General features: G+C 35.1%; 8 protein-coding genes across 18 annotated transcripts; 5 read left to right on the forward strand and 3 right to left on the reverse strand.

Annotated features, from left to right (window-relative positions):
- Positions 1–447: 447 nt before the first annotated feature.
- On the forward strand, positions 448–15,130 carry LOC143461034 (uncharacterized). 3 transcript variants are annotated; one of them, XM_076958775.1, is made up of 20 exons: positions 448–679; positions 4,731–4,853; positions 5,674–5,767; positions 6,453–6,581; positions 7,947–8,049; positions 8,245–8,406; positions 8,554–8,662; positions 8,744–9,297; positions 9,550–10,353; positions 10,993–11,290; positions 11,427–11,523; positions 11,697–11,949; positions 12,038–12,144; positions 12,271–12,358; positions 12,530–12,679; positions 12,855–13,037; positions 13,142–13,372; positions 13,438–13,530; positions 14,638–14,681; positions 14,852–15,130. In XM_076958775.1, the coding sequence occupies exons 1-20, from the start codon at positions 553–555 to the stop codon at positions 14,877–14,879; spliced, it is 3,777 nt and encodes a 1,258-aa protein (XP_076814890.1). In that variant the 5' UTR covers positions 448–552; the 3' UTR covers positions 14,880–15,130. The 3 variants fall into 3 exon arrangements, with proteins under 3 accessions (XP_076814890.1, XP_076814891.1, XP_076814892.1); XM_076958776.1 differs by lacking the exon at positions 14,638–14,681; XM_076958777.1 differs by lacking the exons at positions 448–679; positions 4,731–4,853; positions 5,674–5,767; positions 6,453–6,581 and adding an exon at positions 7,131–7,873.
- LOC143461035 (poly [ADP-ribose] polymerase tankyrase-2-like) lies at positions 15,128–34,097 on the reverse strand. The gene is made up of 21 exons (XM_076958778.1): positions 33,941–34,097; positions 33,551–33,757; positions 32,349–32,531; positions 31,441–31,602; positions 28,728–28,832; positions 25,234–25,418; positions 24,651–24,834; positions 24,307–24,504; positions 23,987–24,091; positions 23,372–23,497; positions 23,027–23,260; positions 22,698–22,898; positions 22,455–22,613; positions 21,022–21,270; positions 20,671–20,908; positions 19,931–20,183; positions 19,712–19,859; positions 18,904–19,042; positions 16,192–16,374; positions 15,927–16,054; positions 15,128–15,821 (listed from the first exon to the last, which is right to left on the reverse strand). Exons 1-21 carry the CDS (start codon positions 34,064–34,066, stop codon positions 15,750–15,752), a joined length of 3,585 nt encoding a protein of 1,194 aa, XP_076814893.1. The 5' UTR covers positions 34,067–34,097; the 3' UTR covers positions 15,128–15,749.
- A 5,956-nt stretch (positions 34,098–40,053) lies between these two features.
- Positions 40,054–54,206, forward strand: LOC143460488 (enteropeptidase-like). Of its 7 annotated transcripts, none has more exons than XM_076957991.1 (18): positions 40,054–40,552; positions 42,590–42,661; positions 44,555–44,688; positions 46,196–46,285; positions 47,100–47,232; positions 47,357–47,470; positions 48,340–48,401; positions 49,026–49,177; positions 50,558–50,665; positions 50,807–50,949; positions 51,029–51,183; positions 51,321–51,468; positions 51,626–51,753; positions 51,855–51,935; positions 52,029–52,152; positions 52,330–52,455; positions 52,637–52,753; positions 52,983–54,206. In XM_076957991.1, exons 1-18 carry the CDS (start codon positions 40,498–40,500, stop codon positions 53,129–53,131), a joined length of 2,091 nt encoding a protein of 696 aa, XP_076814106.1. In that variant the 5' UTR covers positions 40,054–40,497; the 3' UTR covers positions 53,132–54,206. The 7 variants fall into 7 exon arrangements, with proteins under 7 accessions (XP_076814106.1, XP_076814109.1, XP_076814110.1 ...); XM_076957994.1 differs by having other exon boundaries at positions 40,055–42,480; positions 51,626–51,762; XM_076957995.1 differs by having other exon boundaries at positions 40,055–41,972; positions 51,626–51,762.
- A 4,002-nt stretch (positions 54,207–58,208) lies between these two features.
- LOC143459555 (uncharacterized) lies at positions 58,209–60,352 on the reverse strand. The gene is made up of 5 exons (XM_076956767.1): positions 60,269–60,352; positions 59,422–59,475; positions 59,273–59,336; positions 58,785–58,944; positions 58,209–58,371 (listed from the first exon to the last, which is right to left on the reverse strand). The coding sequence occupies exons 1-5, from the start codon at positions 60,350–60,352 to the stop codon at positions 58,281–58,283; spliced, it is 453 nt and encodes a 150-aa protein (XP_076812882.1). The 3' UTR covers positions 58,209–58,280.
- A 1,850-nt stretch (positions 60,353–62,202) lies between these two features.
- LOC143461026 (uncharacterized) lies at positions 62,203–65,406 on the forward strand. The gene is made up of 2 exons (XM_076958766.1): positions 62,203–63,198; positions 63,401–65,406. The coding sequence occupies exons 1-2, from the start codon at positions 62,742–62,744 to the stop codon at positions 64,930–64,932; spliced, it is 1,989 nt and encodes a 662-aa protein (XP_076814881.1). The 5' UTR covers positions 62,203–62,741; the 3' UTR covers positions 64,933–65,406.
- Positions 65,407–70,089: 4,683 nt separating this feature from the next.
- Positions 70,090–73,638, forward strand: LOC143461058 (uncharacterized). Of its 3 annotated transcripts, none has more exons than XM_076958811.1 (7): positions 70,090–71,189; positions 71,284–71,336; positions 71,476–71,821; positions 71,969–72,086; positions 72,228–72,768; positions 72,930–73,048; positions 73,154–73,638. In XM_076958811.1, exons 1-7 carry the CDS (start codon positions 70,879–70,881, stop codon positions 73,322–73,324), a joined length of 1,659 nt encoding a protein of 552 aa, XP_076814926.1. In that variant the 5' UTR covers positions 70,090–70,878; the 3' UTR covers positions 73,325–73,638. The 3 variants fall into 3 exon arrangements, with proteins under 3 accessions (XP_076814926.1, XP_076814924.1, XP_076814925.1); XM_076958809.1 differs by having other exon boundaries at positions 70,093–71,189; positions 71,957–72,086; XM_076958810.1 differs by having other exon boundaries at positions 70,093–71,189; positions 71,957–72,086; positions 72,228–72,756.
- A 3,636-nt stretch (positions 73,639–77,274) lies between these two features.
- LOC143458629 (thiamine transporter 2-like) lies at positions 77,275–89,470 on the forward strand. Its single transcript, XM_076955444.1, has 9 exons — positions 77,275–79,070; positions 79,161–79,306; positions 79,567–79,686; positions 84,186–84,498; positions 85,768–85,999; positions 87,335–87,527; positions 87,691–87,846; positions 88,790–88,918; positions 89,135–89,470. The coding sequence occupies exons 1-8, from the start codon at positions 78,966–78,968 to the stop codon at positions 88,908–88,910; spliced, it is 1,386 nt and encodes a 461-aa protein (XP_076811559.1). The 5' UTR covers positions 77,275–78,965; the 3' UTR covers positions 88,911–88,918; positions 89,135–89,470.
- Positions 89,471–94,187: 4,717 nt separating this feature from the next.
- LOC143460403 (intraflagellar transport protein 74 homolog) lies at positions 94,188–105,014 on the reverse strand. The gene is made up of 9 exons (XM_076957894.1): positions 104,797–105,014; positions 104,318–104,546; positions 103,959–104,234; positions 102,220–102,351; positions 100,106–100,309; positions 99,341–99,547; positions 99,022–99,209; positions 95,063–95,288; positions 94,188–94,994 (listed from the first exon to the last, which is right to left on the reverse strand). The coding sequence occupies exons 1-9, from the start codon at positions 104,967–104,969 to the stop codon at positions 94,875–94,877; spliced, it is 1,755 nt and encodes a 584-aa protein (XP_076814009.1). The 5' UTR covers positions 104,970–105,014; the 3' UTR covers positions 94,188–94,874.
- Positions 105,015–112,564: the final 7,550 nt, after the last annotated feature.

Below are 112,564 nucleotides of genomic sequence, written 5' to 3' on the forward strand. Positions count from 1 at the left end.
GTCATACGTAAACAGTACGCTGAAAAAGTGCTGTTAAAATCCATTGGATTAATAACTATGACGTAGGGTCACAAGCTCTCATGCAGCGCATCCGCTATTTTTTTTTATTTAATAAAGGATTTAATTGTCTGGTACAAAAATTGGAGCGATGCGAGCATGCAGGTTTATTTTGTTTCACCGAGCCATGTGGGCGCTATGATTGATTTCCGAATCGCATCGGTTTATTTGAACTTAATCAACTGTGAAGAGGCATTCGTTAGGGTTAGAGAATTTTAGCTTAATACTCAAAAACATTTCGGTAAACATAACCATAGAGCCTATGTTTTGCTGTAAAAATAGACGTCTTTTCAATCGAGTTCGTCTGTAGTTGGTCAGCAAATGGATTTCTCTTTGGCCTGTTATGTTGATTTTTTGTGTTACTGATTCGTTTGCTTCATTTACAGGAAAATGACTGAGGAAATAGGGTATTATTTAAACTTTAAGCTGTTTCCATGATTAAAGTTTAGCATTTCAGTTGTGTTAATCAGATGAACAGTGTACAGTTCAGGGCTAATGGAATTCAATAAGTTAAAGGGCTTCTGGAAAGGATCTCCTTCAAAATTTGAAAAGAGTCCGCGTGAAGAAAACATCAACCGCGTGAGTTTCAATTCAAACAACAACAGTAACCAAAACAAACCAAGTAAGTTGCATGACTACGATAAGAAACTAACCTGTTTTTTTTTGCTTGTCGTTAACTGTCTAAAAGTACTAAAATATATATCAGAACTATACTGTAATATCAGAATATAAAATATCAGCTGAAATGTGCAAAGTTAAGCCGAGAGCATTTTCAACAACAACCGAGTTTGGTTCTGTTAATTTTCATTTTAATTCACTGCAAACGATCTGTGAGTTTGTTTTGACTTTAGTTTTAACCTTACACCTAAATTACAATAGAACCGTACTTCAGACTTTTGATTTTGAAAAACTTCGAATGCAGTGGTACTATTGCAACCTCTAATTGGCTTAACGGATCGTGAACTTCGTGGCACGTTGCTTTATTTCGTTTAAATTCGTCCTTCCTTTCACTGTAGTTGTATTTACTACTGTAGTTGTTGTATTATGCATAGGTAGTTTTTGTTTATGTCAGTTCTCGTCACTGTCGTGTTGTTTAGTTATCCGTATCGATTGCCTATGCCCGAAGGCATACTTGATAAGTTCATAATGCCAAAATTACGTGGTTTCATCTCTTTCCATATATCCGAACACTGCTGTATTCAACGAAACCGCGCTAAGAGAAGAACGGACATATCTTTTCACACATGACTACGGCAAAATAGTAACACGTCTGTCGCCAGAAATCGGTTATAATCTTAAAGTCATCTGTCAAGGTACATTGTAAGTTGTAGGAAAGGTTTCCGCTTAACACTCTGTTGCTGTGTAACCTGTGTTACTTTCCTTCGTTCCTGATACGATATCCCATTGTGGAGAAAAGTAATGTTTTTAGGCATGGGAGATCGTTCAAACGACGTAGTAGAGTGAACTATACACATTCCATGTTTTGTTTTGTTTGTTAAAAGTTGGAAACATCTCCGGAAAACAGGTTGGCATACGATGGTTTGAAGGGTCGCTTATGTTGTTTATTACTAGATCATTTTATCAGTTAATTCCTGAGAGGATACAATTTTTGTCCAATATTACAATACTATTACCAGAGCAAGCTTGCTAATAATAATAATAATAAAATAAATGCCTCTAAACGACCACAAACTTGTTTCTTAGAAGTAAGTCGGTTATTTAAATGGCCACCATTTCAAGTAGATTAAGAAAGTAGTTATATTTCTAAAATCATTTTTTTGGCAACATTCATACAGACTTTGCCATGTGTTGCTTCCACGCTTGGTTGACTTTTCTTTGTTTGCATTCCCTGTCTCTACACCTACTGCCTCCTGTTGATTTTTCTAAAATCTTAAATAAACTCTTGCCGAAAGCGAAGGATTTTAGCTTAGTTTCAGTGAATACGCGACCATAAAATTGACGTAAATTATTTGAATATGGACATCTTCCACGAACACACGTGAAGTCTGCGAAGGGTTTGCAGACTAGGGAAGAATTTTGTTATTGAGCTGGCACGTGTCTTCGTTTTGTGCTGCTATGTATGTAAATAAATGTAATGCAATTGTATAAGAAACTCCTATAAGAGTAAATTATTAACTATGAGAGCATTTAGTACTTTTTTCGACGTAGCTTGTTCACCGACTCTGAGCAACGTAACTTCGGCCGTAACTATCTAAAAATGTTCGCATTTTTGCAACAAATTATACGACCACCTTATGCTCACCAAATCAGTGTCATACAGATTACAGTTATTCTGCGCGCAGTTTTGCTACATTGACAGTGACGAATTGAAGCATGTGAAATATGCAAGCCATAGTTAAAAATATTTGGCCATTGATATCACTTTACTTTGAAGTCTGCATTACGCGTTGAGCCATCGTTGTCCACTTCGATGGGCGAATTTCATCTACACTTAAATTTTGTGTGTAAACGTTGTGTAATGAACACCATGTTTTTCCTGCACTGACCGTAATGGTTATTCTGAAATGTCCGCTAAAGAAGTTTTTTCGTATATACACTTGCACAGTGCACACGCGCCATTTGGACGCCAACTCGTGCGCACAAGTTACCGCGCGGTTACGCCTACAGCGACTATAGTTGTCCTAAACTATCATAAGAAAATCATAACAGAACATAAGTTTCTCACGTTTCATACCCAAACTCAACAACTCAACATGTTATTGGACTTTTCTTGGAAAAGGTCACATTGCCCTACTTATACTTTGAAGTGAGGGGCAAATCCCAAAACAGTCCAAAAACGCAAATTCATCCCTTAATTTTAACGACGATGGCAGTTCTTATTACAATACAATAAAAGAAACATTAGGAGATAACTTAGGTATTTGGGTCAAATATGAATAGAATGCTTCCTGTGACAGACAAGTAAAGAGTAATAAATATAATTATAGTGTAATTCAATTAATTGTATAACAGGAACATTTTGCATTAAATAACCCTACACTAGCTTACCATTGGTGTATCTGTACTGGCTAATGTAAATGCTATCATAAAATACAATATAATGCAGTCTTGGATGCTGGCTCTAACCTAGTCCGGTACCACGTACCAGCAACTGCAGTAAAAAAATGTTTTACCAGTTTGTGTACTGTCATGTGTGACATTCCTTAGCCGAAAATAAACATTACCTACTACTAATCACCTATCTATGGAGACGTATTCCATCCAAAATGTTCCCAGTCATTAGATATATTTTCATTATGACGTCATAATCACCAGCCTTTTGTCGCAATAAAAGGCCAAATTTGCGATACAATTTTGGTAATTACTGCTTAACCACTTCATATTTTTAAAAATCGTTTCACCAGTATGTTTACTGACAACTACTCTTTGATTTAAGGCCAACTTGTTTTTGTACTTGCCCCTCACTTTAAGTGTCAACAAAAAAGTAGACGACGACGGAAAGCAAAACAAGCTATTGCGTCATTTATTTAAATTGTTGTCTCTCGTAACTACCAGATGTATGTGCGGTAAGCAAAAATCACATAGAGTGTGAGTAAAATGACCGGGTTTATTTTGCACAGGTTATTTTCCGCCAACGCCGGATGAGAGCAGATTCGTCGTGGCACTTAAACCTTTCAGATGTAAAAGCAAAACCGTGTGAATGTAGCAATTGATGACAGGGTGACGTAGCGAATGTGAAGGCAGTCAAGTGTTTCAAGAGTTGAATTTTATCCGATCGAAAAAGGCTCTTTTTACGTTTAGGACACTTCGTTCAAAAAGCATCGGCTCTCAGTTGTACATGTCGATTGTTCGTGGTGATTAATTGTTGGCACACATCAGCGTTCTACTAAAAGGTTTAGCAACTCATTGCACTTGTAGTTCATTGCAATGCAGCAGCCTACAGCTAGGAAGTTCATATCGCTATATCTTGATCTAGACAAAATATTATCATCAGCACAAATACTTGTACCTTGAGGCGAAAGTTATCAAATATGTCACGCAAATAAGTATAAGGTGACACAGATTTAACTACTGCATAGGCTACTACATCCATGGACTTTTTAAAGTATAATGAGATAAAACAAAACATTTAAGCTAGAAAATTTTATTATGGTTTAATGTTATTTTTTGCCCTACGTGTACAAAAAGCCTATATTAAATACTGTTTATCCATAACAGAAATTGCTTAACTCGAACATCAGAAAGCTATACGTATGTTCTGCATTTTAAATCTTTATGTGCGCAATTTGAGCATGCATATTGATTTTAAAACTAGAAACTGGATATGAGACATTATATAACTACAGTATAACGTGTTTCGTATATAGTATTTACAAAATAGGGAACCCCATGGATAAAAAATGTCCGTTGACCAATCTTGTTATAGGCTTCTTCGAATTTTATTTTATAAAACTTAATCAAATTAAGACCATTAAGTTGTCATCAAACATCGAAACTGTATATGCAAATGTGTGACAGGTTCTACATAATTTTCAATTTTGAAGGACGCCAGTATATGCTGTTTTAATTATCAGGTTTAAATGAATTAACGCGTTATGTACCTATAGGTTCTATGCTGACACCATAGATTATATTTTTCTCACTGCAAGGACTAGAAGATATACTCAGTTGTAAATACATAGGCTATTGAAACAATTTCTGGCATCTTGCAGTTTCGCAACAAATCGAAGCCCTGGAGGAAATAAAACCAGAAATAACAGCGGAAGGTTACGGCTTGAGGACGCCATATGGGACCCACCTCAATCTGGATTTTGTAAAGTACTGCGAAGACTTAGGTTGGTAAAATGTAAATTGCAGTGATTAGCTTTCCTTAATTACTTGCAAAGTACTTTTTGATCGCCCAAAACCAAACAAACAAATAGACATTTCGCACTTATGACTAGTGCAAATTTTTTCAATAGAGTCGATTTCCTTTGGTAAAAGAGCATTTTGAGGAAACCGTATATACAAAGTTTCGTGGTTGTAAGGCCAATATTAATCAATTTATAAAGTAGTCAATTTTTTTACCGATAGGTCATAGTCTTTTTTATATTAATTACGATTAGTCAAAATACCGTTGCGAAAAATTGTTTTGCTCATCTTTACTGAGTACAGGTTACTGCCTTTTGTCACTAATAAACGATTGTGATGCAATAATCAAAGTCAGACGAAATTATGTGCAAGTGCTGCAATCAAATAGTTGAACAAGGAGACATTAGCACTTAACCTTGCTTAGAGCAAGCTTTGTGAGGTGAAAGTGTACAGCCGCATAGCGCAGTATAATCTCAGTTGTTAATTTAGACTGAGTTTTGGTTGATTTAATAGTGTTCGTTTTAACAAAAATACTCAAGAAAAATTTAATTATCTAGTCAGGGTCAATAAACCAATTATTTTTTTTAATTTTAAATGCAATTTTTTAGAGCTTTTAGATCAATAAAAACTTGCTCTAATTTTAGTCATTAAACTTGACTGATTACCTTAATTAATAACTTCAAATATTAATAAAATAAAAAAAACTGTTTTTCAAATAGGCGTATAAGTATACTGAATATGTATGGTGGTATTGGATAAATAAATTTCCAAAGATTGTCAAGTTAACTGTAGAGTTGTTTGCAGGACAAAACTTTAAAGGAACGTCATCTTTAAGAAAACCTGGACAAAAGACAACATCAAATAACGTCACACAAAACCAGCAACAAACTCATTTAAGGTAAGCGTAACGCGTGCGCGGTGTACCATAAAATTTTTGTAGAGGAATTTCTTGAGCTATCTAGTGCAAAATGTTTACGGCCACCTATGTTGAATGCAAAACCAGAACATTTTTAACTTGGCTATATTAACGTTATTTCTGGAAAATTTATGTGTTTTTTTGCTGTATGAAATTCCATATAGCATTCATTTCCTTTCCGCAGTTTATTTATTATGTAGGTTTATTTTGAACACAAAATTCTTTTAGAAGAAATTTTCACTCGTTATTTGTCGTGATCGTGGATAATTGCTAAAAGTTGTTGTACTTTGTAAAAAGTTGATAAATCAGTTATCATAATCATGAAACGAATATCGGTAGGCTATATCATGTTTAAAGTGGCCATATAGCAGACTGTATAAGTCGTCACTTTAAAAAACAGTCAAGGTCTGATTGTGTTAAGCATATCAGGCGACGTTTCGGTTTTCACCTTAAACATGTCAATGCTTTGCAGTGAGAAAAAACGTCGGCCGCAAAATGTCGTAATGGAATATATTATTTTCTGTGTTTTTTCACATTTACTCTTACGATGTTATCAAGCAAATTTCTCACCTAAAAGCGAAACATAGCCTACTTGCAAAAATACACGCACATAGTCGGTCACTTGATGCGAGAATTATCACAACAGCAAGATCGTTATTTTGTGCAGGTTAGCGAGTGGTCAATCTAATGAAAGCCTGAACTCCCTGGCAAGCGAAGGAACTTTCGAAATGGGACGAACGCAGGCACAAGCAGAAAATACTTTAATGGAAACCAGAAGACGTCTGGAAGCTTTCAGGTAATTATGATTTTGGTAACTTCATTTCCTGACAGGAAATGGAAAAATCTGGTCAGCTTTCCCTGTGTAAATGAAACTGCAGCCAGTCAGAATGTTTCAAAAGTCAGAGTTTCAAAAAACTGGAAATTACGCCGGATGCCAATTTATGTTGACCATAATATGCTTGGCCTTTTGAATCGTCTGGGCACCTTAAAACAGTATCTATTCTATAGGAAAGAAAGTTTGTATTCGCTTTTTAAATTGACAGAGTATGCGTTTAAGGATGTCCCGTTGTACCGATAGCTGTTGCTACTAATACTTGATGGCAAGAAATAAATTCCAGTCATCTGTGCGGTATTTGCACTTCTCCAGGGTATGAAATGCAACGGTGTTTTTGAATCAACTGATGACTACTTGAGCGATATTATCAGGCGAAATGTGAGTGTTGATAGGTTAGTTCGCAGCGATGAAATTTGAATGAGATTCACCGACCCCTTTAGATTACCAGGAAGAACATTAAACTGCCCTCTATAGTGTTTAAACACTCATAGAATATAGAGTAGTGTACGACAATGAAAAGCGTTTGGTAATAACGAAAACGTGAAATATAGTGCTATTGTTGAGATCAACTTTGGTATAATATTTATTAATTGTTACTAACCTAGCACCTGTTTACAAATCGTGGTTAGGTTCGGTATTGGGAAAATTATAACGTGTAACATCGTTGATGGAAAAGTAACAAGAGTACCTGTGAGATTTCAAAGCTGCAAACTTTTGTATATATTTAAAGTCTTAAAACTATGTTGATTGTGTGTACTGTATAGTGATGCCATTCGTGTATAACTTTCAGTTTTAGTTAAACGGTTTTAGGCCACAAGACAAAATGCCGCACCTGTAAAGCACACAAACAATGCAGTTTCCTTTTCGAAATAATCATTTGTAATTTTAGTCAACAATTGTAAATGGATCTGTTTCGTATCATGGAGCTGGAACTATTATGTCTATCAACGTAATTTCCTGTTAATGCATAATAAATTAGTATCCCGGTGATAGGAGATTATGTCACCGCATACTTGTAGCGCAAGTAGCAGTTGAAAACCATAGTGATTTAGAAAACTCAGATTTTAACGACTTTATGACAGGCCAAATTGTGTCCATCGCTGGATGTGATGTAGTGTGATACGTAATTGTTAATCCGCAATAACATAATATAATCGTCAACGAGTTTAAAATTTTAGTAGCTTTTTTCCTGTGAATATTATTTAAGCTTGGTTATTGTTTAATTTCTTTATCACTTTACTAATGCCTTGCTGGTAAGTAAGCATTGTTATTGTTCATTGCAATATCAACATTCTCATAATTTGAAACAGAGGTAAATTTTTACAGGTCATTTCGCACAAAGCGTATCAAGTCAACGGAGAATGCATTAAATGCTCCTCCTATGACAAGTTACAACAATGGAAAAAATGGCTATAGTTCATACAATATAGTAAGATTTAGTTTGTGGATATTTGGAATATTGCTCTGTGTTATGTAGCATTAACCTCCTCTGAACTAAGAGAAGTGTTTTGTCAGTATTTGCATTGTTGCAGAATAAATAGCAATATTTTTTCAATTGAATTAAATTTAATACCCATATTTTCAACAATTTGATCATATACCCCAATCTCCTATTCGCTTTTAGCGGAGAGGAAGCACCAGTCCAGCATCTTCATCAAGTGGCAGTCTTACTCCCAATAGCCTTGGGGGAGTTTTAAGTGGAAATCAAGTTACGCCACAGCATCTTCAAATTGTGAGGGAACAGATGGCAGCTGCATTGCTGAGACTACGAGAACTGGAAGAACAGGTGAACTTATCACAGTGTATAAACATCCATTGTTTATAGTAGTACATTGTAGAACTACATGTTGTGATATACTTCAAATGGTTAGGGGTAATTTTTACAAGCATAATAAAATACAAAGATATTGACTGATTTGGTTTATAATCTCAGGTCAAAACTATACCAGCTTTGCAAGTGAAAATATCAGTTTTGCAACAAGAAAACAAGCATCTTTTGGAAGACCTACAAATTTCTGAGTCAAAATCATCACACTTGAATGGTTCTGAGAAAAACAATAAAAACAAATAAAATTATTTCTAGATTGTAGTATTACATTTCTTATTACTTTTTTGTGTTTCAGCTTCAATTCCTCATAGTTCAACAATATCGTCAAGAAACTCTAATCTATCTTCCTCAAGTGATATCTCATTAGCATCATCACAAGCACTTTCTTCTCCAAAAAGTTTGAAGTCAAGTATCGCTTCTCCATATTTACCCTCTCATTCTAATGTCGGAGTTGGATCTTCTAATTTTCCCAAAAACCTTCCCCCACCACCTCCTAAACGCAAATACAAGTCTGTAGCTGTAGGAGACAGCAAATCAATACACAAGATTGTTTGTTATCATAAAGAGGAAAGAAATATACACAGTGTTGGAATATCATGTGAATTACTGCCATCTCGGAAGACATCAGTTGATTTTGGTAGCATTGTTGATTCACTTGACATAGACGCTGCCTTCAATATTTTCCCTCTACCTCCTAAAGAATACTTTGATAACTGGACATCCACGGAGCAACTCCATGTTCTTAATGCTTCGATACAAACAATTTCATCGCAATGTACCACAATATCAACACAAACACATACCAGAGCAAGAAAAAGTATTGCCTGTGGTGAAGATACTTTATACGAGGTAATTTTAATGCTTTAGCCAAAGTTAGGCCAAATAAACAAATTGCAAGCCCATGTAAAGTTTTGAACAGTATTGAGGTATGATGAAAAAATCTCTAAATACTTGTTCCAGATATGGGCATGTAATTCTTCATATGAAAGAAAATTTGTTGTATTTAAATATGACCAAATACGTCGCATTTTTACTTTAATTGGCTTTTTTTGTGGTTGCAGTAATTTCTAATGTTGTTAATGTAATTCCTCTCTCTGGTAGATGTGTGACAAGATATGTGAAACTACAAGACGGTCGTTTCAAGACAAGGCGGTCATGGTCAGCCAGTCCTCCCCAGAAACTAAAGAGCAGAGCACATCATGCTGTGGTTTAATTTATACATCAGATGTAGCTATTGGGGACGTAGTTTCAACGGCATCAACTAGCACCTCTACAATGAAAATTGAAAAGGTATCTAAAGCCACTGTTTGCACTGACTTAATAGAACACAAGGATAAGGCAAGTGGGGAGAGTCAGCCCTTTCTCTCTGTTGATGCATGTACTGCAACGGACATTGTAAAGTCTTTTGATGTGTTGGTTGAATGTGATTTGCCACTTTCACCTCCTGTTGTACATCTTGACAAAGACGTCCTGACTGAACAATCCAGTGGCAAATGGTGTTCTTATTCTGACATGAAAAGCGTTTCATGTGGAGAGGAAAATGATACTATTGCACGGTATGAAACAACAAGCACCAATACAGATTCTCTGCCCACTGCAGATGCTTCAGTTGAAACGGATTCAGTGCATAAACAAACAGTGTCAGTGCTTGCAAATTTACAAAGGCCAACATGTAATGCCTCAGTAAACACCTTGAATGTGGATATTAAACATTGTTCTACTGACTGCACTGATATTTTGACAAGTTTAAAGCAGAACTTCACAAAAACAAAACCTGTATCAAAAGTTGATGTAGCCTCACAAAATGAAAGTTTTACTGCAAATGTTTGCTGTCAGACTGAAATCTCTCAAATAGAAAGAAAAAAACACTCTGCTTCAGAAGAAATTGATACATACGTTGAAAAGGTAATGAAAACATTCAATTATGTTACATTTAGCATAAGCAATTTCAGTTTATTTTTGAAATGTTGGCTTTTTTAATTATGGGATGAAGTTAAACTGAAGTAAATACACTGAATTACTCAAAGGTCAAGCCAATTTACCCATCGCAAATATATCATAGCATTTATCATTGTGGTATTTAAAGTGTGTACAGAGCTTGTTGACAAAGATGAGCTATTTAGCTGCTTGTCCTTGTGCTATATGTGAATGACATTACCTGGCAAATATACCTTCATGAAATGCCATGTTGATTTTATCAAATAATGTAACGGCAAAAACTTGAATAATATTAGCATAAGACCAATAAAAATTTTGGATAGATACGAGACCTTATTGCCTCGAGAGAAATACTTAAGCAAATACAAACATATCCTTGTTTTGTCATATACAGTACCGTTGGTATCGTCAGTAAAATAGTACTATTAATACTGTCAACTTTAGTTGATATTACCCTTAGTTTCTCACAACATTATACATGACACACTGTTATCAAGAACAAGAAGAACACGGTTTTACGTATTTCTCTTTTACCTGTGATAGCTTTTGCTGCATCAACACAGCATTGGCATGTTATATTTAACAATACAATTTTCCTACCTTTAGGTTCAGTCATTACTTGAAGAGCAACAAGTTCTGCTGGCTGAAAATTATGAAGTATTCACAGAGGATTGGAATGAGAAACCCTCAGATAAAATTTCTCGCTTTGTAAACCCATTTTTTTCAAGTTCAAACAAAGACCCTGAGGATGATGATAACGTAGAACCTTTCAAGTCAGCTGCAATTGCTGCATCTCTGTCACTTATGTCTTCCCAAATTAAGGAAGAGCACACTACCTCAGACGAAGATGATGAATCTTGCGATGAAGATTATTATTTGTTTGTACGTCCACTTCCATCACCAGGTACTATAAGAATGCTCATTTTTTGAGGTCATTTAAATGCATGTCAGCCTATCTGATGTATGTTGAGCTTGTATATTGGTACTTCTTTTGCAAATAACTGCAGCTTTTTAATATTAAGTTCTTCTGTTTGCATTAGACCTTGACCTTGAACTAAAATCTATCATGAAAAAACCTGGTACACCTTCAGCTGAAAGCAAATGTTTGAGGTTTGCAGAGGGTGTAAAAAGTGATGAGTAAGTTAACATTAAGTAAATGTAATACAGTAGCAATTACCGTATTGATAAAAACCTTTTGACACAAAAAACAACAAAAGAAACCGCAGTCAACTTATTTTTAGAAGATTGATAGTTAATTAATTGATAGATGATGATCAATAGTAATCAGATTGTTATAATTTTGTGCCCAGTTCTTCAACTGAAGAGAATTCCTCTGATGATGACGAGGAAGAAGAAAAAAAAGACAATATTTCCATGGACACAACTATGAAACAAAGGGTTCAACATGAAGCCAATATAACTCAACTTACTTTGCCAAAGAAAGGGGTTAAGGACAATACTGTCGAGAAGATGGCACCTACTTACAGTGAACTATTCAGCAAGACAACTTCTGAAAGAAAAGAAAATCCTGTTCATGTCGAAATACATAGACAAACTCTCAATGTATGCATACTTGGAACGAAAATTAATCTACTGTAACCGGTGAACTAGTAACTTAATACTTGTATAAACGTCTAAAGTGTTTCTTCAGATTGAAGAGGGGATATGTCACCTTGAGGAAAAAGAGTTTTCTAATTTAAGCAAGCTTGGCAGTCCTTGTGGAGATAAAAATGGGAAACACAAAGATAATCAAACAAAGTAAATTTTTTTCAACAGTCTTATGATTTTGTTTCTTGGAATTAATTTTAATTTTAGCTAAAGCAACTAGCCAATTTTCTTTATACAACATTACATAATTATAACATTACCATTCTTACATTTCAGATATATCTTTACTACAGAAATGTTGGATGCTTGTGATGTTCTTGAACGGCATTTACGAAATCCAAAATTGGTAGAAAAGTCACAGCTGGTTAGCGATAATGCAGAACCTATTTTAAAATTTATGCTGGGAGATATGATATGTGCCATCTTTAGCATATGACCATATGTTATATACTGACACAGTGTCACATTCTCAAATGCTCAAAACTCATCTAGAATGCAGATCCTCCTCCTTGCTAATATTGTATAATATCTGCAGGTATTTTCAACTGCTGTTGTACAGCGTGAATGGTTTAAAATAGCAGCACAAAGCGATTCTGCTAGAGATCCGTTGGATGACTTTGTTGCTGATCTTGCCGACACTTCCCTGCCAGTTCTACGCAAGGTGGTCAATATGTCTGATGCAAGTGTAAGTTACTTTTACACCCTATTAAGAAAAGAAGAATGTGGCCGAATCTTTATGCCAAAGGTTTAGAACTAGATGGTATTTGAGCGCTTGAAAACCTATTGAAGTATTTTTGTGTAGTTATGGTGCGTTTTGAAATCAGAAATTTTATTGACCTTTCGTTTTTCATTATTTGTAGGGAAACACTGTACTCCATTATGCCATCTCCCATGGCAACTTCTCCGTTGTGGAGAGTTTGCTTGGTATAGATGAACTTGATGTAAATAAGTCAAATCAAGCTGGATATACCGCTGCCATGTTAGCTGCTTTATGTGCTGTAAAAAGTGATGCTGAACGCAAAGTATTCCAGCTGCTCTTTTCGGTAGTAGCTATTGAAATATGGTTGAAATTGAGGCTTTGAATGATTGTATGCAAGTCAAACTGAAATGAAGCTATAAATGATTGATTGCAAATTACTGTTACTAGAAATCTGATGTAAATGTTCATGCCAAAGAAGCTGGACAAACCGCATTGATGCTGGCAGTAAGTCATGGACGTTTGGTTACTGCACAGTTATTGTTCGCTGCTGGTGCAGAAATTAATGCCAGGGATCAAGATGGTTCTACTGCACTGATGTGTGCAGTTGAGCATGGCCAGCTTGAAACTGTTAAACAGCTGCTTTCTAGAAATGACTGTGATGCAACTCTTGCAGACATGGTAAGTACAGATAAGAAAAACTTCTTGGAGCTTAGCCTTAATATACTCCATACAATATTTTGCAGGATGGAAGCACTGCCTTGAGCATCGCAATGGAAGCTGGTCACAGGGAAATTGCAATCCTACTTTATGCACAACTAAATTTTAAACCAACAGTGGTGAGTACTTCAGCCATAATGTGGGATTGTGTTTTTATTAAATTGTGAATACACTAACAAAAATGTATGGGTCTGATTGACTCGGAAAACACTACAACTTTATTTGGGCCTGTCAACTGACTTATAAAGTACGCATGTAAAACAAGATTAACTGTTTGTTTTAGCTTCTTAAAGTTATGCAAATACAACTGACCATCATTTCACATTTATCCATGCAGGCCAAGTCAAAATAAATTTATGGTGATAACTAATAACATATTAGTAATTATATGTACCTAACTGTTATATCTGATATCGTATAAAAGGCAAATGCCTTACATAGTTTGCTGAGACATTGTATTCATAAGCTTAGGTTAGCTCGTTTACTTTCTGCTACAGCTAAAGTTACTTAGGGATAAGTTATCGTTTGAAATGTTTTACTGTTGTGATTTCTTGCTGTTTAGCTGTACACTTGATTCCATTGCTTTTGAAGAGTGTAGTTTTAAAAATGACTAAAAGTCACATTTTAGTTGGTTTGGAGTTAACAGTTGGCAATAAACTTACACAGTAAAATTTGTTGCAAGATTTCAGCATGGAAAAATGTGCCGAATGCACTTTTCATAAAGCCCAATTTCCTGTTTACAGAGTCACCAAGTCCTGTAGCATTTTAAGTCTCAAAACCTACCTTTTGTGACTTGAACACTTTTGAAACGACACTATTCAATTGCACCCTTGTAAAATTTGTATTCACACTCACTTGAAGAAACTGTTGTTTTGATAACAAAGTAATAATCAGACTATAAGAAATAAATTCAACCAAATGAGTTAAAGACTTACCACAAAACAGATTATGTGGATGAGTGCCATGCCGTGGTTAATGTGCATGCCCAACTTTTCTTCAAGTGTACTCGGCCAAATTAGGAATATTTTTCATGCCTTGAAAAAATATTGTGCGTTATGTCATTATAAGTTGAAATTGATAGAATGCATATATCGTTTTTATGACTACATAAAGCTGCATGGTCATCTACTAACAATATTCTAAGCTGCAAGCTTTCTTTTCTTAATAAAATGGCTATTTTGCCATTTTATTTTACACCTTCATAATCTTCATTTTTCACTCAACAGAGGTCACCCAGGCCACGAACAAACTGCAAAAGCATGATACCTAGGTAAAGCCTACTGATAATAACTGTACTATGTATTGTACATAAAAACTTTAATGTAGCTAATAGCATGTCTATCAACAAAGTCTGCTCCTTTTCACTTATCAACTGCATGAACGATCTTTGATGAAAAATGTTGGCAACGATTTTGTGAAAGAATATGTGTTTGTTTGCAGCCCAAATTGGAAAACAATAAAGTCATGACAGTGGACTTGAGTTAGGAAGATTCAACATCAATACTTCGCATTGTTATTATATTAGTTTTAACGTTTTTCTGAATTCACTGCTGGTCAGTGCTTGATGGACATTTACAATTACAATGCAGTAAATGGTAATGTTGCATTCTTTCATTTCATCCTTCAGCTATGCTAATTTGCTATCAGTGCCTTTAACGCCAACTGCAATACAAATCTGCTTATTTTATGGTGAAATAAATAAAAAGTAAATCGAAATGATGTTTTTACTTTTATTTTGCCACACAACAAAGCTTATACTAAGAACATAGTTCAATGAAAGGAATGGGCACAGCATAGAAGCAATGAATTTGTAAAAGCAACAATGTCATGGTATTCCATGTTGCTTCGAGTGAAAAAAAGAAAATTGTTGTAAACAAAAAATACTACAGATTGATGTGACATCACCCCAATCCCAGACAATAAAATTTACTAACCTCCGGATATTTCACAACTTATAAAATAGGTGAAAACACAGTAAGTACAAATAAAATGTGGCATAAAACAAGAGTCAGAAAAATTAAAACACAAACTACTTGTAATTCGACAGCTGGACCAAATAAAACTGTTTTCACACCGATGACGTACATCACACATTTGGGCTGTATTTACATGGCAATAAAATACTACAAATCGCTACCACTTCTGAGAACCCACAACAAACAGTATATGTTTCAGTTGCGAAGTTATCCTAAAAAGTCCAGTTATCAAACTCTAAAAACAGTTTACGTCATAGTTATCAACATGTAAATGTATGTATTGTATCAACCCATAAACTACATACGTGACAAACAACTTAAACACTTTTTCACTTGGCGAGTAAGATTACAGCCTGGATGTGTTAGGAAGAACTGGTTGATTGAGAATCAGTAGGCTTAACTATTTGATAAGTGATCAAGTACTCTGGATAGGCCTGCAAAACACATGTTTTATTTTCACATAGAACTTATAAATAAACTTACAAATAGAGAGTAATGAGCAGTTTGTAAGTTTGAAGTCAACCTGATAATTAACTTACTTGTTCACCCCTGTAAATCACATATTCTGCATGTGATAATCCTCCTACACTAGGACGTCCTATGACAGAGTGATGGCCAGGAGGTGCATGGGCCATTTTCATGGCACTAAACTGCAGGAATGATTTACCTAAAAATGTTACCAAAATCTTGGTTATCAATATTATCTATAACCTTTGTTTGGCACTAACTTGGAAAAAAGAGTCAACAAACACTAAAGCACATGATGAACATATGTGTTAGTACATAATACTAAAATTCATTTACCCAATGTAACACGACAGAAAATCATTTGCCTATGGCAAATGTAGCATGATCTATCCTTGTGCATAGGACAGCCAGTTCCTCCATTTATTCCATAAACATACTGGTTACTTTTCGATGAATTTTCAGCGAAGTAAATGCCAGCACCAAACATTCCTCCAATGTAGGCATGCCTCTCATCAAATCCTAATTTATCAATACTGCGGGTATTATTAAAACTTACAGAAGTAGGATGTGTAATAATTCAATACAGATTGCGTGACTAGATAACTAGATAGTTACCAGGGTTTGGCATCTTCAATATAAAAATGGTAAAATGCCAGTACCAAATTTATTCTTCCTCTATGAGCATAAATTCTTTGGTTCATTATTTTGTTAAATACATTACTAACAACAAAGATTCCAGATGCTTTAGCTTGCGCACCCGAATCTCAGAGACGTGTTAAAAGCAACACAACATTGTTCAACAACTTTCTTTTTTCTTGCAATTAAACCAGGAATATCATTTCTATTGCTATTTGATAGGCTAATTCCAAAAAAGCAGTCAGAATTTGCACAGGACATCAGGTTTTTCAGTTACATCCTTAGTCAAATACATAACCCTTTTATCATGCTTTAGTTCTGAAATTTTCTTGATGGAAATATCATTCGTGACCCTTTTTAGTGTAGGTCTGAAATGTAGCCTGCCTTGATAGCTAAATTCATAAGCCCAAATAACTGCAAGGAAAATAGAAGAATCCAGTCTAACATGTCACAGGTAGTTTTTGAAATTTCCTCAGCCAAATACTATATAGAACAGTCTGTTACGGAAATTGGACAGGAGCTAGAACCACATCTTCACCATTCAAATGTATGCAAACTAAAAACCCAGTGAAATGTGTAAAATAAAAGTGTGATAAGATAGAAAAGTTTCAACATAAGATTGCAATCAGCAAACCCAAAACATATGAATAACTTGCAAACAATACTTCGTTATACAGTTGCTGTTGACCACTCTAACATACATCAAACGTAAATATGATGAAAGCTTGTGAACTAAACTGAAGGACAATCCACTGCACGATGCGCACTAATTGTGATAGACTCAAGTCCAGGCAATGGTTGGATTCAGCCGGTTCACACAAACCAGTAACCAAAATTTTGAGAATGTAGCAAACTGATTGCAGCCAAGCCAGTGCAGAGCTGTTGGTTGCAATTAAAGTGTTAAGATGTGTTTGTGATAAACCTTGTCTCTCTCATGTATCCGCAAATTGGTTGATGTGTCCGGCAACTAATTATTACTAATTATTAACTTATGATTATTACCAAGGTACAAAAAAAATCTGACGTCAATAAAACAGTTTGATTGTTGCCATTAATATACAACACTGAAAACATAAGACAAGTTAGACAACATCAACGTTTGCGTGTGTTGTTCATGAAAAGCATTTCGAAAGTCAAGATGCTTGTGCATGATCATGTTTGTGACTTTGTCTGAGTTAAAAAAAGCTTTGAAAATAATGTTGAAACCCAGGATTCCAACAAACATGCATCATTGCATGTACTCTTTACTCTAGGGACAGCATGATACTTGATTTATTATTTGCTATATGCAAACTGTGAGAAAGTGTAGGCAATGCAAAATGTATGATTTTATTTCTTGTTATGACAAGTCCATTATACTTTAATGTTGCTTTCGAGTTTGCATTTAAATGAAGCTCTATGCAAGCAGAGCTAAGTCATGGTTAGTAAAACAGTGACAACTGACAACCACTGTATGACTAACAAACCATACACAATACAAAATGATATCTGAGACATTAACGAAGTTGACTTTAAAACAGGGCACTGACAGTCAAAAAGCAATTAAATGGGTAATAGAGCTCTGTGTGCTCTGTGCTCTGTGTTGGTTGTGTTGTTTGTGCTCTGTGTTTTTTGTCTCCTTGTCGACCCAGCTGGCACTGATAAAAAATGTTTTGGGGCAGTAAATTGTGTGTTATAAATGTCAGTTAAATAGTGATAAACGCATGTCATACTCAATTACTCATGTCAGTTATAATTTTTCTTCGTTATTTTGAAGCATGACGTCTCCCTTTCCTGAAAATCCAAGCTGTGCGTGGACACCTGGGTTAGGCACTACAAGCTGGCAGTCAAAACACATGATAAATTACATTGAGTTATTTGAAGTTGGTAAGAAATATACCAGTATAGGCGTTTTGCTGGGACTGCTGCTTAAATTAATGAATTATCCAGAATTTATGTAATGAATGCAGGACAAGGAGAGTAGAGTTAATGAGTTTTACTGTACTTAACTCAACAACATACCCAGTTTACGTAAGCAGACTTGGTAAGCTCTTGGTGTAATATTCATGAAATATTACAGTGAATCTGTCTGTTTTGAGTCATGTCTGTTTTTACGTCAGTCAAAGTGAAAAAAGCATTTACAAGATGAAAAAATCTCAGACTAATGGCATAAAGTAAATGTAAAGTTATGTAGCCCTAGTTGAGGCTGTTGCGTCCTGAGACGTATGAGCATAGTTTAATTAAACGCAGATATATTGAAGTTAGATTTGAACATTTTTGTAATAACTGCACAGTTTTCATTTCAAGCATACTTAATCAATAAAGCTAAGTAGCCTATTTCGCCTTAACTGTCAGAAGAACAGAAGAAAAAGACAAAGATTGTATAGAGTTGAAGCATAAAATTTCACAAGCTAATTGAATAACCTACATTACCTTTTTGGACAATGGCATTGATGAAAGGTGATCCATGAAAGAGCATTCTGTCGTTGCTGTGATTATGATTCTCTTCACTCACTTCACGGCGGCGATGATGCCAACGCTCACGCAAACGCTTGTTTTGGACTTTTTGCACCTGGGCATTAAGGCAAGGCATTTAGCATACACAAAATGAGATTCAACTTCATTAAAAAACTTAAAACTTAAGTCTCCAGTATTCATTTTACTAACAGTTCTCAATATTCTGACACTGCAAAAATGTGTGTATATCAGATATTACACGTTCTCAAATAAATGCGACTCCTAGTAAGATAGTAGTAGATGTTTGACAAATATGAAAACGTGCCATGTATGGTAAGTATGTGATATCTGTCATAATTTGGACTAGCAAGTGTTTTTGTTATAGATTTAGCATATCCATTTCTAAATTGCCATGTTGAGGTTGGACAGCGAGGTTTCTGGATTGGGGTAAGATGAACTGGAAGCAATCCATTCTTAGCAGTCTCATGTCAGATTCAGGTTTTTTGAGGTTTGCTTAAACGAGGTACAACTAAACATGAAACCTCACACTATTTACTAGCATATAATGTGAAGGTGTGACAAACAAAGAGAGTGAGAAAGAAACTTTTTAAAGAAATACATCACATTTTCATATTAAAAGACCAAATTTTGTCCTCTTCCAACTACAAAGTTTAAGTTATACACCCATCATTCCTCATCAAAGCTGTAGTTGGCATTAAAAAATAGGGTAGATTCTAATTTGTCACTGTAAGTAGAATAACTACAGGTAACACCTGAAAAATACCTTTATTATATTGTAGGATTTAAAAACGCCACCAGCTACACCACCATCCCTATGCTCTCGTATGGTACTTTGCATTTCTTCCGTTACAGACTGGTATTCTTTATCATCAGGAAATAGATCAATTAGTACTGATCCTGGTTGTGTTGGTCTATATCACAAAATTACATTAAAAACTGTTAAGTAGAGATGCAGAGCAATATAACAAAATATGTCCTTTACCTTGAAAATGGTATCATGGTTGATATAGATATATCTGCAATAGGATCCACTGCCCCATCTGCAGCAGCTAGTGCTAAACGTTCTGCAGCTTTTATGATTTTATGGCGATGGCCAAATGCCACAACACCTATGTCTTTCAGTTCTGAATGCCCCATTTCTGCGAGGACATCAGGCGTAATTTCCTCTTTTTCAAAAACTTCTTTAAGTTGACCCAACCCAAGGCGCTCCAAAAGTTGAGCTACAGCACTTTCATCTTAAGCAACACATCATAAAAAATAAATTAAGACGTGATATCACAGGTTAGAATCTATATTTTTAGCATGAAATATTTGGGATGTTATGAATCAAATGCGAATGCAAATATCACACAAGAGTATCAACCATTGTTATAAGTCTCAAAAATGCAAATCTTGCAAGCAGATTTCGGTAGAATCCTTGATTCAGTAAGAAACTACTTTTCAATTTTCTAGCTAGTTACGAAAATGGTGAAAGGTTTTTGATTTTTTTTTTGGAATTTGATAAATGCAAAAAATAGGTTGATTTCTATCAATCACAACTGAGGAGACTTTACTCCATGATTCCTTGCTCGTCAGGTACTGAGAAGTTTAGTAAATTTGGCAAAATTTTAGCAAATTCGGATTCAATTCAAATTCACATCAAAATGATATTCTAGTAAGTTCAATAAATTTCAATTTGGCACATCTCTATCAAAGATAGTAAAGCAAAGCCAAATTTCCTACTTGTTACATCAATTGCATTGCTCAATGGAAGCTTAGAAACAGAGGAATTAGATGTCTCAGTGCAAGGAATAGATAATGCTTCACTTGGTGTAATTGCAGTGGATGAAGAGTCAGAATTTGGGTGTGGTTTGCTGTTTGACGCTGCTACAGAAGTAGCAGTTGCAATCTGTGGCATTGCATCGATTAACAAGCTACGAACATCTTCCTGTGTAGCCAAATCCAACGGCGTTTGTCCTTCCTGAAAAAAATCAGTAAGCAACAGTTTGAAATCCACTTTTTTCTTAAATACCCAGTGACATTTTTGGATTCAATTAACCATTTGACAATTTTCACCTTACAATCGATTTGTACCTGATTTTTCATAAGTGGATCAGCACCATGTGCCAACAAGAGTGTGCAAAGTTGTGTTCTTCCTTTCTGAGCAGCCTCGTGAAGGGGTGTAAATGCCCAACGATCAGTGGCGTTAACGGCTGCATTGCTCTTAATGAGGAGTGCAGCAATTTCCACATGACCATATGACGATGCGTTATGAAGGGGAATCAAGCCACCCTTGTCTTGTGAGTTGGGGTCGGCTCCATGTTCAATCAAGTATTCAGCAACCTGAAAGTAATTTTTAAAAATTGGATTAATACAAAATACTCCGTGACTGATAAAGCAGCAGACAATAATACTATTACCAAATATCCTGTTTCAGGAACCACTTACACAACATCTAAATTCAGAGTTTTGCAATGTATGTTGCCTCTGTTGAGTCGTCATGTCAGTCAAACAATATAGGTATTTTACTGCTATAAATAAATTTAACACGCCGTTAACCAATCTTTATACCATGTTTAGGATAAAAACACACACAACATGGGAGTTTTATAAACTGTGTGTCCCAAGTATTAATTTCAAGCAAGGCATCTATACCTACTATAGCAATAAACTTTTTGAGAATTTGCTAATTTAACCTTATAAAATCAAAAGTTTTTTAAGACATTGCTGAAATTTTAAATTTCCTTGTAAGAATATGGGCTAAACTGTGATATTTCAAACAGCTTTTCATATTTACAACTAAACACCAGTTTTGAAACAGTGATTGTTATAGTGAGTTATAAACAAATGTTACTGCAGTAGGTATACAATTTCGTTGCATCGCTGATTATGCTAATTATTATTAACATCCCAGTCTTTTAAAAAAAATACTCTAAAAAATTTAAAAAAAAACATCTGGATAAAATAGAGATGCTTAAATACGCATAATTTCTAAAATACAGTATTGATAGATATATGACAATATGCCATATTCCACTAATTGTTTCAAGAATTCCGGCATACAGAAACATTGAGAGTATTATTCACGAAAAGAACAGTAGAGGCTTAGAGCCAAAACAACAGAAAACATACCGGTATCTATGATCCAGATGTTTTAGTTGATACTGCAACCATTATAGTGAAAAATTTAATGGAGAAACAACAATACCGTGGGTGTTGTAGGTAGAGCAGTTGGAGAGAGAAAAAACAAACACTAACTGCATAAAAAATGGTATATACACTGTTGAAAAAGAAAGTACTGTACTTCTTGTCAACACTTTACACCATATTTTCAAGTGTTCGCCAAACTCTTTTTAGCTTTTTCTTTCTAAAAGTTTTGGCCCTAATATTTGTGTATGAGCTGTAACTTAAACATGTTGTATGTAGATACCGGGAGCGTAAGATTATTTGGAAAATAGTTTTACTCATAAAGCACAAACCTTCTGCAGTAAAAATAATAAAAAGTAATAAGTGCCACAGAACCACACCTCATAATTATTATATCCTGCAGCAAGATGAAGAGGTGTTGAGTTTCTTCCTTGCTGATCTCTACAATTAATATTGTCTGGAGTACAGAGTTTTTGCACCCTAGCCAAACAACCTTTTTTGGCTGCATCTAGTAATGCAACATCACCGCGCAAAAGGTCCTGTAAAAACAAGCAGGTTTCACATGTATAGAAGAAGTGGTAAGAGCAAACAAAGGTATAAAATGTTCATCAGCTTAAATAAACCTGAATGTCTGAATCTCCCTCTTTGACAAGGTCGAGTGGGGTATTTCCATCCCTGTTTTTCTTTAGGGGATCTGCCCCGTGTCGAAGCAATAGTTTGCATATCTCATACTTGCCCTTTGCAGCAGCCTCATGCAAAGGCGTAAATTTCCACAGGTCAGCAACATTCACAACTGCGCCATGTTTTACTAGCAATTCTGTGACCTAAGTAAGGGAGGGTATGTTCTTTTATTTAGTTTGATTGATTTTGACATTAAATAACTAATTTTTGTTAACCGCCACAAAAAGCTGATCTGTAGCCTCAAAAAATTATTACAAAGTGAAAGACTTGCCTCATAATGGCCATATGAACATGCATTGTGTAATGGAACTAGGCCGCCTTTGTCTTTGGCATGAACGTCTGCACCATGCTTAAGAAGATATTCCACAACGGCCACTCTGTTGTAACCAGCAGCAAAATGCAGAGAAGTTGATAGCCTTCCTTCCATATCTTTACAATTAACATTTTGTGGAGAGCAGAGCTTCTTAACAATATCCAAATCACCAGCTTTTGCCGCTTCGAGAAGCTAGAAAGAGAATTTCTCAAACTGACAACTTCCACAACAAACTGGTAACGATCTAACTATGAAAATGTTTTCAATTAATCCTCAGGTACCGGTACATTACATAGCACATACTTGAAGCTCTACATCAGATGAGGCTGCTGCAGGGCTTGATGAAGAAGGATTACCAGTTGCCATAACAGATGCATCTGTGGTTGTATTTAAAGAAGCAATGCTTGCTGTTGCATTTGCAACCGCCTCCTACAAAGAACATCAACACATTAGAAAAACATAAAGCTCAGTTGCACCATATTTTTTACATTAATGACACAATTCCAGGTCGATTCAGCTTACAGGTGACTTAAAAAGACAAACACTTCGAATGAATTACTTGTGGTGGTTATATTCACGAAATGAAGAAGTCACAAACACGAATTACATGAAGATAGAATTGCAATTTTTAACGTAGACAGGACTTTTTTGAAATTGGTATTTCAAGCAGATTGTAGCTTAATTAGAACTTTTATAAATGATACAATAAAGGAGTAGGAAAAAACTTTAAACTGATACAGTATATGATTAATCGGTTTTTGCTACTTTATACTGGAAGTACTGGTACTTAAGTACTTCTGTTACGAGTACAATCAACATTTTTAAGGTTTTATCAGAAACCCAAGTACACATTAGTTTCTTGATGTTACTGGTACAGATTCCTTGGGCAAAACTTAAATTTGTCAACAGATAATTCACCTGTAGTAATTGCTGTATGTTTTCTGTTGCCATTTGTGCTGCAGTAAAACCTTGAAGAGATATAATTGTTGGGTCCACTTCATGATTTAAAAGGACACGGCAAACCTACAAAGTAAGCCATGGGACAAAAAACCCACATAAAAATTAATAAATACAAAAAACTAACAAGAAATAAAATGTTTTAACATATTAAAGGTCAAAATATGTTTACAACAAATAGTAGTTAATAGTTCAACTGAAATTAACTTTTCAAGATATAAAAAAATAAGAACAAATTTGATATCATATTTTAATTTAATAATCATGAGCCAAAGCAGTACCTGAACCAACCCAAGATGTGCTGCTCTATGCAGAGCTGTTTGGCCAAGACAATCTAGACTATTCACTTGGGCTCCATTTTTCAGTAAGATTTCCATAACATCAACATGTGCCTTGTCAACAGCAATGTGAAGAGGAACCAAGAATTCTTTGTTCTTCTCATTAATATTTGCACCTTTTCGAATCAACAGTTCAGTGACCTGAAAATAAAAATTCTTTCACATAAAGATATTCGATAAAATTCAAATTCAAACATGCCAAAATTTTTTATCTCAAATCAGTCACAAATAAAACAAAATTTTGTATATGGTTGCTTACACCAGAAAAGGTAGCTGATTTATATCACCTGTCGTCTTTTGGGGTAAGGAGAAGCAACTGCACAATGCAAAGCAGATTCATTGGTATGTGGATGAAGAAAGAGCACTGACTCAGCGGTTAAGTTCTTTTTCACTCTAGTCAAGTCAGCCTGTCGAGCCGCCTCAAGTAAGGAATGGCCTTTGAACTCGTACGACAGTTTCTCCTGAAGTTGCCTAAAAAGAAGACAGTAGAAAGTTATACAAATGGAAGTATTGTATGACAACCATTATAAAAGAAAAGGTTAAGAGCAGAAAAATTGTTTTTATCCAATCCAGTCAGCACGGATGTAGCAAAACACTGAAGTCATATTAAGCCTTAAAATGTGATATAATAACAAAAACTTGATTTCTGTTTCATATCTTCCTTTACAAGCCCAAAATCATTTAATCGCGTAATAGCGAACATTACAACAAATTTGTCCACAGTTTGGTTTAACTCATAAGTCTCACCAATTTATCCACAAAATTACCCAATGGGAGTAGAGTAGTTCTGAAAACACCGGCCCACAAATTAAGAAAAAATTAATTTCTTCTATTAATTATTCTTTGTCAATATAAAAATTAATTTCTTACCTGTTGGAGGCAACATCCACGGCAGTTTTAGAATGACAGTTGACAATGGTTGGGTCACCACCATGAGCTAACAAAAGAGAGCAAACTTCAACACGATTTTTAGAAGCTGCTTCATGTAATGGGGTGAACTGCCATAAATCCATTGCATTAACATTTGCACCATGTTTAATTAAAAGCTCTGTAACCTGAAAAATATGGAACATTGTTAATATTTTGAATTAAATCACATGTTTTTCTCAGTTACGTTTTCACGGTCAAACATTTAATAAGCTCAACAGCATTAGTCATAACTAGGGCGATTGTTTTTTGACCTAAAAACCGAAAGTTTTTGACCTAAAAATTGAAAATTTTGACATTAAAAAACTTTTTTTTGACAAATTTTGACTTATGAAGAACTCAAGTAGTTAAATTACGCATTATTGTACAAAAAGTTAAAATTTATTGTAGTAAAGAAGGGCAAAAATCTGAACACAGACCTAGCCTATTCTGAAAAGGGAAATGAGCTAATTACAAATCACTGCCAAAAAAACTGCAACTAAAACACAATAAAAACTGTTCAATACATTAGTGTAAACACTCTAAACTAAAGATACATGATGTATCTAAAGCAAAACCGAATAAACAGCTGATTCACAATGAGTAGACAATGGGCCATTTAGGCCTACAACAGTATAAAGTAGGCTACAAGGTGTACAATGTAAAATGACAAGTTCACCTACAGTGCAACCTCTACGACACCACAACAATGCAGTTTTTAAACAATTTTGACTTGGTAAAAAATTTTGACTTTTTAAACAATTTTGACAATTTTTGACCTAACGCTGTAAATTTGACAAATTTTTGACGTTTTTTGACAAGTCAAAAAATAATCACCCTAGTCATAACATATTGAGCAGGGACAAATTTAGTAGAATATTTTGGGAAACTAATGCCATTCAAAATGAAATCAATCAGTTTAGGTGTGCATCTGATGTATAACAAAAATGGAATCTTTAACAGTAATCGGAAGGTCAACGGTATATCTGACAGCGAGCAAATGATTAAATTCTAAACACAAAAATGAAATATTGCATGTAAAATATTATATTATGTTAATTATAGATCTGTCACTGAAGTAGTTAAGACCAAGGTTCCAAAACAATGAGTCGATTTATGATTACAGGGTCATTGCAGATATCTAACAAAGTAGCCAGATTGTACTTCACAAGTACACTTGCCCACTCCACAAAACAACAGTATATATGCTTGCTTATACATTACATGCTAAGAGTTATGTGCTCAACATATTGACTATCATCATCTTTGTAACGAGTACAGAGAAAAATAAGCAAATTACAGGTACATAACAACACTATCCATCAAATAACACAACAGTTTGGGATAATATAATGATCTACTGTCTTATTTTCTAAAAGAATGTTGCCAGCGTTTCGCAAAAGTTTTGCTTAAACCAAAAAATAAATCAAACAGAACCAAAACATATACCTACAAGCATATACCTACAAGCATATACACAATAAGAACCAGAGCTGGGCACTGGGCAGCGCTTGTGTAAAAAAAGCAGCTCTCAAGCTTGTCAAAGAAAAACCGAGCGCCGCTTCCATTCACGTTCTCAAATAAAAATGAACGCCTTCATACATATTATTGTAATAAGCTATTTTTTTCTTTTCTGCACATTTTCGATTATCAATTGCATTGCAAGTTGTAATGCAGAACTTCTTTCCAATGGTAAAGGTTTGAGATTTCCAGGGTCAGCACAAGCAGGTTACTAGCTGATACAGTATTAAATCTTCCTACAACCAGTCTTATTGGGATTATTTTATTTCTATTTTTATTTATGTTATTGCAATTATTTAATGTTATTATTATTCATAGCCTATACCAGTGGTGGGCAAACTGCGGCTCGTCGGCATGTTTTTTGTGGCTCTTCTAGTCGAATCGTAAAATTCCCAAAAAATTGTAAAGGCTACCAAGAGTACCGTTTATGAACGTTTCTCTCTTTTTCTTTTATTTAGGCCAGCATTTCGTTTATGACGTTACAATAGACATAGAATCTGAAGACTTAGTTAACAGCAAGTCAACACAATTTCATTGCTAAGACAGTAAGCTTTAGCTCAGTTTAGTCTACTTAAATACACTGCAAAACGAAAACGATGACATCTAATGCTAGCAAGTATAGTCTTTAACAAAGATGGGCAAACTGTGGCTCGCCGACATGTTTTTAGTGGCTGCTCTAGCTGAATAGTAATATCCAATATTGTTCATTATCGATGCGTTGTTTACTGTATTCGCATTGACACTACTGATTTTGCGGCTCGCTGGTGTTTGTAGTTTTCCGCAAGTGACTCTTTCGTTGAACAAGTTTGCCCACCCCTGGCCTATACCGTACTATCATTAGTCGTTAGTCAACAAAGCTAGCTTACATCTCTTTTTGGTTGTTGTTATTGCTTCTTGTCACCAGTCAAAAATAAACCGTTCATTTCGCTTTTAGCTGACACTATTTCATTCTATGTACGTGTTCTGCAATCTAGCCTATATACTTGGTCACTGTCTTTGCTTTTTGTACCACCATTACCTGAATAGTACAATTGCCTCAGAGCAGTTAAAACTTCTATGATTTGTAAACTGCAAAGAGCTTTCACAGCGTTTTTGCGCTAACTAAACAAGTGTGAAAGGAAGACCAAAAAAGTGTGCGCACTCAATTTTGGCAAATGAGTGTAAATCGAGCGATCGCTCGCAAAAAATAAATGCGCTCGTGCCCAGCTCTGATGAGCAATGTTCCCTCTAATTTTTCATGAGTCTGAGCAAACACACTAACTCCCTGAGCGGTCCCTTGGACCACTGTGAGCAACATCAGACGTGCGCACTGTGGCCATTATTATGCGTTTATTTTATTTTCAATTGAGGTTGGATTTTTTTCTTGTGCGCAGCACAGATTTTCTGTGCGCGGAGACCGTGTCAGCAGTGCGCATTTGCGCACGCGCGCAGCTTAGAGGGAACATTGCTGATGAAAACCTAGTGAGAAAAATTCCATACACTGGAATAAAAACATGACAGAAATCATATTTTAATATTTGTCTAATAATATCATATGAATTGATTAATGATAAAGTTATCCAATATCCTCAGTTATCGCAAGATTAATCTAGTTGCAGCACTGGCCTTGGACTGATTAAGAAAACCAATAATTATTTAAACACAAAAAATGTGATAGCTTTATATCAGTGAGAATTAACCAGTGACTCGCATTCATATATCTTGCATCATCTAAATTTAAGTCTTCGTAAAATTAACATAAGATTAAGATAATAAGTTATAATATTACCATATAAAAATCATCATACATCACAAAATTTATGCCAGCAACCAACCACAACCAGTTCAAAACAATCCAGCTTAGACATAGTTATTCCAAAAAAAATGCTGTTCTGCTTTGTTGGTCCCTATCAGCACACATATGGTATATTGCCTATTCAACACAAGAAAAATCTTACCTCGTAATGTCCGTAAGAACAGGCATTATGCAACGGTACCAACCCACCCTTATCTTTAGCATGCACATCTGCACCTTGTTGCAAAAGCAAATTCACAATTTGAACCTGTTTGTAAGTAAAAAATGAAATACAATCAAAGAAAGCATTAACTTTTCATCATTATTAGTATATATATCACATGTTATTGCAGAAAAATGATACCAGTATTAAAACAATCTCTCTTTTATAGTCACTACAGATATAGCTTGATATATTACAACTGAAAAGATAAAATATATAACGCAAAATTTTAACTTAGATTCATTACAACACAGAGAATAAACTTGAGGTCCTGCAAAAACTGTGACCCTGACTAGTAACGATTGTTGCTAAGGATACTGGCTTCGATTTCCTGAAACTCAATTCCAGGTTTTCTACAGATCACTTTATCAATAGGTAATAATATTGCACTGTTCCATGCATCAGAGTAAAAACACAATAAAACAACAGTTTACTTGTGGTGGTGTGACGTAACACGTAATACATACATTTTAATTTAACTTAAATCAAAATCATGAAAGCATGATTTTGGAATATCTATTCTCAGACTAAGGAAAGCCTTTAAATTACACTTGGGTACTGAGCTTATCTTTAAACATTTTCCGATAAATGTGTTTTTATGGTCTTGCCCACATTAAGAAACTGTTTATCAGTATTGTTGAACCATGGCAAGCTTCGTTAATGATGATTATGATTTGCCCAAAAGCATTACATGGATAATGTAAGGTCACTAAATAATGAACCCGAGTGTCATAATTTCAAGTCCAACACTCTAATCCAGTAATTTTCCAAGTTTGTACAATAGTGATGCACTAATCCTGCACACGACATTAATATGATGTACTTCTAAAAACAACGTGGCTAAGTTCCAAAGCAAAGTAATGAAAACACATTACAACAGAACCAAGCTTTCAAATACATGCTCAGATCTATCAAAGATCATTATCATATTATACTTGTTTTAGTTAAATTATATCATTATATTATTTTACTTTGGTTGATACTTTGTTCACCAGTGATAATGAGACTGGAGCGCTAGAAAATGGTGGTAATGACAATCGCAGTAATGGACAGTTTTACGTACCCATCAAATTATTAGGCCGCAGTCTATTAATCTAATCCCAGTTCTTACAAGACGTTGCATAGAATTTTATCTGCACGAATAGAACATTGCTTGTCATTAAATAGTAAACCAAAAAAAAAACAAATAAATTTTGTTACTTTAGAAATCAGATTCTATTTCTAACTGGAAGCAACAAACTTCTACTGTTTTCTGTCATGATTTGATAAAACAACAATGGTTTTTATCCTGTCATGATTTCCAGCTAGCCTGTTTGAAAACATGTAATTATTCTAATTGCCAAAGAAGAAAAAACTTTACAGAGGATGGCAGAGACATGGTTTTATGTTCAGTTTTAGAAAAATCAGAAGCTGAATGCTTTCCCAAGTTTAAACCACACAAATCTCTTGCATTGTTCATAATGGTTTGCTGTAAATACACGGGTATTTCCAAAAAGTCATTGAATTCATAGAAAAATTTTTTAGAATAAAAATCAAGCCAACATTTGTGAACAACTTGGATGGCCAATGGAAGAGCATCAGTGAAAATAATAAAAAATGTGCATTGCATAGATTAGTGTTTCCCACATTTTTCCGAAGGTGCCCCCCCCCCTGGACAACTTACTGACTGCCAAACACCCTGTCAACAAAAAAGTAAAAACGAGTTTATTATCGATTCGAGAAATAGGAAAAAAGCATGTGCATGCTTGCAAAACCAGCACAAAAAATATCCTAAAATTTGTTTAACCTTTTACAATTACTCAACATACAATGGAACAATTTCAACAACTAAAACATTTCTGACATGGCAAGACATTCCTATTTCAAACTGTGTAATCGCTTTTCTCATATCTACATCAATAAGCAAATAAGTCGAACATTTACAAGCCTAACTCCTGCCATCAAATCAAAACTAGGCAGCAGGCATTTTTTACTGGGAATGTGCCAAATCGAACACGAATATTACAAACGAATTTCAACTTTTTTGCTATTCTCACGAATCCAAATCTTAACAACACATTCGGGTCAATTACTCCATTATTGTATTTGTATTGGACCCAACGAGTAAATGTTATGTAAAAAGATGTGAGTATATTTATCATCAAATTCAAGTGAAAATAAAAAAAAACATTTGAGCTCAAACATTTATTTGCCAGGTAAAAGGCTGCGACACATTTTTTGAATATTTACTCGACCTAAGGACAATAATACCTTAATTTTATGGGTTCAAGTTCGATTCGGATTGGAATGAATATTAAAATCTTATTATTTGTATTCTCACGAATTCGAATCTTTTTCTATTTGGAACATCCCTATTAATTATTAAACCAACCACCATTCAAGTCAAACAAAGTTGTCAACAACATTTACCACATTATCTGTTACAGAGATCCTATATCAGTCATCATCTTTCTCCTTCATTATATTTTTGAAGCAATAAATGACTAAAAGTCGCTTCGTCATCTTGTTCTTGTAACTGCCACGATTTACTTTCAGCCACCTCAATCGGCCAGATTTTAGCAAGCGCCAAATGCCCTCAGTGGCTCTGACGCCCACTTTGGGAACCACTGGTATAGACGATTCAGTCCAGGAATGATGCAAGTTATGAACTTACCCTATTATATCCCGCAGCTAAATGTAAAGGAGTAGATTTTCTTCCATCACTTGCATGGCAGTTAACATTGAGCGGAGTCAGCAAATCCATAAGTTGATCTTCATTTCCACTTCGAGCAGCCTCCAAAAGCTCATCTTTTTTGTACTCTCCCGAAAGTACAACCTGATCACAAATAATTCAAAGATTTCAATCATCTCAAAACAACGGAACATGCATTATGATTGGCATGTTTGCTTTGTTAAGTTGTTTTGCATTACATCAATTCATAACTGTTGAATTCTTATTCGCACTTTATACTTTGCACATAAAATAAGTTGGGAGTCTTTTTGCCTGTTTGAAATAATGACAAGATAGTGGAATTGTTCTAACAAGAAGCTAAAGGCACCCAATTATTATCTATGTCTATGTGTACTTAAGTTGTGTTAAACTGCTATAAAATTAATTTTACTATGTATAGGCATTTTGGCGGAACAAGTTTTAAAACCTGAGTTAAGCGAAAATGAATCAATGACCACTGTATATAATATAATATCTGGAAAGACGGTGCTTCCGTTAAAATATATTTGCTGCACCATAATGGCAAATTCATACATGCAAACAAGAAAGGAAATTATTTGACCCAGTGTTCTAAAATACTCAAAATATCAACTATTTTATTTATAGCAGATGGTAGACAAAACAATCCTTCCAACAGCTGAGCTTTTGTATCATGTGAGATAGCAGGGATTTCCAAGTTAAACAAAAAATCTAATTTCAAACTTGGCTCAAAATAATGTATCATTGTTACAATGGGGTTGTAACAAAATAGCAATTAGTGTGGATTTGAAAGCTAATATTCAAGTATTGTTCATTCCATTTATGATTGGTGTAAAAAGTTGTGCTTGCCCAAGTGATTCTGAGCTTATTACCTTGGCTGACTGTTCAGCTAAATCCATAGCCACTTTGTTGTCAGCATTTCTAATGTGTACATCAGCTCCATTTTGAAGTAGCACCACACACACATCAAGCTTTCCTTTGATTGATGCTTCATGAAGTGGAGTGTAATTCCAGTTATCACATGCATTGGGATCAGCACCATGATTCAACAATAGCTAAAAGAAACAATTACTATTAAGCAAATGTTAACATTGCAACCTAATGTAAATATTAAATAGAAATGGGTTGAATGAAGCTGTATCAAAAAAATTCCAGCTGGATTTTCTGTCTGTTTTTAGTCCAAATTGTCATTGACTTTGTCAAAACCCATTCAAAATCCCTCAATATTTGTTGAGCTGGCACAAAATCGTGATACAGATGAAATGGATTAATCACATATCCACTTTGTCAGCCATTTTTATGCTATTGTCTGATATATGCATTTAAGCGATCAGCTCCACGAAAAAGTTTACTGAGAACAGACGGCTATGTGCTATTCAAAACTACATTCGAAGGAAGCCAAACAAACTTCAGTATCATATAAACCAGTATGTTCCATATATACAAGAGTATAAGTATATAATTTCTAAAAGTAAATTACTTGAAAATATCAAGTAATGGGAAAATTACTTAAGCAAGTAATAAGTAAACGTTTTCAAGTAAATAATTACTTGTTATTATCCATATTCCTAAGGTAAATATGGTTATTCATACACCTATAATAAAATTATCCAAGATTCTACCTACCAATTCATTTATGAATTTCGTAGCCTATAATGAATAAAAATGTGTTTATTATTGGAAATAGATTTCGTCCTACATTGATTGTTTTGGGACACCATGTGCTTGCGAAGATAAAACACAAAACTTATCAACAGGAAGGGCATAACTAATATACTATGTAACCTTTATCAGGTGAATATGGAATTTCATGTTTAGTTTCTACCCTCCCTTAATTACTATATTAACACAATTATCTGGTGATAAAGCTGTTCCAGCATGCGCAATATTGTCTTAAATTAATCATTGTAAATTGTTTCAACGCAGTTGAATAACAATTGTACATAACATACACATTATCTCAAAATCCAAACAATGATTTGCATTGATACAACACACAGTGATTCAGTAAACAAGTTATTACATTACACACCAATTGCTCATCAACACAGCTTTAAGCCACTTATTATCTTACTTGCACTACTTCAGCATGCCCGAATGAACAAGCATTATGTAAAGGTATAAGGCCTCCATCATCCTGAGCATGTACATTTGCTCCACACTGTAATAGATGCTCAACCACTTCTCTACGACCAAAACCAGCAGCAAAATGTAAAGGAGTTGACTTTCGTCCTTCAAGGTCCCGCGAGTTTACATTTTGCGCATTGACAAGTTTTTTTACCTGTCCACAGCAAATAATTTTCTTTGAATATATTTAAATATCACTAAATACTTCAAAGATCAATTCGATATGAAATCCATATTTGTACGTTTAAGTTTTTCATAGATACTTATTTGAATTAATGAATATTATTCCACATATTTTCTCTTTATTTTAGTTAGTCATTGTATACTTTTTACATACTTTGTTAAGATCCCCATTACGACAAGCATCAAAAAGATCTCTTGCCCTAGAAGATCCTGGAGACTGATCAGACCTACTTGGAACAGTATATGAGCCACCAGCAATTAAATCATGGCGTCCTGCCATCCTAATTTTGCTAGGTCACAGTAATATATGCAACAAAAAAGAAAAGGATAACAAATTGCAGACTGTAGTATAAATTTAAACATACTATCCGTGACCTCCATTGAACAAAGTAAATCGATTCGTCCTGAATAATAGGGTCATTTACGATTGTTGTGTCGGGTGTCCGCATGAAAATGTAGTCTGCATGGAATCAGTCGTCAACGATAAACGTTCTAATAAGCGTTATTGTATAAATATTTTGCTTTGACTGGATAGTCATATTCATATTCAAAAAAACATCATTGTACTAATTTTCCAAACAAAAAAAGAGTACAACAATACACTCGAAATTATCTAAGTTTTGTCAAAAGAAGTGTCTACACTTTTGGTATATCAAATCACATCGATCACATTTTTGTGTGTGTTGTTTTTGTATCGTTTGAACGTAATTTAATGTCGGCAATTACTTAACCGCAAAACTTGACATCCTCTGTTTTGCGCATGTGGTAAGTTACTTATGTGATGTCATAGCGAAACATGATCTTAAGCCATGCACACGCCCGTTAGCTGGCGCCAATGGCCACAAGCAAAGGCGTCTATGACTACAGTACAGGAAGTGTATACGCTGTCTGGAATTGTAACTAAATCACGCACTGGTACAGCATCATAATCTCAGACTGTTTGCAAAATTTTTAGCTTAAGCTAGGTCCGCCTACTAAGGTAAAAAAGGGCTTGCACTAACACGTTACAGACAACAATGTTTGGGCGACTCCATATCCATCATTGCTATCAACAAAACTTGTACGAGTTTGTCGATAACAATGGCTAGTAGGATTTCGTTATAGGTTTCTCAGTTAAATAAGATTACTAACAATGGCTGACAGGCACTATGCCGTGTCACTGTGTTTTTTCTCGATCTCGAATAGCGTAGGCTACAACGGACCGGTGTACGGTGTACCAGACCGGTGTACGACCAGGCTGGCATCATGCGGAACAGAACTAGGTTATTACTTCTTTGGAAGAATTCGTTAGGCCAAGAGGCTATTTTTGACAGTTTCTTGTTAACCTAGCATAAATGCTGTAACAGCAAAACACATTAACCTAAACAAAATGCACGTCTAATCAAAATCTAACTTCAGTTACACCCTAGCTAAAATCATATTTTTGCGTTGGGCCTTGGACCATTCCTGTCATTCTCCTAATCTCAGAACCCAACCGACTACCTGTAAAAACCGGCTGCGTAGTCTACTTTGGGTGAAACTGTCCATAACCCACGGGTATAGTCCTAGACCTATGTCTACCTTCATATTTCGGACTAGGACAGTACCGCAAATAAAAACAAATACTAGAAGCGAAGTCTAGAAGCCGTTATGAACCCACGCAAAGGCAGCCGAGGCCTATAACAAAGGGGGTAGCAAAAAATTACGGATCCTTTAGCCAAAAAGGCTATGTGAAAAGTTTGGATAAATTGCTGAGGAAAAAGTTGGCATGGCAGTAGGCTATGGCAGCTGTAATACAGTATAATGCATTGTGATTATATTGCATTGACAACATGAAAATAAATCAACATTTACCGATTATTGTATTGTTCATTTTTCGTCATTGACTGTGCGGAGCGAAAGCTAGGATGCCAACCGTTGTAGTTATAGCACAATAAAACACATGCTCACAAACAATTAAAGAGCAGAAAAAGTGGCAAAGTCTAAGGCCTTAAAACATCCAAGATAGCAATAATATAATTGTGCTATAACATGGTAGGTTAGCATGGCCACCAAACCCACAAAATAATTTATATGTTTAACGAATTCAAGGACAAAATAACACAAACAACGAAACAACTACACTGTTGGAAGATGTAGAGGACGTGTTTCCTAACATTAAAAACACGTGTATTAATAGCCAAAATAAATATATAAAGTGATTACCGGTGTAGTGCCAAATAGTGACCGCTTGCTAAATATTGACGCCCCTGTGTGACGTATTAAATTTATTGTCTGATAAAGGATTTGACTCAGCAGAACAAATACCCCTACACAGTGACTGAATAGTAAGGTACCGTCGCTTTTGCGAATGCATTTATACTGGCAAACAAAATACCGTACACAGGTCACAGGAGTTGACCAATATCTGTCTGTAATTTCTGTAGGCTACTTCTGTATAGAACTTATTGCGTATTGAATGAATGAATGAATTTATTACGTCAGAAACGGGGGGGGGGGGGGGTCAATATTTGGCTGGAGGTCACTATTTGGCACGAAACCGGTAGTATCAGTTTTCAATACCTTTCGAAAAGTGGCGGAAATTTGTGCCAATTATGGACAGACACGAAGTGTCTGGATTTGGATTTGGATTCCGAAGTTGAGTCTTTTGTTGAAAATATAATAAAATTTGTATATGTATTTGTATTGTATTTGTATAGTATAGTTCCCTTGAACTCATCATATATTTGCCCCCCCCTCCCAAATTTTTTTTCTGCCTACGCCACTGGAGGCTAACTGGACTTTATTTTTTTGGCAAGCATGTGTTTTCTAACATAGGAAGCAAACATATGCTATTACGAATGTTTTATTTACCACAGCAATCAAGCCAAGCTAGAAATGACCTTAACAGAAAAATTTTACAATCATTGCTTGGAGTTTTACACGAATTCTAGTTTGGTGGTAGGCTTATAGTATAATCTTTGTCCTCGGACTAAGTGGCGGCATTAAGTTTGGGGAGACCTGAGGCGAGGTATAGCGCGACTTAAGTTTTTGGACGGTACAATTACGGGAGACATTGCAATCTATCGTAGGAGGTCCGGGAGCATGCTCCCCAATAAAAAAAAATGGTGTAAAATGCGTAAAGTTTTGCTTTTCTGTCAAAAAGACCAACTGCCTGAAATTTGTTTGTACATTTCTTTTCAGTTTATGGCTCTCTAAATTTTGCTATCCGGTACCCAAGATCTTACACACTTCATTTGTTTGTTACTATTGAGCGCCTAATACATCAGAGGTTTGCCAGCAGAGAACACAACTTTTTCTTTGACTTAACAAGATGTCTTATTTAAATCACATAAGCGTTTGAGCATCAAGCTACACAAAAGTAAATTCAAAGCTGGTGGGAAACAATTCACACGTACCGAGCTTCGATTTACACAACTTTTCCTATTCTAAATAAATTTCATCCAACTAATCAGCATGAACCAGTGAATGACTCCTGTCCTTAAAAAGTGCAACTAGTTCACAATAATATTCGTATGCAATGTCTGCTTTTTTAGAGCGCGTAGACCTATATAGGCTCCAGAAATAGGGGGCCCGAGGTGACTGCCTTGCTCGCCTCACCCTAAAATCATTATACTGATCGGACTTGGACTAAACTCGGCGATAGCTTTAGCCGCTATGCAATTTCAGATGGATACGGACATCTATAATTTGTGTCTTTTATATTTGTATGTCCGAATTTAGAACTATTTATAAGGATCAGGTTTTATAAATATAGTTGAATATAGCTTCCGCGCAACACATTCATTGTGGAGTAATGTACAGTGTAGGTAGATAGGCTTAAGGGAAAATCAGGTGGTTTGAGCCAGTGACCAAGTTGAACCTTGTTCGATGTCTTGAATCACTACGACGTTATAAACTTGTCGTTCCCGCCATAATGGTTTCCGAAGAAAGTCATTTCTAACGTCCCAGCTTAGCAGCAATAAGCACTCTGATCGCAAGTAAAATTGTGAAAAATAGGTTTTCGTTAGTTCGAAGTCAGAAAACAGCAGAACGTAAGCTATAAAAGTCGTTTTAGTGAGCTGCAAGTTGTGGCAAGACGGCAAAAGAGAGCATTAACACTCAACTAAATGTAAGAAAAAGTGCAGAAGATAAGAGCATGTAGTATGCAGAAAAACAAAATTTTTATAAAAAATGACCAAACGGAGTGAGTTGAGTCATTTTTAATGGTTCATGTTGAAACGCTGGCTCAACTTACCCCAATAACTGTGCTTATTTTAGTGTGAGTTTTAAACAGTCTTTTGTGAACATTTACATACTAAATTAAATACGCAGGTTTCAGATACTGTTAAAACAGCTATCACCAGATCGTCAATAGCGTAAGCCCATAGGTATATTGAGCAGTTATTGTAACCTTCAAATGCCAAGAACGTACAAGAGAAAAAGGACCTGAGTGTTAGGAGTCAACGTTTTACTGAATTTTTTTAAAGAAGATTATTCTCTCCGACTCTCTGCTAAAACTTTTGGTGTTGATCGCATGACCTTAAAGAGATTTATGTCCAAACGTTTGGAGAATAATACAAATGATATGCTTATATTGGGCTATCAACAAATGGCCATTGCAAACTCGATATTTACAACCTCAACAGAAAACGATCTGACAAATCATTCAGAAATGTCCAACAGGTAAAACTTAAAAATGACAAAGCAGTTTTAGTCAAATGGTGGATAAAGCTGAAAGCTTGCAAATGTAAAGATAATGCGCAATGTTATTTTTGGAAATTTTTAAGGAATATAAACTTACATATGTCTCTAGAAACATAAATTTTTATCAAATACAGGCCGAGAATGGTTCCTTAGTTTCAAACACCGTCACAATCTTTGTTGTTGCAAACCTGAAAGTACTTCGCTTGCACGAGCAACTTCTTTCAATGCCATATAGGAGAGTAGTTTAATAACCTTGGCGATGTTATGGACAGGTATGAGGCCTAGTAAAGTGTAAGATTTACAACATACTGTAAGTAAACCTTAACAATTTTTAATTTTATGCGACGTCTTATTCTCTTTTTATTTTCAAGTTCAAGTTCTCCGCTTGCAGAATGATGTAACAACGTAGATGAGATTGGAGTAACAACAGTTAGGCGTCAACAGAAACTTGTTGCAGAAAAAAGGAAAAAACAGGTGGAAGCTGTAACATCAGCCGAAAGAGGAGAGCTGGTGAAAGTTATTTGCGCTATTAGTGTAAATGGAAACTCTGTTCCTCCAATGTTGATATTTCCTCGAATAAGATACAAAAACTCATTTTTAAATGGCGCGACAGCTGGAGCAGTAGGAACAAGAAAGTGACGATGCAGTGGAACTGATAGATACTATAGTGACAATGACCTAGATATGTCGTGTAATGTAGGTGAGTTTGTGTTGTTCAAATTCAAGAGCAGTAACAGTTCCACAATACGACACTACGTAGGAGTTGTTGATAATGTGGATGAAATTAATTTTGTAGTCAGATTTATGAAAAGAAAACGGTGGGACGAGCATTTGCAGAAAGACACATTTGCCTACCAAGATGGAGACGAGTGTTCAATGTTCATTTCCAAAAACTGACGTAATAGGCCTAATTCCATTGCCACGTCCGCAACTGCTTGGGGGAACAGCCCGAAGTGGAACAATATTGTTTTGCCTTCGATTTTTAAAGATTCAATGTACATTGATTGAGCTGAAAGACACTTGACGTTTAATTGTGTCTGTGTGATATTTCATTGTTTGTTGTTGTTATTTGTTGTAATTTTTAATTCATTGTTAATAAAAAATTTTTGCTAAATGTTAATTGTTGATCTAATGAGAGTTGCTCAACTTACCTTCATCTACAAAATATCGGCTCACTTTACCTACCCTTTTGGATCATCTCACCCCATGCGGTAGGTAAGTTGTGCCATTTTGATATTTTTGCTGAAATGCCCATAAGCTTACGCGGCCACTTATAAAAACAAGCATATAACAACAAAAAGAGGCCTATACTGTAGGTACTTGCATTTCTAATTGATTACTGATATAAACTTAAGATGTATCCGACTTTTAAACTTTAGAATTAAAATGGAAAGCGCTGTTGACTGGCGACGGCTTTAGTTTTGCTTGTAATAGCACTAAAATGTCTAAAACTTGATCTGTATACGATAAGTACAAATACAAACGTTTTGGTTGATTAACCATGTGATGCCAGCCTAAGCACAAGGCCAAGCATGTTCAGAAAAACGTTGAATCTTAACTGATGAAGTTTTCTCTTTAACCTTTTGAATTGGATGAGTAATTCCATTCTCTTATAAATGATTAACCACGTCTTAAACGTAATGCAACAAAAGAGTCTCAAAGTATATTTTCCCAATAACTATAAGATTACTTTCTAAGCTTAGAGCATAGTTCACATATAGCAGTTGAGTTTAAAACCATACATTTCGTAGTATTTACGTTTAATAGTAGTATTTACATCAATAGAAAAAATGTTTTTCTATTGAATGAAGACCCCTCAGAAAATTCTAGTATACTGGAGTTACAGTAGGTAGAGGAAAACAACAAGACAAGTTACTTCAGACTTACAACGTTTACTGGGGATTTTTTATTTTTTTATAGTAGCCTATAGGCTTAGGGTATGTAATTCATGTGATCTGCTTTAGATTAGTTTCTGATTAGTAGGTTCTTAGATCCAATTTAAGTTGTTTTGTTATTGTTAGTTTATACAGTATATGAGAAGGTCATATGAGTTTAAAACTTCATGAAGGTTTGCCATACAGTCAGGGGCGGATGACTGCGGGTGAGGCCCATGGCTAAATTTGAATTAGGGGCTCTTTTGGCAAAAAACTGTCGGTATATCAGTAATACCTTACTAAGTAATTTTATATTGCGTTACATGTATATAAATTTTTACCAACGATCTCTCATTGTGGATTTAATGACACCAGAAGTTTCGAAATGCTTTTCGTGTGAAATTGGCACAAAACAACTTATTCCTCCTAAAACCTTTAGTTCTACGTCTTTAGTTTTGTTTCGGCAAACAAAAAAACAGATTTCTTTAATTTACCAACAATGTGACAATTTTTATGTATTGTTCGTTTGCTCGCCATTAGTTATTTTGGTTGAATATCAGCAGATACGGATTTCCAGAAACATCAAAACCTATTATTAGTATTCCCACAAATCCAACATTGTTCCAACTTGGCACGAGGTTTTATTAATGCTCAAATGCTGCGGTTAGTTGCTAGTTCTAAAACAGTAAAAACTGATTCGTCATCATGTTCTTGGGGAAGTGATTTTGAACAATAAAAAAGATATTTTGTTTAAAAGCAGGAACCTATATATGGCGTTTAAGTACAGTTAATAAACCATACGTCATCCAAAGGATATATGTTAAGTTGTTAACGGCTTTAGCTCCAGAATTAACCTCAATTAAACATGGTTAAACCCCGAAGCTTAAGTTGCCAATATAGCAGCTTTTAAATCTTCAAGCTTTTTGCCAAAAAGTTATTCTTTTGATGGGGAAAAGTTTTAGGTGGCTTGAATCGCAAAGATGTTTATAATTAGTTTACAAATTCGAAAAATTTTTTATGTTTTGGGGCAAAATTACCGATGTTAATTTGGCTAGTTATAAGTTATAACATTACCATTTTAAGAATAACTGGGTAAATTGCAATTAATGAATTTGTTCAGAACAGTGTTTTTCAACCTCTTTTGTCCCAGACCCCACTTTTGCTTTCAAAAAAATTGTACGCCCCACCATCAATGGCAAAGATATAGGATTGCGTTTAAACCAAGGGGCAGACAAACGTTTTAAAAACTGAGTCTAAAATTCCAGCATTTGCCCACCTCGCGCCTCTACAAAATGCACAATGTGCAAACATTTTTAGTGTTTATGTCGCAATAACGGCTTTAGAACGCTTCGAAATGAACTTTTCTAGATAATATCATATTTATACATACAAAAGCTAGCTATTTATAATGCTATCTCAGAACGACGCATAAAACAATCTTGAAACGCCGTATATCGGCATGTTGAACGAATTTTTCAGTTATCTTATGACCGATAAGTGGTCGCAAACAAGGGAATGTGATGAACGAAAGGAAAAAAAGATGCGAAAAAGCCTATGGCCCTCAAACATTTGGTTCTTGGGGGCATTTAAAATATTTGGGTTCATGAAGGGAAGTGGCCCTCCTCTTTGGTATATGCTACTGAACAGGTAGGCTACATTTGCATTCTCGCTCAATTTCAATACGAAAATTGCAAAAAAGTGATTACACATTTCTTCGTTAAATTTTATTTCTCACAATTTACCAAAATTTAGCCAAGCCCCAAGTTATAAGAAAAACTTGTTTAGAATCAAAAAAGTGGTTGTGACGTCATATCTTCACCGAATATCAAACCATGACAACTTGTGAATGAATTCATGCAAATCGACGTTAGAATGTGTGCAGCACCTAACTGATTTGGTGAAATAGACATAGCGTACTATGTACGATAATAGACACTACGTCGCTGTAGTAATGTCATGAGAACGGACAGATATAATAAAACGTCAGACGTTAATTTTCTTGTAATGAACTCAGACCTCAGACGAACTCTATTTAACACCAAAATTAAGTAATTTCTGCCGTATTTTATACGTAAGTATACGTATTTTTTAACTCACGGGTTTCCTAAAATTCGGGGACCCGCTCTGCTGCCACCCTCCTAATCCGCCATTGCAGGTAGAGTCACTAACCGTATCCTGTAGGCGTATATACGTGGGCAGGGTATTGTGTAATTAATTTTAGTAGACTAAACAATTTTGAACTTTTGTAATTTTTTTCCTTTCAGATATGAAAGACGTCTTTGCTTTGGCTGCTTCTTTGAATTTCTTTTCCATAGTGCTCCTCGCACAAGGCCAAGGTATTATATTAATATCGCGATTGAAAATCAAATTTGCTGAAAAAAAATTTATTTAGAACAAGCGCCATAATCCTACACTTCGCATCTAAAAAGCGTATCTTCAGTAGTTGGCTAGTCATCTTTTTTGGATGGAAATTTACGCAAATGTTAGGCTAGGCGTTATCTTGACGTTTATAGTCAGTAAAACAAGAGTTTAGACATAAATTATGGCATAGCTGGTCGGCAACCCGCAGCTCTTTCATCTCTGTGCTCTGGCTCCCGCGACTCAGAGCCAAATAGCTCATTTAGGAAAACTTGATGTGAATTAATAATGGTGTTTGTTAGTGTCACAATGTAATAACTTAATGCGTTTTTCTGATTAATTATTATTCAGAATGTTTTATTCGGATGTGGAAAATCTTATATAAATACTACCCAGTGATTTTCGCGGGCATAATACGCATGACTGCTGCCACTCACGTGGTCCCAAGTTTTTTTTTGTTCGAGGTCGCATGTCTTGGATATTGGTCTTCGTTTGGTGGCAATGCTGATTGTCATCATTGTAGTGAGAATTTTGTGAGGGTAACTACTGAAGTTTTTACGTGTAACTGTAAAGCATTAGTTCGAATTATATATGTAGCGTTAGGCTTTTTGTTTTAAGTAGTCAATTAGGTGTTGTGGCTCAGAGTAGGTTTTAGTTTGGCGGAAACGAGACCAAATGGCTCTTTCAATGCTTAAGATTGCTGACCCATGACTATGGGATGCCTTATGAAGTAAAAAGATACACTGGCTAAAACTTCGGCGAAAAACTTTTGTTATAGACGTTCCTATTTTGCTGAATCCATTTATAATGTTGTTGACATTGATCTAATTGTGGTTTGTTACCTTTAGATAATTGCAACAAATGTATGTCTGTGAAGAAAAGTTGTTAGCTAGATTACAACAAAACGTAGTTAAATAAAACTAAGATTGATATTTTATGCGTCACACTAGGCCTAGTTTAATAGGATAAAAATCTTTTTGGATTTATGATATTTCTGAAACATAGTAACGTGATGAGTTGATAAAGTTTTATAGCTATATCATTTTTGATAACTTGTAGGCTACGTTGTACGTAAAACATTTTGCTTCATACTTGCTTCCAACATCAGGAGATATAAAAAAGTAGGTTATAATTAGGGCGATTATTTTTTGATCTAAAAAACGAAAGTTTTTGACCTAAAAATTGAAAAATTTGACAAATTTTGACATTAAAAAACTTTTTTTTGACAAATTTTGACGTATGAAGAACTCAAATAGTTAAATTACGCATTATTGTTCAAAAAGTTAAAATTATTTTAGTAAAGAAGGGCAAAAATTTGAACACAGACCTAGCCTATTCTGAAAAGGGAAATGAGCTAATTACAAATCAATGCCAAAAAAACTGCAACTAAGACACAACAAAAACTGTTCAATACATTTGTCTAAACTAAAGATACATGAAGTATCTAAAGCAAAACCGAAGCAAGAGCTGATTCATAATAAGTAGACAATGGGCCATTTACAACAGTATAAAGTAGGCTACAAGGTGTACAATGTAAAATGACAAGTTCACCTAAAGTGCAACCTCTATGACACCACGACAATGCAGTTTGTAAACAATTTTGACTTTGTAAAAAAATTTGACAATTTTTGACCTGTCGCTGTAAATTTGACAAATTTTTGACGTTTTTTGACAAGTCAAAAAATAATCGCCCTAGTTATAATACTGTAATGCTACTTTGGTAAGTGATTACATTGTTGACAAAGAAAGTTTGAAGCGGAAACTTAAAACATCATTGTATTTAGTGCATGCAATTGTACATTCGGCAAAGTGAGAAAATTCAAAGTGAAACCGTGTACTATATGTGCAATTTTAATGTAATTTTTTTATAGAGTTAACAGGGGATGCTTGTAGCGGCGGTGTTATATTAGACGATGAATCAGGACTAATTTCATCTCCAAATTTTCCCAGAAATTATGACAATAATCTGATTTGCAACTGGACTATTACAGCAAGTACCGACAAGGTATCGGTATAGTATCATTTAAGCGAATAATATATGAATATATCACTCTTAGTGTAGAGCCTATCAAGGGCGCCCGTAGAATACTTCCAAATGGTACGCACTAAATTGTTTTATATCAGTAACGATACGTAACGCGATATATAGGCTATACATTAACCTTCTGTCCAGGGGCGTTGAGGTTTTCTTGAAAGTTTTGTTTGAAATTTCGGGGGTGATCAACCCCGCCAAATATTTTGCCTCTTTACGTCTTAAAAAACGTTTTAAAAGCGAATGAATTCTCACATTCATTCTAACAGCTACACAATTTACAGCAGACGTTTACATTGTTTACAACAATTTTGTAACTCGCCTATTTTATGTTTTGCAAAGATCAGCCTAGTTATTTTGATAAACAAAGCTTGTGTTGCGTAGGGCCTGTAATCGTTTCAACGTTACCTTTTGCTTGTTAAATATCCATTTGCTTTATCGAATTCCCTGCTTGTGTAACCAAGATTTTCTTTAACCGGGAAACTTCCCGCTCTTACGGCTAGTCAATTCGCCCACCTATGCTCTTCTCGCTTTGTAATCACATATAATTTCTTAACTCGAGCATGTGTAGAATAAAAACAAAGGTATTTGCTTCACCGTCAATAAAAACAAACGTCCTTCTTACATAAAACCAAAACGTAGAAGGACCAGTCAACCCTTGGTCACCAAACCATCATGAAATCTACCATAAATATAATTATTTAATCACCGAAATAAGAATTCGCGGGTAGGGTGATATGCTTCGGGGAAGAGTTGTAGGGAATAAAGGAAAACGTGTACGTGTATCTACAATTTGCTAAAAACGATAAAGGGTCACAAGTGATACAACGGTAAAATATTACTATATACACAAAAACAAAAAATTGGGTTTTTTGCTTGAAAAACGCTTTATAACGTCTCAAAATAAAATGTATTCTCATATTTTACGTACAATAGCTGCCAATTTGTAGTGGACAAATTAGAAACGCCGTTTACAACAATTTTCGCATACTCTCCTACTTTACGATTCCCTACAAGTGAAAACCAAAAGGTTGTCGCATACCAACGTAAACAGGCCTATAGCCCCCAAAACTTGGGTTCGTGAGGGGTTCATGGCCCAATGAGCCACCTATACGCTAGTGGTTTAAATTATTAAGCATTATTACGCAGCAAAACCTCTGTTGATTAAATAACAATTTTTTTGCTTAGGTAAGCAAGAATAAATCAATGACGTAAAAGGAATAACGTACATGTGATAAAAGTTGTATAGACCTACAAATATGGTAATTGAAATTACGAATGAATTATCACTTCAGCGGCGATAAACATGACACTGAAACCAACACGCTAACAGCTTGAAACTTCTCAAGTCTAATAAGCATAATTCAGAAAACAGCTGCGCACGTTCGTACCGTGCGTATTCGCTGCGGGCGCCTATGCCTATTGTTTGGATAAAAGAGTAAGTTAAGTAGGCCTAATTACGTTATGTGTTTTTATATAGTTCATTGAGGTTAATTTCTATGAGTCGGCCTTGGAAGAGGGCAGTGAATGCCAGTATGATTTTCTACAGGTGTTTGATGGTACTATAGAAGTGAGTACATTTTCTATACTTTTGCACTATATGCTACATTATTTTGTGATACGGTTAAAATGATATATCATGTCACGTTGTACTAATACGAATCAAATATAGTATACCAATTTTCAGCCCCTGTAAGGAGAAAAGAGCTTTCAAGGCCATGAATACTTTTGTAGTGAGAGTTTCCAAAGAAAAAGCCCTCAAAGTTTCAATACAGTTTGCAATCGCCTTACGTAATATAGTATTCATATTTTGTTTCATTACCTACCGTAATGACACGCTATCAATTTTAGCACTTAAAGCGTTGTTTGCCTATAATATCATAGGCCTGTTCTTCGCAAAGCATAAAATAGCCTAAATAGGCGTAACTATTTCCACTTTCTTACAACACAAACAATGTTGTTAATTGTCAGTAGAGTGGTTTACAAATCAACATTTCAAATTCAGAGGTTAAGATCATGTAAAACTACACTAGTTAGAAGCTCAAAAAAGGGGCAATTTATCATTACAAGGATATACGGCGTTACAAACTTTCTGTATACGGTGTTTCTAAATTGTCGTCCATGGATTATATTGGTAGCTTACAGGTTATTTTCCTTTTACTTAGCAAGTTATACTGTAATATATACAAAAGCAGTTTAGTACTCAGTTTTACGCAGTTTTGGTTGGATAAAACCATAAGAATTGCATGCAAAGCTTTAAATATTACAACCTATATATTTGTTTTGAAACAAGGTAAAGCGGGTAGCCTATATAGACTTGTTTAAAATGTTTAAAATTTTGCAAGCTCTAAAAAAATCAAAAACCACTGATTTAAATATTGCAGTACACTGGAAGTAAATTCTGCGGCAACAGAGTTCCGATAAATTTTGCTTCATCGTCAAGTTACGTACAAATAATTTTTAGGACAGATCTTAGCAAAACCTCAAAAGGTTTCCTAATTGGTTATGAATTCAAAGGTAAGATATATGGTAAGCCGCAATTCCTGGATTTTGATGAAAACTTTCTGTTGGGTACTCTGAAACGACATTAGCCTTCCGTTTACATTTACATTATAGGCTATTAATGCTATGAGTTCTACAGCGCGATGTTTTGAAACGGAATTTACGTGCTGGAACGGATCTTGTGTTAACTTCAATGACAAATGCAACGGCGTGAAAGATTGTCCGCGCGACAACAGTGACGAAATAGAGTGTGGTATGTATTGGTACTGATGTAGAAGCAAACAAAAATAAATTGATTATATACTCGCGACTTACGTGTTAGGAAGGGATTAACCAACAACAACAGCAACAAACGACATTAGCACAAACTCCATTACACGATATCGGTCATCCAGAAGTACGCCTATATAAGGATCTACAATAGAGGATAGTTAACTTTACAGCATGATCTAAAATAGTTTATCCCGAATCCAAAATTTCAAATCCTATATTCTATCAATAATCTTACCGTAAATCAGCCAAACATGTCAAACATCACACAAGTAGTTTAACGGCACATTTATTATGACAGAATAAGTCACAATAAATGTGTTACAAACATTTATTACAGTTTTCATTACAAACATCATTAGTATAGTCACTGAGTACAACGGTTTATACGTTAAAGATAACGTACTGACATGACGTTAAACATGCTCGGATAGCAACAGTATAGTAACAAAAAATTCCCAGTACTAGTGGGTAATAGGCTATATGACTCATGACTGACCTGGCTTCTGAAACCCGTAATCATACGCAAACAGCGACACAAATAAATGACGTAAGTAATTACAGTCGTCATAACCATTTATTAATCGGCCCCTAGGATTCGGTAAAAGGCCAAAAATTGGATTCGAGTCTTTTGAGACTCGGTTCTCGTGGATTCAGAATTCTATAATTGTAAACATCCCATGTGCGTCCCTTGAAATACTTTGAATTACATGCAACAAAAATGCTAAAACTTTTATAGATGATCTACATGATTCTTGAAGTTTGTTACTTAAGATTCCTTAGCCCCTACAGCAAATTTAAGGACAAAAAGCTCAACAATACCTTTTTATTTACGGTTTATACGTATTTCAGCTCACAAGTACAGTTCGATGTCGGACTGTGGAAAACAACAAGTGGCTCCTCATTTTACCTGGGTAAGTGGCGGTAGTGTTTGGTTGAACTGCGTACTCCGTACTGCTAAGTACGTACAGTATTCATTTCCGATTTGCGAAAGAATTTGATTATTATCTGTTACCTCTATAACTTTTTATCCATTCTTTAAGGCTTATGCAAGCAGCCATGCACCCAGTAAAACATACAAGTTTTCGTTGCTAAGGTCCACCGTTTCTAGGTGCTGGGATTTCCGTTGACGAACATTTTACACATTTTTATAATTAGCTTTCGTCGTGACCGGTTTGGTTTTTTAGATGATCCTATAAGCATTTCCTGCCTGAGTTTGTAGCCTATACATCTGAACGTAACAACTAATCCTCAATTTCAAAGACTTAATTGTAAAGTTGCTTAAAATACAGAAAGTAACATCGTTCTTCTTCGATTCAGAATTAGCTTGAGAGCAAAATCTGAAATATAAAACTACCGAGTATACGCATCTATCAGATAAGTTCGAACTAGCTGCTCAGATTCAAGTTGCGTGCTTAACATGGACATTACTGTACAGGATCATGCATCCAACTTAACGCCAGTTTATTTTGTTCTTGGCGGTGTCTCAAATGATATTATGTATAGACATCTTGCATATAGTTTGAAAATGTTTATAGGATCCTAGAATTATCGGCGGAAATGAAGCTAGCCGTGGATCATGGCCTTGGCAAGTGATGTTGGTTGATACCGAAGGAAACTTCTTTTGTGGAGGATCATTAATTCACCATCGTGTTGTATTAACAGCAGCGCATTGCGCTGCTAACGATAGGTAATTTGGTAGACAGTAATTTGTTGAGTACTTATCAAAGTTGACTTATTATGCTTAATTAGCTGGGAGACCTGCGTGTCCAGCGGGGTTTATCGACTGTGTTTTGACATTTTGGTAAAAACGGCATAAATTTTATGACGGCTGTTGGCTTAGTTATTGCTCCATAGAAAAAAAGTTCAAAATAACTGCGGTTAGCATTAGCAATAACTCGTGACCAGTGCTGGTGGAACAAGCTACTTCCACGTATGTACAAGAAGTATCACAAAGCAAATAAAACGATTAAAAAACCAAGTGCTTTTTCGAAACCTTGATTTATATATCCGTCCCTTGTATAGCACTAACATGTGATGAAAAGAGAATAAATCACGTAAGTTTAAACATTGAAGACTCGTTCAGTTGAAGTGCAATTCACAAATAAAGCATGCCTACAAAATATATGATAACTCGCTTACAGTTAGAAAAATCTTTAAACGAGCAATCTTTTTCATACCTCAATCCTTTCGAAAAAACAATGTGTTGTCCTAGGCTTTCAAGTATAGCTATTGTATAGCTACTGTTGATGATGAAGGCCTGATGCCTGTCACATGGACTAAAGACAACTAAATATGAGTTGTTTAATCATTACCGATAATTATAGGATGACTTTGAGTTGCGGCCTGTAATCAGAACTCTCGCCAATCATGAGAAGTAATATGTCGAGATTTTATCTGAATATTTGCAGAGTTAAAAACTACATTTTTGGTTATGTTTACTAAACATCAATTAGTTGCGCTTGTGCTAAACTCAGCAAGCTGTCTGTAGAGACATAAAGGTTTCTACTAGGGCTCGGAAAATTTATCCGGCTAACAGCCGCTAACGGCTGAAAGCTCTTAGCCACTAAAAATTTTGTTAGCCATTAGCTGAAAACGTATACGTATAAGAGAGAATTTAGAGCAAAATTTTTGGTTATCCTTCGACTCATGGAAATTTGTTGTTCTGTTAATCATTTTAATGCTTGAATACTTTGTTGCCTTGATAAATTTTGGAGTCTAGTATGACATACGTTGCTAATACAACCATTATCATCATGCTTCTTAAGAATAAACAGTACTTTTTACCTGTATTTAACAATGTGATTTGCCATTCAGCGACTATATGGCAGCTATCCGCCTACTAACGGCTAATGTCATCTAGCTAATGACTAAAGAATATTGGCTAAATTCCCAACCCTAGTTTCTACGGCGCACGCTTATAGATCCAACGAAACTTAAATTCTTAAATTGCTCAATTGACTATGTGTTTTTGGACAATTACCAGGCAAAAAATGAAAGAATAGGTGTTTGTTCTAGTTGATTTTGTGTTTTTGGCCTGTAAAGTTAGTACAATAAGACATATATTCAGATTTTCACCATTCCGGGTCGTTCTTGGGAGACACAACAAGGTCGGAAATTATGGAGAAGAATTGACTGAGGTTTTAAGGATTATTTTCCATCCCGATTATCGCCGCACGTAATATATAGATTAAGATTTTTGTTGCATTTATATACTTTCTACCTATAAGCTCTTATGGCTTATATTAACGTTAAAACATTTCTTTTGCTAGATAAAGTTGATTTATTGGATGCGAAACTACAATTTTCGTATACGCAGGTCGCTTTACAACGATGTTGCCTTGGTTCTATTGAACAAATCCATTGAATATTCTGATTTTATACGACCAGTCTGTCTCTCATCAGCAGATATTGAACCTTCTTCCGGTACAATTTGCGTTGTTACGGGATGGGGAGCAATTTGTAAGTGAACCTACTTGGTGTTTACTGGTAACTTAATTTAAATAAAACACTGGTAAAATACATTTAATATTTTTTACAGATCCGAACAATAACTTAGTAGGTTCAGATGTTTTGTACCAAGCTAGGGTGCCACTAGTCTCCCTGAACGATTGCAACGCATCGTACAGCCAGGAGATTAATATAACACAAGTGTGTGCTGGGGTCTTAGGTCAAGGTGGAATAGATTCTTGCCAGGTATATATTTTATATAAGCGAAATTGGCACAATGATTATTATGGTTACTTTTTCCTGATCCGGTGTTTACTATATTTTTATATGTATTCGTATTAATACAACTCGCTTGGATACAAAGATATCTCATTATTTCAAAGGGAGATTCTGGAGGACCGTTGGTTTGCTTAGTTAATGAAAACACATGGTTTCAAGTGGGTGTTACGTCCTTTGGTAATGGCTGTGCTTCGGAAAAATTTCCTGGGGTATACACACGAGTTTCGTGGTACAGAAACTGGATTATGAATGGTTGGTGATTAAAATAACAGCAAATAAACATAATTTCTCTTTAATGTACTGCTACACAGGTCTATTAATTAAGTAGTTATAACGTTTTTCAAAAATGCTGCATTTTGAAACATAGACAATAAATTTGCCATTATATCACAACTTGGTTATTTTTCAGAAATACGATGGGTTCAGGCGTGCACTGAAGGAGAAAGTCATTTGGAATCTTTTGGAAACTTTTCTTCTCCTAGTCACCCTAACAATTATGGAAATGGACGTTTTTGCAAATGGTCGATTAGCGCTCCCGTAGGACAAGTAATTTTGTAGAAAATATTTTCCTAAAGATATTTCATGTTCAAATGTCGAAAAATAAATTTAAACTAGAACGTTTGGTTATTTTTTCCAAGGTTATCAAACTACTGTTTAACTTTTTCACTCTCGACCATAATTCGAACATCCAACTAGTACTCACCGATGGAGTGGATGAGGTAGAAACGATCACAGTTTTGTAAAATAACTTTTCGTTATTATTAGGTGAAATGTTATCTTGGGCAACTTTTTCACTTTTTTACGTGATTTAGCACATCTACATAGCCTCAACTGAGGGTTCAACATATACTTCACAATCTAATCAACTTCGAGTGACATTCTTTTTTGATCAGTCAAACACTTCTCAAGGTTTTTCCGCAAGCTGGCGCTTTGAAGGTATTATGCAGCATAAAAGCAAGAGCTCCTCTCCTGCTCAAATGGTTTAGTTCAGGAAGAATTATCGATATTTAAATTATTGTAAAATCAAATAGCACAATTTTTAACTTACTGCCTTTTGCTTAACTCAAGGTTTAAAGAGATTTGAATTTACCAAAATTTGCAAAAACTTTGTAGATTATGATGAGTGTAAGGAATATGCTCATAACTGTACTTTGCGGGAAAAATGTGTCAATACTGAAGGAAGCTTTATATGCGTTTGCCTTAATGGATTCACAACACATAATGGCACAACCTGTCAAGGTAAAAGTTAATGCTTATAAACGGCATATTTTCTGTAACACTGTATGAGACGCTACACAGCGCTTCATCAAACTTTTTGTATAGGTATTTTAACAATCCTTGGGTAATAGTACAATTTAAAAAAAAGATTGATTTGTAAGTCAAATTATATGAAAATCTGTCCATTGAAAAATTATTGCAGACATCAATGAATGCGTAGCGAGCCCGTGTCATATTAATGCTACATGCACAAATATTATTGGGAGTTATTCTTGTTCATGCGATAACGGATGTATTGGAGATGGTGTAACGTGCAACGGTAAGATTCATTTTAGAACAAACGTATAGTTAAAAGTATTGATTTCAGAAAGCAAAGCCACTGCTGGATTTATTAAAACAACAATTTCGTCCTGTAAAAGTTGCTTTAATTAGATTTTATGTTATAGTCCATCCCATGCGTAATTTGCGTGACAACAAGTTATGAAGTTTATATCTGTTGGTGAACAGTGTGGTACCAGCAACCCAAAAGCTTGTTTCTAATTTTATAGATTTGCAAGGGCTGACCACTGAAAGCTCTTCAAGTTTTGAAGCTACAACTGCAGGAGCTCTCATAATTTCTTCAACATTTTTTGAAAACTTTTTCATCATTTTTTGCGGATTAAGTTTTGCTGAATTGTTCAAGTATTTTGTACAATGAAATTTTTCTTTGCTTGATAAATTTGATTTTTTTTTTGATTTGTTCGTTTAATATTCTTACTATGTAACATTCTTACTATGCATATACAGGCAAAGTTTGCTATCAGCAAAGCATTGTCATAAAAACTACGCCTGCATTAATTGAATGCAACAATTTCATTGAGGGCAAAGTAATGTCATTCTTTGAAAGAGTGAAATAACCTCACACGTTTGGACCGGAGCTTATCATTACAGAATTAGGGTTCGGTGTATAGTGACGTATAATACTTTGGTAGCACATTTCGTCACTCGGCAACATACTATATATAAAACCTGTTTTAATAAAGTATATAGCCTTGCGTTTGCGTTAACGGAGTCATAAGACAGCCGGAACCCCGTATATAGACAAATTTTATGGCTTCGAAATAGTTTTGAAAATATTTACGCATAATATTTAGACAAATGGAGAAAAGAGTTTATGATAAGTTTGGCAAACATTTTATATAACTTAAAGTTTTGTTTTGCAAAATATCAGATAGGACCCGATAATCTGTATTTAGGTAAGTTAAAAAATGGAGTACACAAAAAAATCTTACCTGAAGTTTTTAATTTTCTATATACAGTGTTTCTAGTTTCCTTGCTGCTTGACTATTTACTATCGTTTTTATGTCGTTTTATGAAGGCAAAATGTAGACCGTTTTGGAAGCACATATATACACTAATGTTTCTAGTGATGGTTTTAAATTGTTACTGGGATACGATAATATTACCGTTTCCGTGCATACCTATTAATTTTGAAAAATGTATTAGTCAATGGCCACAGAGGACATTCCTCTTTGGCAAAAACGCTGCTGTTAACGGTTATCAGTCCTATACTGTATTTTTAATTGTGCCAAAGATTTAAGTTATATTTATTCAGCGTGTATGTTTGTCCATATAATTATATCATAGGAATTGCGTGACGTAAAAGAACATAGGTACAACCAATACTCAAGATAATAAGTAATGCTGCTATTATTCTATTATTCACAATGGTGCCCTTACATTGGAAAATATTGTTCACTCTTGAATAAAAAATACGACAATAATTTACTTAAGCAGGTTTTCTTTCGTCGTAAATTTTGTTTTTAATGTTATCTTATTTGTACATCTTCACAGACACATGCCGACTATAGCAAATGATGAAAAAGGAAGAAAAACAGTTGATAAAATATAATAAAAGTACTGATATAACCTTCATTGTCGTTATGTAACGGCACCCCAATTCGGGGAGAGAAAAATAAAACTCATTTTTGTAGCTTATGCCGATTTTTCATGTCTTTCTAGCAACATTAGCAAAAATATTTATTTCTGAATTTAAAATTTATTGAATGACTTTATAACAGATCTATAATAATAATCAGTCTGAGTTTTAGAGCAAGTTTTTATTATGTGTATGGTTTCTCACAGCTTACACGGGTGAATGCATTAGTGCTACAGGGTCATTTGTGTTTTTCTTGGCAAGTGCCCATCTAATAATGACTTGATCCCAAAAAAAGCCAGTGAAGACAGAGGCCAGGACGCAAGGTTCAAGAATACAATCAAAGACGTGCAGAAATATCTGTTACTTGCCACCAACTTTCGTCGCGGGTCAGATGGCAAGTTGAAACATAAAACATTCTTTGTGCGCTTAGCTGTCCTTCGTGGTGGTTGTCTTGAAGTAACACCACAAGCGTTGTGCATGCGTGCAAGCTTCATTGTTTGCTTAAGCAAACAAACTCGCATAGTTATATTGCAGAAGTTGTTGCGCGTAATTGAGTGACACTTCGTTTTTATTAAACAATCATGTGAAGTAGCGGATCCAGACTAACGTTTGACTGAATAAACAGTGTTGCTTTCTCACAGAAATTAAATGCATCAGCTACAAATGACGCATACAGCACATAGTATTTCAGACAATACACTTACAGAAAATGGATGCGTGAAATTCTATGACGCCGTATGCAATTTTTACTATAAATTTGTTCGTAAATGCAAACAATGACAAAATGAGTGTGATAATTTGCTTGAGATGATTCGTTGACAATATCTTGAGTGTGTTCACATACAAGAACGGATAATAGAAATTCGATCTTTTGGGAAACACAAACATTTTTCTAACTTCACACCTTCGAACAAAGACTTACAACAAGTGGCACTGTTGTTTTGTTAAGCCAGTTTGTTAGTGGAATCAAATATCCGTTAAATTGATATCACAGGCCATAGGGCGAAACACCTAAATAAGCATTTTTAGGAAAGACTTGTAGAATTCAATCACTTTTAATATGATTTTTGTATGCAACTGTCACTTGTATGTAGATCAACTATACGAACTGATTTGTAACACGGTGTCAACATGCAGTATGCATGTATACACAGTATCACGGACACACCAGCTGTTTTACCTGTACAACAAAATGTCACTGGTCATTCGGCAACATCGACGGTCACCATGTAGTGTACTTTCGCAGTCCATTTGTGACATATTCCGAGATATTCCTATACCCAGAGAGCACGACATGTAAGAAAATGGTAGGGAATCGTGTTCTTATACAAGAATTAAAACACGGAAGTGCTATTAGTGCAAGAAGCAAAAAGCGCTATTCGTCGTTTCTGTTCATTAACATGTGAAAGCTGGGTTAAGCAAAAATTAACCAGTCATGAATACCTTAAATCTTTCTTGATTTCAATGTTCGGCAAGATAAAATGGCAATAGTGGAAATCGCCACTTGATTTTCTCGCAGCACACGCAAATGTCTGTGATGTACAAAACTTGCCCCAACTAGCAATTTACGCAATTATTGGTGGGGCGCCAAATGAATTTGGAAAGTACCGAAATCCTAGTCTTATTACAACTAAACAGATACGACTTGTGGCTGCAATCGCAACCTTTATAAATATTTAAGAGCTTACTTCAAATTAAACTTCTCTTAGTAGTGTTAAGGTCACTAGGCGCCAAAAACGGACCTTACGGGATTTTACAATTGAAACAGAGGTCTAACTGAGATAGCAATGCGGAAGTCTTCATCACAAGGCAGACAGTCGCGTGGATGAATCTCCGGATCGTCTTTCATAGTTCGCACGACGGTGAAGCCGGTAAAATTCTAAAGAACGGTAGCACGCATGACCACATAAAATACGAAAGGAATCAAATGTCCAAATTAATTACATTTTTCGATTGTTACATGGAAATTCCCAAATTAAAAGCGACAAAACTTGGAGATCTTTGACTTAAAAATGGCCAAATTCCCACGATTTCAGGAAAAGCAACAACAAAGTTGTGTTTTCTCTCGCAGTTAACTTATGACGGTGTTGAGTTTTTTACAGCTCAATTAATTTTGCCTAGCTCATTTTTACCTTTAGAAACTACTTACCGTCTTTAAACAATCCAGCAAAGTTATAGGCTTTTTACCGAAAAAAGTAAAAACTAACGTTTTTTGAATTTTGGCTAATTTTTGTATGTATAGTATTTGTGTGTGCATGTTAAATTGCAATGATATATTTAAGACAAGTAAAAATGAACCAAACTCACGTTTAGGATCAAGAAACTGTATTATAGACAACCTATATAAATGCATTTACGATTTAACATATGCACATAAAATTCCGCAGATTAGGATCATATGTAATAGAAGTATAGTATCACTATTATAGAAATACATTAGTTAAAAACTTGCCGTTACTTTATGACTATATGTTAACTGATAAATGGTAACACTGCATGAAATACTGTACGCGGCTTTGATACTAGTAGAACTATTCGCTAAAGATCAAATACAAACGAGACGTGTGAACAAGGTTCTCAATTCAAAGGAAAGTCCCTTGTAAAACAAAGTGGCCACACTTGTAACAATATAGCTCTAGATTCAACTTCGGTAATGAGATACCAGCAGTCAGTTTATCCCTATTGTTGTTTGACAGAGATCGCTGATGGTAACGCACATCAAGATCTACCTTTTCCGCTTTTAAATTAAAGCGTATGCAAAAGCAATCAAGTATAGCAATAAATCGTCTCAGCAATCGTCATGATAAAATTGCTTTCATAATGGAAATCTATGGAGCAAATAAACAACCCCTAAAATCACCGCACGAACAAGAGAAGTTTGTCGTCATCCTTTCATTCTTTAAATTCTAGAGGAGCTTTGTCAACGCTTTTATTTACCGACATAGTTATCATAGGTCATTTCCTGTACCATCTCAAGGTTTAATGTTGGTTTTAACGACTGACATCTAGCCTAATCAAAACGAGCAATATGCTGTCATAAATTAGTTTTGAAGCTTTATTTATACAGTAGGCAATATCATGTAGTAGGCCGTTTGAAGTGATATCAATAACTTAGAGCTCACCTTGTAAAACATCTTTTTACGCGTATCACCTATCCGGTTGACATATATCGTGATAGAACCACAAACATACAGTATATTAAATAGTTATAGAGAAAGGAAATATAAGCAGTGGGCTGATTTCTTCGGATGAAATGCAAAATGATTTGTTTTAATCACGGTATTCACAAACAATACATTTACCATCTATTACTTAGTGTATAGTAAGCAGAACACGTTTATCTAAATATATCCGTTTGGTTCACGGGTGCTTTACTTCATACAACATCAAAAACTTTGTGTGTAATTTTTGCAAACATATCGTAAGAATGGGATGATGATGTAATAGATATCAGTAAGCTTCCAAGTAATAACACATAACAATTTTAGGATCTGTCGTCACTTTTGATAAATCTAATTCTTTATTAAACCTTGATTCTTTACGCCATAATCGATTTTTGAAAGATCTCCATAAAACAGCTTATAAAGTATAGGTTGAATTTGCGAATTTTCAAATATAGTATAATATATACTAAAATAATAAATGTATTTATAATATATCGGTTATATAAATTTTGGAATTTTTCGAAGTAATAAATGTAGGCTTAAAAGCAGTTTTATATCCTATGTATACACAAAACAATTTGTAACAAGAATTTTGTTTTTATAGTAGATAGTAACAACAATATATAGCAAAAAGAAACGTATGACAAAATTAATTAACTTGTTATTATACACGATGGGTATTATACAAAATACATAAGCGATAATATGATTGATTACTATAAAGCTTTTGCATATAATTAGCGTAAAAATTACCCATGTTGCCTTCAGTGTATCTCGTCTTGTTTACATGTTGGTAGCATCATACAATGTAGCGCTTCCCACAATAGCTCATAATGATGAATGCACTCCAAAGGGCTGTTAAACGTAATGCGAATTGATTAGTTCCAAATTACTGCAGAATTCGATGGGAAATATGTATACAACGTCATGAATTTTGCATATGCGATTGTCCTGCGTAACTGAAAGTATTTGACTTGAAGTAAGAATACATATATAGATCATATTTATAGAGTCATAACTTCTATTTTTGTTCCACTGAACGTAAAATATCGTTATAGTTATTATAAATATTTTCTAGAACTAAATAGCAGTTTAAAAAACATCGCAGTAGCAGACCAACGAAATGTTGAAGTAGAACGACGTTATAGCTGAAGCATTAAGCAAAAAAATTACAGCCCCTTTGTGCTTGACTGCTTTTCGTTTTATGTGAACAGGTGATCTTAATGGGGTTGGTTGATACTTAATAAGAAAAATTAACCAATTCTTACATGCTGCTTGAATCATTTAATGGAGACTCGACAAATGAGACGCGCGGCCGGAAAGGTAAAATACTTTTCCCACACAGTCCAGCCACTCGCATATTTCGAACAGGACACAAATCTTTTCTTGCTGGCTCTTTGAAATAACGCTTATCAGCCCTCAGTGGTGCTATGTTTCGCCAGGCCAGGTGTTAGCTTCTTGTGTATCTAGTAATCTACTCTTTCTCACTTTGCCTCATTGTGTACAGAATGGGTTTGTTTTTATTTTTCTGCTTTGTTAGCTGGCAAAGTTTATTCAACTAAAGAAAACAGTTTTTAAGAGAAAACATTCACACTTGTGTTCGTTCACTTATTAGCAATGCGCTAATTATTCGTTGAGACGTCTTTCACAAATGCTTGTTGAAACAGAGCCGTGTTTTCCAAAATTCAAAAATACTACTTTAAAACCAGTGATTGAAGTTGCATTACACTTCACAGCGCATGTATTAAAGGTTTACGTATGGCGATAATGAGAAATTGGTTTATACCAGCAACTAAAATTCCAACAGTGATCGTATAGAACTATGAACATGTAAAATATGAGGCGTTGAGGAAAATATTTTCTACAGCGCAATAAAAACACACTCCTGCTGGGAAGCTAAAGTACTCTTTCGTAACGTCTGCGCTCAGTTAAGCGAGTATGGTTGTCAAATATGTATGTCTAATTAAGTTAATATTGTAGTTGATGGCACCACCTTAATGGTCTCAAAGCAAAGCTCTCAAAGCTCCTCAAAGAAAGCACAGATGGCGATAAGCATTGTCATTTTATTAAATGTGGGCTATTTCATGCGCAAACGTACAGACGCTCGAAGAAAACAAGCAAGATAAACAAGAAATGCTTAATGTTGAGAATGATAATATAAGTTAACTTAGATAGATAGTCGAGCGGTTTATAAAAGAGTTACAAAGTACATAGTTGTTTTTCCGAGACGCTTGACTTTGGGGGTAAAAATTTAATTGTTTTTGGAAATTCTTCTTAGCTTTGTTTTTAACTAAACTTTTGTTAATATAGTCCAGAAGAAATGACAACATGCTTCACATACAATTACCAACATCAGTAACAACAATTGCATTTGCAAAGAGATGTTGATACTGGTGAGAGTTGTGAAAATTTTAACCGTACTTGACGCACATGACTACGTTTCTTAATAAAATATCGAGCACTTCAAGCGCATTAGGACCAAAGTTTCTGCGAACAGAGTCACCATCGCTTGATAGTTACCAATCCTAGAAAAATGTAAAAGCTGTTATTGCGTTGGCAAATATTCTGCAGTATTTGAATTTGTTTGTAGGAATGATCACATTCACTTTTTTATTCATTTCTTGAGCAAGCTTTTTTTGTTGTTCAACGCAAAATGTATATGTAACCTTAATTACGGAAGATATTTTTACCAAGTATATTTACGTTCCATAATTTTGGCGCCTTAACAACATATATTTACGTTGAAAATTACCACAATCAGTAGCCAAGCACACCACGGCGCCTTCCAGGTTTGCGTTGCTAGAGAACGACCAAGATTTTTGTAACTGGGTTTCATGTATTTTCGATCGAGACAACGATAAGTAAACTGACTATTCCTCATAATAAAAAAGTTACCAAACTCAAAGATGCGCGAAGAGTGGTAGTGTGCTTCAGGGAGCTTATTCTAAACGTCAGGCGCGTGATCCAATAAATCTCTCAGTCATCAAACACTTGCCGCCAAAGGCGGTTACCATTGGTTGGGATAAACAAAACAATCTTGTGACTTTGTGGCGCATGCTGGTGTCAAACAATTTAACGCAATCTTCTATTATAAAACAATACATAAACCTTTCTGAAACGTCAAAGTGAAAGTTAGGAGGTTATGTAGGGTTTAAATAGAAATAATTTATATCTCCGCTTATCAGATTCTCAGCAAGTTAGTTACACGCAGCATGATCGCTATTCACATCAAAACACGCGATTGTAACACGTGAGAGATAAGACGACACGAGTTGTTGACAAGCATTAGCCTTGTTCCTTTGTAGAATGTTGAAACATTATCATTAATAAGCTTTGATCTTTTGTAACTTTGAACGCGTGCATGCATGATATCGATCAATCGGAGAAAGGTCTTGGACTTCATAAGACATATGGATTTTATTTGATCTTAAATATGAATATTTTAAAACGCTTAACATATTCTACTAAAAGAAAAGCCTATCATCCATGGTGAAATAGAGATTTTTGATAATTTTCTGCGCACTCATTATTTAGTTTTTATGTTTCAGCTTAATTAAGGTAAGTGAAACTTTTAGTCACATTTTCACAAAGATCGTATTGTTGTTTGAGGGTGTTAAAAGCATGTATATTACGTTACAGACCTCACTGTTAACCTATTTAACAACTTTCTCCAACAAATATTAAAGTCTCTTGCCAGCACCAAACGTGTTGACTTCTAAGGTCTTTTTGCGATTCTGTAATATACGACCTCTCTCGTTGCGCGTTGCTTTAATCGGTCCACAGGATTAACAATAGCGAAAAAAGCATTACTGGCGCGGGCCAACAATTTACTGAAGCGACACTGTATAGTCATTGCAAATATCGTATAGCATAGTGGGAGACAGCACAGATGAATTCGTGAGACATTAAAAGTAACATATTCGGTAAGCTTTACAAAGAAAAATTTTCTGTGGGCTGTATCCTTAGACAACTATATAGGCTATTATTACTGTTTAATGATGTATAGACTTAGGTTAAGCAACCAATTTATTTGGCATTCTGAAGTCCGCCAGTTTTCTACAGAAGTGTAGCTAATGATAAGAACTTAAGCAGTGCGATAAACGAAATTACATATTTGATAGCGGTTAGTCTATAGGTTTTTGATGTTTTTTTATCTGTATTTGCTTTCGCACTAACTAAATGATAATTTTGCTGCCTTTCTGTTTTAATCAAGACGAGTATTTACCTTTGTTTTCAAACGTTAAACCGTCATCAAAAGGTAGTTCGGTTGTTTGTTAGTTGTTATTTGCATTCCCGAAAAAAGTCTCGCGTATAAATTCTGAAGTAAACTCTGACGTCTTCATCATATGGCTTGGTGATGGTAGTAGGCCCAACACCACAGAACTAGATCCAGTTAGTGTACGTTACATCTTAATGTTAGTCCTATCTTACAAGTGTTAATATGTGAAAGCTAAGTTATAAATTTATGAATTAAAATTTAAGTATTCAGTATCAGTAGGCTAGTAGGCCTACTGTATTTCTGTTTATTAGATTTAAATAAACGTTTCGAAGCTAGTACCAAAAAGGATGAAAAGTACAGCGTTGAAATTAAACGCCTTCACAATATAGTTAACGCAGAGTTGCCTTGTTTACTTCATTCAGTTTAGCGACAAAGTTGTCAGCGAAAACTAAGTGATCTCATTGAATGAAATATCGCTTAAATGCATGTTTTTGTGTGTCAGTGAACAGAAACATTGTAATGATAAAGTAGCATTTACGACGCTACAAACTGAAGTTGCATGCAAATGTAAACATGACTGCAATTCAGTTGATATATTCTTTCGTTCATAGTTAAGTAAAGCGCGGACGCGATTGGAATAATTCCACAGACAGTAACAGGTCTCACGAAAATTATCGTGGTGGTGACAGTACTTGTATTAAAAGTAATTGTATTTGTTATTGGTATATTAATTTTAATAAAGGCACATTTCGTTAGTTATTAATTGTCGTGTCTGGTTTGTCACAGGGTTATTTATGTGAAATTTTGCAAAATTGTTAGAAAAGCTGTTTCTGAGCAACGAGTTTAAAGAAATAATCGGTACACATCAGCGACGATTGCCGTTGCCCCGATCACGTATCTATTTGCCATTACTTGGGGTCACTTTGTTGTCGTACGATATATCAATAGTAGTGGAAGCCATTTTTACGGCAAGACTAGTGAAGCACTTTGTATAACCGAACTGATAATGACCGTGCAAAAATACGTCACGCACACATCAGACGACGAGAAATTTTTGAAACACCGCATATTGAACATCAACCGAAGACGGAATCATCCAATGACGGAAGATTTACCTACAACGGACTACGTTGATGTTTGTACGGAAGGGATGTCGTCTTCTCCAAACGGTCTGACGAGCGCCATTTTACTCGAGCGTGTTGCTGATTCTGTAAGGCATAGAAAAGGTGCGGAACATCGGTCAAACCAAAATTTATACTCTACACCAGAGAACATTGCTGATAGGTCGAATGAAGAGGCATTAAATCTGAGTGCAACGTCTGGAAGAAAATCTGATAAAACTGTAGCTGTAAAGTCGGCCGTTCGGGAAGTGTCTGCAATGCAATTTATGAAAAACTCAATGCAACAACTCCAGGTAATAACGGCTGGTCCAACATCGTCGCTGGATTCCAATATTGTACCAGGTATGCACAACCTACTTTGATTGTAGTTCTTAAATGTGGTATACATTATAATGCACAGCTCACTTACCTAACAACATTTTTTGAGATATACGTTTTTGTTTACATATACTGATATTCTATAAAAGCGTTTTAAACGCGCTATGCTTTTTATTTAATACAAAGCTTATGCTAAAAATTAATGCTAAAGTAATTCGTTCGATAGGTGCTAGTAAAGATGTTGAATTGGATGTAACGTCCGTTTCTCCACCTTTTTCGAGTGAAACTATAACTACCGCAGAACCATCGCTTCGAAATCCGAGTGAAAATGAAATGAATCATGACAGTGATGGTGCCAAGTACAACGAAGATTTTGCGTCTATCACTAGTTCAGATAACGACCACGATACCTTGGACAAAGGCGACAAAAAGCACGTCAAGCCACCGTACTCCTATATTGCGCTTATCACAATGTCCATTCTTCAATCTCCGGAGAAAAAACTCACTTTAAGTGGAATCTGCGAGTTTATTATGAATCGATTTCCTTACTACAAGGAAAAGTTTCCAGCTTGGCAAAATTCCATTCGACACAATCTTTCTCTGAACGACTGCTTTGTGAAGATTCCTCGTGAACCTGGAAATCCCGGCAAAGGCAATTACTGGACCATGGATCCAGATGCAGAAGACATGTTTGACAATGGATCATTTCTTCGACGAAGGAAGCGATTTAAAAGACCGCAACGCGACGTGTTTCAAGACCGCATGATGGCTGCTTCCATAAACGGTATCGGTGCTAATCCTTATGGACGGCCGTTTGGAATATCACCAGCGCAACAAGCCGCTTTCATGGCTGCGCTGGGTAATCCTTACGCATATATGAATCCCTTGCCACCGAACGTTCCCTTAATATCCACACAAGAAATAGCAAGTCAGCAAGCAGCTCTTTTGGGTTTTGGTATTTCGCCATTTTCCCAATATCGACCACCACACCCTTTGCTAACTCCCTCAGGAAGCTTTTCCTGCACTCCAGATTACCAGTCTCGTCCTATCATTTCAAAACATGCTGATCTTGTGTTGCCTGAAATCGCATCACTTCAAAGCTCCAGTACTGCGAGTATGTCTCAAAAGAAAGGACAATCTTTATTTTCTATTGAAGCTTTGATTGGTAAAACGAAGTTTTCCTCTCGTGAGGAAGAGCGACCCTCATCCAGTGAAAGCAATCCTCTTCACCATTTACCTTCTACGGATGAGTCATCAGCCCCTTCCTTGTCGCCGGATATTGCGCCGCAAGGAAAAGCAACGTCGCCTCGTGACAGTTCAAACGCGCAGTCCAAAGAACAATTTCGTAGAGAAGTGCAGCCAATGGTTACATCCACCCCAAGATTTAACATGGGAAAAGCAGGTAGTAGTTCTTCACCGGCTGATATGCAAGGTCCTTCATCTGATCAAGACTTTCCCTCAACGTCGTCATCGCAGGATTCCGTTCCACCTGCGCTACAAAGAAAGTTGTCACCGGTTTTTAATTCAGGTTTTCCTCAGCAAGGAACTATACAATTACCGTATTTGCCTGCTTCGAACATAGCGGCAAATTTTTATCAAAACCCAATGGCAAGGAATATGATCACTGCCGGCATTGCAGCATCATCAGGTTTCTCATCTGCCCATATGGCAGTATCTTCGCCGCAAATGAATGCTCTTTCAACAGAAAATCTTCTTCCTTCGATACCAGGCTGGCCCTGTTTCGGTCGAACCACATAACGTTATGACGAATTGTTAAATTCCGAAATCTGTATTGCACAAACGACGATAGTGCTCAAAGACGCAACGAACATTTGTGTGATGTCATACTGCCATAATGCGATGCGCGAGATTACAATTACTTAATCATATAGTAGCCCACTCTTTATGGTTATGCAGTGAATTTTTAATGTGCAAGCGTAGTAAGTCTGTTATAGGTCTATATTTTCTTTTCTTGGTATTTCCCATTTGAGAAATGTCACTCAGAAAAAGTATTCCACACATTTGCAATTTGCATATATGACGTTTTTAAAGGTGTAAATTAGATTAAATTATTTACAAATATTATTAGCACAAAAAACCATGCACCTCGTCGTACTCCAATTAATTATCTCTGTGATATACGTCAATTCTCTGTTTTGTTGTTTCTAAGGTATCATGTTTTGTGACATGTTTATTTTGTCGTTCTTTTTCGTTATTTCATGATAATAAAGGCGAAAAAGAAAACGAATAGTGCAGTGTAAAAATTGTCTATTGAAGTCAGAACGCAAACCATAAAAGCCTTATTTGAGCACGAGCTAAGAAATAAAGAAAAAATTCAAAAAAATGGAAGTGTTTTAAAGAGCAAACATTTCCATGAATGTCAATGAAAGGAAAACTGAGTTCATTTTACTATTTATCACCTGTGCAAACGTGCACTACGGAATACAGTATATGAACTGCAACGTCATATACTTACATGTTACGACTGTGCTATATTATAAGTAAGGTTAAAACAACGTTTATTGCTCGTAATGTTTTTAATGACCTTCAAAGCAACCAGCACTTTTGCGGCTTAACTATCTTCAAATTTAAGATTAAAAATATTGCAACAGAAATAAAAGTGAAACGCAAGTCTTTGCCTAACTTATATTTATGCGCGAATATATATCATTGTTTTACCTTGCCGATTTCTCTTCATAAAGCTAAATTAGTCTTAAGGTCATATGTTTCCCTGTGGGGACAAAGTGATCAAAATAATTATCTTAACTAACTTACCTTTCAGTGGAAAATTTGATTTAATGCATTTTTGGGTTATATAAGGCCAGGAACAAAATAAAGACCAATTATAATCATTAAAAACGAGTGTCATCAGCAATAACGTGTAATAAAAACCTACAAAGAACCGATAGCTAAGCCACATAGGAAGGGGCTTATTGCACAACAAATTAAATTTTCCACCGGAAGTCTACTTTATGATTCCACTAGAGATTTGTTATAAGGAAACTCTAATATCGTCAAACGTAACGTTTAACCATATCGAGCGAACAGTGTCATGGATTAAATGGTGGCAGATCCAAAAAATACTACAGCAATAGGACCCTTGCTTAAATACTTGATCTCTTTACTCAATAAACTTACTTAAGCTGGACAGTTTTATCTGTAGTATGAATTGACAGTTTTGAAATGTTGGGACATGTGCATTTAGCAGAGAGTGTTTGCTTAAAGTTTTGTATATATTCCTGTACTGTGTTTAGATATATTATATATTTCATGTATATCACGTTTATATATAAACCAAATTCTAAAATTATTCTTTATTGGCTAACACATATACTACAAGTATATTCGAAAAAAATGTATACATTTACAGCAAAAATTGAACATTTTACATAAACAAAACAACATTAGGTTTTTGCTGGTTTCCTGCAGTTGGCATCACCGTGTATAAATTGGCATTAACTGGTTGTCCTCATAACATGATTAAGAGTGTGGAACGTTGTATGTTATACCTACAAAGATATGTTTGCAAGAATGCCAAACTAATGAAAATTACTTTAGTCTGAGAAATATTTTGCTTCCATAAAACGAGCGGTAACTATAATGAAAAGTTTTATGGTAAAATTTGACAAAAGCTTTATTATCTTTTCTTTTCAAGTTCGTTAGATCATTTCAACACTCCTGACTTATCAGATTTAATAAAGCGACTTGCGACTTTATCCTGTTTGTAAAAAATGGCTCGTATTCTGCGGCAGTAAATAATTATAAGCGTTATAACAAAGAACAACTTTGTCTGTGGAGCAGTTCCTTTTGTATCGCATACCAGTTGTTAACTCCGGATGAAAATCAGAAAACGACTCTGTTAGCTTAACGTTCAGCGAACATCAAACAATAGAAACTTTGATCTAATTCCAACTCGATTATAAAATATTCTGCGATTTAGGGCGGTTTTATTGCTGCGTGTTTGCTCAGAAATAATAACAGTACCTGTTGTGCAAATACGTCGGTCCTGACGAGAGATCAGATAACGGATGAGTAACCGGGAAACAAAATATTAAGTAAACTGTGGCCCCAAATCACGCATGAGACGCTATCGTCTGTAAAAATATTGACCAAGAGAAAGGCGGAAACGAATGAAGCTTTGCAGCCGATGCTATTACGGTTTTAAACTTGCCGGTAGAGACAAAGCGTTTTTCCTGGAAGTTCTCTAAATGGTTACGCAAATAGGATCACTTTTGCTTGTGATATACCAAAAAGAAATAGCGTTTTAATTGAATTTTGAAGATTATCTTTGTAGATACGAAATCAACATACTGTGACTCCATAAGAGCTTTTGCGACAAGGATGAAGCACACGCAGGGCCAAAGAAAACACGAGGGCAAATATCTCCACCAAAATGGTCCGAAATATTTGGTTTAGGTGTTCACTTGGATCGTTTTTCAAACTTGCTTGCAACACGCTTTTATAGACTTTAGTGAGAAAGACTGACTTCTAAAAAGCCGCAAAAACAACACTTGTGCCACTTCGTGGTTGTGATGGCATTTTGCCTCAATAATCACTTTGACCTTGACCCTCTTGTAAAAACTAAACAAATGCTCACTTTACAACTATACATAGATATTTTCTAAGCTAAGCGAATGTTTTTCTAATGTATGTATCTAACTTGTAAAGTATTCAAATGAATGAAACTGGTATAAGATGTATGAATTATTTTGTAATTGAACAATTGTTATCGACGAGATGAATAACCAATTTAGATTATCCAATTGTATAAGAAAATTCTCGCCCCTTACCACGTAAGCTCAAGCATACTTTACTGAGTAGCTAGGCATTTGGTTTTGTATCGAACCGACAAACGAAATACAAATATCACAAGTGACTACCGGTACATTGTTGTGTCAATTGGAGCAGTGGCGTAGCCAGAAAAAAAATTGCGGGGGGGGGACCAAATATTTCATGAGTTCAGGGGAACTAGAAAGTGTTTGTTTTAAGACACCGCCACCTGATGTAGAAGCCTATAGACACAAAATTTGAGGGGAGGCATGGCTCCTTTCGCCCCACCTGGCTACGCCTATGAATTGGAGCATTAGTTATCGCATCCAATTGAGATGAATCAAGGAATTTTTTTAAATTTAAAACCAAACGGTATATAGAAGCTTCCAGAAAAATAATTAGCTTCGTATGCTTAAAGCTAGTATCTTTCAAAAACATCTGTTTATGGTGGCTAGAACGGATAATATAGAAACAGTGACCATAAAATGTGATCATTACAATTGTTGTAAATCTAAATTGAACAGAGCGTTACCGACATTGACGTTTTTAGGAAATAACATATTAAAAGCTCCTCACTATTTGCCTTTTAAAGCCTTGTCACAAAACGGTTAGGTTTACAACCTTAACGTTTGATACAGACAGGCAGCAAATACAAAGGTATCATACTATTGTGAACATTCCACATCAAAGGACAAATATCACGACAGTAAAACCATTGGATAATATAGCTAATTTGCCAAACTTGTTATGAAATCGATGTTAGATTACCACCTGTAAAAATGGTTTGCTGTCACATAGAATCATCCATCTTGTAAAATTGCAAGCAAACGCTGATGATTTGTAAACAATGTTGCCCAAGGATAAACTCTCAGTGTAAGTTTTCGTTATAGTATATGGTAGTTTGAACAATATATTGACATTATCTCTCTCCTTTTTAGACTCTTTCACAAAGTTGCAATGGAACCACTGTTGTCTAAAAAATTTGATGTCACCCATGCACTCGGATGCCATGGACTGACAACTCCAAATTTTGTCCTATATCTTTAACTTTTTGTCATATATCAGGGCCAGTTTATGTCATGCCTCGATAGGTTGTTATATAACTTGTATACTAGCGGCAACAAAACGGGGTTTTAACGCCATTTAGCGGACATCGGAATTGTAGTTTCTGGGCAAAAATGTTCACCAAATCTAACAGATTAAGCGCTTCAAGAGATCTAGCAAATTGCAAAGACTTACGCTTCAACAACCGTTTAAATGTATTCTACACATGTTTGGTGCTCGCTTCACATGATCGATTCAAACAATCTGTGCAAAATTGAATAGGCTTTCCTACGTCAAACGGATTGGAGTAATTCATTTGTTGCTACTACAGTATTACACTACATACACCGCACCCAGAATTGAAAAGGGACAAACTGATGGCATGTGGTACATTCTTCGACATTCCAGCATGATCAACATGTATCTTGCGTGCGCTTAAAGCGTGTGTTTAGCCTTTAGGTTACATGCCGGGTCGCTTGAAGCTTTTGAAAAATATTTAACTCAGCTGGTAAAGTATAATAAGCAGGCCTACAGCGCTAACCTATCTATAACTACATAAATATTTATAGGATTATTATAAATTGTTAAGTTTGAAACTCCTGGACCATAAACAGGCGTTAGGCATTTCAACACATTCAACTTTTTTGGTATTTAACATAACGAAATAACGGGTAAGGTATACTTGCATACCTTCTTTACATGCTTATGTAGCCTTTAGCTGCACATTTTGTTTTTGTATACAAGTTTACATGTATTTGAGTTATATGTTGCTTGAGTGTTTTACAGAGCAGTTTTATTTCAACAACTTATAGCCTTGTACATCATGAATGTTGACATTTATCTTAGGGAGCTTTCTCATCAGTATCCAAGTTAACCTTACTATTGTTGTACAGTATTTTGTCTATAAGAAATTACCAACTTTTATTCTTACTCTTTACCCTTCAACACACCACAGCTGTTCAGCTGCTGAACGATTTGTGTTTTAAGGCTTATGGAAAGTGTCACGCTTGAACGCAGTTTCTATGTATTGGCACATAGTTTCCTGATCCATGTTACGCAGCGCGTAGTGACAAAGTATTGGAGTTAGACAATTAAGCGCAAACCGGTTTTTATTCTGAAACAGTTGATAACAACCTTGTATTACAATGCAGGAGGATAGGCAATACAGGCGCGTTTTTGTGACGACAAACATTTTAGGGTTTATCAGCAAGACGTGCTTGCTTGCGTTAGAACTGATGATAAAGTTAACTCCATTAGTCCTTTAGATTTCATCAGCCCTTTTTTTCGGTTAACTTCTCCAAGTCAGTTGTTTCTCTTTTATTTGTTTACTTGTGCATTTGATGAAGGATTTTTCGACACAAAGAGACAAATAATCAGGTCACTGATAAGACAAAGTTAAGGAAACAGAAGTTTTCTGCCACTGCACAGTACAGTGGGCAAGAAAAAACAGGGAGGATGAAAGTGATGGAAAACATTATAAATTATTTATTGCTCTATTTGCTTCTGGCAGTATACTCAGAATTACTACGGCAGTAAGGTTATATACAACCGCATATGAAAAGTTTTCAGTTGGTCTAGTGGTTGCTAGCTATTTCAAAATTACCGTATAAAGCATCCTAGAATGCAAAACACAGAACAAGTTGATGTCAGTTGTTCGCGAAATTGTCTGCGTTGGATGCTAGTTTAAAATGTTTTAGGTTTTAAACCATACGCGCAAAGACTTGTCGCGGGCAGTAACGAATTTGATTTCGATCAATGGGCATTAGAACGACAGGATTATGCACGTGCTCCCGGCTGTCGATCAACACAGCTGCTTGCATATTTTGTTTTCGCAGGGGTTAAAAGTCCATATAGGTTATATGCAAAAATTATGTTTTGATAAATGTTAAGATGAATGTCAGCACAAACGCCTCTGTGTTTACTCACAGACGGGCTTTCATGAACCGAAAATGTCCGGGGTATTTGAAAGCTGGAATACGTACCTTAAGGGAAAGTCTGGACGATGTTTCTGATGATGCAAGCTCGGATGCTGGGTCCATACATAGCACAACTAGCAGTCGCAGTTATCGCACGTGGAAGAGAGCTCAAATCAAGCGACGAAAAGCGAAGTCTGACCAAACACGTAGTTTGTGTGGAGATGCCGTTGGACGTCAAAGTTCACCACAATGTTCATTTGATCCTTTCACCTTCGACATACGAAAGTAGTTACCAGATGAGCTGTTGATCTAAGTCCATTAATGTGCTCAATTTCCTCATCTAACTAAACCATATTGGTCGTTTGTGTTTTTTGTTTAGAACTCCCATATCGTCTCCCTTAGATCTACAGAATGCCAGCCATATAAGAAAGGGTATGGTTGCTTGTATGTGGCAGTACCGACTACCGTTTGTAGTGGAAAAAACTTTCTGCTAAACTCGTTTATTCATTATGCAAGTTATTAATGGATCTGCAATTTATGCTAGTTTTTTGAAGACTGCAGTACATTTCAGATTTCAAACATTTGCAACACTCATCGTCTGTTAATATGGAGACAGCACCGGAAAAGCTCGAGTACAAAGCGTACAACGAATTATCGACTATCATACAGTCACCTGTGGAACCATACTATTCATCTTCCGACTTGGAAGATTTTTCAGTTGATGACGATGATGTTAAACAAGAAGAGTATATTTCACCCTTAAAGCAATGGTTATCAGTGGATGAGCATAAAGACACGAGGGATTGGTTGATATCGGGTTCTTTCAACCACATGGACGACCAAAGTTTACCACTTACCGCACTAGCGTCGCAATCGCAACATATTGATACTATAATGCCGTTAGTTATAACAAGCAGGTAATTGCTTTCTTAATACTGTTTCATGTGTGTACTGATCGAATCCGACGCAATATCATGCTGTTATCGAATGGGTTACATTTCATACGATTAGCTTCCGTAAACAATGTCAACCGGTTTTTATATTAAATACAGAAGTGCGTTTAGAATTGCGTGTAATGAAACAGCTGGAGGCCTAAATGATTTTCTTTCTATGATATCATCTGAAAATGTTCTACCTGGTTGCTATGGACAAGCTGATTCAAAAGAGATAACAGTAGAAGAGGTATAATTTCACTTCAAGTCTCTTTGTTGCCATTTATCCTTTAAGGAAAACATACATACCTATTAGCAACTGTATAGTTTCTAGAAATTTTTCATTTCGTATGCATGCTAATGCTATGCAACTTGAACGACTTTTGTTTAGATCCGAAAAGTTGATGACATATACGATGAACCAATAGAAGAAACTGAGAAAGTTAGCCAAATTGCGAGCTCAACTCCGACAAACTTAAAAAATTTACCCCATCTTTCTGAAGCACAAAAGAACGAAATTTCAACAATATCTCACATTCTATCGCCTAACTTTACAGGAGACAAATCTTTCATGGAATTTGTGAACGATAATCAAAATGGGTCTATTGGAATGTTTGGTAGCGGTGACTTCACAAATCAAACCCAGGAAGATCATTCAACTTGTGAGAAAGACAACAATTACTTTTCCATTCGTGATAACAATTGTGGCCTTAATCTCGAACAGACCGTAGAGGGATCACTTCAAAAACATCTGCTTTGTGATTATAGTGATAAGTCAGAGCCGCCTGACCAAAAAATAGCCAAAGGTACCTCATGTCCTTGTTCTAGTCTCACACCTAATGTGGCTGCAGCTGAACAACATGGCCCGATATCGAACTGTGAGGGGAAAGACTGCTATGAAGATATCACAAAAGATAAAAGTTTAGTTTCAGGTTTTAGATTTTATTTGTTGTCATAATCTTTATTAAAAAGCAAACATTATTAATTTGCATGTGAAATGCAAAATGAATGTTGTTTGTGGATAATTAAACAAAAGTCTTCAGAATTGTGCAATAATCGATAGGCTACTGACTGAACTAAATATATTTTTCAGATATAAATGATTGTAACGGAAGTGTTGATGAGGAATTTCATGATAAAACTCTGGAAAACGTTTTAATTAGTAAAGATAATTGTGAAAACGTTTACAAATGCAATGCAAAGCATTTGTCGGTAAGCAGTATTGGTTGTGGCTTCTATAGTTCAGTACACCTTCTGTAATTTTGAAGAGATTTGGGAGTTTTTTGATTTACCAATATATATCCCCCTATTTTTCAGCAATCAAAAGGAGAAAAATTGTTCGAAACAGAGGGGGTTTTAGCTGCTACAGCTAATGAGCAGATTGTGGTGAAAAATCCTCCGACATCAAGAAATACCTTTCGTCCCAAAACACTGCCGGCAACGGCTGTAAGCAAGGATTCACTGTGTTGCTGTTGTTCGACGATGTAGACCAATTAATTATTTTTGTAAAATATTACAAGTTAATGAGTGCTAATTATATTTTGTTACAATATACAAGCACTTTTGTTATCTACAAACAAATTTATACTCTCTTACTAAAGCTACATACATATAGTGCTAACTTCACCGTATGTCGTGTTATAATATACTGATCGTTTTAGAGTAAAACTACATTATGATTTTTATAAACTCATTAATTAGTTCGTCTGTATTGGTATTAGCTTATTTCAATTCGGTTTCTCTTTTGCTGTAAAGTATTCAACAAAGTGTAAGTAAACGCCTCATATAATAAAATAACAGAGAACAGATACTTATTTTTGTCGAGTAGGCTACAAATAAGCATTTTTGCTTTTCATTTGCCTAAACTTACTCCGCTTTAACAACATCAGGTGCACAATGAAAAAGCACTATGTACTGCTCTCAAGGCCATGAAAGCCGTAATGTTCGATATATTAAAGCATTCATTAATTATCGCTGGTAGTCAGAAAAAATAGAATAAATACATATGGTGCGTGAGCAGAAAAAAATGAAGGAGAGTAAGAAAAAAAAGAGAACCTGGTACCGAAACCACTGTTGAAAAGGCGTACCGATATCAGTATGTACCGAAATTTCTTATAACCTAATAAAACACCTTTCAGGACGATGAAAACTTTCCGATTTATCGTCCGCTTAGCTTTTTTTCTTTGTGCCATTTCGAAAAAGTGATGTTATTAGGCATTTAGGCGAATGGCGATTGTCTAAAATCATCTCATGTATACGACTTTAATGACCATCTAGGCAAGTCGTGCTCACGCAGCATTCGCTGAAGCAACGCATTTTTTTTATAATTTGCTATATCATGGTACCTTTACTGCCTTATGTAAAAACGTTTGTAACCTCTTCTAACCACCTCTTTCTTAATCAGTCAACTGAGAAGTCAAGACAATAACTGATCAGCAATAATCTCGTGTTTGTGATGATTGTAGCCTAACTGGCTTATGGTATGGTATCATAGTCTTTATCCTCGGACTAAGAAACGTCTTTGCATGACTTAAACTTGATGATGGTTCTTCATTGAGTCCGGGTGACCAAGCTAGCCTTTGTAGGCCTACAAGTTCTGATAAACGCACACGCCATCTCGCTCAGTAACCAGAATAACGGCAACCAATAGCTGGCGTGTTACAGTTGGGAGTTTCCTGCAATACGTCAAGTAGTGCAATCGATCTCCTTTCATTTGTCATGCAACTGGTATAGCCTATAAATCTATTCACTGATCAGTGTCCAACTGTTATGTACAAAAACCGTTGCTTTAATCAACTTTATGTGCCAGACTGCTAGTGCCAGCCAGGCAACACGAACTAGTGGATCTGCAGTGATACGCTTCCCACTGATTAGTCAATACTCACCCTTTCAAGACGGCATTTGTTTTATCGTACTGCAAAGTACTTTTTTCAATGGTTTTACTTCAATATATTTACAGTTTTACATAATACAGCTTGAAACACCATAACATGACGTAATGCGAAAAGTCAATAAAGCTCGAAAAGTCGATGTAACGTGGGTTTTGGGGACAAACCTGAATTATAACAGTCCGAGCACGCGGTCCAGCGGGACATATATGTCCCGGGAGTCTTGAAAGGGTTAAATAGGGCGATTCTTTATTAACCTGAGAAGCTTTAAAAATTGACTTTATTTTTGCAAAAAAATGACTTAATAGAAAAAAGAGCCAGAAAACCGGGAAAAACACAAAATCTATGCTTTTATTCTCGCTTCACTAAAAACTCTGACTCGTCTTTCTTACCAAAAGAAGCAATATTGCTTTTATAATCATGTAACTGATGTGATAACTGAGTGACAATGGTAATAATGGATAAATTTTGTAACGTAACAAACATACTATTGCGTAATAAATATATTACATTGACAGCAAAAATACTGTGGGTGACGTTGATGCAGACCGTTCTGCGGTGGTTCTACCAATCAGAGGTTAACATAAGGACTTTGCTACCACTCGGTTGCAATATGAAACCATAAATTCTATACACCTACTGTTACTTAGCTTTGCCAAAAAAAATGAAAAGAAAACATATAAAAGCAAATAATTTGCAACAAAATGTGCGTAATTTGATGCGTAAATCTAAATTGGCCTAAGAACAAAAAAAGAAAGCAATTAACAATAAAACTGATTTTTGTTCACTTTATACTTTTGCGAATATTGATACTAAGGACAGTCATACTTGGCTTCCACGACTTTCTTGTTATTCTCTGCTAACAAAAATAACTTTGTTAACCACGAATTGCCCCACTTATTATGAATTCGGTAATTGAACTCAGATATTTCCAAAAATCTACATAACGATAAAGCCAAACGTTATAAGATTCTCAATAATGGGCTTGAGACATTTGCAGTTAGCACTATCTATTTTGGGACACTGTGAACACAAAATAGGAATGTCATTATAACCTCGTAGTTTTATTTTGGTTTCATATTTGTAGCATATATTAGTCTGCCACTCTGTCAATTTATTATCTTGGGGACTATAGTGTATTTAGGGGGAGGGAAAAAGGGCATTGGACCATAGCTCCCCTCACGAACCCAACTTTTTTGGGCCTTTTTTCTATTTTTACGTTTTTATTATTTTTCGTTTTTCGCATTTCCAGGTTTGCGACTACTTACAAGTTGTACACGGCGTTTCAAAACTGTACATTATAATCATAGTCCTTACAAACCCTGTGGGTATGCAAGAAGTTGATTTTAGCTATTTAAGGTTTTGTTGAAGTTAGATATAGATTATAGAATGTAGATTCATAGATTCCGTATTTTCTTGATAAATAGCCGCTTTTGAATAGGTTAGTAAGTGAAACGAATAATGCTAAAGTATTAAGCCACTCTATTGAACGTCGCTCACACACATGAGCTTCTGCGATAGGTACTCTCTTTGTGGAACTGTCTCGATCGATCGAGTAAAAAATAAAAGCCGCCTTTGAATAGAAACAGCCTAGATTAGAAGCCGCACAAATTGATCAAAAATAAAAAATGTTATTCGCGGCTTCTATTCGAAAAAATATGTATGCAAAAAGTTGATTTTAGCTATTTAAGGTCCTATTTTAGGTTGGGTTTATCAGATTGGAAAGTTTGCTAAGTGCGCATAGGATTAAAATTACAAAGTGGCTATTTCACCCTATGTAGGTCACGCAACCTATTGCTAAAGATATAGGCGTTTAGATCAGAACAAAGGCCATGCAAAGAGTTGATTTTAGTAATTTAAGGTTTTGTTGGAATTAAATTTACATTAGAAGGTAGATTTAGGTTATTAAAATTGAAGTTAGGCTTACAAAAACTGTGAAAAATAACTTCGAACGCACGATTTTTTCTGGTGAAATAATGGCAACCTGAAAATTAAGTTTGAGTATAATCCAGACCATTTCTGAGTTACTGTTTGTGTGGCAAAATTTTTTCGATCGCCTATACTTAACAATAGAAATTGTCGACCCACTTTAAATCTTTTTACAAGTATTCTCGGTATTGTGTTGTAAATACTTCGTTCAGCGAGCACATGAGTTCTTTTACGCGATAAAAATTTAACTCAACAATATGTTGCCTTGTTCCAGGGCCGGATTTGTGGAGGTGCCTGGAGGGAAAAGTAGAACAGTGGAAAATTTATCGAAGAATTGTGAACTTCCAAGGTACTTCCCCTATTTAAGAATGGAAAGACTGAAAAGACTAATAACACTGGCCAACACAATTTTTGGTGCCCAAGGTTTTTGTTCTAAACTAAATTTGGTTTGCTGATTTCAAAAATGCAGTCCATTTTTCTCTATCAGGTCAACTTTTTAAGTTATTCAAAAATTTCGTTTCGTGTGATGTCCGCAATGAATGACTTAGCCATGGTCTTTGACTACCATATAACATCACAAATCGTATTGGTACAAATCGTATTTGGTAGTTCTGTGTTGCATGCCTCAATTGACAAGTGGTTGTTAGTGACATCATAATATCGTCTATACGGATACCCTACACTATGTTAGGTTTGATTGCTTTCACAATGCAAATGCGCTTTTCTTACTGTTTTTGTGATACTTCTGATTGGGTATAAGGTGCAGTTTTAGAGTGTGCGGACGTCTTAATTGATTGAAATGACAGATTAAATAATAAAGGACTCCTTTAGTTTCGCACTTCCAATTGTAACATCATATGTTTTTATCTGATGCTGATAACTCCTTCCCATCTAGGCCTTCATGTGTGAGTGCAAATTATGTAGAAAGATTCCAATCTGGACAGATGGCGAGTGAAGTTAGGGGTTGCACTACACTTATTAAAATTAGACAGAATAAGAATCTTAGTTATGGCTACATCAAGGAGAACTAGAAGAAGTTGTTTAAATGAACCAAATATTTTCTGCTATATCTGTGGCGAATACACATTAAAGCATAACAGGAAAGCAATCAGCTATTTTGTCAAGTGTGCTTATCGTAGGCTACTTACTTTAAAGTAATGGTTGGTGATCAAGACTTGCCTTGTTCACTGCACATCATGTGTAAACTTTACTTTGAACAAATAAGGCAATGGACAAAGAATAGTGGAAAAATCTTTAGGTTTGCAGTTCTAATGGTATGGTGAGAACTAAAAGATCACTGCAATGACTGCTGCTTTTGTGCAGTGAACACTAAAGGTATCCATAGGAGAAATAGAAATTGCGTGACATATCCAAACTTATGCTCCGTAATCAGGCCAGTTCCACAGAGTAAAGAACTTTCTATTCCTGTCTTTGAAGGCTTACCACAGCTAGAGTCTTCTTTTTCCAGTGTAGAAGAGGATGTTTCAACTGACAATGATAACATTCTTGCTGATAACTGATAATTTCCCCCAGTCTCTTTTATTTCTGCAACAGTTTTCTCAGGGAGCACTCAATGACTTGGCAAGAGATCTGAATCTTTCTTAGGAATCTGCTGAGCTGCTGGCTTCAAGGCTTAAAGAAAAAATCTTTTAAAACCCGGCTCTTTCATCAGTATTTAACGGAAACATCATGCTGAATTGTTACCATATTTTATGCAAGAAAGTGAGATTGTGTTCTGTAAACAACGTTCAAGTCCTTCTAAAAAGCTCTGCGTCTCATAATATATCATACTCTTATAACAATTGGCAAATTTTCACTGAAAGCTGTAAAAGAAGCTTGAAATGACCTAAAGTTCCCTTGTGTGCATATTAATGTAAGTACTAACATTGCTATTTATTTTTCGTTATTTTATTTTTGTTGTTAGCGTTTAATTTTGTCTTAACTTAACACGTTTGGGTTTAGTGGTCGTACTAAGCTCCATCGTTGTAGCACGTCTGTAATTTATTTATTGCACGTTTTAAGCTCTCAGGGCTTTGTCGCTTTTTTCCGTTCATTGATTATTCTTTATAAACATATTTGTTTGACCAGTCTACAACGATGTTTGCACCATACTTTTTGCTCTCCACAGTCAATGCCAAAAAATAGGTAATACAAAGTGCGATTAATGCCATGAACAAAAAGAGGAGTCAGAGTTTAAAGGTTGTTGGTAGATCGACTCCACAGGCTGACAGGTCTAGTTTAAATTGACATTTTGGTGTGTTTGTTGCTAGGCTGAAATAGGAAGTATTACATTAAAGTTGATATTATACAAGATGCAGTTAAAGAATATCTGGATTAAGCCGACAATATTATTGTGTGCAAATGGATTTCTACGCTCCCTTAATCCTTCTGAGCCTTACCTGACTCCTTATCTCATGGTAATAAAGTCTTGTAAAAATTGTCATAATTAGGTTTGGTGTTGACGAATATGATACTAATGTAGTTTTCCTTGCATACATGACACACAGGGTCCAAACAAGAACCTTACTGCAACAAACCTGATTAACCAAATTTATCCAGTGTGGACTTATTCATACATGGCATTTCTGATTCCTGTCTTTCTTCTAACCGATTGGATGAAATACAAACCGGTTATAATATTTGAAGGGCTGAGGTAATAATAGTACCAATATTTAAAAACACGGAATAAATTAATTGCAAGTTTTTACCCGACTTCATGTATTGTATAGTATTTATACAATTTCTGTTGGCAATGTATTTCTATGCATCAGCAAAAATGCAAATAAAATAGACATAATGCAGGCAACCTGAACTTACAAATGAGTTTATTATTGTTTTCCCAAAAAACGATTTCCATAAGACAATATTCAACACGATACTAAGTCTTTTCATATCAAACTTTCAATTTTTTAGTTTAGTTGGCTGTTGGTTGCTACTGATCTTTGGTGATGATATTCTTCAGATGCAAATTATGCAAGTTTTATATGGAATGGCAACAGCAGCTGAAATTGGTTATTATTCTTACATATACAGGTTAAATACAGTAGCTATTACTAGTTTAATGTTCATTTTACTTCAGATAAATGGTTTTTACACATATACTGGTGTACATATGATAATACTATTAAACCATACAATAACGAAAATAACATTAAAATCATTACACTTCATTCCTTTTTGACTGCTGCCTTGTTCCAGCAGATAAACTTGATTGCTTGAAGGGAAGCATTTATTCTTAGCCTTCACTGCTTGAATTGGATTAATGTTAAACCAGTCATAACACAAGAGTTTTTCTCCATCGATTAATAACAGCATTCACAAGAACGATGAGCGAATACCACAAAAAATGAAGTGTGTTTTTGTGTTTTAGTGACCCATGCCAAGCTTGAAAGAAGGATGTCAGATTAAAAGTTAAACATGCTGGAATGTTGGTTGCACAGTTAAGACGGAATGTTTTGAAAATTTAGGCAGAGAGGCATTTGAAAGCCAAGTGACATTTGCCCTACAAGCCCCTGTAATCAGAAACTTACTAACAGGGTGGCTTTGTGTTAGGAGAGACATCTTGCACTTGAGACAGTGAAAATTACTCGAATGTTCACTATAAGTGTGTTTGGCTATGAATTTCTTTAAGGTGTGGTGTTATGTGCCTGGACCAATTTTGTCCGTCATAGACCAACTTTGTCATGCTGGTTTATTGTCAACAACTCATCATCAACACCATGTTTCACTTTTTTGTATCAGTATTTATAGTTGTTTTATGTTACCCAACTTTTTCACGGGGAATGGAGTACTGCAGTGTTTCATGGCAGTTGGGTATCTTTTCTACACAATTTACGCCACGTTTTCACACCGGATTACATGGCTTAAAAGCATGCCTAATAGGCTAGCAGGTGGAAACTGGGCCCATGGCTGGCGAACTGTAAATATTCTCAATGGAATTAAACAGTTATGTATGGTGTAAATAACCTTAAGGTCACTGTGTATCTAGATCAGTGGTTCCCAACCTTTTTTGGTGTTGGGGCCGAATTTCAAACTTCAGAGTACGTATGGAGCCGCATGAAAACACTCAAGTAATTATAACAAAAATTTTAAAGCATGTACCAACGAATAGCAACACAAACAAGAAAAATAACACAATACAATTTAATGTCCAACTTGGCATTGGCTTTGGGCTTTAACAAGTTTGTCAAAGCGAGGCGCAATTGCAGAGGATGCAGTATGCAGTAGCTGCTTGAGGTGGTCATCGGTCAACCGACTGCGATATTTATTTTTGATTCTGATCATTTTGCTGAAAAGTGCTTCACATACGTAAGTTGATCCGAATACAGAGGCGTATTTCTGGGCATTGGTTTTCAATTTGGGATACTTTCCCTCTGGAACTCGACTCCAAAATTCAAGTAGGTCTTCACTTTGAAATAATTGCTTGAGCTCGATATCTGACTGCATGTCCAGCAACTCCAATTGAAAACTATCAGGAGCTGTGGCCACATTAACTGCAATAGGATTTGCAAACATGTTCATCATTGGCAAAAATAAACTCATTCCGTTAATGCAGCGGTTAAACTCATCAATCAAGTTACTGATAAGTCTGCTGTATGCTTCAAATGATCCATTGGTTCGATGGTCAGATAACGTTGGAAAATGTATTGTAACACCACCTGCAAGCTGCGTTTTCCAAAGACAAAGCTTGTTAACAAAAGCAATTGCTGTGCTGTACAAATTGTGACAAAACTTGCTGTTGCCTTGTAGAGTTCGATTTAGAGTAGAAAGGTGTGTAGTGATATCAACAAAAAACGCCAAATCAGCAATCCAAACTTCATCGCCAAGCTGAGGGATATCTATCTTTCCTTCAGCAAACGTTTTAATCTCAGGAAGAAGGTCATAGAATCTTTTGACACATGTAGCGCGGCTTAGCCATCGCACAGCTGTGAACATGATTAGATCACCATACTCAGCGTCAGTATCTGCTAGAAACTTTTTGAACTTCCGATGGTTAAATGCATTGACTCTAATCCAGTTTACGGTTGTTGTTACCACATCCATCACATTAGACATGTTGAGTGACTTAGCAACAAGACTTTCTTGATGTAAAATGCAATGATGCCATGTCACAGGAGCAAGATGATCTTCCTCTCGCCATTTATTGATGAGCCCTTGAAGTCCTCGATTTGCTCCAATCATGGAAGGGCAACCATCCGTTGCCACTCCAAACAACTTTGTTGAGTCCAAATGTGCTTCTTCAAGAGTAGCATGAAATTCACGAAAAATATCTGTTCCTTTAGTTGTGCCATGGAGAGAACGCAAAGTGAGATATTCTTCATAAATCGTAAAATCCGGCATAACTCCCCTAATAAACACGGCTAATTGCTCTGTGTCAGTGAAGTCTTTTGAGCTGTCAAGTGCAAAAGAGTAGTATACAAAATTTTTTGATTTCTCAAGAAGCTGATCGTGTTGGTCGTTTGATATACATTCAATGCGCCGAGTTACTGTAGTATTACTCAGCTGCAACTTTTTTGCCTTTTGTTGTATGGCACTTGAACAGCAATCTGTTGCAAACGTAACTATCGCCTGCTTCATAATTTCACCATCCGAATATGGTTTCATATTGCAAGCAAGTAGATAGCTCAACTTGTATGATGTTTTGGTAATACATCCAGATTCATTACTAACCTTGAACATATTTGTTTGCTTATTCCATGCCGACTTAAGAGATTCCAACTTTCTTTTCCTTGATTCTCCTTGGTAGCAATCATATTTTGAAGAATGAGTTTTGTAGTGCCTCTCAATGTTAAAAGACTTTACACTACTTATCACCGCAGGACATAGAAGGCAATGTGCTTTGTTGTCTACCTCAATTTGAAAATACTTTTCTTCCCAAGCGCTTTGAAAGACCCGATTCTCCTGCTGAAGAGTACGTGCTTTTTTTGAAGGCTGATCTGACATAATTTTTGGCTGAATATACTAAAACTTATGCAAATGGATGATTATCCTATCATAGTTTTATAGCGGCAATAACTGCTTTTCTAAGTCTGTTTTATAGGACCTACTAGAAATTTTACACGTTTCGTGGTTTGTTGAGCGTCACACCATATCAACCTAATTAATTCCATTAATCGTTTATGATTCACTATAAGTAGACAATGGGCCATTCAAAACAGAATAAAGTAGGCTACAATGTGTAAAATGAAAAGTTCACTGACAGTGCAACCTCTACAACCCTATGACAATGAAGTTTGTAAACAATTTTGACTTTGTAAAAATTTTGACCTAACGCTATAAGTTTTGACTTTTTTTGACAAGTCAAGAAATAATCGCCCTAATTATTATAAATAGATTTTTTATATTTTTTGTGGGATTTTCAGGGGTCAATGAGAGCCTCCAAGGCTAGCTTGGAGCCGCGGTTGGGAACCTCTGATCTAGATGTTTGCCCTTTATTTAACACCGCTGTTCCTTAAGTTTATGAATTAGTTTGAGGCTGTTTTGTGGAGGCCTGAGTGTACCATGAAATCAATTTACTTTAATGCATATGTTGGAACTAATGAATAAACATGGAAGTGTGTGTTTGGAAGGCACAGTGATGATAACCTTAACAAGAATAGAAAGCCGTCTTAGTTACCTTTCCAACACAGAAGTGTACAGAAGTATGCATAGGATTGGGCAGTGCCCAACAGCAGGATCTGATTGATTGTAGCATTTATTCAGCTGAAATTTTTTCCTGCGATAGATGTCACATGAATATCCTTCTGATGAAGCCTTTAGCACTGTCTAAATCTCATAACACCAACTGGGCTCAAGTGGGAAGCCATTGCATACAACATACTGGCATCATCAAACTGAGGGAACTTTCGGTTTATGTGGAAGATATTGACACCCTCGAATAGATGTTGTGCAAAGCTGTTGTTCAAACATCTAGATTCAGTATGCGTTGGTGAAAACGATACTTTAGTAAAAGGCAAAAGGGACAAAATATCTGGCAAGGAGGAACATCTGTCTTCTGATGAGATCAGAAATTTTTATAATTCTTTCAAAATATTCGCATTTCAGGTGGACATTTTGAGCTCAAACTTTCTTTCTATACACATATTGAAGTGCTTATGGTTTTTTTATCATAAATTTATTCTTTTCCACACTACTTCCACAGTTCTTATTAACACATTTGTTTAAGTAAAAGGTGCAACTGCCGAAAATTTTCCAATTGGCAACACCAAAAATTTTTTATTAATATGTTTAGGTAATATCTACTTGATTAGCACATGCTAGAGTGAGGACATTCTATCTTCCATACATTTTCATACCTTGATAGAAATTCAGGTTCAATTACATAGGTACTGGAAATATTTATGAAGTTTTCTTTTCTGGCTTTAGGCAAAAGCTCAAAAATGAACAAAACAGGCCTATGCTAGTGATAAAAAATTATTATTACAAAATTACTGAAAAAAATATCCAGTTACAGATTGCAATCCATATGCTGAAAGGTAATGTATTTCGGTTCTATAAGTTTTTAAAACCATTCATCTTGACTTTTGTTGCAGCATTGTACCTGAGACAAGATACTTGCAGGTTACATCATACACTCGATCTGTAGTATTGTTTGGTCTTTTTCTGGGAGCAGTTCTGGCTCAGATACTGGTTTCTGTGGCCCAAATAAACTATCTCTATCTTTTCGTTATCGCTTTGGCAAACATATTTGCTGCATTCCTGATTTCATTCTTTCTTCCTTTGCCAACTGAGACTTTGTTCTTTTACCACAAGCCGGATAAAGAAGAACAAAAAGTATTGAACGCAGAAGCGTCTCATATTGAATGTGACTCTAATACAACTTCAAATAGTATTGCTGTCAAAAAGGTAAGATGTAGCTCCTATATTTTTGTAAACAACATACTGCTAACTATAATCCTGATTAAAAATTATGTGACATAGAGATTTGATAGTAGGTTGTTTTACCTTTTTTGATAATAATCTGGCTGCATCTTATTATTAGAGTATCTGATTCCTAGAATAGCTTTAAGTATTCAGAGACAAGAGACATTTCAACAGAAGAAACTCCATGTTGAAATTAAGTTAAAAGTTTAATTCTTGCAAGATGTTAAATGTTGAAGGAAACAATTCTATTATGTCACAAACAATACACAAATCCATTGAAATGTGCAAGTAACATCAGACTGATACTTTAGTACAGCGTGGTCCAACTGCAGGCCCGCGAGCACCGATTTTTTGGCCCGCGAACTGATAGTCAGCTTTGATAGTCGCTATTGTCGAGGAAGAACCTCGACCGCAGATGTCACATTGATCAGCATTAATAGCTAAAAATTTTGAACTATTCTAATTTCAGTTTTAAATAAAAAAGAGAACTTTTTTCAGTTCTAATTTCAGTTCTAATATCAATGTCACATTGTTCTTCAGTTCTAATTTCACATTTCTTCAGTTCTGATTTAAAAACATTAACCCGCAAGATAAAAAAATTTTTTGATTTTGGCCCGCGATGAAAAGAAGTTGGACCACGCTGCTTTAGTACATGCATTTCAGGGTGAGGACTGGGCGGTTTTATGAAGAAAGCTGTTTGAGATCGATTTCACACTTCTAAATTTACTAAATATAAAATTAAATTATAACAAACAAAATAATAAATAAACATTAAAAATTTGTGAAATTTTGGGCACATATGGTTTTTTCATAACAAAACTATGTCACATTTGAACTTTTTTACAATCGACACATTATGTTTTACTAGAAATTAGGATAAAGAGGCTGCTTTGTGCTTACTGCTTATAATCCGGTTCACCGGTTAGCTACAACAGAAATATCCGGATAGTAAATATTTTTGATATCCGAACTAACCCTAATCCATATCTAATTTGGAAACAAGAAAAAGGCAATAAGGTTAATTAATACATAAGGTGATAAGTCAAGTACTGTGAGCTGATGCAAGATTATTCAACAAAAGTATAAGGTTATAAACATTAACCATACCACTAAGTGGTAGCAGCAGTTGCGAACAGATTAAAGTGGTCCACGTTCAGTGATTTTTTACTCTTTGCTTGTCCTAAGTTATCAAAGTAAACTTTAAAAAGAGCACAATTGATTAACATGTATACTTGTTTGTTAACATTATAGGTCACAGAAGCTTCCAAATCTAAAATACTTTTATTGAGCTTACTAACAGATCTTAAAACATGTTATTCTAACTTTACACTCATGCGTTGGTCAGTATGGTGGGCTTTATCTACATGTGGTTGGATGCTTGTTGTTAATTACATCCAAAATTTATGGGAAAATATCTCCCCTAGTGCTACGAATGAAACCCGGGTTTACAATGGCGCTGTGGAATCTGTTGCAACGATTATGGGTAAGTGAATTTTGTTTATGATGTATCTTCATTTTTGTTTAGTGTAACAACATGCAATGTACCAAAATGTAGCCAATGTTACAATAGCAAATGGTACATGAATCATTTACATCAAAATGTAGCAAATGTGTGAGATGTTACAAAGTCCAGAAATATGGTTAATTCAAAATAATGTTATTCATCTTTTACCAACATGAACAAGGTTTTTTTAATTTGAATTGCATGAACAACTGATGTAACGATAGTAAATGATATATAAATTGTTCACATCAAATTTTGCAAACATGAGAGATGTTCTGAACTACAAACAATACTAATCTAAAATGATTTCATTCATCTTTACCAAAATGAACATGGGTTTTATAAAATTGAATTATATGTACAACTGATGTATTAGATTTGATCAATGAACTGAAAAAGTTACCTTTTAAATTGACAAGTTTATATACTTGGAAAAATCTTACCATATAACTGACTATAGATACAATATAATTGTAACTATACTGATAGTACAGTTACAAATAAAGTATGATGAATTTGTATTTAATCCTGTTTTTATTTACTATGAAAGCAAGAAAACATATAAGAAAGTTTTTTGTGACCTCCCTCTAAAAACACATTTTCCAGATGAAATAGAGAACTATATCAAACTTAGTACACAGTTCAATCAACCATTGGTTGTAATTTTTATTCTAAAAATATTAGTGCTCCCTTTCCATAATTTGATTACGGGAATGTAAAGGTGCTTCTCGTGAGACTGTACGCATCAATGCATATAGCAAAAAATGTATACAGGGCCGAAGAAATTTGTCTCTCTGTAAATTTTTTTTTATTTTTGAATCTCAAGATTTAATTATTTTATTATGCACCTTTTCTAGTTTATTACAATTGAATTTTGCATTTAATGGCATATTTTTGTAGAGCAACAAATCCAGTATTGAATTGACTTAAAGTTAAATGTCCAAATTGACTTAACTTGATTCTTGTCACCCTATGACAGATGTGACATCAAAAATAGAGCTTTAGGTTTTAAAAATGGTAATTTTCTGAAAATTATACTTCTCTACAAGAAACAACCATACTAATTTTGAAACAGCCGTGTATTGAGAAAACTTGTTGGAGTTAATGGTCTTGAATCACAGTTTAAATTTAAATTGACTGAGTTAGAAAAAAATCTTGGTTGCAACATTAATTTAAAATAATGGGATTAATTGGTTGTCCGAGTGGTATGCATTTTTTGTTTTTTCATATAAATCCTAAGAAATTAAACTCCAATTATTCCTCGAAATATTCTAGCAATATTTGTTAACAGTAACAAATTCTATGTTACTTTAGGGGCACTAGGGGCATTTTCTGTTAGTTACATTCAGACAAACTTGTCCAAATGGGGAGAAATACTGCTTGGATGTTCCTCTGTGTTCAAGTGTGGCTTGTTACTTTTAATGTATTGGACGACCAGCATATGGGCATGTTATGCTGCATATGTTGCATACATCTTGCTCTACAACTTTGTCATTACTATCACACAGTGGGTTATTTTATATTCAGTTTGGTATTATGCATATCAGTGGTATGGACTACATTAGATGATGTTATGAAGCTATTGGTACAATATTTGCTTGTGATTACATACATACCTTTTGTTGCAAAATAAAATTGTGCTAGATTCATAAATTACTTAATTCTACTAGATATCAGCTAGCAGTTGGCTTGAACACAAGACGATTTGCCCTACTATTTGGGGCAAATACATTCATGGCAGTTAGCCTTAATACTCTTCTTACAGTCATAATAATTGACCAAGCTGGGTTTGGCTTAGATGTAGAAACCCAATTTTTGATTTACAGGTATGAGTAAAATTATGATTGTTATTGTTATGTCAGCTTAAACTATGTATACAGTGGAAGCTCTCTAACTCCTCTTCATTAAACTACCAATTTTGATTTAGTCAGAAAACCTTCACTGGTCTCAGTAAATTGCCTATAAAACTATATGAATACAACTGACAAGTTTTTTTTGGTACTCAATATGTTTTTATGGTCAACAAAGTGCATGATAGCATGTGTTGCTTTGAAACTATTTTAAAAATTCATTCATTGTTACTCAACACTCAAGGTGAATTGGTTGCCAGTAATCTCTTGGTTAATCAAATGACAGCTTGGCATGTTAATTTTTGCCTGGATCACAGATGACAAGAAATATTTTGAAATGATTGTTTGAAGAAACTAATTGATCAGCATTACGAATGGTTTTAGTGGTTAGGAAAATTTTGGAATGAAATCTAATCACAGGTTTACTGATAGCCAAATTGGCATTTAGAATACTCGTTTTCACAGACCCTTGCCACCAGTAACTTCAGATTATTCAAACTTTACACGACTTAAAGTAATTTATAAACCATGTTAACCAAATTTTAAAGTAAAATTAAAAACAGGATATAGTTTGGCACTCTGAAGGTTAACGTTATGTTTTTTTAAGGTAAAGAAAAATATAAAGTTAACCTTCAGAGTGACAAACTATATCCTGTTTTTTATTTTACTTAAAAATAATTTTTCTTTCCCTTACCTTCAATTTAGTAAGCTTCCACTGTGTTTACTGTTTATAATACAATTCATTAGCTGTAATATTTGGTGTTTTGATTGTGATAACAAAACATTTACTTTAAAATAACTTTGGGTAGCTGCACATATATGAAAACAAGTGTAGCATGCTTCTTGTATATGACGTTAAGGAAAATATTTGTCTTGCGTCTAAGAAAATATTTACAGAAATTTTATACACATGTTTCAGTGTCTATTTTGGTATCCTTGCCTTCATATTTTTACTACATGGATCATATGATAGACTTTTATCCAAAAGAACCAAGCCAGCAGAAGTTAATCAGGACGATAACGCTCAAAACGTTGATTGAATTTCATGATACTGTGACGATTACGTCACGACTCACGAGTTGTTTTCCAAGATGTTTGAAATTTAATTTGGGATTTTGTAATTCTGTTGTTTACCAAACTTGAGTTTTCCTTATTGACGTCATTAAGGAAAACTCAAGTTTGGTAAACAACAGAATTACAAAATCCCAAATTAAATTTCAAACATCTTGGAAAACAACTCGTGAGTCGTGACGTAATCGTCACAATACTATCGCTATACCTTTAATTGTATTGTAATCATTAGACTTGTTCCTTCTACCATAACAAGGATGCTTTTCTTAGAGATTTTGTTTGTCCATGACACTTGCAGTATTCATTTGTAGAAAACAATCATCTCCAGTTTTTGGTTAATTTTGTTTTTTTTTTGCCCAGCGTTCCCATTCGTATAACAAAATCGATGAACATTTAAGGTGTCCACTTTTAATTTTTTTGAAATGACAATTCTATCTATGTCTGCTTTCTTTATTACATTTACAGTGTTTTGACCACTAGTTTGCTAAATGCAATACAGCTGCAGGTATAGTCTCGTGACTTCTTTATAGCCGACTACGTGTTTTTTGTAAGCATATGAGCTTTTGGAGATAGCATAGGCTATGCTTATATTATCACAAAAAAATCAGGCTGGGTAATAGCAGCGGAAATCTGTACAAAATATATATTAGAGTGGACAGAAACAAAAATGTGATGAAATAAACAACTGCTGTATTGTTAACTGAGGCCGATCATTTAATCCGGAGACCGAAGCAGCTCAAACCTCATCATAAGTATTGCAAGAATTTGTTTAGTTTTGTTGCCCAAACTACCAAATTAAATTAAATGTGAAAATTGTTGGAAAATTTTATTTTTTTACGCTGCTATCTCTTGTATGATGTTTTTTGTAGGTGGTAGGCTTTTTTGCGTTTCCAGAGCGCAAAGAATCGAAATTGAATGTACAAAAATCAAATTTCGCTTATTGCAAGTGTTGGTTTTACAATATTGGCTTTAACACAGTCAAAATTGACTGGTTATACTGCGTCAGGTATTTTTTATCAACTTACAACCAATTGGCAGTGGCTTACTAAGTCATATAAAAATGGCTTTACTGTGATTACGTCACTATCTCGTTCAAAAGCAGAATAACATACAAAGGTATAAGATTACTATTTTCGGTTTAATTTGAAACCGGTATTGTAGCACTAAATTAAAAACGTATCAATACTTGATGAAAATGTTATTGTATGAAATATGCCAAGTCTCTCTATTATTTCAAATTAATTTGCGTTTTAAGAAGGCAGCACTAACGCAAAGACTACACAGTTTATTAGTGTACAGTATATACTCAACCATTGGTAATAACTACCGTGGTGACTAAATTTACTTTATATCCGGCTGGCTGCATCATTATCGAGCGTAGCAGCCCTATTTAAGGCAGATGCCGTGAGAAAGATCATTTGGGTTCATGCGAGCCCAATTCTTATTTGTATCAGCACCAACCGATGTTCATCCAACAATGTTCATTCAACATTTGTCAAATTGTTTCGTTTTAAAAAAAGGTTTAAATAACGATTGAGAAAGAAAAAGTTTGAGGTAAATGACCTAAGGAATGTTACTCTGGTTTAGCTTGGCCAGGAAACTGTATTGTAGATCATCATTTTTTACCAAAGTTGTTAAATTTGTAAGTAGTAATATTGTATTTGGGTTCGAAAATGTTCCATATACAAGCGACATTTGGGGAATTTAGGGAGAGTGCTGCTAAGTGTACTATTATTGTACTCTTTTTCTTATATTTTCAATATCACACGAGCTATGTTTAAAATGTTTAGTGCCTAAGAAACTTTTTCAATCAAGTATAGGCCTATAGAAATTGTAATGGCAATCTTTTTTTTTTGAGAAGTGTTTATTAACCTTTTTCCCCCAAAGCTTTGCCGTTTAGAATTGCTTTAGGCCTATACTTGATAGAATAAAGTCTTGACGTGTTTCAAGAAGCCCCGAAACGCCATGCGGTACCTTTGGACGTAAGAAGAAATGCACGTAAGAGAGCAGAGGAGGGAGAGAAATCTTGTACGGAAATCATTACTGAAAAGCATTCACTGGTCTGGTTATTCTGGTTATTCTGGTCTCATTCACCTAAATCATTGGCATTCATCAAAATTATGATCTTCCTAAAACAAGCATTAATTAATAACCAAATATTTTTGGTTGAAACTAAATGTTGGAATCTTTTGAAGTTCTTCCGTTTGAATTGACTTAGACTTGTGGTTCATGGTTATAGATTTAGTTGTTCTGGCTATATTCGATGAGTCTCGTATCCATTGATCGTGAAATATTCCGCAGCTAGAATTCTGATATTATTAAACTTGCATACAACTCGACAAAGTTTGTCTATGTAAATGTTCACGTTTATTGACATCGCAATATATTCCAATTCCATGAAAGACTAGAACACCATTACGAAACACTAGCTTGAGTACCATATTGCTAAAGGTCCAAATTATACTGTTGTACAGTAGAAGAGTAATAATAATAATAGTAATAAAACTAATAATGAATTATATTGGGTGTCAACCTATAATAATATACAGTTTTTTCTGGGTAGTTCGGGAAAACACGTCACAAAAAAATAAACGGATAAGCGACACGAAACACAGCCGTTAGAAAACGTACGACAGGAAATTGTGTGAGATTTGACAGGAAAAATTGTTTCTTGCGATAAAAATCATAAAATGCAAACATATGGTTACTGAAATCACATAATTTTATTCAATGTTTTGTTTCACTATTGATTTGCAATTCTTCATACTTCTATTCGTCATAAATGCTTTGCCTTGAGGTCTCGTTCACAGTGGTGTGAAATGTACAAAGCGTTACATTAAAACTGCAAGTCAACAAACAAACATAGCCGTAGCCTATCCAACATTCAGTTTTTGCCGTTAATTCGAAATAGAACACTTTTGTTAAGAGCTGTTTCAAAACGTCTTTCCTGTCATAATCGATGTCGTTTTTAAACTGACGCTAATTCCATTCATCATTTTTAGGTTTCTTTACCGTGGATAAAAGAGCAATTTAATCATCAAACAAAATAATTTTTACTGGAAGTTTTTAATCTTCACGTTGAGCAATAACGAATGATCCAACAACAGTTTTTCCCTTTTTGCGTTGTCATTTTATTCGTCAGAGCCGCTAGAGGGAGAGCTTGCTCCAATCTTCACATTATCTTCATCAATCATTTTGCCTCCTCTTTCTTGATACTGTAACGCTGGGCTACTCAACTATTTTTTAGCAAAGGTGCAGTTACAAAGTTTAAAATTTGTTTAGGTCCGTTATAACTCTCATGAAATAATTTACAGTCATTCAAATGTATTAAAATACGGTATATAAAATAATATAATTCTCTGAATGGGTATTAATTTAATTTTAAAATCTCTGGATTAAACATATAAGGCAAAGTAGAGTTGAGCTGGCTGTGGGAAGAATAAAAGCATACTGTTCTATCCATTCTTCCTTGAACAAATGATTTTCATTGTAAAACTTCCTTCTCTTGAAAGATGCCATATTATCTGTAATTACCGATTCTAGCTAAATTGGGAGTGAACTATAAAGTTCTGCAAGTTATTGTTAGTCTGAGGCTGAACAGAAGTAATAAAATACACTGCACTTTGTTGCTGAACATCTGCAAAATGAAACTGTTACTTGTTTTAGCCCTTTGCATTTTACTGGCCCTTTCGTTTTTTCGGTGGTTGCATTGTGACGTTAACAATGCTTGTTTGAAAGTGTGGTATTGTCTGCTGCTTTTTTGCTATTGCAAGTCAACGATAATGGATTTGGTTTTGTAAAAAATTGGTGTCTGTTACTTACACACTCGCTGATTAATTGAATAAGCAAGAATAACAAAACTAATGATAAACGATTTCATTTGCGTAAATACTGAGACAGATAAGGTCCGGATTCAAAACTGAAAAGATCCGCGGTCCGCCAGTTGAGTAGCCCTTGTAACGTATCCGAAGGGGTTTGGTACAAGTACAGGCGCCGAAGTATCTTTATTAAGTGGGTTAATGTTTCCGACACCTTGAATGACGCGTTCACCCTAGCCTCACGGGCGGCTAAAATGCTGAACTGAAGAGGCGCAATATGAGAAAGTAATCAAAATCCAACAGTAATTTATTCGGCTACTCGAGACTGTATTGTATGTGATCCGGTATAAACTCGGATCCTTTTAAATAATACGCAAACACGGAAAACGTACACATCGAAATAACATTATCGATCAGCTGCCATAAAGTTTTAAAACACAGGTGGCACTGTGCGCCACATCACTCCCCACCAGATGAGGGTTAAAGAGAGGAAAGATGAAAAAGCATGAAATCGCTAAATGATTGATCAGAAATAAGCACTACAGTACAGCAGATGAGATTGATTACACTACACTCATGCATGAAGAAACTACGTAGAGTCTTCCTCTATTTCGAAAAAAATACACGATGTCCTAAAACAAGTGTTAACGTAAAAGTTACAAGCTCTGCATTGAGAGAGCATTGGATACGGGTTAGCTTCGTCCGAATAGCGTTTTACTGAGGCTTGTCTTCAACCCAAAACAGAATTTTTTTTTAAATGTGTGATTTTTTTCACTACAACACTGTTCACAAGTGTAGGTGGGAAATAATAATCAATCCTTATAACAAAATTCAGCAACATTTCTTCAACACATCCTTCTCAGGAGAGACGTTTCTGTGGAATCACCGTCATGCATTACATTCAACAGCATGAGAAATGTAGAAAGCCTCTGAGTTTAAATAATTAGTAATTACTTTAAAATTTCTATGAAACACTAGAAAACAACAAACATTTGTTGAAAAGTCAATAGAAACCAATAAATTTCCACATGTTTCCAGTGATGAAAAGGCTCGACTCAGATGTTTAAAAAGAATCGACTTGTGTTAACGTGGAAATAAAATCCCCAAAAAATTTATTTCAAATCGTTAAAATTGTGAAAGAATTTGTTCCAAAATCACAACGTTATACATTCTATTGAATGTGTGAAAGCGTTAGAAATGGACAAAATCAGATTTTATGCTTATACTTACGTTGCGAGAATTCAGAAATCCGCTTTTTATCCATCTAAAACGAAAAATTAATCATAGATGGCGACTTGGCATGTGCTATTGCCTTAACGAACGTTACTGACTCGACTTGGGAATGTAATTAAATGACTCGCCTTGTCTTGCGCTGTTAGTGATTTGATTTGTGTCACGACCATCAAGACTTGTTTCCATCACTGCATATCTCACCCACAAGCAAGTACAGTATATTATTTTGCAATTGTAAATCAAACAATTACATAAAATAAGACACAAAACATGAGGGCATTTTCATTAATCGTTGTGACTGAAATAACACATATTTCAGGAAAACCTCTATTAATAATGGACAGGCATAAGTTTCGCAGAAATTACGACCACTAATAGAATCTCACTATCTTTAAATTCAGGAATTTTCTAAATGTGCCTGGAGTGCATTTCATGGAGTTCACTAAAAAGATCAAATGATCACAGTAATAATCATGTCTAGTTCTCAGACAGACTTTGCAACACAAAGACAGGATCATTCAGACAAAGACCATAACTTGTGCTTGCTGTTTCATTATTTTCTGCTTTTTTGCGTGTTGTGAAATTTTTCTGTTTTTGTCGTTTTCTTCTATTATCTTATTGTTACGAAAATAAAGCCTCTTTGACAAGACGACACAACTTTCACAATTTATCACTATATGAAAAGCAAAAGAGAAACACTCTCCAATTGTCTACAACATTAACAGCTTATCTTCATCTATCCTTATACATTATAACAAACTGTTGTCTATTGATGCAGAATATTGAATTGAAGAAAGAGGCTATAAAACTGCCATAGACAAAACTAAAGTATCTTAACATTTTAATTACTGTAGATATAATATGAATAATAGTTTATTTGATTTAGGTTAGAAGAGAAGACTTTGTGTATAAATCCTGCAAAAGTCTGTTGGTTTCTGAGACATTCTTCATAACTTCACCTTTTAGTAACTCACAGTCTACAGAATTGGATGCAATGTATTCCTGAATAAAAAAAGGAAGTTTTTGACAAATTTACAAAGAAAAAGAAAATTTGCAGATTAACAACGCACCTTCAAAGAAAAATTGTTCTGTTCCAAGCTTTGCCATCTCTTTTCTAAATTTTGAAGTCTTGCAAAAGCATCATTTTCTTCTAAATTTCGATTCAAATCTTCATAGTTTGTGGTGACTTTCTGCACCAGGTTATACGACTTTACTTTCCTTTTCTCAAGATCTTCCTTTTCAACGTCTAAGTCTGTTTTTCTTTTTTCTATGCGATCACGCATTTCATCAATTTTTCTACAAAAAATGATACATTTCGCATGGCATTTATTTTACAATCCATATTTTATTTTGATAATTATTCCAGAAAATATATAAAATTAAAGTTGTCAAGTTGTAAACTGTAAAGCATTGGACACAACGAAATTTATTGGTCAGATGTCATTGGAAAAAATTATTTGAAAAACATTCACAAATATATTTCAATATAAAAAAGATAAAATAATGGCTCGCGGCACTACAATTCATTCACAGAATTACAATCGCATACAGCAGAACTTTGGTCCATGATTGCCCTGATAATGAGATTGCCTCAGTTAAACAACCACCTTTTGTTTGGACTAAAAATTTTTTCCATCATTTTCATGCAATTGTGACACAGTTCATTCTACCCATTGTCATATATAAGAGAACATGTACATCACTCCAGCTTGATTAAATCTACATATAAATTTGTGCTGTGTGTATTATGAGAAGAAACTATCACTGTTGTATTGATTCAACTTATTTTCCTATTGAGATATGCACAAATCCTATTCATAGAATATTGATCATGAAGTCACACTGCGGCATTTCAATAGCAATTTTTATACTTTGTGTTTATGAAGCAGTGCCAATGTTTCCTTAAAATTTATTATGGGTAAAAGGTAGTTCCTTTCATTAGCACAGAAGGTAAATGCCTGGTGTTACATGCAATAAGGGTGACACCATGTCACAAGTGTGGTCATCATTGTAAATGCGCATCTAATCTTAAAATGTGTCATTCGAGTTTTATGGTGCTGGTCACTGATTGATTTTATCTGTTTTTAAAAAAGAGTGTAGCTGGAAGTATTTCATTTATTTTCTGATCATCTTGCGAATTGCAACTTAGTAGATTTTGATGGAAATCAGTATGCAAATCACTGGCTACTAAACAGTTAGTCATCAAACAGCAGATCATGAAACGTTTTAGTACAGTGGTTCCCGACGGGTGGTTCATGGAATATTTTTAGGATTCTATAGGACCCTAACTATATTTGCCTAATAGTGTTTAGACTCATACATAAATTGAAATAATGAAACTAAACTTTTGATTTACACGAGTGCAGGTGTCCATACACCAAGCAGGTGGTATTACTGGACCAAACGTATGCCCTATTAATTGAATGTTTCAATTATGACAAAACTGGATTTTTGGAAGAAATGCAGTGGTAAACTTTCCAGTTCAGATAAATGTGCATGCATTATGGCAGACTTTCCATGTCATGATGCACGCATTTAGCCTAGGTCTGGGAGTAAGTTAATACAAAGATCCGGTAGATGAAGTCCACACAATGAAGATGAATTACAGGTTATTATTTTCTTTAATTACCGGTTTGGAATTCAAGTCAAAAGTGTATTGGGATAATCTATCTTGTTCGTTAGTACAAGGTTGTCGTTAAGTTTTAAAATTTTAAGTTTGAAATGTAATATAAAAAACCTACAATCAGAGGGTATGGAACTAATACCACTCCCAACATCTTACAGCTCATCAGCAAAACAAGAGCTCAAAAGTTGGGGAAAAAAGGACTACATAATTACTAAAGATAAGCTAAGTTTCATGTCCATGTATGAGAGTTTCTTTGGTCTTTCCTTAAGATATTAGTAAGGGTGATTTTGTTCACAACAAATTGGAAGTTGCTCTTTGCATTCTTTTTTTGTCAACATGCAGTTGGAAGCCACCATTATGATCTTAAAGTGTATTTACGAAGAAATAAAATTCTGTTTTTAAGGAAGATTATTTCGGTTGTCCAGTAAAGTCTAAAACTTGTTCTCAGGGTCCATGGCTTAAAACGAGTTGGGAACCATTGTCTCAGTAGACAGTAATGCCCAGTAAAGTGATCAAACCGACGATCTCCGTTCAAGGACAAGAAGCATTTTTTGGTCCCAATTGTTTGATTACTGTGCTTAGTCACCTTGTTAATGTGATTGGTCACTTGAAATATTATTGAATACTAGTAAAGATTGAGAGCTCAAGACTAAAAAAAGGAAAAAAAACATAGTTAAAAGATTACCTTTGGGTTCCTTTTATGCTACTCAGATAATGGGTATTACACCGCCAACCACAGGTCTCACTTGTAAGTTACCACTATGGCTACTCATGCATTGGACTTGTTAATCACCAGCAAACGACAAGTTGATGCGCAAATCTTCGCCAGCAATGCATCGCTATGGTTATGACTATGGATATTTCACAAAATGTGGCATTATTGTTGTTTGAATGCACCAGAGAACAAGGTGGGGCCAACCTTGCTTTAGAACAAATCCGGTAACGCAAAATCTCTAGCAATGGGACCTTCTTTGTTGGTCCCAACAGTGGTCATAGTACTGAGAATCCATTGTTATTGTTGTTCTTAATTTCCTAGCTATCAAATATCTAAAATAATAACAGCAATGATCATTTCTCGAGTAAATTTTTTCGAATACACAAATCATTAGTAAAACAGTTTGATACAGTTCCCAATGTCCGTAACAAAAAATACTTATATCCCATTTATTTATAAAAAGTTATGGTTGTTTATGAGCAAAACGTACTCGTAACCTTCAGCGTAATTCAGGTGACCAAATTTGGGTTGTGATCCAAAGTTTGAAAAATGCTGTCTTAACTTGAAGATTAAAGCAACAAAGTAGGCAATTAATGTTTGGTACATCTGTCCAGCAGAAATCATTTTAGGAAGGATTTATAATCTGTAGGCACTGCATAGGACTTTTACCAGACAATTTTTAACATTTCACTGCATAAAGGTTGTTCAACAGACCTGGCTATAAAATCACGTATCTTAAAAAATTGTGATTTTCACTGTAAATTGTTGAAAGCAGAACAAAGATGAACTTTGTAATTTACCCAACATGCTGCACAATGGGTCCCACATTTGGTTTAATCAACAAAATCTTACATGCAATACGCAAGCATACTGTTCAATAAAAATTGCAACTGAAATTAATAGCTTATCATATGAGCAAGAGCAGTACCAGTTCTTGCCACCTACCATTAAAAGTAACTCTACTATTTTGGTTTCAGTGCAAATTATTCTTTTTTTAACTAGAAGCTCCTTGCAGTAAACTGCTCCTAATGATACCGTTGTAAGGACTGATAATGATACCTATTACCACAACAACGTTTTAAACATAAGATATTTGGGAGCAGTATTTTAGTAGATACACTGTATAACAAAACAAACAAGACTTTTATGGCATTGGACGGTACCTGAACCAAAAAGATTTTACATTTTTGCCTTTTGATGTTAATCTTTAGGCTTGCTGAAACGCTCAGGGTCAGTTTCAGACTGTTCAGGTCACTTTTGATTGACCTAAACAATAGTTGTTGTGGTAATGTGAGCTTACTATCACATTAAAACAGCTTTCTTAGCTATCATAAGTGCATATAAATGTGATTTGTAAAATGATTTATTGACACTGTTAACAAATGGCAGGATTTTTTGTCTCCGAAGATGAAAATGAATCAAGGGTAGGAATAAACTTGGTGTATTTTGCATGGCAGTAGCTACTGGTAGGCTGCAGGCTTAAATAAGGAAACAGCTTGGCATGGAAATGTGCATAGCTAAGCTTGTTATTATTGATAGTTGGTTTGGTTACAGTTATATTGCTTGCAATCATGTTGTTTGCACATCAGCTATTTGGTGGTATTGCATTGAAATTAAGCAGTTTTGTTTTTTTATGAATTACTTAAGCAGTTCATTAAAACAACATGGCATACAATTCAGCCACTTACCCATATTCCTCAATTTCTGATTCCATTCGTTGAATGTCATTTGCAAGAGCAATTTTCTCACTATCTATATTTGATTCCAATGACTCAACTTTAGCTAGTTCCTGCTGAAGCTGTGAACTATGTCCCGCTAAAGAAGTAGAAGTACTCTCGGCTTTTTGAAGCTCATCCTCTTTAAATTGCAGATCATCCTAAAATGATTATTATTGAAAGCCATAAATGGTACAGACAATCAGACATTGATACTTTTGTGTTAATGTTTTGTATTTATTAAATGTTCTAAATAAATCTATACTTGCATATAAAAATTATACACATAAACCTTTAGAGCTCGCATCTTATCTGAAGACGGAACATGTTCACCATATTCTAACATTTTTGAGATTTGTTCAAGGAGCACAACAATGCTCTCTTCCACATTATTTTGTTGCTGCATTTCCTGCTGTTTGGTATCATCGAAGGCTTTAGTAAATTCATCGATTGTTTGTTCACGTTTTTGAAGTTGACGAAATTTATCTGTTGTTTCACTCTAAAGCATTTATCAAATAGATGAAGAACGCAAAAAAATCAAATATTTAAACAATAAACACCTGCTAAATTCCAGACTGAATATGAGAAATTTTTTTATATTCCTACAAAGATCAAAGTAATAGAAACTGTAGTGAATAAATTAATTTATTAAGATGTTGATCGCAGAGGTCAGAACGTAGTTTGAGTCGAAACGCCAGTGTTTAAATAGCAAAATTGATAAAACCGATTTAAAATCATGTTCTGAACACAGTACAACCACTTGAAATTCAAAATTTGTTCCGTATGCCAGAGAAATCAGTTGCATTATTTTGAGAGACCAGGGTAGGGCAGTTCGCTTTTAAATCATTGTGTAAATTTTTAGAGAATGCAAAGAGATCAAAATGGCAAACACAAATATAATCATGGCTAACGGTGAAAGCCAATGCTCTTTTCACGCAAATACTCGTAGCAGGCAGTCAAAATGTAAAAAAATATCTCAATGTAAATATGGCAATATCTTACACATCATTGCATCTGAAGTTATAACAAATATTCTTTGAGATAAAACTGTTTTTACCTGCTGATCTTCAAGTTCGCTTTGAAGTTGCTGCAGCTCCTCTTGCATCACTTTGATCTTCTCTTCCAGCTCCTTATTTTGTCGATCCATTGTTGAAATTTCCTGGTTATGAGATTTCACACTAGCCAGTAATTGCCTTTGCTCTTCTTCAGGACTTACTCTTGTTCTTTCTTCTTCCAAAAGCTGTTCTTCTTTTTGGTTGAGCTGTTTAATCACAAAAAACTTAGTGTGTACCATGTTTAGGTCACCTTGTTAATATAATCTGAACATTTGTTAGGTGTAATAAGCCCGTCAGGTGTTCTGTGTACAGAACAATGTACAATTTAACTATGCACATTGTACACTAAATCTGGAAGTTAGATTGTGCTTGCAACGTACAGTGTTTCCATAGGATGCACCAAGTTAAAATGATCAATAAACAGACCTAAAGAAACTGTCGTATCAATGCATGCGTCACAAGTTGATCACTGAGTGATGATTTACGATTTGGTGTTAAAACAGAGAGGTTTTTATTTCCACAGCGTCACTCAAATGAGTAATTATTGTCAGACAAAAACCAACGTGCACCACTTGATTACCACGAAAAGTGACTCAATAAACAAAACACACATTAACTGAGCTTAATTAATATGATGATATATTCATTAATGTATGGACATTATTGAACAAACGAATAATGTCCGTTTATTGAAAGAAGAATATAACACAGTTATAAATAAAAGATCACAAAAACACAAGAGCTTAACCTTAAAGCTAGCGTAGCAATCATTACCATGCTTTTCTGTTTTACTACAAAAACAATATCTACTCACGACTCAACGTTTCGTATCGCCTTGCTTCGGCAAACGATAAAATAACGCACTCGCCCATTTTGCCTTACTTCAGTGCGCTTAACTTATCCATGAGTTTCTTATATGCAACTTTTTGGGCTCAAGGAACAAAAATGTAGTATCACTGTAGTCAAAGTGTTCTTGTACACTAATTTGTTATGTCTATAAGCACAGCCATTTCATGTTAAACATATGGTTTGCAAATTGGATTTTGCGACAAGTGTCATTATACACGAAATCTCACCATAGCCGCAATCATTGCAAGTGATTTCTACTGTATGTAAAAAATTTTGAAAATACTGTAGTCCTATCTCGCAATGAAATCATCCTAAAAAATAATCTCCTTGGCTATAGAAATAACTGGCAAATACCGTTCATCTGTGTACTGTGTTAGCTACTAGGCTGTATATTGAACCCTTAGTTAATGAAGTTGTTCGAAATTAGTTGATTTAAACAAAGTTTTTAATGATAAATAGATTTTAAACTATACAGTTTATCTTTTTGTCACGATATTTGTGTTAAGGCAAGCTGCTTCGATTTGTTTTTGTGGTAAGTGAAGAATCTTTACAAGTGGCAGCGTTTGCAAAGTAAGTGATCAGCCAGTGGGTTTTAAACATACCCATTTTATTCTTGAAAAAGAAGCATTAAATGTGCCTTACTTTATAAAATGTGTTTGTGTCGTAGGGTGTTTGCTGCTTTTAGTGCAGTTTTAAATTTTTAAACTTCCTTATTTTGCAACCCAAAAACTTTCTTAAAATACCACCGGCTGATGATGTTAGTGATGGATAATGACATGGTGATGATAATGGATGATGGCATAATTGAAGATTTGACCAATAAATACCAGAGCCTGTAATTCTGGAATCAAATTTTAATGAGCTTTCACTAACGCAGGTTATTTCAAATCAAGTCATGTTATAAACTTAATAAGTGTTGAATACAGGTAAAATTTCCTGTTAAGTATGTTTTTCTTCTAAAAGCTATAAATGTACTTATTACCACTACAATTTTTAAAAGACAGGTGTCTGTAGGTTACATATATACAGTAGTGTTATTCACAACTATCACATCCCATGCCAGGCTCTGGTTATTTCTATCATTCAGTTTTCCACCTGTTTACAACTAGTGTTGATTTAAACAAAGTTATAACTATACACATGTACACCACACCTGGCACTTGCTCAGTTCCCAAAAAAAAACAAACACAAAACAGTGAAAAAAGTATGATTAAACAAATAGTGTTTCCATTAATGTCCACAAAACGCACATACCAATGCATTTTACCTCATTTAGCTTTTCATATAATTTCACCGCATCTTGCTTAATTATATCACTTTGCATCTCTAGCTCCAAGCTTTGTTGCTTTCCATTCAGACCTTCCAAAATCTCTTGAAGCTTTCCAAGTTTATCCAATGTCTGAGAAGTTAAAATCATGCATATGCAAAAAGTATCACATTAGATGCAGACTTGTAAAAGCATATATTTAAAAATATAGCGGAAGGATTGACTATGTTAATAACTATGAAGTGAAATAATGTTGAGTGTAATCTAACTATTCTATCACCGATCTATTCTATTAATGTTATATTTATTTATTCTATATAACAGTTTTATATTCTATATGTTATTTTATTGAAAAAGGGTCAGATTGAACAAAATGCCGAATTATGCAAACACACCGATAGGGATATAACTTAAGAAGATGATGTATTTGTTGTCTTGTTTGCAAACAGACACATTAATGCAATTAAAATATATTCTTCAATTGAGTTCTTCTACAACATAGATTATATACTTATGCTTACTTTTACACATAGACCATAACAAAATGCCTATTTGGGTGATTCCACCTGTGTTGTATAGGAAATTTTGAGTAAACATATCGGCATGACATTATTTTTAATACTTGTTGAAACAGAATAAACAAACACAAGGAAATACTAGAACCAATTCTTATCAATATTGAAAAATTTATCTAACACCATTTTTTATTTTACATTAAAGTAATTAAGCCACGTGTTGTACGAGACAGAAAAAAACAAAAGTTTTGAAGGGTACAATTCAACTTGAAATTTGTGTTTAAGTTTAATGTCAAAAATTGACTCTGACCTAATAATAGTCTGTGTAAAAACTCAGAGAAAATATTGTGAGTATATTGAAATTACGCTGATTTAGATTTTAGATAGTTGAATAAAAACATATGTGCTGCATGAGACTTTAGTGCAAAGCTGTTTCCTATGCGTTATTATAAGTTAGCAAAATAAACTAAAACTGCAGGTAAAATAGAAATGTACACTTTAAATATTGCATTTATTGTTTCGTTTTAAAAAAAAAACATTTTTTTTATCGCAGCAACTGCACCAACATCATAACTCTAACATATATGTTCTATTGTTTCCAGTTCATTCAGGTATATGTGGTATAACCTGCATGATTAGATATAATAAAAGTTTATATTCTTTTTTAAAAATGATTTTTAAAACACATTTAAAAAAATGAAAATTTCAATTTTTAACATCAAAACCATAAGCTACATCCATACTGATATAGCATATAGACTGTTTTTATACGTACTGTTGCCCTATACAACACTTTTTCATCCCATTCAACACAAATGCGAATCAAAATATGAATACCAAAAATTAAAATGTCAAAAGTTAACCAATCAACATGTTTTCACAAAATTTATGTTTGGGCAGCTTTAAATTTATTATACCTTTTGTTTATTTCAATCAACTTTAAATTTATTATATATAAATTACCAGTTTATTGAGGAATCATCCAATTAGATAAAGAAAACGTTTCTCGGGGAAGGAAGAAAAGTGCGGAAGTGATCGAACTGTCAAATTATGCTAAGTCGACTAGCAAACTACAATACCCACAATTCTGCCGGTTAAGACAAAAATGTGACAAATTAGGCAAACAAGTTTCACTGCAGAATTAAAAGATTTCTATTTTATTTAAGTAAAGGCACACTTCAGGGCATAAACTCTCATGATAAAAATTAGATTTCCATGAAGTACCTGAAAACTGTCCTGTTTCAGTTTGGAGTATTTTTCTTGCATTTCAGGTTTCATGTCTTGTACACGATTTTCTGTAAGTGCCTGCTGGCGATGAATTTCTTTTTCCAGCTCTGCAATTTGCTTCTCTTTTGTTTCTTTGTGCTCAAAAATTCGTTCCAAACTATCAGCTTCCTGGTCATTACGAACTTTTATGGCATCCAAATCCTCAACCATATCACTTATTTCCTGATTCATGTTAATACGATCTACCAGCATGTTGTAGTCATGTAGCTCACCCTAAATATAAATAAAAAGGTAACTTATGCTCATACTTTTACAACAAATGGATAACTAGAATTCCACAGGGGGATAGTCTTTACCTGTATTTCTGCTATTTCAGCTGCTAGCGTTTCTGCGCGTTTTTCAAACATTAAAAATGTGTTGTTTTCTTCTTGATGTTGCACGATTTTGCTTTCAATTTTTCTAATTTCAGCACTTATCTCTGTACATTTGCTTCTGACTTCACCAACCCAGAAAGTACGATCTTGTATTTGACGTTGACCTTTGCTTGCTGTTTTCATACCTCCAAGCCCTTGCTGGGTCATTGGTCTAATAGTTTCAAAACAAAATATCTTATACAAGTTATAAAAGATAAGTAGTTATCAATATATATATATAAATATTTGTATTTAACTTAGTACATAAACTCAAAGCCTAGTTGTAAGTGTTCACAATAAATCAAAATATTGTAAGTAGGTTATTCCGCTATGCTTTTTTGTACCTAATAACCTTAGGATACAAGTGAGTAATGATTATTAATTTGTATGTTGATTGTTATAATCATGTATTATGCAATAACCTGTCTGCAACTTTAATACCACTTCCAAAAACACTATTGCCTACTGGTGCTTGACCACTACGTGTGCCAGGTCGCCCGGTTCCTGGTGGGCCAGCTCTCATACTTGATGGTGGACGTCCAAATGAACCAGTTGGTGGTCTTCCACGCATAGCGCTTCCTGGTCTTCCAGACATTATTGTGCAGTTTTAACACAAACGTATACAGTTTTTACCAACAATAAAACTGAAAAAACAGTGACAGTACCATGAAATGGGTAGAATTTTAGACCGATTATTTTAATGTAGTTTTGGCCTGTTATTTAATTGGCATATCGCATATAAAACATTTTTTCTTTAAATAATTATCGGAAAAATTGACATGTCCACCGTGCTGCAAAAATTATAATGACTATTGTTTCAGTGATCAAAATCTAGCGATACTTAAACCAAAGTAACCCACAAATATTGTATAACAGCTTAATAGAATCACTCCTTCAATATGGCATTTCTAAATGGAATCGTGGCAAAAATACTCTAGCAAAACATAGACTATACAAAACATTTGCTGCAATTTCAGTAGAATGTTCTTGTATGCAACCCATGATGATAAATCTGGGTCCAATAATGTATTCAAAAAAGCCCTGTCCTAACTAAATTTTAACTGTTAAGTTTCCACCACCTTCTGACCTCAGCCTACCGGTGCTATTTTAGTCTAATGTCTGTCTAGACTCAAATGCATAACGCAATAAGTAGGCTATGTTTAACTTAGCCTCTGCCTATCTGCTGGTAGGCAAGTGGTAAGTAACTGCTTCATGTGGCCTCTGCCCACAGGCCAAAGTTGGTAATTTGGCCGTGCCCATGATCCATAGTCATATAGTATTGCAGTAGAAACTGCAGCACCAGCACGCACGACTGCACAAGGTTCGTTAACATACGCGCTGAGCTTTTTTAATATCAATTTATAAAATATAAACAAACAAAGCAACTTTATTTTCTTGTTACCCAATCGCTTGCACCAACATCTTACAAACAACCGTATCCGAGCGTATCCGTAACAGCTATTGACAAAACTTGCACGAGTTTGTGGATAACAATTGTATCGCAAGTGTAATCGGTTGGGAATAATGGCCGATAGAATGGTCAATAAAACGTCATAACGCCGTACTTTTTTCTCGATCTCAAACAGGTTACAACCGTTCTGGTATGACCAGACAGGCATCCACTGCAATCTATGCTGTAACTACTGATCGGACCAAACAGTGTTATAAAAATTAATTACTGCAACCATAGACTACTGTAAGACTGTCCATAGTAATCTCTTGTAGTATATTATGCTGTAACCCACTTTTTTAAAGAAGTATGTTAATACCGCTTGATTTAAAGGTAAACTTAAGCTATATGATATCTATAGATATGTAAACATAAACCATAGAAATCTAAAAACAAGAAGGCTCCAAATTGATCCGATCAGAGCCGTTGTTTTTATACTACTGCTGCGATGAAGTCACTCTGGCTCCTGCTCCGGAAGTCTATGAAAGTGTCAGTAACGTGCGATACCTAGGTAAAGTCACCTTTTCGTTTCTGGCGTGTAAAAAATTACTTCAAACAAAACTAGAAATGAAAAGAAACGACAAAATATGCATCAGTTTGCAACAATATTGGCATGAAATTAAAAAAGAATGAAAATAATTTACTAATTTTTTAATCCATAGTGGTTGAAAAACAGTACCGAATACCGGTACTGTCGCTATATTTTTTGCCAAGTACCGCTACCAATGGTAGTTTCCAAGTACCGACTTCCCACCTCTGCCAACTACTTCGTACACATGGCTATGTTTTCAACTTCTGCTCCAGCTACAGCACCAGGAAAATAAACACATTTCGGCCGGAGTCAACTCCACCAGCCCAGCTCCATAATCATGTCTGAAAGTCTATGGATGTTTCGTCATGGTTGAGTGGTTGCAATTCTTTTCACAGTATACTTCTTACAGTGGAGTTTACTAATATATGCGTGACGTCACTTTGATTGCTTTCCATTAATGACATCAACGATATAAAAAATATTCAGATAAAGATATACTGTATTGGGTTCCAGGTCGATTCAACCCACGGACGATTCAACCCCGGACGATTCAACCCACGGACGATTCAACCCAGGACGATTCAACCCCGGACGATTCAACCCGCGGACGATTCAACCCGCGGACGATTCAACCCGCGGACCATTCAACCCGCGGACGATTCAACCCGCGGACGATTCAACCCGAGGACGATTCAACCCGAGGACGATTCAACCCGCGGACGATTCAACCCGCGGACGATTCAACCCCGGACGATTCAACCCAGGACGATTCAACCCACGGACGATTCAACCCACGGACGATTCAACCCAACTGCTATTATTTTTTGTATTGACCATTGTAGATCGGTTAGTATATAAAATGTTCTCCTTTTAGCATTAAGTTAACATTTTTGAAATTTTTGAAAAGACAAAATGCATAATTTAGTTAGCTTTCGACTCACGTACGTAAATGTGTGTAAGTTATTTATTTTTTTGCATGTACACAAATTACAGATATTTTTATAGATACCTGTTTATACATCGATTAATTAGAAAGAAAGTTTTTTTATTTACAGGCAAGCTTAAGAACATGAACCTGAACACAAACACAGCACGTATAAAACACAAAGCTGAAAAGGGTACTATTACAAAAAGAATAATATTACAAAATTACAAGTTTAATAGATTTTGACCTAAAAGACACAATTGACCGTATCTTGACCTAACGAAACAATTGACTTTATATTGGCCTAATAACTTCTGTACTACACGTCGCACAAAACTGAAATTTGTTTTGTGATAGCATTCTGAGCAGGTTAAAAAAAATTGACCATATAGACTTTTTTTGCGTGCAATCTTCATTCCAATCAACAAACAGGTTTGACTTTTAATCGACGTGTAGGCTTTATTTTTCGCTAAGCAGGCCTACTAGTTACAACACGGTACATAAACTTGTTTTTATTTCAACACAAGATGTGTATTGGTATAGTGGTAAAAGCGGCATCCGTGCCTGATAACGAACTGCGTAGACGTTTTTATAAACGGGTTGAATCGTCCGGGGTTGAATCGTCCGTGGGTTGAATAGTCCGGGGTTGAATCGTCCGTGGGTTGAAAGGTCCGTGGGTTGAATCGTCCGGGGTTGAATCGTCCAGGGTTGAATCGTCCGTGGGTTGAATCGTCCGTGGGTTGAAAGGTCCGTGGGTTGAATCGTCCGCGGGTTGAATCGTCCGTGGGTTGAATCGTCCGCGGGTTGAATGGTCCGCGGGTTGAATCGTCCGCGGGTTGAATCGTCCGTGGGTTGAATCGTCCGGGGTTGAATCGTCCTGGGTTGAATCGTCCGTGGGTTGAATTGTCCGGGGTTGAATCGTCCGTGGGTTGAATCGTCCGACCACCACTGTATTGTTTATATCGTTGATGACATATACACCGTGACGAAAAACGGCAGGTTTGCGTGCTCCTTTTGCTTTTTTTCTTTCTTTCTCTTTCTGCTTTCCTCGCTTTTTTTGCTTGTTCAATTTCACGCTTGAATGCATACAGGATTGTAGCTCAGGCAAGTTGTTTTCCACATTTATTTGTTTATTTCTGTACAAACATATAGGCTAAGTATAAAGTATCACTGTATCAGGCCTGTATCAATGTAGACATGGTTTAAAAGGAAGTGACTATTTCACTACAAATATATGATGGCGCAACCTGTTGTTATAGATTGTGTTGGAAGAAAAGAAGTGCAATAAATTTGTTTTAGAAATTATTGGTAAATTTCAGGTGAAATAAACTTGAAAAATTAAAGGTTAATTTTAATATTAATTTTTCTACACGAACTTTCGCAAACATAATCTTGCTTCAATAAATATAGTATGGTTGCCACCAGGCATAATAATCATAAAATATAAGGTACAATTGGTGAAAACAGAAACTTTATTTTCTGCCGACATTTCATTAACCCTGATAAAGTTAACCCAAATGGGTTAATGAAACGTGGCAGGAAAAAAATCTTCTGTTTTAACCAGTTGTGCCTTGTATTTGATGATAAGTTTGCTTTGTGAGGTGTACTGCGAAATGGCAAAATATATTTCAAAATTGCTAGGCAAAGGTCGGCTTGGAAACAAGAAACGTAATTGTGATGTGATATTCACATGTATCCCAGCAATCAAGAATTACTTAATTACGCAACAAAATCAAATTAGTTGATAATATAATTAATCGAAAGGAAAACGGAAATAAAGCTGTGTTAAAGTAATATAATGAATATTTATTTATAAAGTCTCATAAAACCGGTATTTCTGTTAAGCCCATCATTAATGCAATTGAGCAGGTGAATAGTGCGCTGTTCCTCAATTTTGTGATCAAGGCGGTTATTAGAAATTAATTTTCGTAATACGATGATGTTTGGCCCGGTGAGTTCAAATGTTCAGCTATGGGTTTATGGTTATGTTCTCATGATGGATATCGTTTCAGTGACCCGTGAATCGTGGTAAAATTTAGATTTAAACGTTTAAGATAGATTTAAAGATTAAAAAAAAGACTTAAACAGAAAATATGCCTTTAGATTAAGTTTAGGCTACAATGATGTTATAACTTTGAAGATGACAAACAACCGAGAAAAATGGCTGCGAATGTTATGTTTGTTCCGATAAAATAGTGACAGCGGCTTTTACATCGATCACTGAACTGATTTATGAATAACCGAAGCCAGTATAACTTCATTTTAGGTCTCGGTAATATTTCCGTTGTACATACCGAAAAATCATTTGTTATAAAACTTATAACAGTGGAATGAATAAGGTTCTGGTGGAACGAAATTGGAGGCAAGGAGGAAGACTTTACGACTCTAACTTAGGCCTACAAAGGTGGACCGTATCAGCACGGTTGATACGACAACTGTAATCTGCACCTTTCCTAACGAAAAATTCACAACCAGACATTACAGCATTATGCGCTCACTTTGGATACTTTTTATGCTTAGACCAGGTCTGGGTTACCGTCACGTAGGTCTGCTTACACATAGCTGTGCACACAGTCAGCGCAAACTTGCAAAGTAACAGAAATATCGCACAGTTTACAACATTTTTTTCATTGCATCATTACCGAAACTTTGCAGAACATACTTGAAAAGTTAAAGGCAATCGATTTATGTTTAGATCCATATATGCACTCGAGCGTGACCGTGGATAAAGAAAACGTGATCAACTTTCTCATTATGGTATATATGCATGACATTGCTTTACATTATGATGCCCGTATTTGGTTGCAACTCCTATACTCAAATAAATATTTACCCTCGGGCAAGTTGTATTTAGGACGGTGTCTCTATCAGACACATTTAATTTTTCAACAGTGAAGGATGCAGTAATTCGTAGTGACCACTGACCACTATATAACGTTTTTTTTTAGCACAGACGGTCGAACTAAATAAAATACCTGGAAATTAATATGTGCTTATCTTATCTGAACGTATGCAAATCATTCCCAGGGCAATAATTATTGATGCTTTAATATTAAATTCGTCTGAATCGAGAAATAAATGGGAAATAACATCAACTTCACCATCCATCTCGCTCAGCTTTGGGAAAGACAACCGCAATCTGGCATGTAACATTGACGGATGTTTATGTTATACGTCAAGTAACGCAGTATACATTCACAAATCACTACATGTGAAGGATTCGCCTTTATTGGTTGACATTGAGTGTTAATGTCGTGGAAAATATTGTTGGATAAGCTGAGATTATTGCAACTTTTGTGTGATGTGGTAGTAATTTAGTACAACGAAAGACAATGCGCTAGATATATGTTGTTGACTTGGTCATTAATTATGTGGTGTCCTGCCGCTGGCTAACGGTCAGGGTGGCGAACGCGACAGTAAAACTGCAGTTTGGTAACTTTAAATTTTCAATATCGATTTAACTTACAACAGTCAACATACAGTATTAATAATAAAGATTGATTAAGTTATAACCAAATATAGCTATTGTAAAGAGAACTGATTAAAAACTAAGCACTACACTTATATCTTATTTCTTCCAATGTAAGCCGCAGCTATTTTGTTGTTTTACGCTGCTCGTTTTTAGAGGTGGTTATAAACAAGGTTAGTTTATACTATTTTTAACGTCTCACAATGTAATTCAAATGTAATAAAATTCCCCTTGAAATATTATGCAGACATACCTGATTTTGAATTTTCCCACAATTCTTGACAACGAATTCCATGGCTTAATTTCGGTGAATGTTTAGTTTATCTTCAACAATAATAATTTTGGTGCCGATTTTTTCTGAAGGTGACTTATTATTTAATTTTTCGTCCTTCTTTTGAGGCTTGTTTTCGGATAAATACATTAATTACCACACTCTGCCTTACAGTATAACGATACGCGCCATTTTTGTAACAAAACAATGTTATATATTATATAATATAAGTTATAAGATCACACACCATAAGCGTCAATGGTTTACGACGACACTCGTCAGCGTCGCTTAAATATCTATGAGGGAAAATGGCGGTTTGTGGCAACTGCGTCTGAATATTTCCGATTCTACATTAAACAATCAACTATTGATAACAACGAACAATTTACGAAATGGACTAGTGTTGCGTGAATTCCCTTACGCACCACCATAGTGTGACCACATCCGTCACATTCATACGCCAGAAGTGCATAAGTATTTGGCACGTTGTGCTGCGCTTGAATATGCTCAACTTTTTATTAAATTATAAATTACTGATAACACGGCCGTAAAAGTTTTAAAAAATGAGGCTTTAGTATTAGGCCTACGCAAGTTATACCTTACGAACCATTGTTCCGAAGTCTCTCTCGCCAGGTAAGAGACGCGTAAGTGTTAGGCACGTTCTGGCAACTGCGTTTAAATATTTTCAATTTTTTATTAAATAAAATAACTGATTACTAATTACTCGAAATAAGCTACCAAAGAAAATTTTTAGCATTTTTTACCAATTAGGCTATTTTACGAGATATAGCTTTGAAACCTCACAGGCCACGCTAAAGTTGCAAATTTTTTGGCGCGTTGTGGCAACTGCGTTTGAATATTTCCATGTTATTAAATAATATATTAAAGACTTAGTCACGAAACAACACAATTCTTTGCAGAATTATTGAAACTGAAAACAACACCGGTCATGCTAGCCTCTGATTGGTCTAACGCACTTTTTTTAACCATTACATAAAACGTCCAATAAAATCATGGATTTTTTTGGGTTCTTAGGAAAGCATTTAAATAGCCGGCTCGACCAATCAGAGAGCGGTATGGTTGGTATCGTTTTTCAGGCTGGGAATTGCTCTGCCATGCTAGCTAGAATGTCCAAGATCGCGTGCAAATTTAGGTTCAAGATTGCGAAGACTGTAGCTAAAACTGTTTGAATCTGTTTTTTTGATGATATTTTATGGAATGTTAGTTCAAAGCATACTACATTGACATGCAAAATTTCAGAGAGCCTCATGGAGGATTTTTCGAGCAACCAGTTTTTTTTAAGTATATTCGCTGTATAATAGGCCTAATGCAAACAAGACTTTTATGCCATTTTTGGTATTGGATGGTTCCTTGACAGCCTAATATGTCATTTGGATGACAAACGCTGGTCAACTAACCAAAAATCGTGTCCAATCATTCCTGCTTCTAAATAAATAGCTTGTATCGTTCAAATTACAACCCCAACAATATGATGGCAAATGTGTTTTAGAGCTGGTATTTAACCGCAGCATTTTTGGATTAA

This window comes from Clavelina lepadiformis, chromosome 5 (genome assembly GCF_947623445.1).
Source record: "Clavelina lepadiformis chromosome 5, kaClaLepa1.1, whole genome shotgun sequence".
In the NCBI taxonomy this organism is placed as follows: domain Eukaryota; kingdom Metazoa; phylum Chordata; class Ascidiacea; order Aplousobranchia; family Clavelinidae; genus Clavelina; species Clavelina lepadiformis.

Excerpts from the sequence above, each read along its gene's own strand:
- LOC143461034 (XM_076958775.1), top strand. The coding sequence starts at position 553 with ATGGAATTCAATAAGTTAAAGGGCTTCTGGAAAGGATCTCCTTCAAAA. Across the intron at positions 4,854-5,673 it reads AAAGTACTGCGAAGACTTAG|GACAAAACTTTAAAGGAACG; the intron begins GTTGGTAAAATG and ends AGTTGTTTGCAG. Across the intron at positions 12,145-12,270 it reads CACAAAGATAATCAAACAAA|ATATATCTTTACTACAGAAA; the intron begins GTAAATTTTTTT and ends CTTACATTTCAG.
- LOC143461035 (XM_076958778.1), bottom strand. The coding sequence starts at position 34,066 with ATGGCAGGACGCCATGATTTAATTGCTGGTGGCTCATATACTGTTCCA. Across the intron at positions 24,835-25,233 it reads GTGGATGTTGCCTCCAACAG|GCAACTTCAGGAGAAACTGT; the intron begins GTAAGAAATTAA and ends TCTTCTTTTTAG. Across the intron at positions 16,375-18,903 it reads CAATGCCATTGTCCAAAAAG|GATTTGATGAGAGGCATGCC; the intron begins GTAATGTAGGTT and ends TTGATAAATTAG.
- LOC143460488 (XM_076957990.1), top strand. The coding sequence starts at position 40,498 with ATGAGTTTAAAACTTCATGAAGGTTTGCCATACAGTCAGGGGCGGATG. Across the intron at positions 50,950-51,028 it reads TACGGGATGGGGAGCAATTT|ATCCGAACAATAACTTAGTA; the intron begins GTAAGTGAACCT and ends TATTTTTTACAG. Across the intron at positions 51,936-52,028 it reads TCACCGATGGAGTGGATGAG|CACATCTACATAGCCTCAAC; the intron begins GTAGAAACGATC and ends TACGTGATTTAG.
- LOC143459555 (XM_076956767.1), bottom strand. The coding sequence starts at position 60,352 with ATGAAACCCAGTTACAAAAATCTTGGTCGTTCTCTAGCAACGCAAACC. Across the intron at positions 59,476-60,268 it reads GTGCTTGGCTACTGATTGTG|ACATACATATTTGACAACCA; the intron begins GTAATTTTCAAC and ends TAACTTAATTAG. Across the intron at positions 58,945-59,272 it reads ATTTCTCATTATCGCCATAC|CACCACTGAGGGCTGATAAG; the intron begins GTAAACCTTTAA and ends GGCGAAACATAG.
- LOC143461026 (XM_076958766.1), top strand. The coding sequence starts at position 62,742 with ATGACCGTGCAAAAATACGTCACGCACACATCAGACGACGAGAAATTT. Across the intron at positions 63,199-63,400 it reads GGATTCCAATATTGTACCAG|GTGCTAGTAAAGATGTTGAA; the intron begins GTATGCACAACC and ends TTCGTTCGATAG.
- LOC143461058 (XM_076958809.1), top strand. The coding sequence starts at position 70,879 with ATGAATGTCAGCACAAACGCCTCTGTGTTTACTCACAGACGGGCTTTC. Across the intron at positions 71,822-71,956 it reads CCGTTAGTTATAACAAGCAG|AAGTGCGTTTAGAATTGCGT; the intron begins GTAATTGCTTTC and ends TATTAAATACAG. Across the intron at positions 72,087-72,227 it reads AAGAGATAACAGTAGAAGAG|ATCCGAAAAGTTGATGACAT; the intron begins GTATAATTTCAC and ends ACTTTTGTTTAG.
- LOC143458629 (XM_076955444.1), top strand. The coding sequence starts at position 78,966 with ATGCAGTTAAAGAATATCTGGATTAAGCCGACAATATTATTGTGTGCA. Across the intron at positions 79,687-84,185 it reads TATTATTCTTACATATACAG|CATTGTACCTGAGACAAGAT; the intron begins GTTAAATACAGT and ends CTTTTGTTGCAG. Across the intron at positions 86,000-87,334 it reads ATCTGTTGCAACGATTATGG|GGGCACTAGGGGCATTTTCT; the intron begins GTAAGTGAATTT and ends ATGTTACTTTAG.
- LOC143460403 (XM_076957894.1), bottom strand. The coding sequence starts at position 104,969 with ATGTCTGGAAGACCAGGAAGCGCTATGCGTGGAAGACCACCAACTGGT. Across the intron at positions 95,289-99,021 it reads TCAGAAATTGAGGAATATGG|AAAAATTGATGAAATGCGTG; the intron begins GTAAGTGGCTGA and ends CATTTTTTGTAG. Across the intron at positions 94,995-95,062 it reads AGAACAATTTTTCTTTGAAG|GAATACATTGCATCCAATTC; the intron begins GTGCGTTGTTAA and ends TTTTTTATTCAG.